The sequence below is a fragment of the Haematobia irritans genome, chromosome 2 (genome assembly GCF_050003625.1).
Source record: "Haematobia irritans isolate KBUSLIRL chromosome 2, ASM5000362v1, whole genome shotgun sequence".
NCBI lineage: Eukaryota > Metazoa > Arthropoda > Insecta > Diptera > Muscidae > Haematobia > Haematobia irritans.
Window position 1 is genome coordinate 96915831 of NC_134398.1, and position 121896 is coordinate 97037726.

The following is a 121896-nucleotide window of genomic DNA, read 5'->3' on the forward strand; positions in this document are numbered from 1 at the left end:
CTTTACTGGGTTTCATTTGTTTTGGTTCACAATGTGCAAGGTTTCTATTTCACTCGTTTGAGAAATGGACAATGAATTGTGTGGCGTGTGCTTGAAGTATTCGCTTGTGTATTCGTTGCAGAGGTTTGGTCTATGCTAAAATGCGTGCAGTTGATTGGACCAACGAAGTGCATACACAATTCCACCTGGCTATGGCCTAATCACACCAAAAGTGTAAAAAGAACTTCCTAAAGAAGCAATAAATCTTTTAACATTTATTTACAATGCTTGTTTAACTCATTGTTTTGTACCCTTGCATTGGAAAGTTGCACAGATAACTATGATTCAGAAACCTGGTAAACCCGCTGATCAAGTGAAATCGTACCGTCCATTAGTCTTTTGCCAATTTTTTCCAAAGTGCTGGAAATACTCTTTCTACAACGACTAATGCCAATTGTCTCCCAACTAAATCTAATTCCAAACAATCAGTTCCACAATGGGTATAATAGAGCAAATTCACAGACTACTTGAGACAATTAACAATGCATTCGAGTCTAAAAAGTTCTGTACAGCTGCTTTCCTCTATATATCCCAAGCATTTGATAAAGTCTGGCATGAAGGTCTTCTTTACAAGATCAGGAAAATGCTACCAATAAATTAATATATGCTTATATCATCCTACATTAAAATTCGGCACTTTTATGTTCAAGAAGCTGGTGAAATGAGTCCCATTAAAGATATTTGAGCCGGCATACCTCAAGGCAGTGTACTCGTTCCCCTACTCTATCGTTTATTCACATCGGACCTCCCGAAATCCTCGAAAGCTATTTTTGGAACATTTGCTGGTGATACAGCGATACTGGCTGTGGGCAAAAATGAAACAAATGCAAGCAATACTCTCCAGGACTATTTGAATACATACATTATCCATATGGCTCAGCAAATGGCGTATAAAAGCAAATCAACACAGGTAACATTTACTTTAAAACAAAAAATATGCCCACCTGTATACCCAAACCAAATACAGATACCTCAACGAAATGACGCTCCGTATTTAGGAATATACTTGGACTAAAAACTGAAATGGGAAAAACATATAGAGACTAAACGAAAAGCTCTTGATATCTAATTCAATAAAATGAAATACCTAATCGATTCCGATTTAAGCTTTCTTTGGAAAATAAGATTCTTATCTACAAATGCATAGTAAAACCTGTATGGATTACGGCATTCAATTATGGGGAACCGCTTCAAATCTACTATATAAAAATAAGTCAGAGTTTCCTTCCTGACGCAATAACTCCAGAACGCACGAACCGATTTCCACGGTTTTGCATTCGTTGGAAAGGTCTCTGTGAGGTTTATACATATAGAAAATTCAAGAAAAGTTTCAACGGAAAAACGGAAAAATCTTTTTTACATACAGCGCACATTCATCTCAGTTGATTTTTATTTTTAATTTTATTTTTTCACATGAATTGTCGTTCAATTTTTTCAAATGAATTGTCATTCAATAAATTATATTTTTATATTGCGAAAGATTTAAGAAGTTGCAAAAGTGATGTGACGAATATTCATGTTACAAAGCGGCATTGTGTACACTGTGAAAAAAATATTAAACATATTTTAATAGTTTCCTAACATTTCAATTGAAAATCATCAAATCAATTACGTGTTTTGCTCTAATTTTTAGTATGCAAAAGTGATGTGACAAACCGGCATTGTGTACACTGTGAAATAACTTAATCGTTAAGAAGAAGCAATATCATGCATCGTGTAAACGAGACACATCGGTTGTATGATGCGTTTCAATATCCAATCATTTATTGGCAAGGGCAAGACGGATACGACATCACGTTGAATATGGTCGATCCAATTACAGGTACACACTAATTATTGCTATTATTTGTTTCCATTAACAATTCATTTAATTTTGCATTTTCAGGGGTATCAACGAATAAAAATCTAAGCGCAATGAATTACTATGCGTATCGTATGATGATTCGAACACATGAGGAGAATGTCATTCTTAAGTGCCGTCGGCTATTCCAGCAATTCGCTGTCGATATGTATGTCAAAGTCGAGACCAAACGCTTAGGGTTGATCCGATTCAGGAAAAGCTACGATCTGAGAACTATATACACTTGCGTGATGCTATTTATTCAGATGGTGATGTTCAGAATATTGGACGTCTGACGATTCTCCCATCATCTTATACCGGAAGCCCACGTCACATGCACGAATACGCTCAAGACGCTACGTGCGAACTTATGGAACTCCGGATTTATTTATTACGTTCACCTGCAATCCGTAGTGGACGGAAATTGAACGTGAGTTGGAACCGGGCCAAAAACCAAAAGATCGCCAGAGTATTTCGGCAAAACCTCAAGGTTATGATGGATGTCCTTACTATGTATCGAGTTTTTGGTGACACACGTTGTTGTATGTACTCGATGGAATGGCAGAAATGTGGACTACCGCATGCTCATATACTAATTTGGTTGCTGAACAAATTACATTCAAAGGAAGTGGATGACATCATATCCGCTGAAATTCCTGATCCAATCACTGATCCCCACCTACACGACATTGTGACAACACAGATGGTGCATGGACCGTGCGGTGCATTAAATCCATTATCACCTTGCATGGTTGATGGAAAGTGCACAAAACGATATCCGGGACCGTTAGTTGCTGAAACAGTCACAGGTAACGATGGATATCCAAGAAAAGTTTCAACGGAAAAACGGAAAAATCTTTTTTACATACAGCGCACATTCATCTCAGTTGATTTTTATTTTTAATTTTATTTTTTCACATGAATTGTCGTTCAATTTTTTCAAATGAATTGTCATTCAATAAATTATATTTTTATATTGCGAAAGATTTAAGAAGTTGCAAAAGTGATGTGACGAATATTCATGTTACAAAGCGGCATTGTGTACACTGTGAAAAAAATATTAAACATATTTTAATAGTTTCCTAACATTTCAATTGAAAATCATCAAATCAATTACGTGTTTTGCTCTAATTTTTAGTATGCAAAAGTGATGTGACAAACCGGCATTGTGTACACTGTGAAATAACTTAATCGTTAAGAAGAAGCAATATCATGCATCGTGTAAACGAGACACATCGGTTGTATGATGCGTTTCAATATCCAATCATTTATTGGCAAGGGCAAGACGGATACGACATCACGTTGAATATGGTCGATCCAATTACAGGTACACACTAATTATTGCTATTATTTGTTTCCATTAACAATTCATTTAATTTTGCATTTTCAGGGGTATCAACGAATAAAAATCTAAGCGCAATGAATTACTATGCGTATCGTATGATGATTCGAACACATGAGGAGAATGTCATTCTTAAGTGCCGTCGGCTATTCCAGCAATTCGCTGTCGATATGTATGTCAAAGTCGAGACCAAACGCTTAGGGTTGATCCGATTCAGGAAAAGCTACGATCTGAGAACTATATACACTTGCGTGATGCTATTTATTCAGATGGTGATGTTCAGAATATTGGACGTCTGACGATTCTCCCATCATCTTATACCGGAAGCCCACGTCACATGCACGAATACGCTCAAGACGCTACGTGCGAACTTATGGAACTCCGGATTTATTTATTACGTTCACCTGCAATCCGTAGTGGACGGAAATTGAACGTGAGTTGGAACCGGGCCAAAAACCAAAAGATCGCCAGAGTATTTCAGCAAAACCTCAAGGTTATGATGGATGTCCTTACTATGTATCGAGTTTGTGGTGACACACGTTGTTGTATGTACTCGATGGAATGGCAGAAATGTGGACTACCGCATGCTCATATACTAATTTGGTTGCTGCACAAATTACATTCAAAGGAAGTGGATGACATCATATCCGCTGAAATTCCTGATCCAATCACTGATCCCCACCTACACGACATTGTGACAACACAGATGGTGCATGGACCGTGCGGTGCATTAAATCCATTACCACCTTGCATGGCTGATGGAAAGTGCACAAAACGATATCCGGGACCGTTAGTTGCTGAAACAGTCACAGGTAACGATGGATATCCAGTTTATCGTCTGCGTTCAGAAGAAAATAATGGTCGAACTATCAATGTTAAAGTCAAAAATCAATATTTTGAGATCGGAAATGAATTTATTGTACCATATTGCCCGCTTCTATCACGAATTTTCGAAACGTGATAGAAGCGCGTCTTTGCAACAGAGCTCGACTTTCGGTAAAAAGACTTATCCCGAATTTTTTTGAGGCAACCATTATATAACTATAACGAAGTGATAGCTGTACTACAACGCAAGTTCAGTTGAGAACACAAACAAGACATCTTCAGAATGGAATAAAGAGGAAGAATCCAGAAATCAAATGAAACCCTACAAGTTTTCGAAGTTGAGAGTTTAGTGCTTTTGACATACCCAGGAGAGAGTCACCCCCTTGTGGACCGCATCAAGATTGAGAATTTTGTGAATGACATTCGAGACCCAGATATAAAATGTGCAAAATATGTGTCACAAAAGGCTACATTCGCAGAAACAGTAACATTTGCACTTGCCCAAGAGATTGCGAGATTGCTGGCACGACCTCAAATTCACAAGGTACGCATAGTGGCAAAATAACAATTTAACTGCCGTAGGGTTTATTAATGGCGACAAGCGTACATTTACGTTGGATACAGGTGCATCGAAGTCTATCATTAGATCAGAGTTAGTAAAAGAATAAGTTACACCATTGATTGGAGTCAAACTATGCACGTGATGATACGACAAGAATACCGCTATCAGACGGTTGACTACGAGCAAGCCAGAGTTAATACCACCGTATGCTGAAGCATATCAGAAAATTTTCTGACATTGGCAAATGTACACCAGCCGAGACAATATTCAATTGGGAAAGCAACTCACCAAAGGCACATGGAACGGCGAAAAACATCTAGAAGAGTATGTCAAGGCTTGGAGATGTCGTCCATCGCACACTGAGAGAAATAAAGCCAATCAGTTGTTGTGGAAAAACTCCTCTGCCTTCGTTTTTGAAAATGGTAACCATGGAAGAACATCTGTAGTAAACCATGAAATAAATTCCACAGAACAGCCAATAAAACAGACCCCACGAAGTGTTCCCCTGGCAAAACGAGATGAGGTTAAAAAGATCGTAAAAGAAATGGTGGAAAGTGTTGTGATCGAGCCATCATCAATTCCTTGGTGCTCACCAGTTGTGCTAGTCAAAAAGATGGTAGCACCCGATTCTGCGTGGACTACAGAAAATTAAATTATGTCACCAAAAAGACAGTTATCCACTTCCACGCATTGATGACACGTTGGGCGCACTAGCCGGACCAACATGGTTTTCCACGCATGACTTGCAGAATGGCTTTTGGCAAGTAGAGATCACCGGAAAAGACAAAGAGGAAACAGCTTTTGACGTTAATTGCGGTCTTTGGCAGTTCTATATAATGCCATTCGGGCTCTGCAATGCTCCGGCTACCTTCGAGCGATTGATGGAGCGGGTGCTAAAGGGGTTGCTCAACGTGCTAGTTTCTTTCAACTAGCACGTTGGGTAGAAAAGACTCCAAAGATACGATTTCAGTATTGATCAAAGAAAAGATGGCAAACACGGCAACGCTGACGCCTTGTCATGTCGACCTTGTAATGTCGAGTGCAAACTCTGCTTGAAACTGAACATGATGAGATTGTTGATATCCGGCTGTTACACATAGAACCTGGAGTGGACTGGCCAACAGAACAGCGCAAAGATCCAATCTTGAGGAAAATTATTTCGGCAAAGGAAGAAGATAAGAAACCTAGCAAGAAAGACATCGTACCCGAAAGTCCACTTATGAACCCAGTACAAAAAGCGTCGCCACAAAAGTAATCAAAAAGTTCTTTTAGGATCCGGAAGTGGAGCAAAATTGACGCAGAAGCGATGAATTTAACATGGGCTTATTATACGACGGAAGTCATCCATTTCAACAGCCGTTGCACTGAATTTGCATCACTTCTTCAGGTGTGATCCGAATTCAATGCTTTTGATGTAAATTAAAAAAATTCTGCGATATTTTGTCAAATAAATAATTTTTATAATTTTTTATAATTTTTAATGGATTCTAACGTTTGTCGGAAACGTTTGACCTCAAATATTTTCAAAAATTCACAATTTTTTCAGATTGGATTTAGCAGTTTTGTCGACAAAATTGAAATGATTTGTACCATTTTATGAATTCTTACTCCGTTTTTAACCTATTTAAAACAAAAAAAGTTAAAATTATCCATTAAAAGTATGAAAAAAACCAAATTATAAAAATCGAATTAAAAGAACTTCCTGGGTAGTTAAAATAAAGAACATAATTGGGAGTGCATCTTCTGGAAGTGCTTTTAAAGTTGTGCCTTTGGAAGAACTTCAAATTTTTGTTGCTGGGAAATTGGGCTCAATGGGACAGCATACTTCTGGTCAATGGAACCATGCAACGTAAATGGGAAAGTGATGATGGCAAGAATGGCCGAAACATGATAATTGTACCAGATTCCAAGGTAAATGATGTTTTGACGGAATTCCATAATGGGCCAAAACAGCCGAGAAAGTGAAGCAACGATTCTACGGGGTTGAATGTCAATTGCGAGAAGTGCATGAAGGCGAAAGGTCCAAGACGAAAAAGTAGAAGTCATATGCAAGAGAATAGCTCAGGAGCTCCATTTGAAAGAATAGCAATGGACGTTGCAGGCCCTTTCCCAGTAAGTGATTCTGGAAGCCGATATGTTCTTGTGGTCATAGACTACTTCAGCAAGTGGCCAGAAGTTTATGCCATTCCAAACCAAGAGGCGAAGACGATTGTGGACCTAGTCGACAAGAACTGGATATGTCGTTACGTTGTGCCATGGGAGCCACCGTGGTGCAATGGTTAGCATGCCCGCCTTGCATACACAAGGTTGTGGGTTCGATTCCTGCTTCGTCCGAACACCAAAAAGTTTTTCAGCGGTGGATTATCCCACCTCAGTAATGCTGGTGACATTTCTGAGGGTTTCAAAGCTTCTCTAAGTGGTTTCACTGCAATGTGGAACGCCGTTCGGACTCGGCTATAAAAAGGAGGTCCCTTGTCATTGAGCTTAACATGGAATCGGACAGCACTCAGTGATAAGAGAGAAGTTCACCACTGTGGTATCACAATGGACTGAATAGTCTAAGTGAGCCTGATACGTAGGGCTGCCACCTAACCTAACCTAACCTACGTTGTGCCATCCGAGATACACTCAGACCAAGGAAGAAATTTTGAAGCGGCCATATTCAAAGAGATGTGCGACTCCCTTGGTATCAAGAAAACAAAGACTACGCCATTACATCCACAGTACGATGGCATGGTAGAAAGATTTAATCGCACTTTGGAGGAACATCTTCGAAAGGTGGGGGACAACGGCCAACGAGACTGGGATGAGCATATACCAAAGTTTTTGCTGTGCTATAGATCAGCCATACATGATTCTACGTCACGAACACCCGCAAAGGTTCTATTCGGAACTGAATTGAAGTTGCCTGGAGATTTGCTATTCGGCGTTAAACATAATGAACTCGGCATGGAAGAAAACAGTATCGACGTCCCAAACACTTTTGGTGAAGTTCACGAATCAGTGCGTCGCAAAATAAAAATGGTTAGCAATCGGATGAAGGCGAGATACGACCGTGCTGCGAATACTGAAGGCTTCCAAAGACAATTGGTTCAACTGTTCAACCCTCAACGAAAGAAAGGATTGTGCCCTAAACTTCAAACACAGTGGGAAGGCCCATATAAAGTCGTCAAGAATATTAATGATGTGGTCAAAGATGAAAGTTATACACCTGGAACGTTTGGCTCCTTACGGGAGTCAATGTTACGAATTAGATATTTCTAGATTTAAGCTAACTTAAAATTTGAAATTGTAACGATCAGATTAGGCCATCACTTGTAAAAATCATCTCTTTATTTTCTAGTACTTTCCTAAACATTTTTTGTGTTCTTAGTTTCTCAATCGCTCATTGTAAAGTAACACCCTTTGATTTGTTATTTTCATTGCTTATTGTTCTTGTTGTAGTAATATGAGCATAACCATCTGTCAGATATATTACGAGATACTTGATGGCTGTAGGCAAGACTATGAGCGACAAACGCTACGAAGTGATTGTAGATTGTTCTAGATGGTTGTAGGCAAGACTAGTCAGAATGTACGAAGTCGTCATATCTCGGTATATAAACCCCTGGCAGAGGGCGCTGTAAGTCAGTCGTCAACTAAAAGGCAAACAGTATACAACGTAGAGGAAATGAGTGAAACCTATCAGTTAAGCAAATAAATTGTAGATTGTCGTTATTTGAAAAGAACTATGTTTTAATTATCGGGTTATTAAACACGCCTCAATATAAAAACCTAACAATATGTAACACAAATTGTATTTTAAAAATTCAATGCCTTAGAGGAAACATTTAAAACAACGTCATGCTCATAAGCGTAGGAAGGCCTCTGGGGAGGGGGCTTAGACCCCCCCAGAAAAATTTTAGCCCCCCCCAGAATTTGAAAACCTATTTACGATTTTATATTTTTCTAAAAATTAAACAAGTATATACAACTGCACCAAGTTCCGCTAAAGACTTTCATGCACAATCGAATTACTTTGGCTGTGGTAGCAGTTGCCGATGGCAATGTTTGAAATCTGATATTTATAAAATAAATCTGTGGTTGAACTTTTGATTTAGTTGAATAACTAAAGCTCCTTTATTATTTTGTTTAGTCTGGTTTAGTCAATTTAATTAAAAAAAATAGTATTTGATACTATTCTTTCATAAATTAATATCTTAATAATGCTGCAAAAAAGCATAGCCAAAAAGAAGTGAAAATGTTCTTTTTGGGTCCGGAAGTGGTGCAAAATTGGCGGAGAAGAGATGAATGTAATATGAAATTGTCATAGAACGAATGTCCACCGTTTCAACAGTCGTTGCAATGAATTTGCATCACTTCTTAAGTTGTGATCCAAATTCAGTGTTTTGAATGTGAATTAAAAAATTTTGTTATATTTTCCCAAATAATTAATTTTTATATTTTTTATGATTTTTAATGCATTCTAACGCTTGTTTGAAACGTTTTCCCTTGAATATTTTCAAAAATTCTATAAAAATTGCTATAATGAATTTAGCATTTTTGTAGCAAAATTTGAATAATTTGTACCATTTTATTTATTCTTACTTTTTTTTTTTAAAGAAAACAGAAAATTACGCATTAAAACATGAAAAAAATTAAATAAAAAAACATCCTGTGTAGTTAAAATAATTAACTTCTTTGTGAGGACATGTTTGGAAGTGCTTTTAAAGTTGTGCCTTTAGAACAACTCCCAATTTTTTTGCTGGGAAAAGTGTGGAACTAATTTTAGTTGCTTTATTATAAATTAATTGTCGAGTTATTTTGATGCCTATATTGTTATTCATTTTTATGAAATAAAACATTAATTGAACCTAAAAGTTCAGTCTATAAATTTTCAGCTAGGGGGGCTATAGCCCCCCCTAGGAAAATTGTCTAGCTACGCTAATGGTCATGCTTCAACAAACTTACATTTGAAAGTTGGGCGAAATAAAGTCAAAACGCTGACCACAAAAATGGTTGAAAATAAATCGCAAGAAGTTACAATTATCGATAAAATTAGCAAAACTGATTCAGCTGTTACTGTTGAAACCACTCTACGCCGCGAAGTCAGTATCTTTTGCACAAATCGTTAACAAAACTCAAAGATGCCAGTTTGAGAAATGGCCAAATTCAACTCAGGTACTACCTTAAATCGGAAGAAAATTAAACGGAAACCACACAAGTTGCTACCGTCAAAAACTTCTACTAAAGAGAATAAATTGAAAATTATTATTGTTCAATCACATTCAACAAAACTTTTGGACGATGTCAAGCACATTGATGATGGAGACTCTGAAAACTTTCTATTTTTCTCTGACTACACTGAAAAAGCAGTGAACACACCAGGAAAGAAAACTTTCGATTAATTTTAGAAAATTTTTAATATTTTTTAGAAAATTTTAACTAAGAAGTATTACAAACGCTGGCATTACCCCGATACCACAAAAATAAGTAAATATTTTTCGACAAATTCCAGAAACTTTTTTAGACATAATTAAGTTTTTTCACTTGTTAAAGAAAATTTTGTAGTTTGAAGGAAAAAATTGGAGTTCAAAATTGCAAGAATGTCTTTAGTGACAAACGAAGTTCATGATAAAAGCATTTCTAGTAAAATTTACAAATTTAAATGTGTATCCAAGAACCCTTCACTATGGTGCTGTTGAAGGGGATGATAATGAATCTATATGTAATTTGTTTTCAAAGTTCTTTGCAACAACTTACTGCCATAAGGATTTCAAGCAATCTGATGCGTACCCATATAAGATACAGGAATATTCGACATTCACTACTCCATTTATTTCTCCTGATATTGTGATGAGTTATATGGAAAAGATAAATTGTTCATATCGCCCGGGCCCTGATGGGATTCCCAGTAACATCCTCAAATATTGTGCTCATTCTCTTTCGACTGCTCTTTCATTTCTGTTTAATGAATCTTTGCGCACAGGTCGCTTTCCTACGTTGTGGAAGAATTCATTTATCATTCCGCTATTTAAAAATGGAAGCAAGTCAGATATTACGAATTATAGAAGCATTGCTAAATTAAGTGCTATTCCAAAACTGTTGCAGAAAATTATTTCTGATATTTTGAATCATCAAGTCTCCTCTCTTCTATCGCCTAAACAACACGGCTTCCGTAAATCTTGTTCGACCATAACAAGGCAGTCATCTTGGCCCTCTATTGTTCTGCTTATTTATAAATGACCTTCCATCAGCCATTAAATATGGTTACACTCTCATGTATGCTGACGATGTTAAAATTATAAAGGTTATTCGGAATAGTGATGACCAATCCTTACTCCAATCTGATCTGAATAGCATGTACAGATGGTGCTCATCAAATATGATGGAACTGAACATAAGGAAATGCAAGCATATCTCTTTTTATAGATTAAATTATATCGACACGAATTATAACTTGAATGGCACAACGCTTGAAACTGTTGAATCCTTTAAAGATCTTGGAATACTTTTGGATCGCAGGCTAAATTTTAGATCTCACATTTCTATGACTGTAAATAAGGCCTATGGATCATTTGGATTTGTCAAGCGCTGGAGTAAGGAATTTTCTGACCCATTTGTTACAAGAAACTTATATACTTCACTTGTGCGTCCTATCCTGGAATATGGATCTGTAATTTGGGACCCACAGTACCAAATTCATTGCAATCGTATTGAATCTGTTCAGAAACAAATTTTGCTGTTTTGTTTACGTCGGAATAACTGGACACCTCAAACCTTGCCGTCTTACAAAGAAAGACTATCGCTCATCAAATTACCTACACTGAAAAGTAGACGTACCATGCTGAATATCTGTTTTATGGTTAGGTTAGGTTAGGTTATGTGGCAGCCCGATGTATCAGGCTCACTTAGACTATTCAGTCCATTGTGATACCACAGTGGTGAACTTCTCTCTTATCACTGAGTGCTGCCCGATTCCATGTTAAGCTCAATGACAAGGGAACTCCTTTTTATAGCCGAGTCCGAACGGCGTTCCACATTCCAGTGAAACCACTTAGAGAAGCTTTGAAACCCTCAGAAATGTCACCAGCATTACTGAGGTGGGATAATCCACCGCTGAAAAACTTTTTGGTGTTCGGTCGTAGCAGGAATCGAGCGACCTTGTGTATGCAAGGCGGGCATGCTAACCATTGCACCACGGTGGCTCCCTCTGTTTTATGGTTGATTTAATTAACGGAAGATTTAAATCTGACTTCCTTATTAACAGCATATCATTCAATGTACCCTTTAGACCTACCCGCAACTTTGAACTGCTCCACATTGAATACTTTCGAACGAACTTTGAAAACAACGATCCACTTCGCCGTCTTTGTAAAGAATTCAATAAATTTTATTATTATCTTGATTTGTCAGAAGAGAAATACAATGTAAAGAAAAAGATAACATTATTATTAAATACTTGATATATTAACAAACGATATGTATATAATGTAATATATTACTGTTAGTCTGTAAGGGTTTAATCCATAGATGAAAATAATAAAAATAAAAAAATAAAAAAATAGAGATATAATGAACTATGTTGTGAGAAATACGAATTTAGTAAATCTTTATGCTTAATTTATGTATAATTTTTCCTCGCTTTTTAGTTAATTTATCTAACGTATGCAAAACATTATTAGAGTAAAGGAAACTTTCTCCAAACATAATAATTCCATGAACAAAAATAAAGTTAAATTGGCTTTAGTGAAATAGAGAGTTCATTTTTTTGAGTGTATGTAAACGATATATACGCTTATATTTTCAAGCTAGAGACTGAACAACCTGTTATGAAAAATCATTTGGAAGGCCAAGCTGAGGTCTATGCCAATGGCCTGCACAAGCCTATTCGAAGTAATCGATGTTCTAGTGAAGGCAATACATTCCACGAATACTTCGATTAATGAATAAAACAAAACCACTGTAAAGCGATTACAGTGTCAAGCATTGCAGAGCCATCACATTCAAAAAGAATCGTTTTACAGTTCTTTTCAATATTTTGGTTTTGAAGTAATCGTCACGATACGAGTAAAGCGGACCTTAGACGGTCGGATAAACACTACGACAGAGGTTCGCCTATTTGTTGTGTGTTCGTTCAAGTTTTACCCTCACACTGCACGAACAATTATAATAGCAACATGAAGAAATAAGAAGAAGCATAAACACAAACAATGAAGATGGACGAAAAGTTAGGTGTAAAGCCATTTTTTAGTAAAAATGGAAGAAATAATAAAAATTCCAAGCTGAATTAGCGATCCCTCATTAATTTCATTGCAGAAATGCTTGTTTTAATTATGAAAATAAATTTGTTTTTGCTAATGTTTTGCGAACATCCCCTTGCACGTGAAGATTTGTGCCTCCCAACCGGAAAAATCAAAGTTGTTTTGATTTTATGCCAACACGTCCCCACAACACGCGAACATGGCCTTATACTAGCGGGTTTGTCGCCGCAACGTGTCGTGTCGTAGGGTTTATCCGACCGTATAAGGTGCCCTTAAATCAAAACATTTTTAGTGAAGATAGAATACTTTGCTTTAGCAACGACGAAACTTCGTATGAGACACGAAGTAACTATCAAACAAAAGACAAACACAATCGTCGATCATTTGATTGGCAGAAGTCAATGAATGCAGGCTGTGAGTGGGTCTGTGCTTTTTATTGTATGTGCCAACAATAAACAAAATAGGAATGGCGTGTAAGTGTGTGTAGCATACTCTTATAGTTGAGAATACGAAATAACTTCATCTACACAGAAATGGAAATTATAAAACGAATGGATTCGGAATTCCTATTACATTCGAATACATTAAAACATTGTTGGGTGCTCGCTTTACTGGGTTTCATTTGTTTTGGTTCACAATGTGCAAGGTTTCTATTTCACTCGTTTGAGAAATGGACAATGAATTGTGTGGCGTGTGCTTGAAGTATTCGCTTGTGTATTCGTTGCAGAGGTTTGGTCTATGCTAAAATGCGTGCAGTTGATTAGACCAACGAAGTGCATACACAATTCCACCTGGCTATGGCCTAATCACACCAAAAGTGTAAAAAGAACTTCCTAAAGAAGCAATAAATCTTTTAACATTTATTTACAATGCTTGTTTAACTCATTGTTTTGTACCCTTGCATTGGAAAGATAACTATGATTCAGAAACCTGGTAAACCCGCTGATCAAGTGAAATCGTACCGTCCATTAGTCTTTTGCCAATTTTTTCCAAAGTGCTGGAAATACTCTTTCTACAACGACTAATGCCAATTGTCTCCCAACTAAATCTAATTCCAAACAATCAGTTCCACAATGGGTATAATAGAGCAAATTCACAGACTACTTGAGACAATTAACAATGCATTCGAGTCTAAAAAGTTCTGTACAACTGCTTTCCTCTATATATCCTAAGCATTTGATAAAGTCTGGCATGAAGGTCTTCGTTACAAGATCAGGAAAATGCTACCAATAAATTACTATATGCTTATATCATCCTACATTAAAATTCGGCACTTTTATGTTCAAGAAGCTGGTGAAATGAGTCCCATTAAAGATATTTGAGCCGGCATACCTCAAGGCAGTGTACTCGTTCCCCTACTCTATCGTTTATTCACATCGGACCTCCCGAAATCCTCAAAAGCTATTTTTGGAACATTTGCTGGTGATACAGCGATACTGGCTGTGGACAAAAATCAAACAAATGCAAGCAATACTCTCCAGGACTATTTGAATACATACATTATCGATATGGCTCATCAAATGGCGTATAAAAGCAAATGAATCTAAATCAACACAGGTAACATTTACTTTAAAACAAAAAATATGCCCACCTGTATACCAGAACCAAATACAGATACCTCAACGAAATGACGCTCCGTATTTAGGAATATACTTGGACTAAAAACTGAAATGGGAAAAACAAATAGAGACTAAACAAAAGCTCTTGATATCCAATTCAATAAAATCAAATATCTAATTGGTTCCGATCTAAGCTTTCTTTGGAAAATAAGATTCTTATCTACAAATGCATAGTAAAACCTGTATGGATTACGGCATTCAATTATGGGGAACCGCTTCAAATCTACTATATGAAAATAAGTCAGAGTTTCCTTCCTTCTCAGTTGATTTATATTTTTAATTTTATTTTTTCACATGAATTGTCATTCAATTTTTTCAAATGAATTGTCATTCAATAAAATATATTTTTATATTGCGAAAGATTTAAGAAGTTGCAAAAGTGATGTGACGAACATTCATGTTACAAAGCGGCATTGTGTACACTGTGAAAAAAATATTAAACATAATTTAATAGTTTCCTAACATTTCAATTGAAAATCATCAAATCAATTACGTGTTTTGCTCAAATTTTTAATATGCAAAAGCGATGTGACAAACCGGCATTGTGGGCACTGTGAAATAACTTAATCGTTAAGAAGAAGCAATATCATGCATCGTGTAAACGAGACACCTCGGTTGTATGATGCGTTTCAATATCCAATCATTTATTGGCAAGGGCAAGACGGATACGACATCACGTTGAATATGGTCGATCCAATTACAGGTACACACTAATTATTGCTATTATTTGCTTCCATTAACAATTCATTTAATTTTGCATTTTCAGGGGTATCAACGAATAAAAATCTAAGCTCAATGAATTACTATGCGTATCGTATGATGATTCGTACACACGAGGAGAATGTCATTCTTAAGTGCCGTCGGCTATACCAGAAATTCGCTGTCGATATGTATGTCAAAGTCGAGACCAAACGTTTAGGGTTGATCCGATTCAGCAAAGCTACAATCTGAGGACTATATACACTTGCGTGATGCTATTTATTCAGATGGTGATGTTCAGAATATTGGACGTCTGACGATTCTCCCATCATCTTATACCGGAAGCCCACGTCACATGCACGAATACGCTCAAGACGCTACGTGCGAAATTATGGAACTCCGGATTTATTTATTACGTTCACCTGCAATCCGTAGTGGACGGAAATTGAACGTGAGTTGGAACCGGGCCAAAAACCAAAAGATCGCCATGACATAATCGCCAGAGTATTTCAGCAAAAACTCAAGGTTATGATGGATGTCCTTACTACGTATCTAGTTTTTGGTGACACACGTTGTTGTATGTACTCGGTGGAATGGCAGAAATGTGGACTACCGCATGCTCATATACTAATTTGCTTGCTGAACAAATTACATTCAAAGGAAATTCCTGATCCAATCACTGATCCCCACCTACACGACATTGTGACAACACAGATGGTGCATGGACCGTGCGGTGCATTAAATCCATTATCACCTTGCATGGCTGATGGAAACTGCACAAAACGATATCCGGGACCGTTAGTTGCTGAAACAGTCACAGGTAACGATGGATATCCAGTTTATCGTCGGCGTTCAGAAGAAAATAATGGTCGAACTATCAATGTTAAAGTCAAAAATCAATATTTTGAGATCGGAAATGAATTTATTGTACCATATTGCCCGCTTCTATCACGAATTTTCGAAACGTGATAGAAGCGCGACTTTGCAACGGAGCTCGACTTTCGGTAAAAAGACTTATCCCGAATTTTTTTGAGGCAACCATTATTAACGGAAAGTACGCAGGTGAAAATGTATGTATTCCTCGAATACCAATGATTCCGACTGATCTTCCGTTTGACTTCAAAAGATTGAAATGTCTAGTTCGCCTTGCGTTCGCAATAACCATTAACAAGTCGTGAGGCCAATCGCTTAGTGTTTGCGGGATAAATTTAGAAAATCATTGTTTTTCACATGTGTTTGTGTTAACGTCAAACCAAAAAACAAAAAATGTGGTTTACCAAAGAATGAAACGAATAATAATAACACTTCGATTCAGTAATTACTTTGGATTCACTCTCATTTAGACAAGTTCATCTAAATAACACTTTATTTTTGTAATCGAAATAAATTCATTACTCCTGTGAAATGAAATAAAATGTTTCTTTTTCAAATATAAAATAAAATTAAAAATTTTTCTTTATCTTTTAATCACCAAACGAAATGTTAACATAATAAAAATAAGTCGGGCTTTCCAATAACTCCAGAACGCACGAACCGATTTCCACGGTTTTGCATTCGTTGGAAAGGTCTGGGGCTCCGTGAGGTTTATAGCAAATTCAAGAAAAGATTCAACGGAAAAGCGAGAACTTTTTTTTATACTGGAGTTGCATCAGAGATGCAAACTTGAGTTGCATCTCTGATGCAACTCCAATTTGCATTCGTTGGAAAGGTTTCGGTCTCCGTGAGGTTTATAGAAAATTCAAGAAAAGTTTCAACGGAAAAAACTTTTTATGTACAGCGCACATTACAAAAATTTGTAGTTTGAATTCATCGCAGTTGCTTTTGTTATAAAATTATTTTATTTTTTCACATGAAAAATGTTCGAGGAACGTTAAGGGTAATCATGTGGTGAAAATAGGGTACCTCATTTTTTGACATCTGGTGGGGGAGGGGGACCCGACTTTTTCAAAAATGACCCAAAGTTATCCGATTTTGGTGAAATTTCTAAGGAAGGGTAGGGGCGATGTCTAGACACGATTTTTGTTTAAACTACGGGTAAAAAACAAAAATTCTCTGATTTACTTGAGATTTACAGAGCTATGAATTTATTATGGGGCACCCGATTTTTTAATATTTGGACAGAAAGGGGGACCTGCCCCTTGGCCTTTTTGAAAATTGGAACACAATTATCCGATGTATCAGGCTCACTTAGACTATTCAGTCCATTGTGATACCACATTGGTGAACTTCTCTCTTATCATTGAGTGCTGCCCGATTCCATGTTAAGCTCAATGACAAGGGACCTCCTTTTTATAGCCGAGTCCGAACGGCGTTCCACATTGCAATGAAACCACTTAGAGAAGCTTTGAAACCCTCAGAAATGTCACCAGCATTACTGAGGTGGGATAATCCACTGCTGAAAAACTGTTTGGTGTTCGGTCGAAGCAGGAATCGAACACACGACCTTGTGTATGCAAGGCGGGCATGCTAACCATTGCACCACATTTACATGAAGAGGGTGCTTCTTTTTCCAGTATATGTTTGGGAAAGGAATGTTCTCAATGACCAACATATTAACAAATGTTAATATGGTAAATTTTTAAGTACTTTTACTTTTTCCGATTTATTGGGCGGTATGTTAAAGAGAAGTATACCTCCCCTTGACAAACCACGCTTGAAATTCACAGTAAATTTAGAAGATTGTCCAACGATTTGAATACAGAACTATTAAAAAAATTGGTTGAAAGGGAATACCCCTATTCGACGTTTTTTAAGCCGGTCCGTTTTATATCTGCATAACTGCTCTATGTCTGTATATAAACGAAAAAGCAAGTAGTCCGATTTTTTGAAATGTACGGGACACGTGTGTGGAAACCATGGATTGATTAATCAGTAATTCAGTTTTTGTGCCAGACTTCCCCTGACCATACTCTTTAAAAGAGTTCAAATCTTTTCGAGTTCGTTTTCAGATCGAAGGATATGGTTGACTAAGTTAACGAAAACATGCTTCCGGAGACGCAGCGAAGCGGGCCGGGTTACGCTAGTACAAATATAAAAGTGCTACAACAGATTTAATCGAAAGTATTGAGAAACAATAACAAATGCTCCCACGTACATAAGGGAGCCACCGTGGTGCAATGGTTAGCATGCCCGCCTTGCATACACAAGGTCGTGGGTTCGATTCCTGCTACGACCGAACACCAAAAAGTTTTTCAGCGGTGGATTATCCCACCTCAGTAATGCTGGTGACATTTCTGAGGGTTTCAAAGCTTCTCTAAGTGGTTTCACTGGAATGTGGAACGCCGTTCGGACTCGGCTATAAAAAGGAGGCCCCTTGTCATTGAGCTTAACATGGAATCGGGCAGCACTCAGTGATAAGAGAGAAGTTCACCACTGTGGTATCACAATGGACTGAATAGTCTAAGTGAGCCTGATACATCGGGCTGCCACATAACCTAACCTAACCTACATAACCAATCAACGCCTCCATGAAGAACTGAATATAAAGACAGTAAAAGACGAAATTGTATCAACTTTTATCCTACAAAATAAAAAATGAAAACAACCCAAATCCGCTTGCTTCAAACTTAATGCCAAGTCGAGAAACATTTAAAATACTTAAAAGGAAAGCCCCGCAGGATTTACTAGTTTAATTCACTATCTAACATATGTGTGCATATACATACAATTATATACATATTTATACATAGGTATATGTGTGTAGATGCATACATAAATTTAAAATTGAAATTTAGTGTTTAATAGGGGTTGACCACTGGGTTGACCACTGGGTCGACACTATTGAAGTACAATTTGCAAAAACCACAAATAATGTCAAATATCAATGTAAGATAGATCGCATTAATAAAGAAGTACATAAAAGAAATTGGTTGTCGAAACATTCCAATTGGCTTTGGCCATTATTGATCGCAAACGTTCCCATTTGCAAATATGAGGAGCTATTTCCACCAGCCATTGCTGATTTGGTATATATCACTGATGATACCTACACGGACGAAAAACACTGTTTTTATATGTCTCGATGTAAAAATTATTTGTTTGGAACTCAAATTTTTAGCACATCCTTTTTATGTGCAAGCATATAATGTTCATAATCTACTATATACAAATATGTTAGAGCATATTATATTTGGGACATTAAATTTTCTTAAACATTTCTGGATACAAACATATATTAATCTAGAAATTTCATATAAACATATATATGTTTAGAAATGTAAGAGAGGTTATGTTCATCCCGTTCGTTTTTTTTAATTTGCGTGATTGGTCCTCTTCAAGTATTTTGACTCTAAGCACGTCGGGTGTTGGGAGTTCGTATCTACCCAATAAACACAGGATGAGCGTTTTTCAAATGCAACAACTTTTCAGTTTGAGGGCAAATATAATTTTAAACATAAATTTAACTTGACTTGAAATAGCTCATCTTCAATACATCTTCAAATTGTTTGCGAATTACTTCCAATTTGCCAAAATGTCGACGAAATCTTTGAAAAGGTGTTGAAGATAATATGAGAAGACTTTGACAAAACACTACCCTAAAATGCAACGAAAAAAACCACTAAAAGTCACTAAATGTATATCTCTTTGCAGAAAACTAAAATTATGGATTCTACGTTCTTGAAAACATTAAAAAGTGGTGGACAATTAACTGGAACTGATTCAAATATTTTATACTAATTGGTACGTCAATATGAAAAATTAAATCAACATTTTAGAGCAAGGCATATTAATCCAGGTAAAGTCATGCAATCAGGTGACTAATATCCACATTCATCTTATCAAAGGCTTTGTTTACGTTTAGAAGGTTTGTTTACATTCTTTGTTTACATACATATTGCCTTTATTTACATTGTGTTGTTTGTATGGGGTTAGTTTTACGAAACTATTGCTTACTTGTTAGAAACTGGAAAGAAAATAAAAGAATTTTCTTACAAAACTCTTTTATTTATATACTATGTATTTTATTTATATATTCCGTAAAGAATGTATCGCTAAACTGAAACACCATGGTTCGAGTGTACGAATGGAGGCATTAAGGAATCTAAGAGATGCAATAGCAATAAATCATGTGGGACTTCTGGCAAGTCTTAGTGATCTCATACAAGGTGTATCAGCCCTTTGCTTGGATCAGGAACGAGAGCCTAGACGAGGATCGTTTAAAACATTGAGCTCTCTACCCCATGAATCGGTGGCTTCATTTTTCCACATTGTATTTTCCTACTTACGATGAGCAATGACCCATATTCAACCCACATTCATTTTTTGGGAACATCAACATGTTGACACCGATGAAGGTAATTATTGCTATTATATATTCCTTAGGAATACAATGACAAATATTCTCCTATTCCAGATAAAACAAAATCTGAAAGGAAACCTTCAACAAATTCCATGGTTTGTCTTCAACAAAATATTACCATTGGATTTCTAATGTGTCGCTTCTATGCAGAAGCCATCGATAGAGAGTCTGCACGGTTTAACTCTGTCCTCAATTATATGACTAGAATTATAAACGCAGAGGGAAGAAAATTTGATAATTTAAGTTAATTACGATCGTTGGTGTCGGCTTTGCGTGCTTTACTATTGGAAAGTGGTCTTAAACTGACGCAATTATGTAAAGAACCCACAATCAAATTACTACGCAGCTGCATAAAAGCTTTTCTTGATAACAAATTTAGCGAAATGGGAGTTTCATCAAAAGTATTGATAACACAGTGCAACACAAAAAATCCAAACAAAACATCACTTATCCCAGCTGAAAGTACTCAATGAGAGGACAAAAGTAGTTTCTGGATTTTGCTAGATTGCTAGGCCAACAAAAGTGATGAATATATTATGTCGGAAAAATTTCATGTTCATGCTCAAAACCCCAAAAATGCCGAAAAAATTACCATGGTTTCACCGATTTTTTCCCGTTTTTCGACTACAGCTTGATCTATTATCACAGGGATAAGTGATTTTTTGTTGGAGCTAAAAAGTTGAAAATTGCGTCACAGTGTAATTCTCTGCGATATAGTACAAAACAATGAATTGTCCTGTACAAGGTTGTAGAGCATTTACAAACTATTCAGTTAATGGGCGCCCACAACGTCTACAAGGGCAAAAAGCATATAATGAATTTATTTTATTGGCTAAATCCGCCAAAAAATATAGACAATTTGGAAATGTAGAAAATTCTGAACGTTGCTGAATTGAAAATAACAGATAAAACGATTGCAGGTTACTGCCACTATATTTTAACATTAGGCTAATGTATATGTTTATAGGCTATTTCTAAATTAATATATGTTTGCATCCAAGCATATTATATTTACAAACATTTTATGTCCCAAACATAATATGTTCTAACATATTAACATATATGTCCCAAACATGTTATGCTAGTTTATGAACATTATATGCTTGCACTCAAAAATATTGTGTTTAAAAATTTGTGTTCCAAACATATAATGTTTATAGCCAAACATATGAAAAACAGCCTTTTTCATCCGTGTAGGCATTACAGAGGCCTGCTTAGGACATTACACCTTCCTTTCCATTTAACATAGGGTGAGATTGGAGGGCAAGGCCTTCTTTGTAGCTTACATAAAAGGGCGTTCACCAGCCCTATAAACAGAAGGAGTTCTACAGGGGTGTATATTAGGATTCATACATAATTACTGAAAATTGAACTACACCTCCACCCCTTCTTATTGCAGGCATGTTGCAGCGCTACACGAAGAAGGCGTACTCGAAAGAATAAAAAATCAGGAAATTTCCATGTGCTGTAGAATTGTTTAAGAAGGGCTTCCCCGTACCTTCCCAAAATAATGCCTTCATGATCAATAAAAAACAGAGTTATAAATTTATGCTTTTATTTAAAAATATGTATTACTAAATTAAAAGGTTTACAGTTAAGAGATCAATAAAGAGATAATTCTATTTACAGCATTAAAATAATTAATAACAAAACCATAAAAACTTATAAATTTTTACATACAGAGATCAATAAATATATAATTCATGTAATAAAATAATAATTAATAACAATAAATAATTCATAGCAATAAAATAATAATTGATAACAAAACCAAAAAAACTCATACATTTTTACATTTTCATATTTCGAATACTTATTAAAATTTTTATTAATAACTAAGCTATTATAATATTAGTTTTCATGGACTTGTTTATTTTCTAAGCATTTTGCTTTGTATATTTTGTTTTTCTCTTTTTTAAACGCTTTCTTTATTGTATTTTTGTAAACATCAAACGTGCTCAATTCTTCAGCAGACGTTTTAAAAAATAGAGAGTCTATGTTTTTGAAATATTTAAAGGATTCTTTTCCTTGGAATCCATCATAATTAAACTCTTTTACAATGTTTTTGCCAATCAAATATTTAAAATTCTTTTGAAATCCTCCTCTTTGTATAATTTTTTTTACAGCTTGTAAAATTTCATTATCGTCTTCTTCTTCTAATTTTCTCTCTAAGCTACGCATATCTTCCACTGTCTCAATTGAGAAATAGGTGGTAGATGATCTTTTCTTACTATTTTGGTCCACAATCTCTTTAAAATAAATTTTAATGGCAGACAGTTCCGTAGCTATTACTTTGTTTGAATTGTCAAGTTTTTCCTTTAACTCGTTTATTTGTTTCGCCTGAAGTTCATTTTGTGTTTGCATATCTCCCAATTTGTTGTCGAGATCTGGAAAAATTAAAATTAATTTTAAAAAAATGTAAATAAAACAATAAAATAAAACACTTGCCTTTCAGTTTTTGCAAAATTCGCATTGATAAGCCATTTTTCATCTCCATTGTCATCTGTCACTCTATAATTCAGTAAAATTTGTCAGCACCAGTTTAATTAATTTCTTAATTTACTTTTGTGTATAGGTGGTTATTAAGTTTGAATTTGGCCGCTAAAATCGCCAGTTTTCACGATTACTTTTCTTTAATAATCTATTTTAAAGAATACAAACTTTATAAAACGTTGTTTTGGGTCATTTCCCCATCAAGTTATAAGTAGGTATAATTTTATGCTTGTTTTACTGGTATATTTTTGATTTTAGCGGCTAAACTCTATTAAATTTATTATATCATAAGGTGAGTACTAAGAACTTATGATATAATAAATTTAATAGCAAGTATGAATTAAGGGGAATATTATCATTGAACCATTCATATGAAATGCTATCATCTTACAGTATATAGATGTAAACGAAAATGTTTCTTCCTCTGTATCATTTATTAAATCACCTACATATATTCCCAAACTCGAGGACATAACTGGAAGTTCGTAAAAGTTTTTTAGATTTTGAATTCTTTTACCTTTTATAGAACCATTATCGCTAAATCCAGTAATAATGATAGGTATAAAAGGATACACAGAACAGAAATTATTTGGACGTATTGCGCTAAGAAAAAAATTTTCTGTTTGAATACCGATTATTTTGCCTCCCCGTGCCTTTTTAATGCTGAGATATTTTTTGCTTTGTGTTAAAGGTATATTATAAAATTGATTTTTTATTTGCTCCAATATATTTGTTGGGCATCTAATGCGTTTCTTTACTTCTTGCAAAAAATTTTCGTAGCAGTAAGCGGAAAATTCAGGTGCACTGCCGAAATCTTGAGCACATTTTGGCAAATGGAGCAAGCTATGTACATTAAACACCAAGCTATCATCCCCAAATATTGTTTCAAAGTTTTCAACAAATTGTTTTAAAAGTTCCTCTGAAGTACTAATATTTGCAAGAAAATGCTTGGGTGTTGACAATAGTCTGTAAGCTGAGTGTAATAGGAGCATTTCGTAATAAAAGTTTTCATTTGTCAAATCTTTAAGAACTATGGGTCCATAATATAAAGTGAATTGTCTAAACTCTGTAGCTTTCCAACGCTTTATTTCATCTAGTCCCCTAGGATTCCTCTGGAATTCTTGTGGAACGTATGGCGTCATTTGTACTAGGCGATCCGATAATATTGTTAAGTTTTTTTGGATATAAAATCTTTTCTTTGCAGAAGCGCTGTGATTATTTTTTTGGTAACACCCAAATCTATGAGGTGCATTGGTTCTAACGGAAATTGAGTAACCATTTTAATTCCTATTTTCTCAAGTCCACCATGCTTTTGACTTTTGTGGAAACTCTTCTGTTTTCGATTAAAAAAATCTTCGTCTGTCCTTAATGGAGCAATAGACGAAGAATAAGTGGTTACAGGGTTTATACTTTTACCTTGCTGGTTACATTTCATGCATCCGTTTAGTGAGTTGTGACTTACTATATTACATAAAAATGCTCTAGCAGGAGTATCGCATATAAACGCACGTATTTCAATGGTCAACTTTTTGTCTTGCACATAAACTCCGTGCTCAGTAAGGGGTTGTAGTTCATATATAAAGTCATGTAAATAATTGTCTACATTATACGGTTTTTGGGTACCCACGTAGCATCCGATTAAAAATACTGTTGAATTTTTAATATTAATAATTCTTCCCATTATGGGCCATACACATTTAGAAGAACTTTTAAATAGAGGCAACCCATCATCACCAATATCAATTATAATTCGATTTACATTTTCTACCAAATTTGTAGAAAGTTTCTTTAAGTGGTGGCTTAAACCTAGGTGGTAATAGGAGCCAGGTGATACAGTTATTATAATTTTTTCATTAGTTCTACCCAACACACCATCTAAAGATCGGGGAACATCAATATTTTCTGAGTTTAAAACCCCTAACAAGCCATTTACACATCTTCGTGTAGGGTGAAATGTTTCATACCACATTCGTAGTTTTTCTACGAGTGTTCCCTCACTTGACATTGCATTTATATGTTCTATGTCCTCTAATTCTATACTTTCATTATTTTGTCGACTGCATTCTTGTACATTTTCATGCAATGGCTCATTTGCTTCACATTCATTTGGCTGATTTCCAACGTCACCTGCTTTTAGTTTTTTAATAATTTCTTCTCTTTCGAGTTTAATACGTCTTTTTAGAGTTGCGCGACTCATATTTTAACTTACCTTTAAAAGTTTAACTTTTCAAAATTTCACAATATTAAGAACACAATACAAGAAATGGTTAACGTTAATTACACAAAGACAATTAATGAAAATATTTTCTGACATAAATAGTTATAAATTTCAAATGTTGCTATGTTTAATTTTTGTTTTTGTTTAGGGGTAGAAAATTTTAAAGTACAATTCCCATTCTTAATAGCTTATTTTTGGAAGTGGAAAGCAATGCAATTACATGCCCATTCATTTCTATTTGTAAGTCTGGGATTGTCATAATATAAAATAGCCATTTGATTTCCAAAGGCATTACAAATGCATTCTAATTATAAATTAATAGGAATGTAAACAATTTTAAAGCTCTCTTTTAAACGAGAGCACAAGACAACTCTCTTGCTACATAATTTTAACACCCATGCTATACAACTTCTATAAAGAAGGCAAAGAGAATGTCCGGGTGTATAAAATGAAAAAGTAAATGAAACGCAATGCTTAAATACAGGTCTGATTTTAGAAGGCTTCCGATGAATGTAAAATCAGTACACATGCATGTCTTATAAACACAACTCCTTCCAATTTAAGGCATTTAACATGCCTGAATTTGCAAGGTCCTTCTCGATTCCCCCACTGGGTATAAAGAGACCATAAGTGTGAGCAACACGATAGATACCGAGGATGATATAGTTGAAATGGTACTAAATAAGAATGAATGTTTGGAACCAGTGCACACAATAAATAACAATCATCTACACATTTTCCTCATATTTTCGAAACATGTAGAAAGATAAAGATGTTTTAGATCCTTAAAACTAAATTTTGAAAATGAACTTCTGTTATATTTGGAAAAAGTTTTGTATAGAAAAAGAAAACAGAAATTGTATCGAAGTAGAAATTTTGAAATTATTATACGAGAAAGTTACCTACACTTTAATAACAGGTTTCATCCGATCTGGTTGAAATTTGTCTATCTAATTACTGCCTATAGGCTAACGAGCGTATATATCTCTGTTATTGGTAATTTTATTTTTTAGAAATCTTATCAAATATTCTAAAGAAGCAGAAATTGTGACAAAATTTTATAGAAATTGAAAATAAATGTTAACTATAATGAAATCTAAATTTTAACATAAGATTCTATGAAATAGAACCGTTGGCACAATTTTCCATATATCCAACAGCGTTGCCACAATATATTTTTAGTTTGGACCAACATTTATCCAAAATTGGATATTTTCGAAATTACTGGAGTTTTTCGAAATTAAATTAAATTAATTTAATTTTTTTTTTTAATTTTACTTCGATAGAAAATTTTTGTCAAATGTTTATTTCTATTCAAAATTTTTATGTTTGTAGAAAATGTTGTCATTTTTTTTTTTCTATAGACGATTTTGTCAAGATTTTATTTCTATAGAGAATTTTGTCAAACCTTTATTTCTATAGAAAATTTTGTCCAAATTTTATTTATATAGAAAAATGTATCCAAATTTTATTTCTAAAGAAATTTTTTTTCCAAATTTTATTTCCAAAGAAAATTTTCTCCAAATTTTATTTCTATAGAAAATTTTGTCCAAATTTTATTTTTATAGAAAATTTTGTCCAAATTTAATTTCTACATACGATTTTGTCAAAATGTTATTTCTATAGAAAATTTTGGCATAATTTCATTTCTATAGAAAATTTTGGTATAATTTTGTTTCTATAGATTTTTTTTTAAATTATATTTCTATAGAAATTTTTGTAAAAATTGTATTTCTACAAAAAATTTGGTCAAAATTAAAAAAAAATTGAAAAATTACCGATTTGGCGAAAATTGACCAAAATCAACCAGATTCCATTTGGTCCGACCATCGGAATTTTATTCTACAGATTTTTTTTGTTAAATTTTATTTCTATAGAAATTTTTGTCAAAATTTTTTTTCTACAGAAAATTTTGTCAAAATTTTAAAAAGTTTGAAAAATTACCGATTTGGCGAAAATGGACCAAAATCAACCAAATTCCATTTGGTCCAACCATCCAGGAAGGATAGTGTAGGTGAATTTTAGTACATTGTTAATAAACTGTAATACAAATGACGATATCACAAAAATAAATAAGTATTTTTCATATTCAAAAAATTTATTATTCATTTGTTTTTACTCGTTAAAGAAAATTTCGTAAAATTATGAATTTAGTAAATCTTTATACTTATATCATTGCATATAATTTTTCCCTTCGTTTAGTTTATTTGACTATCGTTCAAAAAATGATTAAAAATTAAAAAAATAATTTTCATGAACTAAAACACAGTTAAATTGTCGTTATTGTGCTAGATTCACTTTTTTGTATAGAAACGTAAAGCCAATTTACTTTTACTTTAGTTCGTGGAAATTATTATATTTTAAGAAAAGTGTTCCAATATGAGAATTACAATATGAAAGTTACATTTTAATTATTTTTGTTACTTTAGTTAATGATGTATAATACATTTTCTTCAATTTGTAGGAAAATATATACTTAGTTTTATTGTATCGAGGTTTGTAATAAGTTTAGTTAACATTTTAAAAAATTAACCTACATTTTCTTTCCTAGTTGGTTTACTTTTGTGTATACTTTTTAACAAAATTTAAATGAATAATTTTAAATTACATTTTATTGAAACCTATTTTCCCATTGATAACGATAATTTGAAAAAAAGAAGTCTACAGAAATATATATTTTAGAAAATTTCAAATATATATATTTTAGAAATTCATCCTATTGTGTATGTAACATATCCCCATCATTTATACAAAACCTATTAGTAAATTTATTTCCCCTATACAAAAGAATTCAACAGCACCCGAACGCATGACCTGCTCGATTGAGTGCTCAACCGAGACTGCACAGCATTTGAAAAATCAACATTGAAATGCACATATAAAAAAAGAAATAGTTATCTACTCTTGTCTAGTGGGAGAGTATAGTAGAGAATACTCTTTGTTGTATATGTTATGTATGGGCCAGTGCTGCCGCTACTACTTCAATCGAAGTATTTTGCTTCATTTTCACAAAATTTACTTCGTCACTCCTTCTTCTAAAAATCTGCTTCACTTTTTGTTCTGCTTCAAATTTTTAAATTTTTCCCCATATTACCTAATTGTTTTTCCTATTCCTTTAATTACCATGAACATAGCGGTTTTAATCATTATTAACCGATGTGGACCAATTTTTGCATCGTTGTTAGAGACCATATACTTACGCCGTGTACCAAATTTCAGCCGGATCGGATGAAATTTGGTTCTCTTAGAGGTTCCGCAAGCCAAATTCGGGGGATCAGTTTATATGGGGGCTATATATAATTATTGACCGATGTGGACCAATTTTTGCATGGTTGTTAGAGATCATATGCTGAAACCATGTACCAAATTTCAGCTGGATCGGATGAAATTTGCTTCTCTTAGAGTCCCCGCAAGCCAAATTTGAGGGTCCGTTTATATGGGGGCTATACGTAAAAGTGGACCGATATGGCCCATTTGTAATACCATCCGACCTACATCAATAACAACTACTTGTGCCAAGTTTCAAGTCGATAGCTTCTTCCGTTCGGAAGTTAGCGTGATTTCAACAGACGGACGGACATCAGATCGACTCAGAACTGCACCACGACCCAGAATATATATACTTTATAGGGTCTTACAGCAATATTTCGATGTGTTACAAACGGAATGACAAAGTTATCCTATGGTGGAAGGTATAATAAAATGAATTCTATTTTGTTTTCAAAAATGTATGCTACTTCAATTTTATTCAATCTACTCCACTTTTTCCCAAAATCTACTTCACTCAATTTTTCACTAGCGGCAGCACTGGTATGGGCATACACACGCACACACACCCACACAAAAGGCAACAGAGAGAGGCAATGTACATTGGATATTTAGAGATCGGTGGCAACATTGTTGAATGGAATCGAATATTTCAGTAATCCAAAAATTAAGGAAATAATAAATATATAGGGGAAAACGTGGCATATATAGGATCATTATATAAACACAAAAAGCACAAATTTTTTCTTCCTGAATTCAAACAATGGATGTCCCCAAACAATGCGATGTACTGGTAAAAATTTGAGGTCAATCCCCAAAGAATGCAAATGGCTTCAAAGAAAACAGTATATAAAAAAAGTGTTAGTTCTTACCCTGCCAACATTTTTTGAATTTGGGGGCGCTTCTGAGAATCCCCAGTACGTCGAAAACAATCATATACGATATCAAAAACTCGTCGGAAAAGCGCCGTCACTATTGAGAAGTTGTACCACGCCAAGTTACTACAAAAAGGTTTCGCATGAGTGCAATTATTAGGTGCCTTTATAGATCAATTTAGAACGACGCCAATAAGAGACCCTCCAAACAATCAGAAAAAGTACATTTTAAGATAGTGGTAAAAGAATCATTGTGGTCGAGTAAAACACGTTTGTTTAGATATTTATTAATTTGATTAATCATTTACAAATTCTTAAAAATATAACATTTATACCACTATCACATCACATTTAACATAATTTTTTGCATTAATGATGATGTAGAGTTACAAGTAGCGAGTTACATGTTGCAGCGTCTATCAGCCAGTGCTTTTATTCGATGGAGGCAGCGTGTCTATAAAATATTTGAAAAATAATCACTTTATTCCATTTGGAAAATCAAAAATTGTTCACCAATATACCTTTCACAATTCTAAGCGTAAAAACTATGTTTTCAGAACTTTATTTTCGTTTTTATTTAAATAAAATATAACAAGCTGGTTGCGCTTGGCGTTTCACAAAAAATAAAATGGCTTTTGTAAAAGTAGTGATGGCAAAATACATGTATGAAGTACATTTTGTACTTTATGATATGCTGCCCCCCATCACAGTAGGATGGTTGTAGTGACATTTACGAGTCTGTAGTAGCGATGAAGATGAAATGGAACCTTGAAATGCTGGCAGGGTACTCTCTCATAGAATAGCAACCCCTTTGCTTTGTTATTCTGCACTCTCATCTCATCTCATTGTTGTTGTAGTAATGCGAGCATATATCTATGTGAGTGTGTATGTGTTTGGCAGCCACCAGATGAACAGCTTAATGGTCGTAGATCCTTCTAGCATTGTCTAAGAATGTTCTGGCGTTGCCAGAATATTGTAGTGCTACCAGAATGTTCTCGTATTGCCACACTGTCATATATAAAAGCGCTCACATGCTGCTAACGAGTCAGTCTTAATTAAAGCGTCAAACGAATAACTTCAGTGTGAACGAATTGTAAAGTGTGAAGTCATAGTAAATAAATTGTAGATTGTCGTTATTTAAAAGAACTGTGTTTTAATTGTCGGGTAATTAAAAACGCCTAAATATAAAAAACGTAACAATTGGTGTCGGAAGTGAAATAACGAAAAAAAAATCTACAATGAAGTTTAATGAGCTTCGTGTGGAAGACTTAAAAAAGGAATTGAGCAAACTGGACCTGCCGACAACAGGCAATAAGGCCCAGCTTCAAAAGCGTCTACTGGAAGAGTTTGAACGGCGTAATATGGACATTGCGACGCATGAGTTTGATTATAAGGAGGACATTGACGAATCAATACTCGTCAATACCAGCAGTGTAGAAAATCCATCTGTGGCTTCAAGTGTTGTGGATTACACCTCAATGCTCAATGTTTTAAGCAAAATGATGGAAGAAAACTCTAGAAAAATCATGGATGAGAATTCTAGAAAAATGGAAGAAAATTCTAGAAAAATGGAAGAAAATTCTAGAAAAATGGAAGAAAATTCTAGAAAATTGCTGAAAGAAAATGCCCTACAAATGGAAGCAAATTCTAGAAAAATGAAAGAAAATTCTAGAAAATTGGAGGAAAAATTCGACGAAAATTCTAGAATGGTCAACGAAAAATTACAACAAATTTCTGAAGGCATGGAGAAACGTGTGGACCATATAGAAAATCAAATTGTGGAATTGGATAAGAAATTTGTGGTTCACGATGAAAAATTTCTACACCTTGAGAAAAAAATGTCAGAGCTGGAAATTAAAGGTGGTCCAGTGCGCGTCATCGAGGGCTCAAAAATCAAAACTCCTGTTTGCGATGGCTCAACGTCATTTGATGTCTTCAAATTCCAATTCGAAATGGTTGCTTGTAGAAATTTGTGGAATGACGATGATAAAGCAATTGAACTTCTATTGGCATTAAAGGGCAATGCTGCTGATGTGATACAAAGCATTCCCGCTGCTTCTAGAAATAACTATAATGAAGTAATAGCGGCACTTCAACGCAAGTATGGTGGAGAGCACAAGCAGGACATCTTCAGAATGGAATTGAGAGGAAGAATCCAGAAATCGAATGAAACCCTACAAGATTTCGCAACAGAAGTTGAGCGGCTAGTGCTTTTGACATACCCAGGTGAGAGTCATCCTCTTGTGGACCGCATCAAGATTGAAACCTTCGTCAATGGAATTCGAGACCCAGATATAAAATGTGCAACATATGCGTCACAAAAGGCTACATTCGCTGAAACAGTAACATTCGCACTTGCACAGGAGACTGCGAGATTGCTAGCGCGGCCTCAAATTCACAAGGTACGTAAAGTAGAGACAGAGTGTGATGAATCAAAGTCCGTTATTGAGTCGATGAAAGAGGCCATGAAGCAGGCAATGCAAGAAATGAAGCAAGAGGCAAATAAATCCCGGATCAAATGCTATAACTGTGATAAGCCGGGACATCTAGCTCGAGAATGCAAAGCACGACGCAAACGGTCAAGGTCCACATCACCATCTCCATTAAACAATAGCCATAAGAAGGTGACCCCACAGTCAAGTGAGTCACCTTTAAACTAAATCGAGCTAGTTCAGCGGGGCAAGAGCTGGCTCCCACAGACGATGGCCCCACCATCTCCATAGCAATAGTTCAACAGAAAAATAACAATTTAACTATTGCGGGTGTTATTAATGGCGACAAGCGTACTTTGACGTTGGATACTGGTGCATCAAAGTCTATCATTAGATCTGATTTAGTAAAAGGAAAAGTTACACCACTGATTGGAGTCAAGCTACGCACGGCTACAGGGGAACCCGCAACCGTATATGGAAAGGTCACCGTAAAATTAACTATTGCTAACAAATCCGTTACTTATGATTTCATTGTGGCCGATATAGTAGACGAAGTTATAATTGGAGCGGATTTCATGATTGCTTTTGGCCTCAATCTGGATATGAAGCGTCGTGTAATGACATGGTGCGATGCCGAAATAACGGTAAACGTGGGATACGACGAGAATACACCTGTCAGACGTTTGACAACGAGCCAGTCAGAGTCTATACCACCGAATGCCGAAGCAATTATATGGGTTTCTATGAATGGAGATTGTGAAGTCGGCCAATTGTGGGTTGTTGAACCAGCAGAAAACAAAAGCAACAACATCTTGATAGCAAATGCCCTGGTAACAACGAACGAAGAGAGACTAATACCAGTTCGTGTCTTGAACATGTCTGACAATCATGAGCAAATTGCAAAATTTTCTGATATTGGAAAATGTACACCAGCCGAGGCAATAGTCAATTTGGAAGGCAACTCATCAAAGACACATGGAGCAGTGAGAAAACATCTAGAAGGGTATTTTGAGGCTTGGACACGTCATCTATCGCCGTCAGAGAGAAATAAAGCCAAGCAATTGTTGCGGAAAAACGCCTCTGCTTTTGCTTCTGAAAAGGGAAATCAAGGAAGAACATCTGTAGTGAAACATGAAATTAAAACCGCAGAAGAAAGGCCCATAAAACAGGCACCACGAAGTGTTCCCCTGGCAAAAAGAGACGAAGTTCAAAAGCTCATAAAGGAAATGGCGGAGAGTGGAGTGATCGAGCCATCATCAAGTCCTTGGTGTTCCCCAGTTGTGCTGGTCAAAAAGAAAGATGGAAGTACCCGATTCTGCGTGGACTACAGAAAACTGAATGATGTCACCAAAAAGGACAGTTATCCGCTTCCACGCATTGATGACACGTTGGACACACTAGCCGGAACAACATGGTTTTCTACGCTTGATTTGCAGAGTGGATATTGGCAAGTAGAGATCGCCGAGAAAGACAAGGAAAAGACGGCTTTTGGCGTTAATGGCGGTCTCTGGCAATTCAATGTAATGCCGTTCGGGCTCTGCAACGCTCCGGCTACCTTCGAAAGATTGATGGAGCGGGTACTGAAGGGGTTGCACTGGAAGTCGTGCTTGATATACTTGGACGACATCATAGTGATGGGCAAAACATTTGACGAGCACCTTAAGAACTTGAAAGACGTTATCCAGCAATTGTCAGCCGCTGGTCTACGCCTTAACGCAAAGAAATGCTCCCTTTTCCAGCGGGAAGTGAAATACCTGGGTCATCATGTGACTGCAGAGGGCATATCCACCGATGAAGACAAAATCCAAGCTGTCAGAGATTGGCCACGACCCCGAAATCTCCACGAATTAAGAAGTTTCCTTGGGTTATGTACATATTACCGACGATTCGTCCCAAACTTCGCCAGCATCGCCGCTAGTCTCCATAAATTGACGCAAAAAGGTCAGAAGTTCCAGTGGAGCGACGAACAGGAGGATTCATTCCAACATTTAAAAGAACTTTTATGTTCAGCTCCTGTTCTAGCGTATCCTATTCCGGGCGAAAAATTTGTTTTGGATACAGATGCTAGCGCGCATGGTATTGGAGGTGTGCTATCCCAACAGATAGACGGCAAGGAGAATGTCATCGGATATTTCAGCCGAACGTTGTCCAAGCCCGAAAAGAACTACTGTGTAACGCGACGAGAGCTGCTAGCCGTCATAGAGGGTGTAAAACATTATCATAAATATTTGTATGGACAACACTTCTTGCTCAGGACTGATCACTCAGCTCTACGATGGTTGCTCCAATTCAAGAATCCGGAAGCTCAACTGGCACGTTGGATCGAGAGGCTCCAAAGCTATGATTTCAGTATCGAGCATAGAAAAGGTGGAAAACACGGTAACGCTGACGCTTTGTCACGTCGACCTTGCAGTATAGAATGCAAGCACTGCTCGAAAGCTGAACATAAGGAGGAGATTGTTGATATTCGGCTGTTACACATCGAATCTGGGGTGGACTGGCCAACAGAACAGCGTAAAGATCCCATTTTGAACAAAATTATTTCGGCAAAGGAAGAGAACAAGAAACCCAGCAAGAAAGACATCGCAGCCGAAAGTCCACTTATGAAAGCATACTGGGCTCAATGGGATAGTTTAGTTCTAGTCAATGGATCCCTGCAACGTAAATGGGAAAGCGAAGATGGCAAGAGCAGCCGAAATTTGATCATCGTGCCGGATTCCAAAATAAGAGAAGTTTTGGCGGAGTTCCATAATGGTCCCAGTGGAGGTCATCTGGGAATAACCAAAACAGCCGAGAAAGTGAAGCAACGATTCTACTGGGTTGGATGCCAGAAATCAATTGCTGAATGGGTAGCCAATTGCGAGAAGTGCATGAAGGCGAAAGGTCCAACAAGGAAAAGTCGAGGTCCTATGCAAGAATATAGACCAGGAGCCCCGTTTGAAAGAATAGCAATGGACGTGGCAGGCCCTTTCCCAGTAAGTGATTCTGGAAACCGTTATGTCCTTGTGGTCATGGATTACTTCAGCAAATGGCCGGAGGTGTATGCAATTCCAAACCAAGAGGCAAAAACGATTGTGGATGTTGTCAACAATAACTGGATATGTCGCTACGGTGTGCCGTCCGAGATTCACTCAGACCAGGGAAGAAATTTTGAATCGGCCATATTCAAAGAGATGTGTGAATCCCTTGGTATCAAGAAAACGAGGACTACACCATTACATCCACAATCCGATGGCATGGTAGAAAGGTTTAATCGCACTCTGGAGGAACATCTTCGAAAAGTAGTGGACAACGGCCAGAGGGACTGGGACGAGCATATACCAAAGTTTTTGCTGTCGTATAGATCTGCCATTCATGATTCCACCTCTCGAACACCGGCCAATGTTCTATTCGGAACTGAGTTGAAGTTGCCTGGAGATCTGATATTCGGCGCTAAACCTAATGAGCTCGCCATGGAAAAAAACAGAAACGACATCCCAAACACTTTCGGTGAAGTTCACGAATCAGTGCGCAACAAAATAAAAATGGTCAGCAACAGAATGAAGGCGAGATACGATCGTGCTGTAAATACTGAGGGCTTCCAAGAAGAAGAATTGGTTCTGCTGTTTAACCCGCAACGAAAGAAAGGATTGTGTCCTAAACTGCAAACACAGTGGGAAGGCCCATACAAAGTCATCAAGAAGATCAATGATGTTGTATACCGGATTCAGAAGGACGACAGCCCTAGATCAAAGATGAAAGTTGTACATCTGGAACGATTGACTCCTTACGGAACAGGTTCTGTGCCTGTTCGGGACGAACAGGCTTAAGCGGGAGGCAGTGTTACGAATTTGATAATTATAGATATAAGTTTATTTAAATTAGTTTCCGTTAATTTAAAATTTCAAATTGTAACGATAAAATTTTGCTATCACTTGTTGGAATCATCTATTCATTTTCTAGTATTTTCCTGAATTTCTTTTATGTTCTTTTGTTTGCTTACCGAAATGTTAGTTCTTACTCTCTCATAGAATAGCAACCCCTTTGCTTTGTTATTCTGCATTCTCATTTCATCTCATTGTCTATTGTCATTGTTGTTGTAGTAATGCGAGCATATATCTATGTGAGTGTGTATGTGTTTGGCAGCCACCAGACGAATAACTTAATGGTCGTAGATCCTTCTAGCATTGTCTAAGAATGTTCTGGCGTTGCCAGAATATTGTAGTGCTACCAGAATGTTCTCGTATTGCCACACCGTCATATATAAAAGCGCTCACATGCTGCTAACGAGTCAGTCTTAATTAAAGCGTCAAACGAATAACTTCAGTGTGGACGAATTGTAAAGTGTGAAGTCATAGTAAATAAATTGTAGATTGTCGTTATTTAAAAGAACTGTGTTTTAATTGTCGGGTAATTAAAAACGCCTAAATATAAAAACGTAACAATATTAAAAATAAAACATACATGGAGCTGCCCACCAATATACATGACTTACCATAAACCAGTTGATCATGAATTTCAATGTCTGGCACAGACAAAGGAAACTCTTTTGCTGTATGACTCTCATGGCTCACAGCCACGTCAGATTGATGCCTTTTAGATGTCGAAGGTATTTCAGTTCTATCGCCCATTTCAGACATTTCAAGACATCGCATTGGATTTGTTTCCTTTGCTCTGGTGTCGCTGAGCGTTATCTTGTTGGAGGAGAATGTGACTGATTTCTATGTCGTCTAGCATGTGGTGACCGTGAATGACTACGCTTTGACCACACCACTTGTAAAAGAAGATTGGGCTTGTGTATTCGATCGGGAATTATCTATATTATTAACCAATGTATTGTAATGATCACCAACTGTATCATTTTCAGAAGATGGTGATGCACCACCACTGGTCTTGGTGGAGTTACAATTTGCTCTGAATTACCAGAATGTTCCACCGCATTTGGTATTGCGGTGTCCAGCGGTTGCTCTTGTATATTTGAATTGGAAGAATGTTAAGTCTAGACGGAGTTACAGTTTGTTCTGTTCCATCTGTGGTTCGTCCTTCGATAAGTGCCATTGTATTTTCCAAATCGTTGTCTTGAGGTTCCTGTTTAACCAAGTTGCCAACTTGGGTGGTTGATTTCTTTTTGATGTTTCTCCAGCATTACCACTTAGCATTATTGGTCTGTGATGCGTGTTCAGCACGTTCTTTGTTACATGGAGAATCATTGTTAGTATCCAACAATGTTGATGTTTTCTTTTCAACTACTTGCTCCTTAATATATGCGTTCAACAATACACATACACATACACACTACACATACACAAAATGCCATCTTCCATGTTAGTTTGACATTATTAATATCATGGGGGGTACACACGTTTGCTCGTTACTTTACCTCTATTAATATGCCTTGATTTTAGAGAAGTCACTAAATTCAAATCTCCTTGCAGAAAACTAAAATCTTTGGATGCTACATTCTTGTAAACATTCAAAAGCTGACCAATGAAAAATGAGTGGCTTATGACAAGAAAAAGTTTCCAGAAACATTACAAGTGCAAGCAATTAAAATTGTTAAAATCAACAACTTCTGGGTGAAAATGTGCATCACATCGTCAGTTTAATTTATATGCTATTATCAGTTTAAAATTGATATTTTGTGAATTCCTTCTGCTGGAAATCAATTCTAACCGCGGTCCAGTATGATCCTAATTTCAAATTGCACGCATATTAATAAATTTTAATGCTGTTTTATGACACCAACAGGAAGGAAATCGAATTATCAATGCAAAAGTGTTTACAAATAATGTTTAAGATATTTAAAGTTTTGTTGTTTGTTTTTTTTTTTGTTCTTATTTGTTTATATGTTTAATAAGATTATTATTTACCAATTGGTATTGTAGTGTATTATGTAGTATATTGTTATATATTTTATTTTGATGAAAATTAATAAATTATACAAAATTCATAGAATTTTGGCTTTGACTTTCAATTTGAAGTGGGGATATCATTCATACAAATTTAGGTTGAAAAGTATTTGCATCGATGCTAATTTTGATTTTGACTCGAATCGAAAATTGTTTGACAAATTATTGAGTAGCGATGCATTTCAATTTGAGGATAACACTTGAGAAATTATTGCTAATGTGTTGCATTTCACTGTTGAGGGTAATGTCTGTTTTTTGTTGAGAACGCGATTTTCTCAACAATTTCTCAACTTGAATATCACCCTAATCCTTTGTTGAAATTTAGCATTTTTCAAACATTTGTGTTTATTGGGTAGTATCCAATGCACAGCAAAAAGTTTCAAATGAGTCAGGCAAACAATAAAGAAGTAAAATTGCGAGTAAATCGTCTCCGATGCTAACATTTATTTCTTTAAGTTTGTTTACTGCGTCGAAGAAGTCGTTTAAGTTTTCTCTGACATTATCACCATCTTTCATGCGTATTTTCTATAAATGTATACTTCCAAAGTAAAGTCCGATTTATTTCTTCGTTTTCCCGAAACTGAGCCTGGGCACATAACCTGTTGTTAATTCACTTGTGGCTTATTGCAGACTGACTGGTAAAATTTGAATCTTAGTACAATCGGATAAAGTAATGATAATAAATGACATTTCAAAACAGACTAGATTAAACATGAGTATAAAAAGGAGTTACAAAATACAGTGTTGTAATTTATTTGATAATATGCAGGTGACTACATCGTACTCTCTAACACATTCCCGCTACATCATCGAATTGTGAAACCCTACAAGCCCATTAGGAATGCAGTTTTAGACTAGAAGCAGCAAATCTTCAATTATTGTCTTAGCAAAGCCCGACTTTGTGTGGAAAATGGTTTTGGTATTAAGTGCTCGAAAATTGTTTGCCTTTCAAAAACCATGTTCTGTGGACATGGTATATTTGCACAATTTTATGATAAGAACTCGAAAACGTAAATACTATCATTCACTTTTTTTCTGACACCAACTATGCATCACAAGGAAGATCACATGAATCTGGTATAATAGTTCTCGATAAAATAAAAGATTATTTCAATTCTGATGAAGGATATTTACCTTGGCAGAGAAAATATGCTTAAGGCCGGTATGCACCTCTAGCGAAAAATTTCATTCCCATAAGAAATGCATTGCTATTTATGCTAACGAAATTTTCGGTAGCGTTCAATTTCGTAAGCTGGCACGCACCTCTAATGAAAATAACAGGGTTGTTAAAAGCATATTTTGGCAGCAAGCATTTAATTTATTACAATCATTGTGTGCGTAAAAGTTTTAAAAGGTCTGTAAATAATAAACAATTTATTTGAGGAATATTTGGAACATATATTAACAATTTTTAAAAGCGATTAGCTCGTTTAAAATTTGTGTACACAGCCCTGTTTTTTTGTTGTAGAATTCAATAAATTTTTTGCTACCGAAAATTTCGCTAGAGGTGCATACCGGCCTTTACCACCAAAAAGTTTTTCAGCGGTGGATTATCCCACCTCAGTAATGCTGGTGACATTTCTGAGGGTTTCAAAGCTTCTGTAAGTAGTTTCACTGCAATGTGGAACGCCGTTCGGACTCGGCTATAAAAAGGAGGCCCCTTGTAATTGAGCCTAACATGGAATCGGGCAGCACTCAGTGATAAGAGAGAAGTTCACCAATGTGGTATCACAATGGACTGAATAGTCTAAGTGAGCCTGATACATCGGGCTGCCACCTAACCTAACCTAGTTTCACTTATATTTAGTAATATTAATAAATTTAATGTATATACATTAGAAAAGTACTTTAAATAACGTAACAAAATACTGTAATATAAAAAGTAAAACTTAAAAAAATTTAAATCACACTTGTCATTAAAAAACAAAATACAGTAATATAAATTCAAATTCGGCTATATCGTCGTTGTCAAATGTATCCATCATCGGATTGATAAAGCCAAAAAATCCAGAATGGCTTCTTTTTCCTCATTCTGCTATATTAACCATTTTGCAAACAGATCTCACGAGTTCAGAGTCCAAATCAGATCGTTCATCGTCGCGTCGAGGATCCTTCGCGCTTGCGGAATTGTTCTGAAATGTGATATTTGCTATTTCGACATTTCTTTTATATCCTACTTACAAATGAATATTATGATGAGGAGGCTTGTTTTTGTTCCAATTCAAAATCATTTTTGAATAGGGATGGGCACGAAAAAAAAACTTCACTTAACCATTCTTTCGCGTCGAAAAATGAGAGTTGAAATTGCTAGTGCCGCCTCACTAGCAATTTCAACTCCTGTGGTCACCACCACGGTTCCCACAAATGATAATAACGCCATTTCATTTGCCACTGTTGTTACATCGTGGGGAATAACATCATGGGGTGACCAGTTAAAACACGTAAAAATAAAATAGCTCAAGTCAGAGTGAAACTTTCTGTTCAACCAACTTAAGCCCATAACTCACGTTCAATGGTTACTATACAAAAGTCACTGTTCCCGACTTATATTTCGCAAGATAATTCGTCACAAAGGGATGTTAGTGTCCTATACCGGAGACTCTTCGTAGACTGAAATTAATACATTGAGATGCAAAGCGGCTGGCAATGTATAAGTTCCGATAACTATTTCAGGCACGTTTTAAAATTCAACTAGTGTTTTGAATCGATAAAATGCAAGATATATGCATAAAGGTTGAATTACACACCATGCGTCAATCCGTGCGTTGATGGAAGTGTTGATTTTTTTCTGTTTGTGGCAGACTGTTCGAGCTTTTGATTTCAAAGAGAAATTTCAACTCTTCAATCCTCGGACGTATAGTACGCATTGAACGAATGGTATGTAATTCTACCTTAATTAATGCCGACAATAACGAAGAAAAATTCATCCCGACTTGGTTAATTCACTTGAAAATTATAAAATTATATATAAGCCCTATTGTACTATACATTTTAAAAGAGAGCATAACAAAAGTTGGGCTGAACAAGAAATTGAGCTACTGCCCAATGTGTGAATGACCAAATTCAAAAGATTATACTCCAACTATTGAAAAATCACTTCGTGACATACTAGTTGCATTGCTAGTCCGTTGCATTGAAGGACAATTGAAAGTTAAAATCACACCCAATGAGAACAGCGTGAATTTAGAAAATGTAGTTTGCTTCCAGAGCATACAAATTATTATAAATAATTTTGGAATAAAAAAATTGGGTTGGCTAGAATTGAATAAAAAAAATGGTCAAATTTCGACTAGCAATGAAAGATCCAACACTGAAAAAACAGTGAACCCTTTTCCATTGCAAAATGAACTAAACTGTAGTAATATTGACCATGATTTAGCCCTTAAGATTTTTTTCAACTTGTCTAGTTTATAATTCTCTTAAATTTTAGTTCATCTATAACATTGTAGTTTAGTTCATTTTTACAACACCATAAGATTTATATAACCCTACCAAGTTAAAAAGTCAGTATTATTTTGGTTTACTTGCTTATTTTGTGGGAAACCCGATAATAAAAATTGGTTAACAGTCTCTTTAAAATGTCGACGACTAAACTATAAATAAATCAATCATTCCACAGTACAGAGAAATTAAATAATTAAAGGAACAACAAACCGTTTTACTATTATGAAAATTTTCATACATTAAAATTAAACTTTCTTTAAACAAAAGTACTTTAATATAAAAACTTATGATGAAAGTTCTTAATACAATGTTTTTTGTAAATAAAAATTATGACCACTTGGAACAGAGAGTAGTTCATTTGAACCCGCTGTTTGGACATTTTGACTTATCCTATTTTTATTCATCGTAGGTAATTTTTTCACATATCTTGCTGGAAAAAATGGAAACAAAAATGAAAATTATTAAAAATTAACACCATGTAATGAAATCATTTTAGCTTGGGGGCATTTTACCAAATGGTGTAAGGAATTCAACTTTTCTTTGGAAAACGTATCTCATAAAATTTGTACCTGAAACAATTAGAGAAATAATGAAGTATTCTAAATAAACTCATAAAACTGTGTTGTTATCGATGTGAAGGATATAATAAAATAAATATTCTAGTTGAAAGAAAGCCAAGGTTTTAATATAAAACTTACCAATTCTCTATTAAATTGTACGCTGAGGGGAAATATAAAAATTGTCCAAATTTATTTGGGTTACTCTGAAATTAAATATTTATTTTTTACATTAAATAAAATTATTAAAAAGGTTTTCAAAAAATCTAATGAAAAAAATAATAATATACTTAAAAAACCAAATATTCTTGATAAACCTAGACAGTCATTATTCGTCAAAATGACGACACGTAATTTAATTTCGATTTAAAATGCATTTTAGTCTATTGGGAAATGGTAAATTTAAGTTATTCTAATTCGACCGTTTTATGAATTTTTGTTTTATACTAAAAACCAAATTGAATAAGAAAATAAATTCAAGTTTGGTTCACTTTTTCGCTCACGATGAAAATTATAGCGTCTTGAAATCAGCCGTAGTCAAAATGACGAAGGATGACGTTAATGTACAAAAAAATAAGGATGACTGTCGAGGGTTAAAAGAAAGTTAAAGAATCCTTACCAATTCACTATTAAATTACAGGCAAAGGAGTACTAAACATTTTCCAAAATTTTAAGGGGTTATTCTTAAATATTTGTTTTTACATTAAAAATATCACATTGCTTTCCAAAAAATTTGATTAAAGAAATACTAAAACAAGGTATTAAAAACCAGTAATTTTGATGATAAAAAGGTCACAAAAACGTAAATATTCTAGTTGAAATAAAGCCAATTTTTAAAAGAAAACTTACCAATTCTCTATTTTTTAAATTTGTTCGAATCCATCTGGAGTTGCTCTGAAATTAAATATTGTTTTTACAACAAAGAAAAATATTAAACTGGTTTCCAAAAAAAGTAATTAACAAATAATAATATACATAAAAAATATTCTTTTTAAAAGAAAGTCATATTAAACTTAACTTACTTACCAATTTATGAATAAACTATACGCTGAGAAATAACAAAAATTCATCTGGAATTGAATATTAATTTTTTACATAGAATAATAAAAAATTCAATACACTTTCAATTTCAACATATTTTCCTAAATATTCTTAATAACTTTTTTTCTAAACTACCGATAAAATATTAATAACTTTCATTTAAAAGGTTTAATAAACAAACACCAATATATGTCTCAAAAATCCATAATATTCCATGCCTTTATATTCCCTTGTTGCATACTTACTCAAAAGATGCAACAGCCCACGCCAACTATACAACTGAAGCATGCCAAACAAAACCAAGCAAAGCCAAAACATCCCTACAACAACAAAAACACATGTGCCTTTATTGTAAACAACACCTCATCCAGCCAAATAAACCATCCGCGAATAACAAACACACACACACAAACCACTAAATGAATAAAAATAAAAAAAACCCCACGCTCATGTATACACAACAAAACTCAAGTAACATTATCTTTACATTATTCACATTCCACTATGCCGATAAAGATCTCTGTACTATGCATAAGTTCATCGCATCTGCTGCCAGTTTACTCTAAGAATAATATTCGTAAAGGCACACCAGTTTATGAACGATGAAACGTTTAACTTAAAATTTGCAAAATTTTCATGAAATGTTATCTACCATTTTTGACGAAAATGTCTATAAATTTAATTACATGTGAACTAAAAATATTGCATTGGGTATTTTTTTACCAACAATTATTAACTATAGGAGTTGTCAGTAAGAAATTGCTATCCACTTTCAAGTTAATTTTTCGTAAAAAAACATTTTCTCATACAAAAAAATCTTATAGTAAATTGCACTTATTATTTAGAAAATACTTTACATTTCACAAGTAGTTTTATAGCATGACAAACGAATTTTTTACTACCAGTTAAGAAATTTTTTAAGGAAATTTTCATCGTATCTTGTAGGCCATGAACTAAACGATTGCTACTTAGAATTTGTAAGATTTCCTTTCGACCAGTTAATTTTCGTTGAAGATACGAAAAATGAACAAAAATTCTGGAAAATTCTTGTAATAAATTATTGTAAAAATCTTCTTAAACTTACGAGACACTTTTTTCTGTGAACTTATACTGTATAAAAAATTCTATATCGGATCCGCTGAATGAAATTTAATGAGAAGCGAGAATAAATCGTTTCATTCCAGTCTATCGCAATCATTTTGGAATGATGATGAAAATAATTTTTCTATTTAAATAAAAATTAATTAGTTAAACATTTACCATTTACTTTGGATATAACTTTGTTGTTGTTCATTTTATTTTTGGAACATAGTAATTTATTCTTGTGATTTCATTCGTTGCTACCATAGTAGTGCAACATCAATCGCATTGCCTTCTTTATAATTACGATGCAAGGCTAGCAGCATTTGTGTTTATTGTCCCGATGCCCAGTAAAAAGAAACGGTTGTAAAATAAAATTTAGTAAATAAAACTTTATTTTGTTAACATTTTTCTATAATACCTCATGCACATTACACTTCCAAAATCCACTTTAACTGGATTTCGAGCTTAATGTGAATGGGCTATTAATTTCATGTTATATACATTAGGTGTGTTCCTTTACTTTACTCGTAGTAAAAAGTAGTAAAAGAGAGAAATATTGAAAATCCTCTCAGATTTCTATATTTGTTAAATGTACAGGAACGAAAATATAGTAAAAATTGTAAAAATGTCAAATAAAAAACAAAAGAAGCATTGTGATTTCAATAAATATTTTCAGAACATGTAGGTAAATTAAATACTTTTATATCGAAATTTTTTTGACAAGTGGCAGATTTTTTGCAGGAAACTTTGAAATCCTTATTACGATAGAAAGAAGCTATGGTTTTTACTTTGTTATAAAAAGTACTCTTTTTGCAAAATTTTTAATCAAAGTAAAACTCTGGCTTCTGGGCTATAAAGTAGAGTAATAGCGCATATTATCAGTATCTTATAAGGTGGTGTTTTTCATTCCGTTTGTAACACATACAAATAACGAATTCTGACTATAGAAAGTATATATAGTCTTGATCAGGGAGAAATTATAAGACGATGTCTCTCTGTCTGGCTATCTGTTGTAATAAGGCTACTTCCTTCAATAATGAACCTATAGTGCTGAAATTTTACCAGACACGTTTTTCTTCTACATGCAGGTCAACTTTGAAGATGGGACTACTTTTTTCGAAACAAGTGGTATTGGTTCGGCATTGTTTTGAAATTCCAAATTGTGGAGTCTACACGTTAAATCTAAAGCACAAAGGTGCACAAAATTTTCTTCCAGAATACGTAGAATTTTATAAGGAATGTAGTCCATCTAGAGTCAAAATACAGACCCCACTTTGTTCAAATTTTGCAAAAAAATAAATTGTAAGGCCCTATCTCGCAAATATTAGATATATTCGCACACATACACAATCTTTTTATGGTAGTTTATAAGTTCTATCCAGCAAAGCAAAAATCATGAAAATCGGTGCATAATTGCGCGTTTGCCAAGTAACACTAAATTTCATACATCCGAGGTGTCCAACTTCCAACGTCTATAGACCAGCCCGTGAATCCACTAGGGACCTACAAACCTCTAAATATAGAGAAAAACATTTCAGCTTTGGCACAAAGAAAAAATTATGATGATATCTTAATCCATTAAAAAGTTACAGAATTATTTCCAAAAAAAAGCGATTTGGAACTACTTTAGTTTCGAAAATTTGAAAACAAATAATTATTTTTGTCATGACATATCTACAACCTTTACTCGAAAAAATTTGTCGAGTAACTTGTAGTAAAAAATTTTAAAAGAGACATGCATTTTGACATTGTTCTCTTAAAATTGTTTACTACTTTTACTATTTTTTGGGGTTGAGGAACGGTTTCTAGTAAAAACTAGTAAAAGTAGTAACTAGTAGTACGTAAAGGAACACAACTATTATTTCTGTTCTATCATGTAGTAGAGAGCGGCAAGGTGGTGGTTGCTAGATTATTACGAATATACAACTCCATGTTATTTTTGTTTCGATCAATCGATCTTATTGCATTTTGAAATAACAACGCGAATTACATTTGCGATTTCACATAAATCATTTGAATAAAAAAATTATTTCTTAATTCAAATTGCAAATGGCGCCATGTTTTAAAACTAACTAATCTCAACATATGGACGGATTTAACACGATCTAATTAGGGACTGTGCGCTTTACGTCAGTTTTTCAACTCGAAACAAAGTACCACAAATGAAAAAATATTTCGGTAGTTTTTCGCACCATATATATCTACTATATATGGTAGAATATAAATAATGTATATAACATGAAATTTAAACACAAATGTCAACACAATAAAAGCTTTATTTTGTGAATTACATTTTACAATCGTTTCATTTGTACTGGGCATCTGGATAGTAAACACAAAACAAAATGTAAAACAATTATATACATCCATAAGTTCGGTCAGGCCGAAGCTTATGTACCCTCCACCATGGATTGCGTAGAAACTTCTTCTAAACACTGTCATCCACAATCGAATTACTTAAGTTGCGGTAACGCTTGCCGATGGCAAGGTATCTTAAAACCTCCTAACACCGTCTTCTAAATTGTATGTAAGTCCATACGTGGTGTATATTAAATCAAAAAAGATCGATTAAATAGGCATATAATTCAGTTTGACAAATATTTTTATAGAAATAAAATTTTGACAAATTTGTCTATAGAAATAAAATTTTGACAAAATTTTTATAGAAATAAAGTTTTGACAAAATTTTCTATAGAAATGAAATTTTAACAAAATTTTCTATAGAAATAAAATTTTAACAAATTTTTTTATAGAAATAAAATTTTGACAAAATTTTCTATAGAAATAAAATTTTTACAAAATTTTCTATAGAAATGAAATTTTAACAAAATGTTCTATAGAAGATTATTTTTGTGTGACCAATTTTTGTGTGATTTGAGATCGGCTATATATAACTATAGACCGATATGGATCAATTTTGGTATGGTTGTTAGCGGCCATATACTAACACCACGTTCCAAATTTGAACCGGATCGGATGAATTTTGCTCCTCCAAGATGCTCCGGAGGTCAAATCTGGAGAACGGTTTATATGGGGGCTATATATAATTATGGACCGATATAGACCAATTCTGGCACGGTTGTTAGAGACCATATAAAGGGTGATTCTTTTGAGGTTAGGATTTTCATGCATTAGTATTTGACAGATCACGTGGGATTTCAGACATGGTGTCAAAGAGAAAGATGCTCAGTATGCTTTGACATTTCATCATGAATAGACTTACTAACGAGCAACGCTTGCAAATCATTGAATTTTATTACCAAAATCAGTGGCAGAAAATCCGCTTTTTTATCGACAAATTTTGTTCAGCGATGAGGCTCATTTCTGGTTGAATGGCTACGTAAATAAGCAAAATTGCCGCATTTGGAGTGAAGAGCATCCAGAAGCCGTTCAAGAACTGCCCATGCATCCCGAAAAATGCACTGTTTGGTGTGGTTTGTACGCTGGTGGAATCATTGGACCGTATTTTTTCAAAGATGCTGTTGGACGCAACGTTACGGTGAATGGCGATCGCTATCGTTCGATGCTAACAAACTTTTTGTTGCCAAAAATGGAAGAACTGAACTTGGTTGACATGTGGTTTCAACAAGATGGCGCTACATGCCACACAGCTCGCGATTCTATGGCCATTTTGAGGGAAAACTTCGGAGAACAATTCATCTCAAGAAATGGACCGGTAAGTTGGCCACCAAGATCATGCGATTTGACGCCTTTAGACTATTTTTTGTGGGGCTACGTCAAGTCTAAAGTCTACAGAAATAAGCCAGCAACTATTCCAGCTTTGGAAGACAACATTTCCGAAGAAATTCGGGCTATTCCGGCCGAAATGCTCGAAAAAGTTGCCCAAAATTGGACTTTCCGAATGGACCACCTAAGACGCAGCCGCGGTCAACATTTAAATGAAATTATCTTCAAAAAGTAAATGTCATGGACCAATCTAACGTTTCAAATAAAGAACCGATGAGATTTTGCAAATTTTATGCGTTTTTTTTTTTTTTTAAAGTTATCAAGCTCTTAACAAATCACCCTTTACTAACACCATGCTTCAAATTTCAACCGGATCGGATGAAATATGCTTTTTTAGAGGCTCCGCAAGCCAAATCTGGGGCCAAATCACCGCAGTCGAAATCGAGTACTTCGTCTTCGTAATGTAGTTTACGCGGATCACCGCAGTCGTTATCGAATTGTTTCTACTCGAAGTTGAGCACGATAGGTAGCATGCTATCGAAAACGAAGTATGTAGTGATTTTTGAGCAGAAAAAAGGTAAACAAAAAGAAAAAAGTTGGTGAAAATGTAATTATTATTCCATTTTGGCAAAATACATTTAAGAAAATATAATATTACTTGCATTTAGGGAATCGGATCAAAGAAAGGAATGCTCAGTAGCCGCTTCAAAAAAACTTATTTTTTCAAGAACATATTTAAAAGCTTCTTTTGGCATATGAAAACGTCTTTTAAATCTATGGATGTTAAAAACACAATTTACTCTTACTCTACTTCAGGCAATGCTAAAGGACTGCTTTTGTCACGAATATTTTTCCTTATAATTGCCACTTTGTCCTCATCGTCTGAATCCGAAAACGAGGAAAAAAACACTTGGATTCATAATATATTTTTACACATATATTTTAACACACAAAAACAATATAAATATCTCAGAAATAACATAATTTGATAACAAAACATTATTTTGAAATTCTACTCTCTTTCAATTTCTTATTACCATATGTTTACAGCAATGTAAAAAAAAGTAGTAGACAAAATAAATTACGATCGAATGCGGTGATCCAAAAATTTAATGCGATCGAAATGTTTCTCTATACGAAACAGAACTCGATGACGAATGCGGTGATTTGGCCCCTGGGGATCGGTTTATATGGGGGGTATATATAATTGTGAACCGATGTGGACCAATTTTTGCATGGATGTTAGAGACCATATACTAACACCACGTTCCACAATTCATAAAATGATACAAATTATTTAAATTTTGTCGAAAAAAATGCTAAATCCAATCTAAAAAAATTGTGAAATTTTGAAAATATTTGAGGTCAAACGTTTCAGACAAACGTTAGAATCCATTAAAAATTATAAAAATGATTTATTTGACAAAATATCGCAGAATTTTTTAAATTACATCCAAAACATTGAATTTGGATCACACCTAAAGAAGTGATGCAAATTCAGTGCACCGGCTGTTGAAACGGAGGACTTCTGTCCTATGACAAGCCCATGTTAAATTCATCGCTTCTGCGTCAATTTTGCACCACTTCCGGATCCAAAAAGAACATTTTCATTACTTTTTTGGCGACGCTTTTTTTGCTGGGTAATTATGGACCGATGTGGACCAATTTTTGCATGGTTGTTAGAGGCCATATACCAACACCATATACCAACACCATGTAACAAATTGCAGCCGGATCGGATGAAATATGCTTCTGTTAGAGGCTCCGCAAGCCAAATCTGACGTTCCGTTTATAACTGCTCCCAGTTTATTTAGATAACTGGGAGCGCTATTTAACAGGAAGCGATTTTGAATTAAAGGCCGGTACTATGTTCATTCTTGCGAAAAAAATTTATAGAAACCATTATTTCGCACATAGAAAGCGGTGTTTATTTAAGTAACAGTTTCAACGCGAAACCCGAACAGAGTACCGGCCTTAAGTTATTGCACCCAAACACACACACATACTCCTAGCCCTTTATTTGAAAGAAGAAGAAGAATGTGCAATTATTTATTTTAGAAAATAGTTTTGATATTGAAAAAATATAATACAAATCTAACAAATAAGCTTCAATATTTTATTTATATTTATTCAACACATTTCATTTCACAAACATAATTCAGATTCAAATATACATATGTGTGTGTCGGTGTATGTGGTTGGCGGTTGCTGCTTGCTATTACAAAATTAACATTTTATTTTGCCTTTGGCAATTGATTTGCTACTCCTTTGATCCTTTGTACATTTTTGGATTTACATTGCAAATGGCGCCATGCTATAAACGTCAGTTTTTCAACTCGAAAAAAAAAACAAAGTACTACAAATGGAAAAAATTTCGGTAGTTTTTCGCAATTTCTGGTTTTGTATGGGATTTCGCAGTGGAAACCGAACATAGTACCGGCTTTTAATAACAAATAACTTTACCACTGATTCGCCCAAGCCTTTTGTATGATGTTTCTGTTCGAATGGCCTTTTTCCATTTTATTCCCTATAATGATATGGGTTTCCACAGATTTGCTGTTTTACTTCAGAGCTTAGTTTAATTTTTTTTATTTTAGTTTCCATTTCAAAGAAATTTCTCATCTTCAAAAACAACACAGACGCTAGCGATTGGGAGGTTTGTTGTTGTTGTGCTGTAACGCTGACATTGTCGGTGGCGCTTTGCAGTTAAATGTAAAATTTCGAGTTCAAATAAACCAACGTATCAAAAACGGAAAACAATTTCGCAAATTTGTTTTTATATGGAGTTTCGGCTCGAAAACCGAACATAGTACCTACCTTTAAGGTAGGTACTATAGTTTTGTGTAGAGATGAAGCACAGTTGGAGTAAAGATGATTCAATTTGTAAGAAGTTTGCATAAAGGGCCCAAAATTGAGTTATGTATCCCAGCCAGATCTAAACTAAAAGCTGTGCAAAAGTTCATTCGCCCGAACTGAAACATGTAAAGTCTAGTGTATAGATTTGTGTCTGGCGTTTTCTTTTCAATGGCTCTATTGATCAAGTTCCATAATCTACTTCGCCCATAAAGCTCGAATAATAATTAATTGTAAATTACAATATCATGCATCTGGAGGTTAATCGCCATTATCAGGCTAACATCAAAAATAATAAGCAACGAAGAGCCCGTCCTAAAACTAGGTAAAACACTACTAATACTACGTTCCCACTAGACACGAAATCTCGCTATTTAGAACCACAATCTCTTTACAAATCTCAAGTGTTCGGACTGGCAAAATAACGAGATTTCCTAGATTTGAGGATGTAACAGCTGTTTGTAAATATATCAATACAAACACAAACCCGTATGTGGACACGCACACACACATTCATATACAAGGACAGGGTTGCAAAAAGCGCATTTTTAGTGCTAAAACCACAGTTGTACAAGACAGTATAGGGGATTTTGATAGTGATTTTGTTGAAATCCTCTACAGGCAGCTGATATTTGTCTATCGTAAATCTACTGAGATCTAGGAGGATTTCGGGCAAAACAACCCTGTAGAAATGAAAGCATTTATCGATTGTCCACCACTAGAGTGATCAAAAAACCGGTTTTTGTTAAAGTCGATTTTTCTCGGTTCTAAAAAAACCGGACCATGTTTTATTACCGGTGGGCGGTGTTTTAAAAAATAAATAACCGGTCCAACCGGTTTTTCTCAAAGGTAACAAAAACGCTTAATTTAATATAAATGAAGGAAAAAATTTTCCAATGCTTTAATGTAAAAATTAAATTCCTTGGCTGTAATTGCGGTCACAATACCGTAGACAAACATTAAAACGTTGATTTTTTATTTTCTGGTTTCATATGCGCTATGTTGGAAGTGTTAGAAAAGAGATGGAAGTGCACAGAAAACACATTCGGGAATTTTTCTTATTGCAGTTAGTTCGGTCAGGCCGAAGCTTATATACCCTCCACCATGGATTGCGTAGTAACTTCTTCTAAACACTGCCATCCACAATCGAATTACTTAAGTTGCGGTAACGCTTGCCGATGGCAAGGTATATTAAAACCTCCTAACACCGTCTTCTAAATGGTATGTAAGTCCATACGTGGTATATATTAAATCAAAAAAGATCGATTAAATAGGCATATAATTCAGTTTGACAAAATTTTCTATAGAAATAAAGTCTTGACAAAATTTTCTATAGAAATGAAATTTTAACAAAATTCTCTATAGAAATAAAATTTTCATTCGTTTTGTTTTGTTATTGTTGGTTTTGTTCTTTAAGTATTGTTGTTGTTTATTGATTTCAGCTTAAAACCATGCATTGACTAAACTACAAGTGTAGCTTAACCAACAGAGGAAAAGAATGTTTGTCAAATTTATTTGGGCAAAGCCCTATAGACTGCAAGATGGTTGGATGGACGCACGTTTCGGAATTACCACATTCCTCATCAGCATCCTCTACTTGCAGCAAAACTATCAACCAATTATCAGAATAAATTCAGGCAGTTCATTAAACCCAAAGTTAACCACACATGAACCCTCCGAAAAATTTTAACAAAATTTTCGATAGAAATAAAATTTTGACAAAATTTTCTGTAGAAATAAAGTTTTGACAAAATTTTCTATAGAAATGGAATTTTAACAAAGTTTTCTATAGAAATAAAATTTTGGCAAAATTTTCTATAGAAGATTATTTTTGGCTCGATTGGCAACTATGATTATGAACCGATATGGACCAATTTTTGTGTGATTGGAGATCGGCTATATCTAACTATAGGCCGATATGGACCAATTTTGGCATGGTTGTTAGCGGCCATATACTAACACCACGTTCCAAATTTGAACCGGATCGGATGCATTTTGCTCCTCCAAGATGCTACGGAGGTCAAATCTGGAGAACGGTTTATATGAGGGCTATATATAATTATGGACCGATATGAACCAATTCTGGCACGGTTGTTAGAGATCATCTACTAACACCTGGTTCCAAATTTCAACCGGAATGGATGAAATTTGCTTCTCTTAGAGACTCCGTAAAACAAATCTGGAGAACGGTTTATATTGGGGCTATATATAATTATGAACCGATGTGGACCAATTTTTGCATGATTGTTAGAGACCATATACCAACATCATGTACCAAATTTCAGGCGGATCGGATGAAATTTGCTTCTCTTTGAGGCTCCACAAGCCAAATCTGGGGATCGGTTTATATGGGGGCTATATATAATTATGGACCGATGTGGACCAATTTTAGCATGGTTTTTAGAGACCATATACCAACACCATGTATCAAATTTCAGCCGGATCGGAAGAAATATGGTTCTGTTAGAGGCTCCACAAGCCAAATCTGAGGGTCCGTTTATATGGGGGCTATACGTAAAAGTGGACCGATATGGCCCATTTGCAATACCATCCGACCTACATCATTAACAACTACTTGTGCCAAGTTTCAAGTCGATAGCTTGTTTCGTTCGGACGGACGGACATGCTTAGATCGACTCAGAATTTCACCACGATCCAGAATATATACTTTTTGAGGTCTTAGAGCAATATTTCGATGTGTTACAAACGGAATGACAAAGTTAATATACCCCCCATCCTATGGTGGAGGGTATAAAAAACGAAACTGGTTTTTATGTTATTAAAAACTCCGGTTCTACAGGTCCACCGAAAATGGGATTTTATACAAAACCGACAATCGGTGCAAAACGAAAAACCGGTCCACCGGTTTTGATCATTCTATTTACCACTGAGGTGAATTCAGCAGTAGCTTCTAAAAATAAATTTCGTGTTGTTGCATTACTGTGGTAACAAAACGAAATAAAAATAAGATTAAGGGATTTGTAGGTAATGCTTAGTACTAAGTTCGTTTCTGCGAAAAACGAATATCTTCATCTATCCCCGTATATGTTATAGGGTCTCAAACCCATGGATGTTACCCTATTTATACGAAATAATATGTCAGCGAAAAATCCAGGGTTGTGTAAATATGTGCTTTAAAATGCTCAAAACTAAGATTTCGCATTTATTCCGCGTTAACGTTTTTATATGGAGTATAAAAGTTTTTCGTTCGAAACAGTGATCTTAGTACTAGTCTAATATGAAGAGATGATGCACAGTGGGAGTAATGATGATCCAATTTGTAAGAGGAAAATTCCTAAATGTCAGTCGCCAGATCTATACCAAAGGCTGTGGAAAAGTTCATTCGCCCGAACTGAAACATGTACAGTCTAGGCCAGAGCTTCCCAACCCAATTTGCTTCGCGCCCTCCAAAAAATGTATCAATTTCGTTGCTCCATCCAACCAAAAACAAGTTTTGTTTACCCAAACAAACAGAAATAAACATTAACAAAAGCTGAAAATATGATTAACAATAACTAATTAAATAATTAAAAATAAAAATGTTTATGAATATTAATATAAAAGAGTTTATCAACACAGGTGAGTACTATGTTCGTGTTTTTCACCAAAACACTAAATTAAAAGTGAAAAATATATATGAAGATGATAACATTTTTATTAAGTCTCTTCAAATTATGTATGGAAAATATCCAATGTATTGATTGCGAACCAATTAATATTTCGAAATTAATTGATTAAAAAAAGTAAGCGTGAAAATAAGCTGGTTTTCAGCTTGAAAACTGAACATAGTACGCAGCTTTAGTGGAAAATTTGGCAATTGTTTCAACATGACGGCAGTTTGAACATGAAGGCAAGGCAGATATTTTGATTTTATGTCTAAAAGTGACGAAAATGGATTCAAAATTTTTAAAATGTGTGAATACAAAAGTGTGTACTGGTTCTGATATTTTAGCAAGAAATTTAGCCGTTGTAAATAAAGTGAACGACTAATAATGGAAAACCTACACTGAAAAAACAGTGAACCCTTTTCCATTGCAAAATGAACTAAACTGTAGTAATATTGACCATGATTTAGCTCTTAAGATTTTTTTCAACTTGTCTAGTTTATAATTCTCTTAAATTTTAGTTAATCTATAACATTGTATTTTAGATCATTTTTACAACACCATACGATTTATATACCCCTACCAAGTTAAAAAGTCAGTATTATTTCGGTTTACCTGCTTATTTTTTGGGAAACCCGATAATAAAAAGTGGTTAACAGTCTCTTTAAAATGTCGACGACTAAACTATTTTTAAATCAATCATTCCACAGTACAGAGAAATTAAATAATTAAAGGAACAACAACCCGTTTTACTATTATGAAAATTTTCATACATTAAAATTCAACTTTCTTTAAGCAAATGTACTTTGTTATAAAAACTTATGATGAAAGTTCTTAATACAATGTTTTTGTGAATAAAAATTATGACCACGTGGAACAAGAAAGTAGTTTATTTTAACTCGCTATTTGGACATTTTGACTTTTCCTTAGTTTTTTATTCATCGTTAGTATATTCGCATATCTTGCTGAAAAAATGGAAGGAATAATGAAAATTGTTAAAAATTAACAAGTAATAAAATATAATTTTTAATCTCTTTAAATTAACATGTAACTTACCATATTTGGGGGCATTTTATTAAATGGTGTAAGGAATTCAATTTTTCTTAGATAAACGTACCTCATAAAGTTTGTACCTGAAACAATTAGAGAAATAATGAATTAAGTAATATATTAACTCATAAAGCTGTGTTGTTACCGATGTGAAGGACATAATACAATAAATATTCTTGTCAAAAGAAAGCCAAAGTTTTAATATAGAACTTACCAATTCTCTATTAAATTGTACGCTGAGGTTAAAAAGTTATCGAAATTCATTTGGGGATACTCTGAAATTAAATATTTATTTTTTACATTAAATTGGTTTCCAAAAAATCTAATTAAAGAAATAATATGCATAAAAAAACTAAATATTCTGGTTAAAAGAATGTTAAAGAAAGCTTACCAATTCATATAAATGTTTCCAAATTGTTATTCTGAAATTAAATATTTGTTTTTTACAATAAAAATATTAAATTGGTTTCCAAAAATATTTGATTAATGTAATACTAAAATAAGGTATTAAAAACATGTAATTTTGATAATAAAAGGTCATAAAAATTTAAATATTCTAGTGAAAAGAAAGCCAAATTTTAAAAGAAAACTTACCACTTCTCTATAAAATTATACGCAGAGGAGGAATATAAAAATATGCCCGAATCCATCTTGGGGTTGCTCTGAAATTAAATATTTTTTTACAACAAAGAAAAACATTAAACTAGTTTCAAAAAAATAATAATAATAATAATAATAATTAGCAAATAATGATATAAATAAAAAATATCGTTTTTAAAAGAAAACCACATTTTAAAAAGAATACTTACCAATTTATGATTAAACTATGTGCTGAGGTGTAACAAAAATTTTCCAAAAATATTTGATTAAAAAATATTTGATTTTAGTATTAAAATAAGGTATTAAATTATCTGTAATTTTTGACAATAAAAATGTCATTAAAACGTAAATATTCTAGTGAGAAGAAAGCCAATTTTTAAAGGAAAACTTACCACTTCTCTATTAAATTATACGCTGAGGAGAAATATAAAAATTTGCCCGAATCCATCTGGGGTTGCTCTTAACTTAGATATTTTTTTACAACAAAGAAAAACATGAAACTTGTTAAAAAAAAAAAATAATAATAATAATTAGCAAATAATAATATACATAAAGAATATTATTTTTTAAAAGAAAACCATATTGAAAATGAACTCTTACCTATTTATTATTAAAATACGCTGAGGTGTAACAAACAATTTTCCAAATTCATCTGGAGTTACTCTGAAATTGAATATTTATTTTTTACATTGAATAATAAAAATTAAATTAGATAAAACAATTTCAATATACTTTCCATTTCAGCATTTTTTCCTAAATATTGAACATTCTTAATAACTTTTTTCTAAGCTACCGATCATCACTTGGCCATCGTACATCTCATCGCTAAAATATTAATAACTTTCATTTCAAAGATTTAATAAACAAACACCAATATATGTCTCAAAAAAAAAAAAACAAAATATTTCATACCTTTATATTCCCTTGTTACATACTTGCTAAAAAGGTGCAACAGCCCACACCAACGCCAACTATACAACTGAAGCATGCCAAACAAAACCAAGCAAAGCCAAAACATTTCTACAACAACAACACCCCATCCAGACAAATAAACCATTCGCGAATAATAAACACACACACACAAACCACTGAAAGAACAAAAACAACCCCACGCTCAGATATACACAACATCCCCATCACTCGCTACCATTTCTCATTATTGCATTGCATGCTCTCACTCTCAAAAAATTTCAAGTAACATCATCTTTACATTAAACATATTCCACTTTGACGAGAAAAATCTCTGTACTATGCATTAGTTCATCGCATCTGTCCACAATTTAAGGTGAGTATTAAGTTCGAGTTTAGCCGCTAAAATCGCAATTTTTTCACGATTACTTTTCTCTAATAATACTTTTTAAGGAATACAAACTTTTTGAAAACTTGCTTTGGGCTATTCCCCATCAAGTTATAATAAAATCTGCAACAAATATGTATAATTTTATGCCTTTTTTTTACTGTTTTAGTTTTCACTTTAGTGAAAAAGTCGAACTTAATACCCACCTTTACTCTAAAAACAATACTCTTAAATGCACATCAGTATAAGAACGATGAAACGTTTAACTTAAAATTAGCGAAAACTTCATGAAATGATATCTACCCATTTTTGACGAAAATGTCTATAAATTTAATTACATGTGAACTAAAAATATTTCATTGGGAAATTTTTTACCAACAATTATTAACTATAGAAATTGCTATCCACTTTCAAGTTCATTTTTCGTAAAAAAAAATATTTTCTCATACAAAAAAATCTTATGGTAAATTGCACTTATTATTTAGAAAATACTTTACATTCTACAAGTAGTTTTATAGCATGACAAACGAATTTTTAACTACCAGTTAAGAAATTTTTTAAGGAAATTTCCATCGTATTTTGTAGGCCATGAACTAAACGATTGCTACTTAGAATTTGTAACATTTCCTTTCGATTAGTTAATTTTCGTTGGAGATACGAAAAATGAACTAAAATTCTGGAAAATTCTTGTAATAAATTATTGTAAAAATTTTTTTAAATTTACGAGACACTTTTTTTCTGTGTAATAATGGAAAACAAATTACAGAATTTCATGTAACTTCTATTATTTTCTTACTGTGGTTATAAATGAACATTTCGCATTTTTTAGTATATTATTGATGTTTTGTTGAACTTAACAATTAGTGTTGTTTTAACACCGAAAAAAAGTGAACTGTTTTATAGGAAGAATGAACTACCACGCACGAAAAATGGACTAAATTTTACTCCACATTTTGAGATTTTCACAAAGCGTTGTTAAAACCAGGAAATGTTAATGCCCTGTTGTACTTTTCAACTGCAGTTCACGAAATTACATCATATCATAGAAGAAAAAATGAACTAAAAGTAAAGAAAAAAATCATTGGCGCCAAATCATGACCATTTTAACCATATACGAGTAGTAGTTCATTCTTACTATTTTTGGGAATAGTACGAAAATGTTAATTTGTTTTAGTTCATATTGAACTTATGTGTACGGTTATGGAACTTTATACTCACGTCTAATTCATGAACATTTGAGACATGCTTAAAAAAAGTAAGATTTCATTTAGCTGTAGAAAATTTCGATAAAAATAATAAAATTTAACTACAAGTAAATAATTTTTTTCCAATAAAAATAAGTTAAATTTAGCGTTAGTTTAACTACGGAATTTTTTTCTGTGAACAAATTTAATGATACAAAACTTGCTCAACCAAAAATGACGTTGCGCCCCCCCTGAAATCTTGTGGCACCCCCCCCCCCCCCAATTTGGGAAGCTCTGGTCTAGGCTGTATATATTTGTATCTGTTGTTTTCTCAATGGTTCTATTGATCAAGTTCCTTAATCTATTTTGTCCATAAAGCTCGAATAATGATTAATTGTAAATTAAAAGGTTCAATTTTGTTCCCTTGTGTAATCGATACAAATAGTGTATAAATCTTTTTGTAAATTATATAGTTTCAATTGGATCCATAATTTCTTTATGGATTAATTGTTACTCCATAAAGTCCGGTATTATGTTCGGTTTTCGAGTTGAAATTTTCGCGGTTACTTTGTTAAAATAGTTTAATTTAAAGCAGATAATTTAACTCAATTCATGCGCACTTTCTTTTTCATATAGATTTCGGCAAGACTTTACAGGAATAAGTATGTTTTCATTTATAATTTTGATTATTTAAGGGAAAGTAATCGCGAAAATAAAGTGGAGGAACAAAAAACTGCACATCAATTGAGTTAATTTGGCTGCTTTAAATTGAACTGTTTTAATAAAGTAACCACGAAAAGCGAATCGAGAAAAACAAAAATTACGCAAATTGAAAGATTTTGGGGCAAGAAACAATTTTTTTGGGAATTAAAAATATGAATTGAATTCTTTATAACTTTTGAACTAAATATGATATCATTATGATTTTTATCGAGTTTTACAGGGAAATTTTTAAGAATATTGCTGAATATACATTTCCCAAAATTCGTATTAAAAATATCCAAAATCTCCAAAATGGGGAAATATGTTAAAAAAAAGTTTTTTAGTGGACACATGAAGCTTTTTGGAAATTAGATCGGCTTAGCAATCGGAGCTTTGCCAAATGAGAATTTTTTAAAATATGACCCCACTTTGTTAAAATTTTACAAAAAAAAAATAAATAAATTGTGGGGCCCATACCTTGCGAACTATAAAAGATATTGGCACGCAAGTTTAGTTTTGGAAGCTCTATCCAGAAAAGAATAAAATCATCGAAATCGCTTCATAATTGCGGATTCAAATCCTAAAACAAATTTTTGCAAACTTAGAGGGAAACAGCTCAGAGTTAACTCAAATGAAGGTTGTGCTTTTCAAGCAAACGGACGTGTTGTGTTGGTGCTCCCATTATAAATCATTTTTTCTGAAGAACTAAGCGAAATATCATATAAAAGTGAAATATAATAAATATAGTGATATAATGACTACATAATGTACAAAATAATGAAATCGATCTAAAAACTATTTTATTTTATTTTATTTTACATAATAAAATATAAGAAACTATACAAATACGAAGCTATTCGCTGAGAGAGGTTTTGTGAGTAAAAAACGTCATGGAATTTTCGTTCGTTATCTATCTAGTAGTGTGAATTCACATAGAACAGTACTTACCGAAGACCACAACCAAATTGTTATACTGATCTATAATAAACGTATCAGAGAACTGCAACCGGTGGTTTTTTTTTCGTATTGCAATCTTACCCACAAAATGTCGGTGGAAGTGAATAAGACACCAATTACCATGCGATCTTTTACATTGATAGAAATGCGAGAATAAAAACATCACTAGTATATAACAATGTTCGTATGCAGTGTCTTGTAATATTAAACCAATCGACATCGTAACAACGCTCAGTAAACAAAAAACGAGTGTGGCACTTAAGTGTGATTGCACTCAACAACAACAATTACCAGCAGTTGGCATTAGCTCAGGCGAATTGAGAGAGTACCAAATAAGAGAATACAAAACTGCTGAGATATGGGTAACCAATTTGTGTGATTGCTTTACTACGGGGTTTTCGAGAGACCAACGCTCATACTAACAAACACCGACAGTCGTCGGTTGGTCACGATCTAAAAAGTTATGGTATTCGTCAAAAATGGATTTCTTCCAGTTAAAAGAACATGGTTACAACCTAAAATGTTTTGATCTTTATGAAAAAACGTTTTGTTTTGTTATTGTTGGTTTATTCTTCAATCATTTTGTTGTTTTTGATTTCAACTTAGAAACATGCATTGACTAAACTGCAAGTGTAGCTTAACCAAATTTATTTGGGCAAAGCCCTATATACTGCAAGATGATTCGATGGACGCACGTTTCGGAATTACCACATTCCTCATCAGCATCCTCTACTTGCAGCAAAACTATCAACCAATTATCAAAATCACTATCAACCAATTATCAAAATAAATTCAGGCAGTTCACTAAACCCAAAGTGAACCACACTTGAACCTTCCGAAAAAAGGTTTATAATAGCCGGTCTGTGCCGAAATAAATTTGTACAAACATATCTCTTTTTCCTTTGCCACGATTTTAGTGCAGTTGGCTGGGTTTATTGTGCATCCTCTTACTTTATTCGTTTTGTTATTGTTGGCTTATTCTTCAATCATTTTGTTGTTTTTGATTTCAGCTTAAAATCATGCATTGACTAAACTGCGAGTGTAGCTTTGACAAACATTCTTTTCCTCTGTCCTCTACACTTGCAGTTTAGCCAATGCATGGTTTTAAGCTGAAATGAAAAATGAAAAGCTTAATTTTCTTAATAAAACAATGTTAAATTTTAGGCAACAACAAAAAAATTACATTTCCCGTTTGAAAAAATTAATTTCGTGCACTTAATTTCTTTTTATTTGCATTTTAATGCTATGTCCTATCTTCCAACAATTTATAATCTTTGGCTCAGTGACTCGATTTATGTTGATGCTTTTGTTTGGTTCGATGAGCGATGTTGTATTGATCTCGATCAAACACTCAGTTCAAATCACTGGTTCCATTCATTTAGTAAGAAGGGATGATCAAACACGCTGTTTGGAATTGAATGAACGAGAGTGAACTTTTTTTTGTTTTCAGTCGAGTTTGCTCGGGACTTTTGATTATTCAACGCACATTCAGACCAAAGACAATACACGTAGGAAGATGGTAAATTGGCTACTGGGCACATCAAACCATTTACGGTGTTAGGTACATACTCTTCGTTTATCGAACCAAACGCGTTTACGACAAGTATTGATATAGCATTAAAATGCAAATAAAAATAAATTAAGTGCAGGAAATAAATTACCCGTATGGAAAATTACTGCACAGTCTCAGCCTTTATGGGACCACTTAAGACCCATCCGAAAACGGTATTGTAGGCAGAAGTAGTTCCACAAATATTCTTCCTAATGCCGTCTATATTTATGAACCTCTCGGAGTCGTTCCCAAGTACAAGATCTACTTGAGCAGACTTGTTAAAGTTGGGATCGGCTAAGTCTAGTTCTTGAAGAGCAGAGGACTGTGGCATCTCGAAAGACGAAGCAGGTAATCGTTGGGTAACCTTCGGTAAAACTATGGCCCTTATGGTGAAGCGAAAGTCTGTCCTTCGAGCAACCAATGTAAGTTCACATTACTTACTTGATGTTTGATGCTGTCCACCAATACCTGATATCTCAAACAGCGCTCTTCTTTATGGGATCTGCAATCGATTACGAATCCTTTCAGACAAAAATGTCCTTTGGGATCCTGGATCGATAAGGGCGCGTATAGTAAATAGCTCACCGTCATGTTCGACCTGAACCAAAGCCGTTCGCAATAAAATAGTCTCGTTGCTAGAAGAAAAGTTGGCCTGAATTTGATGAAGTCAAATGGCCATCCACAAAAAAGTTAAGAGCCACTTCCAGGTCATTGATAGTAGTCGGTGTGGTTTTATCTGTATTTGTAACAGTCGTAACCGTTTTAATATGGAGTAAAGTGTGGTGGTTTTTCTTACACTCCCAACACCTTTTCTTGCTTTTGCAGCTATTCTTCACTTGACCCGTTGAGAGACAATTATTACAAATTTTATTGCGGAAAACATAATCAATTCTCTCTTGGGTGCACAATTTCCTAAATTCCGGGCAAATTCGTAAGCTGTGGTCATTATTGCAAAGAGTACATAAAGCCAAATTGTCCTGAGATAAAAATGTTTGAGTCTCCGATTTATAAGACTCAATTGGAGTCAAATATCTATCTTTAGTTGATCGAATCCTGGATATTTGCTCCACTACCTCGAATCTATTCACAAGAAAATGGTCCATTTGGGACCATCGTGGCAAATCTCTATGGGATCTTTAAGATTGTTCCCACAGAGATAGTGCTTCGTCTGGAAGTTTTGTTGAAATAAGATATATCAAAATAGGATCGCAACCGTCTACATCAACATCCAATGTTCTGAGAGTCGAAAGGCAATCATTTACTGTAGATTGGATCTCTACAGTGGCAGGTGGGATATTGAAAAGTATTCGGAGTTGATTATCAACCAAGACTCTTTTGTTCTCATACCTAGTCTTAAGGGCATCCCAAGCTAAATTGAAATTTTCATCGCAAAGGGTATACCTTTTCACGATAGCAACGGCGCTCCCGCGGGTCTTGTTTCGAAGGTGATATAACTTCTGAGCTCGGGTAAGTTTTGGGTGGTTGACGTAGACCGCCGTGAACATATCACGGAATGACGGCCATTCTCCGTAACCACCCTTGAAAATTTGTCACACGGTTGAACCTTTATGAAACTTCCAGTGAAGTCCTGCACTGAAAAAACAGTGAACCCTTTTCCATTGCAAAATGAACTAAACTGTAGTAATATTGACCATGATTTAGCCCTTAAGATTTTTTTCAACTTGTCTAGTTTATAATTCTCTTAAATTTTAGTTCATCTATAACATTGTAGTTTAGTTCATTTTTACAACACCATAAGATTTATATCCTACCAAGTTAAAAAGTCAGTATTATTTTGGTTTACTTGCTTATTTTGTGGGATACCCGATAATAAAAATTGGTTAACAGACTATACTATAAATAAATCAATCATTCCACAGTACAGAGAAATTAAATAATTAAAGGAACAACAAACCGTTTTACTATTATGAAAATTTTCATACATTAAAATTAAACTTTCTTTAAACAAATGTACTTTATTATAAAAACTTATGATGAAAGTTCTTAAACAATGTTTTTTGTAAATAAAAATTATGACCACGTGGAACAGAGAGTAGTTCATTTGAACCCGCTGTTTGGACATTTTGACTTATCCTATTTTTATTCATCGTAGGTAATTTTTTCACATATCTTGCTGGAAAAAATGGAAACAAAAATGAAAATTATTAAAAATTAACACCATGTAATGAAATCATTTTAGCTTGGGGGCATTTTACCAAATGGTGTAAGGAATTCAACTTTTCTTTGGAAAACGTATCTCATAAAATTTGTACCTGAAACAATTAGAGAAATAATGAAGTATTCTAAATAAACTCATAAAACTGTGTTGTTATCGATGTGAAGGATATAATAAAATAAATATTCTAGTTGAAAGAAAGCCAAAGTTTTAATATAAAACTTACCAATTCTCTATTAAATTGTACGCTGAGGGGAAATATAAAAATTCTCCAAATTTATTTTGGTTACTCTGAAATTAAATATTTATTTTTTACATTAAATAAAATTATTAAATAGGTTTTCAAAAAATCTAATGAAAAAAATAATAATATACTTAAAAAACCAAATATTCTTGATAACCCTAGACAGTCATTATTCGTCAAAATGACGACACGTAATTTAATTTTCGATTTAAAATGCATTTTAGTCTATTGGGAAATGGTAAATTTAAGTTATTCTAATTCGACCGTTTTATGAATTTTTGTTTTATACTAAAAACCAAATTGAATAAGAAAATAAATTCAAGTTTGGTTCACTTTTTCGCTCACGATGAAAATTATAGCGTCTTGAAATCAGCCGTAGTCAAAATGACGAAGGATGACGTTAATGTACAAAAAAATAAGGATGACTGTCGAGGGTTAAAAGAAAGTTAAAGAATCCTTACCAATTCACTATTAACTTACAGGCAAAGGAGTACTAAACATTTTCCAAATTTTTAAGGGGTTATTCTTAAATATTTGTTTTTACATTAAAAATATTACATTGGTTTCCAAAAAATTTGATGAAAGAAATACTAAAACAAGGTATTAAAAACCAGTAATTTTGATGATAAAAAGGTCACAAAAACGTAAATATTCTAGTTGAAATAAAGCCAATTTTTAAAAGAAAACTTACCAATTCTCTATTTTTTAAATTTGTTCGAATCCATCTGGAGTTGCTCTGAAATTAAATATTGTTTTTACAACAAAGAAAAATATTAAACTGGTTTCCAAAAAAAGTAATTAACAAATAATAATATACATAAAAAATATTCTTTTTAAAAGAAAGTCATATTAAACTTAACTTACTTACCAATTTATGAATAAACTATACGCTGAGATATAACAAAAATTTTCCAAATACATCTGGAATTGAATATTAATTTTTTACATAGAATAATAAAAAATTCAATACACTTTCAATTTCAACATATTTTCCTAAATATTCTTAATAACTTTTTTTCTAAACTACCGATAAAATATTAATAACTTTCATTTAAAAGGTTTAATAAACAAACACCAATATATGTCTCAAAAATCCATAATATTCCATGTCTTTATATTCCCTTGTTGCATACCTACTCAAAAGATGCAACAGCCCACGCCAACGCCAACTATACAACTGAAGCATGCCAAACAAAACCAAGCAAAGCCAAAACATCCCTACAACAACAAAAACACATGTGCCTTTATTGTAAACAACACCTCATCCAGCCAAATAAACCATCCGCGAATAACAAACACGCACACACACAAACCACTAAATGAATAAAAATAAAAACAACCCCACGCTCATGTATACACAACAAAACTCAAGTAACATCATCTTTACATTATTCACATTCCACTATGCCGATAAAGATCTCTGTACTATGCATAAGTTCATCGCTGCCAGTTTACTCTAAGAATAATATTCGTAAAGGCACACCAGTTTATGAACGATGTAACGTTTAACTTAAAATTTGCAAAATTTCCATGAAATGTTATCTACCATTTTTGACGAAAATGTCTATAAATTTAATTACATGTGAACTAAAAATATTGCATTGGGTATTTTTTTACCAACAATTATTAACTATAGGAATTGTCAGTAAGAAATTGCTATCCACTTTCAAGTTAATTTTTCGTAAAAAAATATTTTCTCATACAAAAAAATCTTACAGTAAATTGCACTTATTATTTAGAAAATACTTTACATTTTACAAGTAGTTTTATAGCATGACAAACGAATTTTTTACTACCAGTTAAGAAATTTTTTAAGGAAATTTCCATCGTATTTTGTAGGCCATGAACTAAACGATTGCTACTTAGAATTTGTAAGATTTCCTTTCGACCAGTTAATTTTCGTTGAAGATACGAAAAATGAACTAAAATTCTGGAAAATTCTTGTAATAAATTATTGTAAAAATCTTCTTAAATTTACGAGACACTTTTTTTTCTGTGTGTGGTAGGCCGTGGTAACCAGAAAATTCATTAGGAATCGGAGCTGGGACGTTAGGCCCAGAAACCCGACATTGTGCAAATAATGAAGGCCTCTGGTGGTGATGTTCTGACCCCTTTCCATTCGGAGGATATCTATTATCTTTGAACGGGTTGAATAATACTCCTCCGCGCAAATGTTATAATTCAATCGAACTTTAACCTTAAAATCCTTGTCCGCAATGAGCCCTGGAGTCATCATTACGTTCCGATAACCGTCCTGAACATTCCTCCACCTCCCTTCTAAGTCATCTAACTTGACATCTAGCAAGGTCTCAGTCTGATTTCCAATATCAGCTTTCTCAAAAATGTCACAAAACAAAATGAGGTGATCACAGTCGAACAGAAATTGCTGTCCTCGTATGTCCTGTTCACCCACGTTATCATTGTTAACAGAATTCGGAGCGTTTCGAGACATAACAACAGAAGGTACACTTTCGTGCGTAGGAGACGACATATAATCACGAAAATAAAGAGATTGTCAAGATATTCACTCTTTAAGTGGGCAATTTATCGGAAAGGACAGACCAAGTGGAGAGCCCTCACAATTCAAAATAACTAGAGCAGAAATGTTACTGCAATTTCCCAACAAACAAATCGACCGCGATAATAAATATCCCTTCAAACTATTCAATAATTCGACTATTTTCAAATTAAGAATCAGTTGAAATTTAAAAACAAAATATTCATACACCCATAGAAAAATTATTACCATACGGTCTCAAAACGATACCGACGTTATTGATAGTTAGCCAACCCCGTATGGTAATACCGAATGGTACAGCCGGTACGCAAAGCATGAAAGTACCTTTCGGTATTATGAAAGTACCAATATGGTAATGAAAATAACACCTAAGCGGTATTATTATCTATACCATAAATGTATTGATGTAAGAACAATGCGGTATTATCAAATAATACCTCAACGGTATAGGGTTTAATACCAACCCGGTATTAATTATAGTAATACATATTTAGTTTAATAAAACACACGTAACAGGTATTTGTTTCTTTAATTCATTTAATACATAACATACATACATAAAACTAATCATATCTCCATGCATTTTTCTCCCAATTCAGCTCCATGTCGCACTTCAGTCACTGCATCCCTCAAGTCGTCTGTTGTGGTATTTGGAAGGTTTTTCTATTCCAATTGCGCATCTAATTACAGAAGGTTCGCATTAGAAAACTTTAGAAATGTTAAAATATATTATACTTACCTTTACTTTGCTATATTCACAGAATTCATTTTTTTATTTACAAGCCATATTTTTATTTACAAGCCACATGAAAAAATAAACTACCAAGGCGATCAATTATAATTGGTCGCAACAGCTACATATCATATGTTACGGCGATGCGATAGTTAATACCATAGTAATACCGGTAAATGATTTGATATAAAGTGGTATCAAAATTAAAAGGTAACGTGAACCAATTTATTAATACCAAACGGTAATGGCCACATACCGCCTTTTTTCTACGTATATATTTATATATGTATATTATATACAAGCGGAAAAAATATAAACAATTGCGAATAAAATATAATATAAAATATGAACAGTGAGAATAAGAATCAGTAGAAATCCAAAACAAAATTTTTATATAATATTTGTATGCGGAAAATATAAAAACAAGTGCGAATAAAATATGAAAAATGGGAATAAGAACATGTAAAATCAAATTAACTCGAATGTCAATCTACAGCTGTGGATCTAGGCGTATTAATTAATTATTCTTATCTTGTTAACCTTTTTCCTCGAGTGTGTAGCAAACATATGTTCGTAATTAGTGTGCGTGGTATTAATTCTCGTTTGTTTTTGTTTTGTTTTAATTCAGTCTGTTTCAAAATGCGTTGATCAGCTATGATGCGCGCATCCGAGACTGTTGTTGTACGAAGTACATTATTGTACTCTAGTACATGTATTGATATTATGGCTCATATATATGAGCCTATCATTACTCATTTTTTTATGATGTTAGGGAAGAGCAAAAATGTTGTCCAAAATGGTTGGGAAGACAGCTGTTTCGGATTTCCACATCCTCATCAGTACTTCGTACAACAACAGTCTCGAATGCGCGCATCATAGCTGATCAATGCATTTTTAATTCTCGTTTTCTTTGGTTAACAGCAGTGTCAACTGAGTACACACAGATTATTTTGCGATTATACTGATTCCGTGAACTCTTTTGGGGCTATATATGTATTTATGTGAATATGTTGTTATCGTATTTAATGACAATCTTGTGCAATAGAACTGTGATATAATTGTTGTTACGATCTTCAATTCCCATTTATTACTCAACTCTTTAGACTAACGGTTAATTACATGTCATCTTATAAGAATAGCGTAATAATAAAGAATATGACATTTCATTACATAAATATAAATACATGCAACATTTGCATGGTTGCCATCCAACACCTCCCCTTTTTAGTGGTTAAACTGGACTAAATCTCAATACGGGACGTCTTGTTCTTTTCGAGCGTCTGAGTGTTGGAGCATCCATTATAGGCATCTCAGTGTCCGTAGTTGTAGCCGTAGGTTGTATCACTATTGGTGTATGAACTACTTCGTTGGTTGCATTGGACATGGATGCTGGTGGGTTGTTCTTGGAATCATTATATACGTCCAGTGCTGTATTCCAATCAGATTCGGTTTCAGCAGCATTGTTATAATTGTTCCGTAATTGATTGATATGGGCTCTTATAAATTTTCCGTTTTCCAAAAATACGTTATACATTACATTCCCAAAACGTTATATTATTTTACCTGGTCTCCAGCAAAAATTGTTATTGCCTGCATACGTCCTTACATACACTGCCTGTCCTTCCGAAAAATATCTCTTTGGTTCCATGTTTGATATTGAATTGTTTTTCCATGATTTCATTTTTTATGGAAGGCGTACGATCACCATCAGGTTTTACTAAATCAAGTACACAAGAACTTCGGCTGGTGATTTCTTATCTGGAGTGTGAGGATTTTGAGTAGACCTATAACTTTGCAAAAATGTTTGAATTTTTTGGGTTAATGTGGAATTTTCTCCCTTTACTTTTGATAATGTCCTTTTTAAGGTGTCCACAAACCTTTCCGCTTGGCCGTTTGGCATTGGATAAAAAGGACTGGAACATAGATGTTGTATACCATTCTGGGTAAGATAATTGCCAAATTGCGCACTTTTGAATTGTGTGCTGTTATCGGACACAATTGTTCTTGGTAATCCAAAATGTGCGAAAATGTCTTGCAGAATTTCAATTGTCCGTTGTGCTGTAATGGATTTTGTTGGAACAATTTCAGGCCATTTAGATAGTGCGTCGACTACCACTAACAAGTAGTATCCATCAATTGGACCGGCATAATCGATGTGCAAACGATCCCATGGCTCTGAAGGTATAGGCCAAGATCGAAGATTAGTTTTCGTTGGCATTCTGGCTGCTGTTGCACAACTTCCGCAATTTTGGACAAAGACTTTTATGTCATCGTCGACATTTGGCCAATAAACATAGCTTCGTGCAATTGCCTTAGATCTTTCAATCCCTGGATGTCCGTAATGTATCTGTTTCAAATTTTTTTTTACGGTATATGTTAGGAATCACGACTCTGTCGCCCAACATTATCACGCCATCCACAATGCTTAAACACTCTCTCCGGTTGAAAACTTTTTTTAATTCAGAGTTGTTTATCTCTGATTGCCAACCCTTTTCTATATACTTTAACAAAACTTTTAAATTATCGTCGTTGGCAGTTTCATATTTTTTGTTATTGGCAGGATTTGAAGATTGTCACTGTGAATATGGTTTATTTCTTCTTCCATTTGTATTGAAGCAATTACATAGTCTTAATTAGGTGAGTGATTCTTATCAATCAAACGCGATAAGACGTCAGCGTACCCAAAACTGTTAGTTGATATGAAACTGATCTCGAAATCGTAGGCTAATAGTTGAACTGCCCAACGTTGAAGACGGTTAGCTTGGTGGACGGCAATGCCTGATTTTCTCCCAAAAATTGCAAGCAACGGCTTGTGGTCAGTTTGAAGTTTAAACCTTCTTCCAAAAATCATTTTGTGAAATTTCGTTATAGCGAAAATTAAAGCTAACGCTTCTTTCTCAATCTGACTGTACGACTTTTCGGCTGGAGTTAATGATCTGGATACATGACTAATTGCTTTAACAGATCCATCAGGAAATTCATGTAATATGCATGCACCTATGCCATAACTAGATGCGTCTGCTGCAACTATTATTTCTTACGTAAGGTTATAATGTGTTAAAAGTAGATCTGAAGACAGCGCTTCTTTTAATTTTAAGAAAGAGTTTTTGTGATATTTAGTCCATTGCCATTTTACATTATTCTTCAGTAATTCATCTAGTGGACCCTGTACGACTTTTCGGCTGGAGTTAATGATCTGGATGCATGACTAATTGCTTTAACAGATCCATCAGGAAATTCATGTAATATGCATGCACCTATGCCATAACTAGATGCGTCTGCTGCAACTATTATTTCTTACGTAAGGTCATAATGTGTTAAAAATAGATCTGAAGACAGCGCTTCTTTTAATTTTAAGAAAGAGTTTTTGTGATATTTAGTCCATTGCCATTTTACATTATTCTTCAGTAATTCATCTAGTGGACCTCTTAGCGTACACATATTATTTACGAATTTACTATAAAAATTGACTGCTCCTAAGAATGATCGTAATTCCGATACATCCGTTGGCTCTGCCATGTATTTTATTGCTGATATACCTTCGGGATTGGGTTTAAGTCCACCTTTAGTTATGATGTATCCGATGTATTTAACTTCATTTACAAAAAATTTGCATTTCGAAAATTTAATTTTAAATCCGTAGTCTTGGATTCGGCTTAAAACCTCGTATAAATTTTTGTTGCGCTCCGTCTCATCTTTACCAGAAATAAAAATATCGTCTATGTATGCAGAGACATTGTTCATACCTGATAACATTTTGCCCATTATCTGCTGAAAAATGATGGGAATGATTTTACTCCAAAAACCATTCTGTTGTAATGGAATAAACCCTTGTGCGTTTTTATTGTCAGTAAATGCTTGGATTCATCGTCCACTTCGATTTGTAGAAACATCTGACAAATCGATATGGCTAAAATATGTGGAGTTAGTAAGATTTGAAAATATGTCCTCAGGCAGCGGCAGCGGATATTGGTGACTTTCTAGGGCGTTGTTCAATCCTGTCGAAAAATCTGCACAAATTCTGACTGATTTAATTGGCTTTCTTATAACGACGATTGGCGCAACCCAATCCGAATAGTTGACAGGAGAAATTACACCAGTATCTTGCAATCTTTGCAACTCTTCCTCAACCAGATGTTATACTGCGTATGCTACGGGACGTTTAGCTCGGAAAATTGGTTGAATATCTGGTCTAGTAACCAAATGAGTCTTCATTTTTGTGCATAATCCAAATTTTTCGTCAAACACTTCTGAAAATGAACTTTTAAGAAGAGAAATGCTCTTATCTATTGAAAAGGTACTTCCCCCTTTTTCAACACATATATTGTTGCAGATGCTGTTGATAGACATGTCTCCTAGTTTCAAAGCGTTAATCCAATGCAGGCCCATAACATTTAAGCCATTAATAGGTGTTACGTAACACACCACTTTTGCGAATTTGTCTTTGAAAGTTACATTGCACTCAAATTGACCAGAGAGAGGTACCTTTCCACCGTTGGCGCCTCTAGCTGTATCAGCCACCTCTAGGGTATTTTCGATGTTGAGTTCTTGAAAGCTCCTTTCAGATATGATTGTTATATCAGAGGCCGTGTCAAACTGCAGAGTTAATTTGCTATTATTCACTTCGATGTTAATGTACTTTCGTACAGAATCTACTTTATTTACAACAAAAATACTTTTTGTTTCTTTAGTTGATTTACCAGTCTTGTTAAACTGTTGTGGTTTGTTCTTACGAACCCTATTTTTGTTTTTAGCAACATTGTAATAGCCCTCTTTATGGCCCATCAATTTGCAATTTTCACATTTGTGTTTTTTATACGAGCACTCGTTAGCAAAATGAAGACCACCACATAACACATGGATATTTTGGAACTCTTAGAGACTGTGACTTCTTTATTTGTTTTATTTTGGTGTCTACGGTGCTCATTGAAAAAGCAGACCATACTTTTTCAATGAGCACCGTATCTACTTTGAGGTTTATTATTCGTTGGCACTCTCTTGAAAGTATGTCCAACGTTATAGAGTCTACTTCATTTTCAAGTTTATTGAGCAATTTTGTTCTAACCTCAAAATCTGCTGATGATTTTAGACCCATTACAAAAATCAGACATTTGAATTGATCTATTGTCAATTCCCCCAATCTGAATTTTTCACATTGTCTCTTGACAATACCTGCATATGTGATGAAATCCGTGGAGGCGTCTTTTGTGATTTGGAGACAATTATATCTCAAGTAAAAGAGGGAGGTATGAAGACCGAACAGTTCTGTGAGCTTTGCTACGGTTTGATCAAAAGTAAAGTCCCTCGGATGTTTTGGCAATATGTAACTTATATATTTACTGTGAACTATGGTATCCAGTTTCCTTAACAAAAGCCTTACTTTTGCTGCATCATCCAGCTTCTTACCATCAATTTTGAAAAGGTCCTCGTAGCGAGCGTACCACATGTCGAATGTGAGGTTATGTTCATCATGGTAGAATTCTGTGATAATTGAAGCCAATGCTTCAATTACAAACTCCGAGCTATCTGCTTTCGGCATAGATGAAGTACTAGTTCCGACCCCCCTATTGTCTACAAATGTCCTACAAAGCTCCTGTATTGCCGTATTGCTCTGCTCCTGCTGGGCTTGCATTTGAATGAGCAATTGCTTTACCATTTCCTCCATTTTCAACTATCCAAAATTTTTTCGTGTTGTCGAAATTTTTATTTTGTTTAAATTACGAACGAAAAAAAAAAATCTGTAGAGCTCTTTAACAAAATCGTAATATAGATAATTTTGTTTTTTTTTTTGCTTAAAATTTTTTTGACTGTGATTTTTCCAATTAATCTTTTCTCCTCGTCGCCAATGTTACGATCTTCAATTCCCATTTATTACTCAACTCTTTAGACTAACGGTTAATTACATGTCATCTTATAATAGCGTAATAATAAAGAATGTTGCATGGTAGCCACATATATATATATATATATATATATATATATATATATATATATATATATATATATATATATATATATATATATATATATATATATATATATATATATATATATATATATATATATATATATATATATATATATATATATATATTGTTACGTTTTTTATATTTAGGCGTTTTTAATTACCCGACAATTAAAACACAGATCTTTTAAATAACGACAATCTACAATTTATTTACTATGACTTCACACTTTACAATTCGTTCACACTGAAGTTATTCGTTTGACGCTTTAATTAAGACTGACTCGTTAGCAGCATGTGAGGCAATACGAGAACATTCTGGTAGCACTACAATATTCTGGCAACGCCAGAACATTCTTAGACAATGCTAGAAGGATCTACGACCATTAAGCTGTTCATCTGGTGGCTGCCAAACACATACACACTCACATAGATATATGCTCGCATTACTACAACAACAATGACAATAGACAATGAGATGAGATGAGAATGCAGAATAACAAAGCAAAGGGGTTGCTATTCTATGAGAGAGTAAGAACTAACATTTCGGTAAGCAAACAAAAGAACATAAAAGAAATTCAGGAAAATACTAGAAAATGAATAGATGATTCCAACAAGTGATAGCGAAATTTTATCGTTACAATTTGAAGTTTTAAATTAACGGAAACTAATTTAAATAAATTTATATCTATAATTATCAAATTCGTAACACTGCCTCCCGCTTAAGCCTGTTCGTCCCGAACAGGCACAGAACCTGTTCCGTAAGGAGCCAATCGTTCCAGATGTACAACTTTCATCTTTGATCTAGGGCTGTCGTCCTTCTGAATCCGGTATACAACATCATTGATCTTCTTGATGACTTTGTATGGGCCTTCCCACTGTGTTTGCAGTTTAGGACACAATCCTTTCTTTCGTTGCGGGTTAAATAGCAGAACCAATTCTTCTTCTTGGAAGCCCTCAGTATTTACAGCACGATCGTATCTCGCCTTCATTCTGTTGCTGACCATTTTTATTTTGTTGCGCACTGATTCGTGAACTTCACCAAAAGTGTTTGGGATGTCGTTTCTGTTTTCTTCCATGGCGAGCTCATTAGGTTTAGCGCCGAATATCAGATCTCCAGGCAACTTCAACTCAGTTCCGAATAGAACACTGGCCGGTGTTCGAGAGGTGGAATCATGAATGGCAGATCTATACGACAGCAAAAACTTTGGTATATACTCGTCCCAGTCCCTCTGGCCGTTGTCCACTACTTTTCGAAGATGTTCCTCCAGAGTGCGATTAAACCTTTCTACCATGCCATCGGATTGTGGATGTAATGGCGTAGTCCTCGTTTTCTTGATACCAAGGGATTCACACATCTCTTTGAATATGGCCGATTCAAAATTTCTTCCCTGGTCTGAATGAATCTCGGACGGCACACCGTAGCGACATATCCAGTTTTTGTTGACCACATCCACAATCGTTTTTGCCTCTTGGTTTGGAATTGCATACACCTCCGGCCATTTGCTGAAGTAATCCATGACCACAAGGACATAACGGTTTCCAGAATCACTTACTGGGAAAGGGCCTGCCACGTCCATTGCTATTCTTTCAAACGGGGCTCCTGGTCTATATTCTTGCATACGACCTCGACTTTTCCTTGTTGGACCTTTCGCCTTCATGCATTTCTCGCAATTGGCTTCCCATTCAGCAATTGATTTCTGGCATCCAACCCAGTAGAATCGTTGCTTCACTTTCTCGGCGGTTTTGGTTATTCCCAGATGACCTCCACTGGGACCATTATGGAACTCCGCCAAAACGTCTCTTATTTTGGAATCCGGTACGATGATCAAATTTCGGCTGCTCTTGCCATCTTCGCTTTCCAATTTACGTTGCAGGGATCCATTGACTAGAACTAAACTATCCCATTGAGCCCAGTATGCTTTCATAAGTGGACTTTCGGCTGCGATGTCTTTCTTGCTGGGTTTCTTATTTTCTTGTTTTGCCGAAATAATTTTTCTCAGAATGGGATCTTTACGTTGCTCTGTTGACCAGTCTGTGCCAGATTCGATGTGTAACTGCCTGACATTTACAACTGTCTCCTTTGGTTCAGCCTTCGAGTAGCGTCTGCTTTCTACATTGCAATGTCGTCGTGTCAAGGCTGGCTCAATAACTTGTTTGCCACCTTTTCTATTATCCGCAAAATTTGAATTTGAGTCGCTTGGCTTTGTGGTCGCCTTCTTCTGATTATTGTTTAATGGAGATGGCGAGATTGACCCCGACGTTTTACTCCACGCTTTACATTCCCGGAAAAGATGTCCAGCCTTATCACAGTTATAGCATTTCATTCTAGATTTATTTGCTTGCTGCTTCATTTCTTGCATTATCTGCTTTAGAGCCTCTTTTACCAATTCAATGACCGATTTCGATTCTTCACACTCGGTCTCTACTCTGCGTACTTTGTGAATTTGAGGCCGTGCCAGCAATCTCGCAGTCTCTTGTACAAGTGCAAATGTTACTGTTTCTGTGAATGTAGCTTTTTGTGCGGTATATGTTGCACATTTTATCTCAGGGTCTCGAATGCCATTCACAAAAGTCTCAATCTTGATACGATCTATAAGAGGATGATTCTCTCCAGGGTATGCCAAAAGCACTAGCCGCTCAACTTCTGTTGCGAAATCTTGTAGGGTTTCATTCGATTTCTGCATTCTTCCTCTCAATTCCATTCTGAAGATGTCCTGCTTGTGCTCTCCACCATACTTGCGTTGAAGTGCCGCTATTACTTCATTATAGTTATTTCTAGAAGAAGCGGGAATGCTTTGTTTCACATCAGCAGCATTGCCCTTTAATGCCAATAGAAGTTCAATTGCTTTATCATCGTCATTCCACAAATTTCTACAAGCAACCATTTCGAATTGGAATTTGAAGACATCAAATGAAGTTGAGCCATCAAAAACAGGAGTTTTGATTTTTGGGCCCTCGATTACGCGCACTGGACCACCTTTCATTTCTAGTTCTGACATTTTTTTCTCAAGGTGTAGAAATTTTTCATCGTGAACCACAAATTTCTTATCCAATTCCACAATTTGACTTTCAATGTGGTCTACGCGTTTCTCCATACCTTCCGAAATTTGTTGTAACTTTTCATTAAGAATTCTAGAATTTTCGTCAAATTTCTCCACCAAAAGAAGAGAATTTTCTTCCATTTTTCTAGAATTTTCTTCCATTTTTCTAGAATTTTCTTCCATCATTTTGCTCAAAACATTGAGCATTGATGTGTAATCCACAACACTCGAAGCCACGGATGGAGTTTCTACACTGCTTGTATTGACGAGTATTGATTCATCAATGTCTTCCTTATAATCAAACTCATGGATCGCAATGTCCATATTACGCCGTTCAAACTCTTCCATTAGACGCTTTTGAAGCTGGGCCTTATTGCCTGTTGTCGGCAGCTCCAGTTTGCTCAATTCCTTTTTTAAGTCTTCCACACGAAGCTCATTAAACTTCATTGTAGATTTTTTTTTTCGTTATTTCACTTCCGACACCAATTGTTACGTTTTTTATATTTAGGCGTTTTTAATTACCCGACAATTAAAACACAGTTCTTTTAAATAACGACAATCTACAATTTATTTACTATGACTTCACACTTTACAATTCGTTCACACTGAAGTTATTCGTTTGACGCTTTAATTAAGACTGACTCGTTAGCAGCATGTGAGCGCTTTTATATATGACAGTGTGGCAATACGAGAACATTCTGGTAGCACTACAATATTCTGGCAACGCCAGAACATTCTTAGACAATGCTAGAAGGATCTACGACCATTAAGCTGTTCATCTGGTGGCTGCCAAACACATACACACTCACATAGATATATGCTCGCATTACTACAACAACAATGAGATGAGATGAGAATGCAGAATAACAAAGCAAAGGGGTTGCTATTCTATGAGAGAGTACCCTGCCAGCATTTCAAGGTTCCATTTCATCTTCATCGCTACTACAGACTCGTAAATGTCACTACAACCATCCTACTGTGATGGGGGGCAGCATATCATAAAGTACAAAATGTACTCCATACATGTATTTTGCCATCACTACTTTTACAAAAGCCATTTTATTTTTTGTGAAACGCCAAGCGCAACCAGCTTGTTATATTTTATTTAAATAAAAACGAAAATAAAGTTCTGAAAACATAGTTTTTACGCTTAGAATTGTGAAAGGTATATTGGTGAACAATTTTTGATTTTCCAAATGGAATAAAGTGATTATTTTTCAAATATTTTATAGACACGCTGCCTCCATCGAATAAAAGCACTGGCTGATAGACGCTGCAACATGTAACTCGCTACTTGTAACTCTACATCATCATTAATGCAAAAAATTATGTTAAATGTGATGTGATAGTGGTATAAATGTTATATTTTTAAGAATTTGTAAATGATTAATCAAATTAATAAATATCTAAACAAACGTGTTTTACTCGACCACAATGATTCTTTTACCACTATCTTAAAATGTACTTTTTCTGATTGTTTGGAGGGTCTCTTATTGGCGTCGTTCTAAATTGATCTATAAAGGCACCTAATAATTGCACTCATGCGAAACCTTTTTGTAGTAACTTGGCGTGGTACAACTTCTCAATAGTGACGGCGCTTTTCCGACGAGTTTTTGATATCGTATATGATTGTTTTCGACGTACTGGGGATTCTCAGAAGCGCCCCCAAATTCAAAAAATGTTGGCAGGGTAAGAACTAACACTTTTTTTATATACTGTTTTCTTTGAAGCCATTTGCATTCTTTGGGGATTGACCTCAAATTTTTACCAGTACATCGCATTGTTTGGGGACATCCATTGTTTGAATTCAGGAAGAAAAAATTTGTGCTTTTTGTGTTTATATAATGATCCTATATATGCCACGTTTTCCCCTATATATTTATTATTTCCTTAATTTTTGGATTACTGAAATATTCGATTCCATTCAACAATGTTGCCACCGATCTCTAAATATCCAATGTACATTGCCTCTCTCTGTTGCCTTTTGTGTGGGTGTGTGTGCGTGTGTATGCCCATACCAGTGCTGCCGCTAGTGAAAAATTGAGTGAAGTAGATTTTGGGAAAAAGTGGAGTAGATTGAATAAAATTGAAGTAGCATACATTTTTGAAAACAAAATAGAATTCATTTTATTATACCTTCCACCATAGGATAACTTTGTCATTCCGTTTGTAACACATCGAAATATTGCTGTAAGACCCTATAAAGTATATATATTCTGGGTCGTGGTGCAGTTCTGAGTCGATCTGATGTCCGTCCGTCTGTTGAAATCACGCTAACTTCCGAACGGAAGAAGCTATCGACTTGAAACTTGGCACAAGTAGTTGTTAATGATGTAGGTCGGATGGTATTACAAATGGGCCATATCGGTCCACTTTTACGTATAGCCCCCATATAAACGGACCCTCAAATTTGGCTTGCGGGGACTCTAAGAGAAGCAAATTTCATCCGATCCAGCTGAAATTTGGTACATGGTTTCAGCATATGATCTCTAACAACCATGCAAAAATTGGTCCACATCGGTCAATAATTATATATAGCCCCCATATAAACTGATCCCCCGAATTTGGCTTGCGGAACCTCTAAGAGAACCAAATTTCATCCGATCCGGCTGAAATTTGGTACACGGCGTAAGTATATGGTCTCTAACAACGATGCAAAAATTGGTCCACATCGGTTAATAATGATTAAAACCGCTATGTTCATGGTAATTAAAGGAATAGGAAAAACAATTAGGTAATATGGGGAAAAATTTAAAAATTTGAAGCAGAACAAAAAGTGAAGCAGATTTTTAGAAGAAGGAGTGACGAAGTAAATTTTGTGAAAATGAAGCAAAATACTTCGATTGAAGTAGTAGCGGCAGCACTGGCCCATACATAACATATACAACAAAGAGTATTCTCTACTATACTCTCCCACTAGACAAGAGTAGATAACTATTTCTTTTTTTATATGTGCATTTCAATGTTGATTTTTCAAATGCTGTGCAGTCTCGGTTGAGCACTCAATCGAGCAGGTCATGCGTTCGGGTGCTGTTGAATTCTTTTGTTTAGGGGAAATAAATTTACTAATAGGTTTTGTATAAATGATGGGGATATGTTACATACACAATAGGATGAATTTCTAAAATATATATATTTGAAATTTTCTAAAATATATATTTCTGTAGACTTCTTTTTTTCAAATTATCGTTATCAATGGGAAAATAGGTTTCAATAAAATGTAATTTAAAATTATTCATTTAAATTTTGTTAAAAAGTATACACAAAAGTAAACCAACTAGGAAAGAAAATGTAGGTTAATTTTTTAAAATGTTAACTAAACTTATTACAAACCTCGATACAATAAAACTAAGTATATATTTTCCTACAAATTGAAGAAAATGTATCATACATCATTAACTAAAGTAACAAAAATAATTAAAATGTAACTTTCATATTGTAATTCTCATATTGGAACACTTTTCTTAAAATATAATAATTTCCACGAACTAAAGTAAAAGTAAATTGGCTTTACGTTTCTATACAAAAAAGTGAATCTAGCACAATAACGACAATTTAACTGTGTTTTAGTTCATGAAAATTATTTTTTTAATTTTTAATCATTTTTTGAACGATAGTCAAATAAACTAAACGAAGGGAAAAATTATATGCAATGATATAAGTATAAAGATTTACTAAATTCATAATTTTACGAAATTTTCTTTAACGAGTAAAAACAAATGAATAATAAATTTTTTGAATATGAAAAATACTTATTTATTTTTGTGATATCGTCATTTGTATTACAGTTTATTAACAATGTACTAAAATTCACCTACACTATCCTTCCTGGATGGTTGGACCAAATGGAATTTGGTTGATTTTGGTCCATTTTCGCCAAATCGGTAATTTTTCACACTTTTTAAAATTTTGACAAAATTTTCTGTAGAAAAAAAATTTTGACAAAAATTTCTATAGAAATAAAATTTAACAAAAAAAATCTGTAGAATAAAATTCCGATGGTCGGACCAAATGGAATCTGGTTGATTTTGGTCAATTTTCGCCAAATCGGTAATTTTTCAATTTTTTTTTAATTTTGACCAAATTTTTTGTAGAAATACAATTTTTACAAAAATTTCTATAGAAATATAATTTAAAAAAAAATCTATAGAAACAAAATTATACCAAAATTTTCTATAGAAATGAAATTATGCCAAAATTTTCTATAGAAATAACATTTTGACAAAATCGTATGTAGAAATTAAATTTGGACAAAATTTTCTATAAAAATAAAATTTGGACAAAATTTTCTATAGAAATAAAATTTGGAGAAAATTTTCTTTGGAAATAAAATTTGGAAAAAAATTTCTTTAGAAATAAAATTTGGATACATTTTTCTATATAAATAAAATTTGGACAAAATTTTCTATAGAAATAAAGGTTTGACAAAATTCTCTATAGAAATAAAATCTTGACAAAATCGTCTATAGAAAAAAAAAATGACAACATTTTCTACAAACATAAAAATTTTGAATAGAAATAAAAATTTGACAAAAATTTTCTATCGAAGTAAAATTAAAAAAAAAATTAAATTAATTTAATTTAATTTCGAAAAACTCCAGTAATTTCGAAAATATCCAATTTTGGATAAATGTTGGTCCAAACTAAAAATATATTGTGGCAACGCTGTTGGATATATGGAAAATTGTGCCAACGGTTCTATTTCATAGAATCTTATGTTAAAATTTAGATTTCATTATAGTTAACATTTATTTTCAATTTCTATAAAATTTTGTCACAATTTCTGCTTCTTTAGAATATTTGATAAGATTTCTAAAAAATAAAATTACCAATAACAGAGATATATACGCTCGTTAGCCTATAGGCAGTAATTAGATAGACAAATTTCAACCAGATCGGATGAAACCTGTTATTAAAGTGTAGGTAACTTTCTCGTATAATAATTTCAAAATTTCTACTTCGATACAATTTCTGTTTTCTTTTTCTATACAAAACTTTTTCCAAATATAACAGAAGTTCATTTTCAAAATTTAGTTTTAAGGATCTAAAACATCTTTATCTTTCTACATGTTTCGAAAATATGAGGAAAATGTGTAGATGATTGTTATTTATTGTGTGCACTGGTTCCAAACATTCATTCTTATTTAGTACCATTTCAACTATATCATCCTCGGTATCTATCGTGTTGCTCACACTTATGGTCTCTTTATACCCAGTGGGGGAATCGAGAAGGACCTTGCAAATTCAGGCATGTTAAATGCCTTAAATTGGAAGGAGTTGTGTTTATAAGACATGCATGTGTACTGATTTTACATTCATCGGAAGCCTTCTAAAATCAGACCTGTATTTAAGCATTGCGTTTCATTTACTTTTTCATTTTATACACCCGGACATTCTCTTTGCCTTCTTTATAGAAGTTGTATAGCATGGGTGTTAAAATTATGTAGCAAGAGAGTTGTCTTGTGCTCTCGTTTAAAAGAGAGCTTTAAAATTGTTTACATTCCTATTAATTTATAATTAGAATGCATTTGTAATGCCTTTGGAAATCAAATGGCTATTTTATATTATGACAATCCCAGACTTACAAATAGAAATGAATGGGCATGTAATTGCATTGCTTTCCACTTCCAAAAATAAGCTATTAAGAATGGGAATTGTACTTTAAAATTTTCTACCCCTAAACAAAAACAAAAATTAAACATAGCAACATTTGAAATTTATAACTATTTATGTCAGAAAATATTTTCATTAATTGTCTTTGTGTAATTAACGTTAACCATTTCTTGTATTGTGTTCTTAAAATTGTGAAATTTTGAAAAGTTAAACTTTTAAAGGTAAGTTAAAATATGAGTCGCGCAACTCTAAAAAGACGTATTAAACTCGAAAGAGAAGAAATTATTAAAAAACTAAAAGCAGGTGACGTTGGAAATCAGCCAAATGAATGTGAAGCAAATGAGCCATTGCATGAAAATGTACAAGAATGCAGTCGACAAAATAATGAAAGTATAGAATTAGAGGACATAGAACATATAAATGCAATGTCAAGTGAGGGAACACTCGTAGAAAAACTACGAATGTGGTATGAAACATTTCACCCTACACGAAGATGTGTAAATGGCTTGTTAGGGGTTTTAAACTCAGAAAATATTGATGTTCCCCGATCTTTAGATGGTGTGTTGGGTAGAACTAATGAAAAAATTATAATAACTGTATCACCTGGCTCCTATTACCACCTAGGTTTAAGCCACCACTTAAAGAAACTTTCTACAAATTTGGTAGAAAATGTAAATCGAATTATAATTGATATTGGTGATGATGGGTTGCCTCTATTTAAAAGTTCTTCTAAATGTGTATGGCCCATAATGGGAAGAATTATTAATATTAAAAATTCAACAGTATTTTTAATCGGATGCTACGTGGGTACCCAAAAACCGTATAATGTAGACAATTATTTACATGACTTTATATATGAACTACAAACCCTTACTGAGCACGGAGTTTATGTGCAAGACAAAAAGTTGACCATTGAAATACGTGCGTTTATATGCGATACTCCTGCTAGAGCATTTTTATGTAATATAGTAAGTCACAACTCACTAAACGGATGCATGAAATGTTACCAGCAAGGTAAAAGTATAAACCCTGTAACCACTTATTCTTCGTCTATTGCTCCATTAAGGACAGACGAAGATTTTTTTAATCGAAAACAGAAGAGTTTCCACAAAAGTCAAAAGCATGGTGGACTTGAGAAAATAGGAATTAAAATGGTTACTCAATTTCCGTTAGAACCAATGCACCTCATAGATTTGGGTGTTACCAAAAAAATAATCACAGCGCTTCTGCAAAGAAAAGATTTTATATCCAAAGAAAACTTAACAATATTATCGGATCGCCTAGTACAAATGACGCCATACGTTCCACAAGAATTCCAGAGGAATCCTAGGGGACTAGATGAAATAAAGCGTTGGAAAGCTACAGAGTTTAGACAATTCACTTTATATTATGGACCCATAGTTCTTAAAGATTTGACAAATGAAAACTTTTATTACGAAATGCTCCTATTACACTCAGCTTACAGACTATTGTCAACACCCAAGCATTTTCTTGCAAATATTAGTACTTCAGAGGAACTTTTAAAACAATTTGTTGAAAACTTTGAAACAATATTTGGGGATGATAGCTTGGTGTTTAATGTACATAGCTTGCTCCATTTGCCAAAATGTGCTCAAGATTTCGGCAGTGCACCTGAATTTTCCGCTTACTGCTACGAAAATTTTTTGCAAGAAGTAAAGAAACGCATTAGATGCCCAACAAATATATTGGAGCAAATAAAAAATCAATTTTATAATATACCTTTAACACAAAGCAAAAAATATCTCAGCATTAAAAAGGCACGGGGAGGCAAAATAATCGGTATTCAAACAGAAAATTTTTTTCTTAGCGCAATACGTCCAAATAATTTCTGTTCTGTGTATCCTTTTATACCTATCATTATTACTGGATTTAGCGATAATGGTTCTATAAAAGGTAAAAGAATTCAAAATCTAAAAAACTTTTACGAACTTCCAGTTATCTCCTCGAGTTTGGGAATATATGTAGGTGATTTAATAAATGATACAGAGGAAGAAACATTTTCGTTTACATCTATATACTGTAAGATGATAGCATTTCATATGAATGGTTCAATGATAATATTCCCCTTAATTCATACTTGCTATTAAATTTATTATATCATAAGTTCTTAGTACTCACCTTATGATATAATAAATTTAATAGAGTTTAGCCGCTAAAATCAAAAATATACCAGTAAAACAAGCATAAAATTATACCTACTTATAACTTGATGGGGAAATGACCCAAAACAACGTTTTATAAAGTTTGTATTCTTTAAAATAGATTATTAAAGAAAAGTAATCGTGAAAACTGGCGATTTTAGCGGCCAAATTCAAACTTAATAACCACCTATACACAAAAGTAAATTAAGAAATTAATTAAACTGGTGCTGACAAATTTTACTGAATTATAGAGTGACAGATGACAATGGAGATGAAAAATGGCTTATCAATGCGAATTTTGCAAAAACTGAAAGGCAAGTGTTTTATTTTATTGTTTTATTTACATTTTTTTAAAATTAATTTTAATTTTTCCAGATCTCGACAACAAATTGGGAGATATGCAAACACAAAATGAACTTCAGGCGAAACAAATAAACGAGTTAAAGGAAAAACTTGACAATTCAAACAAAGTAATAGCTACGGAACTGTCTGCCATTAAAATTTATTTTAAAGAGATTGTGGACCAAAATAGTAAGAAAAGATCATCTACCACCTATTTCCCAATTGAGACAGTGGAAGATATGCGTAGCTTAGAGAGAAAATTAGAAGAAGAAGACGATAATGAAATTTTACAAGCTGTAAAAAAAAATTATACAAAGAGGAGGATTTCAAAAGAATTTTAAATATTTGATTGGCAAAAACATTGTAAAAGAGTTTAATTATGATGGATTCCAAGGAAAAGAATCCTTTAAATATTTCAAAAACATAGACTCTCTATTTTTTAAAACGTCTGCTGAAGAATTGAGCACGTTTGATGTTTACAAAAATACAATAAAGAAAGCGTTTAAAAAAGAGAAAAACAAAATATACAAAGCAAAATGCTTAGAAAATAAACAAGTCCATGAATTATAATAGCTTAGTTATTAATAAAAATTTTAATAAGTATTCGAAATATGAAAATGTAAAAATGTATGAGTTTTTTGGTTTTGTTATCAATTATTATTTTATTGCTATGAATTATTTATTGTTATTAATTATTATTTTATTACATGAATTATATATTTATTGATCTCTGTATGTAAAAATTTATAAGTTTTTATGGTTTTGTTATTAATTATTTTAATGCTGTAAATAGAATTATCTCTTTATTGATCTCTTAACTGTAAACCTTTTAATTTAGTAATACATATTTTTAAATAAAAGCATAAATTTATAACTCTGTTTTTTATTGATCATGAAGGCATTATTTTGGGAAGGTACGGGGAAGCCCTTCTTAAACAATTCTACAGCACATGGAAATTTCCTGATTTTTTATTCTTTCGAGTACGCCTTCTTCGTGTAGCGCTGCAACATGCCTGCAATAAGAAGGGGTGGAGGTGTAGTTCAATTTTCAGTAATTATGTATGAATCCTAATATACACCCCTGTAGAACTCCTTCTGTTTATAGGGCTGGTGAACGCCCTTTTATGTAAGCTACAAAGAAGGCCTTGCCCTCCAATCTCACCCTATGTTAAATGGAAAGGAAGGTGTAATGTCCTAAGCAGGCCTCTGTAATGCCTACACGGATGAAAAAGGCTGTTTTTCATATGTTTGGCTATAAACATTATATGTTTGGAACACAAATTTTTAAACACAATATTTTTGAGTGCAAGCATATAATGTTCATAAACTAGCATAACATGTTTGGGACATATATGTTAATATGTTAGAACATATTATGTTTGGGACATAAAATGTTTGTAAATATAATATGCTTGGATGCAAACATATATTAATTTAGAAATAGCCTATAAACATATAAAGGGTGATTCTTTTGAGGTTAGGATTTTCATGCATTAGTATTTGACAGATCACGTGGGATTTCAGACATGGTGTCAAAGAGAAAGATGCTCAGTATGCTTTGACATTTCATCATGAATAGACTTACTAACGAGCCATAACGTCGAATTTTCAGTGAATGGGCCCTAGAAAAGTTGGCAGAAAATCCGCTTTTTTATCGACAAATTTTGTTCAGCGATGAGGCTCATTTCTGGTTGAATGGCTACGTAAATAAGCAAAATTGCCGCATTTGGAGTGAAGAGCAACCAGAAGCCGTTCAAGAACTGCCCATGCATCCCGAAAAATGCACTGTTTGGTGTGGTTTGTACGCTGGTGGACTCATTGGACCGTATTTTTTCAAAGATGCTGTTGGACGCAACGTTACGGTGAATGGCGATCGCTATCGTTCGATGCTAACAAACTTTTTGTTGCCAAAAATGGAAGAACTGAACTTGGTTGACATGTGGTTTCAACAAGATGGCGCTACATGCCACACAGCTCGCGATTCTATGGCCATTTTGAGGGAAAACTTCGGAGAACAATTCATCTCAAGAAATGGACCGGTAAGTTGGCCACCAAGATCATGCGATTTGACGCCTTTAGACTATTTTTTGTGGGGCTACGTCAAGTCTAAAGTCTACAGAAATAAGCCAGCAACTATTCCAGCTTTGGAAGACAACATTTCCGAAGAAATTCGGGCTATTCCGGCCGAAATGCTCGAAAAATTTGCCCAAAATTGGACTTTCCGAATGGACCACCTAAGACGCAGCCGCGGTCAACATTTAAATGAAATTATCTTCAAAAAGTAAATGTCATGGACCAATCTAACGTTTCAAATAAAGAACCGATGAGATTTTGCAAATTTTATGCGTTTTTTTAAAAAAAAAGTTATCAAGCTCTTAACAAATCACCCTTTATGTGTTTAGTAGCTTGGAGCGCTATTTAACAGGGAGCGATATTGAATTAACCCTGGACAGTCATCCTTATTTTTTGTACACTAACGTCATCCTTCGTCATTTTGACTACGGCTTATTTCAAGATGCTATAATTTGCACTGTGAGCAAAAATGTGAACCAAAATTGATTTTATTTTCTTATTCATTTTGTTTTTAATTAGAATACAACAAAAATTCATAAAATATTTGCATTTGTATAACTTAAATTTATCATTTCCCAATCGACTAAAATGCATTTTAGATCGAAAATGAAATTACGCGTCGTCATTTTGACGAAGGATGACTGTCCAGGGTTAAGTTGGTGGTTGTTGCTTGTTATTACAAAATTAACATTTTATTTTTCCTTGGGCAATTGATCAGCTACTTCTTTGATCCTTACAAACTGTGTGGTCCGCTGTTCGAATCCCCGTCCGGCAAAAGGTAAAATTAAAATAAAAAAAATCATACAATTGAATAATTTCTTCTACAATGTTTGTATTACAGAAAAAGGTGGTAAGAACTAAAAAATGTCGTGGAAGTGAGAAAGATGTGGGGGAATATACAATTGGGCAGAAACAACATTTTGAGCATTCAGGTCGAAAACCTATGTTGTTAGCACCTATATTACCTGTTTATTTTCATAATTCGTTATGATTGCAAATATATAAATAAATAAATAAAATTTTGAGCACAATATTGTTTGGGAGAATTTTTTTAAGCATATAATATTTTTGGGTGCAAAATGCTTCCAAACATATTATATGTTCACATAATAACATATTGTTTTTTGGAAGACAACATTATTGAATTTGGATGCAAAAATACAAAATGTTTGGAACTTAGAGTATCCAAACATATATTGTTTAGACTAATATGCTTTCAAACATATTATATATTGGAAGAGATCAAACATATAAATGTTTGGGCAATAGCCAAAAATGTATATGCTTGAAGCAAAATATGTTTGGGAGTATATGTTACAGAAGCGATTTTTTGTGAGCGTGTAGACAGGCCTGGAAAAAGGCCTTCCAAGCACATGAACTACGCCACTGGGTAAACACAACAGTACACATACATACGAAAACAAGAGAGAAGCACAATACAAATTACGAGTATGGCGCTCTGAGTTGACTGTAAAATACTACCGTTAGATCAGTGATGCCAATTCCCGAAGCCAAAAAACACCAAAAATATATTATAATAAATGCTAACATACCATGTCCCACCACAAAAACTACTTCGACAAGGTAAAATTCAATGTACTACTAAAAAACCACTCCACTTCTAGATTAGAATGAATTACTTCAAAGAATTTTTGGAATTGGTTTTAATTTCAAGCATTTGCCATTTTATGAAATTATGAACCTTTATTCAAGTGTACAGCTTTATATTTTAATATATTTTTATTCAATATGTACTGAATTTCAATTTTTCATGGAGAAAATAAGGTAAAATTCAATGTACTACTAAAAAACCACTCCACTTCTAGATTAGAATGAATTACTTCAAAGAATTTTTGGAATTGGTTTTAATTTCAAGCATTTGCCATTTTATGAAATTATGAACCTTTATTCAAGTGTACAGCTTTATATTTTAATATATTTTTATTCAATCTGTACTGAATTTCAAATTTCATGGAGAAAATAAATTTTTCCACATTAAGTTCTCTAGTATGTTAATATTTCGAAGGATTCTATTTCGTAAGGTAGAATTTCATACCATTCGTTAATGCGTGTGTTGATGGAAGGGTTGAACTTTTTCAGTTTGAAGCACTCTATTCAAGCTGTTGCTTTCAAAGAGAACACCCAGAGAAGGAATATGATCACCTCAAACATGTTGTAAGAGCGAAATGTTATTTTTGGGTGGTGACCATGTAACATGGTTTTCGCAACCATGTTAATTTCTAGGAAATCATGTATCTGATTTCGGCAAGCAGGTTATATTTGACGAGAAAATAACATTTTAGTGACAAACATGTTACATGGTCACCACACAAAAATAACATTTTGCTCTTGAAACATGTTTGAGGTGATCATATTCCTACTCTGCGTGAAAATTCACTCTCAAATCAACGGACACATTAACGCATGGTATGTAACTCAACCTTTATTGCACACACAAAAAAATAACTGTAAATAAATATTAACAACTTTATTTGTATGTAGAATCTGCTTATGCTCAACAAATTTGTCTATTGAACATGAGGCATTTGTTGTTGAAATGTGTTTGTAGATGCTTCACAGAGGAAATAATAGAAATATTCTGAATTTTCAACAAATTGCTTTGTTGTGAAAATAGTTGACTGCTATCGATATGAAAACAAAAACAAAAATACAAGACTGGTTACGCGCACATCGCTGAGAATATGTACGAAAGCTAAAAGAAGTATGCGGAGAATACCGTTAGAACAAACCGTGTATGAGCACATGCACGTGTATGATAGCAAGCAAAGAGCTCACTCATCAGAGAATACAGAAAGACATTTATAAATGTCTGTGAAAAATGTATATTTTTCAATATGGTAGTTTCTTAAATGTGTTTTTGTATGAGATAAATAATAAAACCATATTAATATCGGGATTAACAATTCTAATTAACTAGAATATATAGCACTGGGCAAAAAGTTGTCAAAATGCTTGCTAGACCCGGGATTACTCAAAATTGTCAAACATTTACAAAACTGAGTATAGGATTTTCGACACAAAAATGTTACATGTTCCCCGTCCAAAAATAACATTTTGGTCATATTCCTTCTCTGTGTGTACTTAACAAAATATCTCCAAAATTGTTCCGGCAATTTTGCAATTTTGGTGCAATTCATAGCAAAATTCTGTCAATTTTAATTTCAATTTAATTTTTTATCAATACACCAATAAATTTGTTACAGGTCATTGATAGACTCCAACAAACCACAAACAAATTTTTTCGTTCAAATTCAAAAATATTATTTGAGGATTAAACGTAACGTTCTATAACAAATATTTTGTACTGTTGGATGCTCAACAAATTACTTACAAATTATGTTATTGAGAACAACTTTTTTGTAATAATGGTTATTAAAAGTACAAATTAGTTTGTTGCAGGAAAATTAACAAATTTTGTTATAGGTTTTCCAACAAAAGTTATTGGTTCTCAAACTTATTTTTATCTGTGTAATTATGAGTGCTTTTGTGAAGTTACTACAAAGTTTTGACAGTACCCAATAAACACAAACGTTTGAAAAATGCTAAATTTCAACAATTTTTCAAACATTTTTTCAAAGGATTAGGGTAATATTCAAGTTGAGAAATTGTTGAGAAAATCGCGTTCTCAACAAAAAACAGACATTACCCTCAACAGTGAAATTCAACACATTAGCAATAATATCTCAAGTGTTATCCTCAAATTGAAATGCATCGCTACTCAACAACTTGTCAAACAATTTTCGATGCGAGTCAAATTCAAAATTAACATCGTTGCATATACTTTTCAACCTAAATTTGTAAGAATGATATCCCCACTTCAAATTGAAAGTCAAAGCCAAAATTCTATGAATTTTGTATAATTTATTCATTTTCATCAAAATAAAATATATAATAATACACTACACTACATTATATACTACAATATCAATTGATAAATAATAATCTTATTAAACATATCAACAAATAAGAACAAAAAAAAAAAACAACAAAACTTTAAATATCTTAAACATTATTAGTAAAGATTTTTGCATTGATAATTCGATTTCCTTCCTGTTGGTGTCATAAAACAGCATTAAAATTTATTAACATGCGGGCAATTCGAAATTAGGAACGTACTGGACCGCGTGTTAGAATTGATTTCCAGCAGAAGGAATTCACAAAATATCCATTTTAAACTGATAATAGCATATGAATTAAACTGACTAATGTGATGCACATTTTCATCCAGAAGTTGTTGATTTCAACAATTTGTTGTTTTTAACAATTCTAATTGGTTGCACTTGTTTGTAATGTTTCTGGAAACTTTTTCTTGTCGATAAGCCACTCATTTTTCATTGGTCAGCTTCTTAATGTTTGGAAGAATGTAGCATCCAAAGATTTTAGTTTTCTGCAAAGAGATTTAAATTTAGTGACTTCTCTAAAGTGTTGATTTAATTTTTCATATTGACGTACCAATTATTATAAATTATTGGAAGCAGTTCAAGTTAATTGTCCACCATTTTTTCATTAGTCAGCTTTTTAATGTTTTCAAGAACGTAGAATTCATAATTTTAGTTTTCTGCAAAGAGATATATATTTTGTGACTTCCTTAAAGTTTTATTTCATTTTTTATTTTCACTTACCTATTTTTATAAACTATTTGGTTATTTGTCTAAAATTTTCCATTTTTTATTTCTTGCAATTGACCACGAACTTCGTTGCACAAATAAGTATTGAAAACCACATGGTTTTTTCGTTGCATTTTAGGGTAGTGTTTTGTCAAAGTTTTCTCATATTATCTTCAACACCTTTTCAAAGATTTCGTCAACATTTTTGCAAATTGGAAGTAATTCGCAAACAATTTGAAGATGTATTGAAGATGAGCTATTTCAAGTCAAGTTAAATTTATGTTGAAAATTATATTTACCCTCAAACTGAAAAGTTGTTGCATTTGAAAAATGCTCATCCTGTGTTTATTGGGTATTATCAGAATTTTTGTATGAAAAGATGTTGTCAATCAAATTCATTACGGTTCAAATTGAAAAAAGCATTAAACGAAAACGCTAGAAAGCACCAATTTGGTGTTTTTTTTTTCAAAGATTATAGATTTGAGGAAGATGGGAGATTGGCTTGTTGCATTTACCAGATTAGTTTAATAATCTAATCTTTTAGTTGTTTTTAGTTTTTATTTTTTAAATGAAAAATGTAATTTTCTTAATGAAACAATGTTAAATTTTAGGCAACAACAAAAAAAATACATTTTCCCCTTTATGGAAATTTATTTCGTGCTCTTAATTTCTTTTTATTTGCATTTTAATGCTATGTCAATACTTGTCGTATACGCGTTTGGTTCGAGTATTAAACTAATGTGGTAAATGGTTGATGTGCTCAGTAGCCAGTATCCCATCTTCCTCTTCTATAATCTTTAGTTTTTTTTTATCATTAAAAAGGCAATTTCGTGTTTTTTGGAAATCAAAAAGCACTAAATTTGGTGCAAAAAGCACGAAATTCGCATCACCCCAATAAACACAAACGTTTGAAAAATGCTACATTTCAACAATTTTTCAAACATTTTTTCAAAGGTTTAGGGTAATATTCAAGTTGAGAAATTGTTGAGAAAATCGCGTTCTCAACAAAAAACAGACATTACCCTCAACAGTGAAATTCAACACATTAGCAATAATATCTCAAGTGTTATCCTCAAATTGAAATGCATCGCTACTCAATAATTTGTCAAACAATTTTCGATGCGAGTCAAATTCAAAATTAACATCGTTGCAAATACTTTTCAACCTGAATTTGTATGAATGATATCCCCACTTCAAATTGAAAGTCAAAGCCAAAAGTCTATGCATTTTGTATAATTTATTCATTTTCATCAAAATAAAATATATAATAATACACTACACTACATAATACACTACAATACCAATTGATATATAATAATCTTATTAAACATATCAACAAATAAGAACAAAAAAAAAAAAAACAAACAACAAAACTTTAAATATCTTAAACATTATTAGTAAACACTTTTGCATTGATAATTCGATTTCCTTCCTATTGGTTCCTTCCTTTTATTAACATTAGGAGCCATTTTAAATTAGGAACGTACTGGACCGCTTGTTAGAATTGATTTCCAGCAGAAGGAATTCACAAAATATCCATTTTAAACTGATAATAGCATATGAATTAAACTGACGATGTGATGCACATTTTCATCCAGAAGTTGTTGATTTCAACAATTTGTTGTTTTTAACAATTTTAATTGGTTGCACTTGTAACGTTTCTGGAAACTTTTTCTTGTCGATAAGCCACTCATTTTTCATTGGTCAGCTTCTTATTGTTTGCAAGAATGTAGCATCCAAAGATTTTAGTTTTCTGGAAAGAGATTTAAATTTAGTGACTTCTTTAAAGTGTTGATTTAATTTTTCATATTGACGTACCAATTATTATAAACTATTTGAAGCAGTTCCAGTTAATTGCCCACCATTTTTTCATTGGTCAGCTTTTTAATGTTTTCAAGAACGTAGAATCCATAATTTTAGTTTTCTGCAAAGAGATATACATTTAGTGACTTCCTTAAAGTTTTATTTCATTTTTTATTTTCACTTACCTATTTTTATAAACTATTTGGTTATTTGCTTAAATTTTCCATTTTTTTATTTGTTGCAATTGACCACGAACTTTGTTGAACAAATAAGTATTGAAAACCACATGGTTTTTTCGTTGCATTTTAGAGTAGTGTTTTGTCAAAGTTTTCTCATATTATCTTCAACACCTTTTCAAAGATTTCGTCAACAGTTTGGCAAATTGGAAGTAATTCGCAAACAATTTGAAGATGTATTGAAGATGAGCTATTTCAAGTCAAGTTGAATTTATGTTGAAAATTATATTTACCCTCAAACTGAAAAGTTGTTGCATTTGAAAAACGCTCATCCTGTGTTTATTGGGACTGCTTTAGAGATTTTCGGCCTTATTCATAAAAAATCATTAACGCGCACTCTAAACCAGTGATAGCTATCACGCTCTTTTTATTCTATAAGCCTTATATAAAAATGGGTATTCATTAATCATTAATAACACTATTATAATTATCATGCGTTTTTAGTGATCAGGTGGCAACACATGTCGTTACATCTTGCCATTTTCATCGTAGTGATGAAGATCGAATTATAACCGGTTGATCTTAATAAAAATAAAGTCTCAACATTTTAATGATTTTGTGGCGAAACATAATTTTCCAGGCTAAATTAATTTATACAGAATGCATTACTCACACTATACAATCATTTTATAATTAGTCAATAATTTAGTATCAATATTAGTATTAATCGAACCGGATTGTATTCGAATATAAAGTCTATTGTTATTAAAAACACATCACTAATCTAATGGAATTCATCTATTTAATTTCTCGAGCTAATTTTCGACGCATTTTTCATTAAAGTAACAAAAGGAAGATTAAGATGACGTTAAATTTACATAATATTAGTAGGAATGCATTTTGTACGTCTATTTCTGCAGTTCTCTTATTTGGATTAGTATTTTGAAAAATGGTATAAAAATAGGGTTTTTATAAGAAAAGATCGCCCATTTTATACGCATTGGCATATAATGATATAAAGGGTGATTCTTTTGAGGTTAGGATTTTCATGCATTAGTATTTGACAGATCACGTGGGATTTCAGACATGGTGTCAAAGAGAAAGATGCTCAGTATGCTTTGACATTTCATCATGAATAGACTTACTAACGAGCCACAACGTCGAATTTTCAGTGAATGGGCCCTAGAAAAGTTGGCAGAAAATCCGCTTTTTTATCGACAAATTTTGTTCAGCGATGAGGCTCATTTCTGGTTGAATGGCTACGTAAATAAGCAAAATTGCCGCATTTGGAGTGAAGAGCAACCAGAAGCCGTTCAAGAACTGCCCATGCATCCCGAAAAATTCACTGTTTGGTGTGGTTTGTACGCTGGTGGAATCATTGGACCGTATTTTTTCAAAGATGCTGTTGGACGCAACGTTACGGTGAATGGCGATCGCTATCGTTCGATGCTAACAAACTTTTTGTTGCCAAAAATGGAAGAACTGAACTTGGTTGACATGTGGTTTCAACAAGATGGCGCTACATGCCACACAGCTCGCGATTCTATGGCCATTTTGAGGGAAAACTTCGGAGAACAATTCATCTCAAGAAATGGACCGGTAAGTTGGCCACCAAGATCATGCGATTTGACGCCTTTAGACTATTTTTTGTGGGGCTACGTCAAGTCTAAAGTCTACAGAAATAAGCCAGCAACTATTCCAGCTTTGGAAGACAACATTTCCGAAGAAATTCGGGCTATTCCGGCCGAAATGCTCGAAAAAGTTGCCCAAAATTGGACTTTCCGAATGGACCACCTAAGACGCAGCCGCGGTCAACATTTAAATGAAATTATCTTCAAAAAGTAAATGTCATGGACCAATCTAACGTTTCAAATAAAGAACCGATGAGATTTTGCAAATTTTATGCGTTTTTTTTTTTTAAAAAAGTTATCAAGCTCTTAACAAATCACCCTTTACAAAATAGCATAAAACAGCGATACATTAATAGGTATTGCCCAAAAAAGCATTTTGCAATTTTATCAAAGAGTTAAAGAAGGGTACATCCTACAATAAATTTTTACAATTTACCAAAGACTTGTTAAAGGTTTGGTAAGCTATTAATCGTTTATGAATGCTATTTTTCACGAAATAATTTATCAATCGTTCATAAACGTCAATTAACTTTTTATGAATACGGCTGTTTATATTTACTGGCATTTATAGGGCTGTTCGCGTACCTTTCCTATACACAATGATATACATATGTTGTACATATATTTTTTTAACAAAATATTTTTGTTTATATTATGAAACCATTTTCGATATATAAAAGAAAATTTTAAAAAAATGTATAGAATTAGTAAATTTGATCAAAGTTCTATTTCCATTAACATTTTAAGAAATTTTTTACAGAAATAAAAGTTTCTATGAAATATTGATATACAAATTTGTCTATGAAAAAAAGGCTATTCAAGTAAACATTTCTTCAAAAATTTAAATTTTGACAAAATATTCTGTAAAAATGGAAGCATGGCAACATTTTCTGAAAATTTTACAAAAAGAATACATTCAATCACATTAGACATTTTATGTCTTAAACGGAAATTTTGCAACTTCAAACGCGTGCAAAAAATTTTTCATGTTTTTATCAACTCATATCTGAATAAGATTTAATTCTAAATTCTAACAACATCTAAATTTTTTTTAAACTTTTCTATTGAATAATAAGTCTAAATTTTTTATCAAAACTGATAACAAAAATTTCTAATCAGCAAAAATTGAATGAAATATAGAATTAGAATTTATAGTAACAATATCAGTAAAAAATAAGAATATATAGACATAGGCACTCATACTTCCAAAAACATCTTTAACTACACAGATAAAAATAAGTTTGAGAACCAATAACTTTTGTTGGAAAACCAATAACAAAATTTTTTTAATTTTCCTGCAAAGGCCGGTATGCACCTCTAGCGAAAAATTTCATTCCCATAAGAAATGCATTGCTATTTATGCTAACGAAATTTTCGGTAGCGTTCAATTTCGTAAGCTGGTACGCACCTCTAATGAAAATAACAGGGTTGTCAAAAGCATATTTTGGCAGTAAACGTTTAATTTATTACAATCATTGTGTGCGTAAAAGTTTTAAAAGGTCTGTAAATAATAAACAATTTATTTAAGGAATATTTGGAGCATATATTAACAATTTTTAAAAGCGATTAGCTGGTTTAAAATGTGTGTACATAGCCCTGTTTTTTTGTTGTAGACTTAAATAAATTTTTGCTACCGAAAATTTCGCTAGAGGTGCATACTGGCCTCAACAATCTAATTTGTACAACAAAAATCTTGGGATGATTACTGTAGCACTATTGAGAATACGTCAGAGGCTTCCAGACTACGGAAGGTACTAGCATCCACTAACACCGCTCCAGGTTTCATTAAAATATCGGAGGGAAATTGGACAACGTCCAGTGAGGAGACGTTGGAGGTAATTTTGGACACACACTTCCCTGGAAATCAGACGGTTGAACCATGTTCTGGCGGTGTAACAGAGGCTCAGCGATCATTTCCTATCGAGGAAGTTGTGTCGGAATCTAGAATAAAATGGGCTTCAAATAGCTTTGGACCATTCAAATCCCCCGGACCTGATGGAATTACGGCGGAGTTACAGGCAGTGGCTGAAAGAATTATCCCCTGGTTGACGGTGATATATAAACGATGTGTAAACTTAGCATATATTCCAGAAAAGTGGAGGGAAACAAAAGTCGTCTTCATACCTAAAGCAGGAAAAGCCTCTCACTCGAGTGCGAAGGATTTCCGACCAATCAGCTTATCCTCATTCCTACTTAAGACCCTGGAGAGGATGATAGACATGTATCTTAGAACTAGCATGGATTCAAGTTTGCTCTCGAAACGAGAGCATGCATACTCGAAGGGCAGGTCTACTGAGACCGCATTGCATGAACTGGTCAGCTTTATTGAAAGCTCACTATCTGTCAAAGAATACACAATCGTGGCGTTTCTAGACATCGAAGGGGCGTTCAATAGTGTCCATCCGAGCTCGATATTAAATGGACTGACAACTCTGAATGTTGATCCAGGTATACTTAGGCTGTTAGACGAACTTCTAATAAAGAGACGTATTTCAGCCACACTAGGGCAAGCAAACATACAAAGGTATGTGAACAGAGGCATTCCCCAAGGAGGAGTTCTATCACCTCTTCTTTGGAATGTTGCTATAAACAACCTTCTGGTTTCTCTAGAAAAAGAAAGGATAAAAGTGGTGGCATACGCAGATGATGTGGCGCTAGCAGTCAGGGGAAAATTCCCATCCACAATCAGAGATATTATACAGAGAGCTCTCCGGATGACTGAGAAATGGGCGAAAGATAATGGTCTTGGTGTAAATCCAGCAAAGACAGAAATAGTCATGTACTGCAAAGATCGCAAAACTCCCACGGTTAGACCCATTTCCTTAGGGGGTACTGAAATTCCCTTTGGTGAGTGTGCAAAATACCTTAGCGTTATTTTGGACAGGAAGCTGAATTTTAGGCTTAATATTGAAGAGAGGGCGAGAAAAGCCACGGTAGCTTTGTACTCGTGCAAAAAGGCAATAGGGAAAAAGTGGGGACTAAAACCAAAAATTGTGCATTAGCTATACGCGGCAGTAGTTAGACCTATAATGCTATATGGTGTTGTAGTCTGGTGGCCGGCTCTTCAGAAACCGACTTGTTTAGATAAAGTTCAGCGTATGGCGAGCTTATGTATCTCAGGCGCATTTAGTAAGACAGGAACAGACTCCCTTAATGTCATGCTACATCTATTGCCTTTAGACATTTTGGCCAAACAGTCAGCTGCAACAACGGCTGTGCGGTTGCGCGAGCTATCGCTGTGGTCGGAAAAAATGTACGGTCATAGTTCGGTCCTCAAAGTAATGCCAGATGTGCCTAACGTAGTGGATTACACCCTGGCAAAACCACTTTTCGACAAAAAGTTTGAAACTCTTATTCGTGTACACAGACCCCGGGGAATAAAAGATATATAGATTTCTATACTGATGGCTCCAAATTGAATGGACAAGTGGGGTTCGGAGTATATTCTAAAGATCTGGAAATTCGAATAGCGAAAAGATTACCTAATCACTGTAGTGTTTTTCAGGCTGAAATATTGGCAATAAGAGAGGTGGTGAATTGGCTGAGAAGTAATGTTCCAACAAATATTGGCATTAATATATACTCAGACAGTCAACCTGCAATAAAATCCTTGGACTCTGTGTTCCTTAACTCGAAAACGGCCATAGATGCCGCAAATCTCTCAACGAGATGGCTGAGCAGTACAATATTCACCTAATATGGGTGCCTGGCCATAGGAACATACCGGGGAACTGCGAAGCAGATGTGTTAGCAAGGCTAGGAACTACCTTACATATTCCAGGGGAACTTGAATCTGTTGGTATGCCTCTGGCCACCTGCAAGCTCTTACTGCGTGAGAAGGCTGTTATGATGGCCAATATTCGATGGGAAAATTGCAAGGGTTGTAACGACACCAAGCAAATGTGGCCCCATTTAAACTTAAACCGCACACTAGATATGCTAGTGTTCTCAAGGCGTCAGATAGCACTCCTAATATCTGCTATAACGGGTCGCTGCCTGATAGGCGAATTTGCAAAAACTATAGGTGCGAAGTATAATGACTATTGTATAAGCTGTCATGACGTGGAGGAAAAGGAATCAATTAAACACCTCTTGTGTGAGTGTCCTGCTTTTTGTGTAAGGCGTATGCGAATTTTAGGAGCATATAACTTTAGATTACTGGCTGACCTGGAAAACGTTAACTTAAGCAGTTTGTTAATGTTTTTGGAGCAATCTGGTTGGTTCCACAAAAGTAAATAATAGAGAAGGTTCAGTGGTTAAGACTAGAAGTGCCCATATGTAATTGGTACTTTTAGTTAAATGTGGTATAACAATGGACTGAATAGTCTAAGTGAGCCTGAAATTTAATCGGGCTGCCACTTTAACCTAACCTAACCTAATCTAATTTGTACTTTTAATAACCATTATTACAAACATTTCGTTAGAAATAAAATTTTTAAAAAATTTCCTATAGAAATATAATTTTGACCACATTTTCTGTCTACAGAAATAAAATGTGGATTAATTTTTCTATAGAAATAAAATCTTGACAATAATTTCTATAGAAATAAAAGTTTGACAAAATACTCAATAGAAATAAAATTTTGAAAAAATTTTCTATAGAAATAAAAATAGGAATAAAAATTTGACAAACATTTTCTATCGAAGTAAAATTTTGAAAAAAAATTAAATTAAATTAAATTAATATATTTCATTTCATTTTACACACCTACACAACAAGATTAAAATCTTATAATTACAGTGCAGGATTATAAATGTTAAAACATCTCCGATTAATAATAAGTACAATAATTAAATTTAAAGATAAAAAGAAAATAAATTAAAATTAGAATAAATAAAAATTGTATTAATAATAATAGAAAAAATATATATAGAAATTACTTTTAATATTCAATTGCATTGTATTATTGATGATTGAAATTGTGATACTATCTTATAAATACAAGCAAATTTTTAATGATAAATATTCTAATTTTGAAATAAATTTTGAATACTCTTCTTAAAAGATGATGCGTTGCTGATGCATTGTATATCGGGTGGTAGAGTGTTCCAGAGACGTATTGTGCCAATAAAGAACTGCCATTCGGATACAAGACTTGTCCTTATAAAGCGTATTATATTCCTATTTCTATCAGATCTGGTAAACCGAATTTTATCATAGAGATAGCTGGGTTTCCGTTTGTAAATCAATTTATGTAGAAATACTAACGATTTGACATTAAGCAGGGTATTAAAACTAAAGGCAAAGAGGGAGTTTGTAACATGCGAAACATGATCGGTCCTACATAACGAACCCATACACATAACGAACTATACTATTGAATGCCACGTTAAGTCTATTTTTGCTCACGGAGTCAGTGTGTAAATATAACCATAGCGATAGGCGGTAGGCGAACACTTATTTACGTGTATTTCTTATGGGAAGCCCAAAATCCGCGACGGAATACCGTGACGGCTAGCGGCGTGTCGCTAAATTAAAACTTATTCTAACTCCTTGGCGAAAACTGGTATAGTGTTGCCATCGCTTATCAATTTTTTCAACTCACCACTAGGAATTGCTGTTGCCTGGACACGTGTAGATTATTTTTTCTTGAAATAACTCAACAAATAACAAGCCATTATATGTTTTTATTCAACTTCATTGTTTAATATTGTTAAAGCATGCTGTATTGACAACAAAAACGCTAGGAAACGTGAAAAACGGAACTATTCGCCGTCAAGCTTATTGTATTTGCCGTTGCGGCAAAAATGTTTCGCCTACCGCCTATCGCTATGGTTATATTTACACACTCACAATTCGCGAAAAGTTCAGATCCGTAAATTAAACCCGGTAACAAAAGACTTTTCGCCAGAAGAAGTCGAATATTGACTGGTGTGTAGGAATAAGTAACCCATAAAGCACGTAGTTTTGCATATGTTTGTCCAAGGGCTATGTTTACATGACTTGACCAACTCAATGCGCTATTGAATACTACTCCAAGATTCTTAGCACTAGTGACTACATCGATTTTTTGACCATTCAACATAATGTCAGCATTGGACAAAGAGAACCTTCTATTCTTGTGTATAATCAAACATTTATGGTGTTTTCTTTTCTGAAAAAAGTGCTTTGCCTTCATTTTGTCTGTACAGAATGCACATTTTTAAAATGTTGCCAGCAACCTAAAAAAGTGCTATCATTTGAATGGTCTGAAAAGAATTCAAAGGAGCAAACAGGGCAAACGTAAAATGAAATAAAATAAAAAAAAAAATAGACAGTAAAATATTAACAGCATTCACATCTCATCCGTAAATCTGTTTAGAATTTTTGTATAAAATATGGATGAAAACATTGAAATTAGTCCACAATCATTTAAACAAGTACAAGGTAAGTGTTACAAACTACACAAATGCAATTTTGTGTTTCAATATAAACACATGCTTATTTTTAGTTTGGACTGATGGCGAGACACGGATGATGCTTGACCTCTATGGGAAATACATGCCAGAAATAGGACCAATGAAAAAATTTAAGAATAAGAAGGCTATGTGGTCAAAAATATCGGAGGCTATACCTACAAAAACTCGGAAGCAATGCGAGGAACGATACAAAACAGTTTTAAAAAGAAAAAAGATTGCTATTGAAAACAACAACACTTCTGGGGCTAAGCACCAGCGCGTTGACTTTGAAGAAGAACTGGAAAATATTTGTTCTCTTGACGATTCCTTGGAGCCGGAAGTTCAGTTGAGTAGCCAAAAGTATGTAAAAAAAGAAAATAAAAACAAAAATTACGAGAATGGCCCCAAAAAGACCATACATGACACCTTATTCGAAATTGCAAAAATGAAAGAGGAAGCCAAGGAACGTCGTCACAAGGAAAAAATGGAGGCAGTGAATACAATGCACACTATTTTGCTTAGAATCTCCGAACAAAATGAAATTGAGTACAATTTTGAAGCAGTTTAATATAAAATAGTAATAAGCATTTGGTACAAATGTTTCTATTGATATGCATTCAAAAGGATACCATGAAGTGAATCAAAGATTTTTCTCGATATGAAAGCCATTGCAGACTTTTCTCACAGTGAATGATTTTAATACATGAATTATTATTTAAAAAAATTGCATTCGTGAAAAAAATGTACCAAATGTTTCTAGAATATAATTATGAACTCAGTACCTTTGATCAAAATTAAATTTTGAGTTTCTATGTAACGTAATCCTTCAAATAAGACTGGTGTATTAAATAAGATACTTACTCAAAAAATACTTTCTCCGAAACAAAATGAATAAAACACACTTTTAGTTTCGGACAAAAGAACATTACTTTTTATGAATATGAATGTAAAAAAAAAAACAATTTTTAATTTTTTTGTTTTATTACTTTCTAATATGTATAAATGAATTACACTATACTACATGTTATTTTATTTATGTTATGTAGTATATAGTTAGCATAAACTATTCTTTAGAACAAACCATTTCACAATAAAAATTAAAAATTTGAATTAAACAAATAGTCCTTTAAATCATTTCTCCGAATATGTCCCAACTGTGATAATAAGATATCGCGTTGATTTTCATCGGAATATTCGTCCGCAGTTTCCACTGGTATCTCTGGGACATTTTCGTCATAAAGGTCACATCTGTCGATACAAATGTTATGCAGAGCACAACATGCTAGTATAAATTTTGCCATTTTATCGACATTATGAAAATCTAAACGCATTAGCTGCCGGAACCTGCTCTTTAAAACGCCAAACGCATTTTCAATTTTAACTCTTGTTTGACAAAACTTCAAATTATAGAGCTTTTCCGATTCTGTTAGATTTCCATAATCACGATAAGGAATAAGAAGATATTCGCGCATCGGGTAGGCGGAGTCTCCTAAGAGATAGTACTTGTTGCCACATATGTTTGCCAATTCTTTCGAAATAAATGATAATTTTAAAACTCTAGAATCATGTATTTTGCTTGGAACACCGGTAAACACATCTTGAAATCGCAGCTTAGCGTCACAAATGCCCTGCATTGTGATAGAAATTGTATCGTGTCTATTGGCGTAAGAAGATCGTATCTTATGTTTCGGTGTCCTTACAGATATGTAGCTCCCATCGATGCAGCCCAAAACATAAGGAATACCAGAAACCTGAAAATTTTCATTTTAGTCTACATTGCAGATACTATTGACAGACAAACCTTTCCAAACTCAGTAGCAATGGTGTCCTTCTCTTCAGGAGTTCGTGGAAATTTGATTACTTCCGGAGCTATGACATTTGTCATAAATTCCAAAACATTGCTAATAGAGCGATGGGTACAAGATCGGCTCATATCAAACAAATTTGCCACTTCCCTGATAGTGGTTTTGTTGCCACAGAACCTAGTTTGAAATGTTTTGAATACTGGTAGGGTAAGTGCCAAGAAGAACTTACCATAAAAATGCTAACAATTGTTTCTCTACGTTGGTTTGAGGTCTTCCTCCTTGGTACGAGCGCTCAATTACAACAGACTCAAAACGTTCCATTAGGTATGCGACACTTTGGTGACTTACGCGGAAGTTGTTTTTAAACTAGAAATACATTTAATGTTGATGTATGTACTGCATTGATGACCTTAACTACCTCTGCATCTGAATACACATGAATGACATTCTCCACAAAATTATTTACTCGGCAATGAACCTTTCTTTCTGGCTGTAATATTGCTATGGTTTCTTCATCGTCGAATGATGATGACGAATCTAATAATTCGTCGATTATATGTCGCGCCACTAGTAAAGTCATGTCTTTATTTTCCATTTTAAAATTAATAATTTTTTGAATTTTGTGACAGCTAAGAAAATATGTGAGAAAATGTGTTTTTCACGTCACAATCAACAGAATATGCAACTCTGTTTCTCAGGGCAATCGTAGCACTTTCATTTGTTGGCAGTGCTGAAAATGCCCGTAATTTGCCTCTACGCGGGGCACTATTTTCACAACAGAATTCGAAACCTTCTCGCACTTTTGCCTGTTTTTTTAGAAAAGAACCTAAAAAGTAAATTTTCCGGGTAAAATGCAAAAAAAGTGCGTAGTTTTTACAAGAAAAGAAAACGCCATTAGACTTTTGTGGATTTACAACTCTCGAAAGACAAAAAGCAGGCAAAAAATATATTATAAATGCATAACATACCATGTCCCGCCACAAAAACTATTTCGACAAGGTAAAATCTTTCCAATGATGTTGTACATATATTTTTCAACAAAAAAATATTAAAAGTTGATATTATGACAAAAGAAAAAGAAAACTAAAAAACAAATTTTACAGAATTAGAAAATTTGATCAAAGTTTTCTACATAATGAGATGTATTTTCATTAATGTTTTTTACAGAAATAAACGTTTCTATGAATTATTGAAATACAAATTTTTCTATGAAAAAGTATATTCACGTCAAATCCACGAACGTGAAAATTTGGAACTTAATACCCACCTTTAGCCGCTAAAAACGTCATTTTTTCACGATTACTTTTCTTTAATAATCCATTTTAAGGAATACAAACTTTGTGAAAATTTGCTTTGGGCTTTTCCCCATCAAGTTATAATAAAATATGCAACAAATATGTATAATTTCATGCATTTTTCTTACTGATTTAGTTTTCACTTTAGCGATTTTAGCAGCTAAACTCGAACTTAATACTCACCTTAAGGCGGAACTCAAAATAAGTGGAATCAATAGACTTATTATAATTTTTTATTTTTTAAATTAAAAATGACGCAGTTTTAATAGAACTCATGTATTAAATATAAAATATTTCAAATTTTTTCGCAAGTAGTTTTTTTAACCGGAAATACACCCATCTTGGACATAATTTAACTTTCACCAAGACTTTTCCAAGTGAATTGATTTCACCGGAGAGAGAAATTGATTTGTTGTATGCAGTGTTGCCAGGTTAGGGTTTCGCACGTTTAAGGGATTTTAGGGGTAAAATTTATTAGGGGGATTTTTGGGGGTAAAAAAATATCTTCGACCTAATGAAGTGGTGAAATTCTCAACCAAATTCGGAACACTTCTGGCAATAATGTTGAGAAAAAATATGCGGGAAGTCAACCCAAGTTCCTAAATACAAACGTGTATGCTATAGCGTTATTTTCGTTATATTTTAACACTTCTGTTGAAAGGGCATTGTTAATCTGCATTTATCACAAAATGTAACAAAAAAGTGCATATTGGGCATAAATAGTGAATACTATAAAAAGAAAATGTTAAGTAACAAGTTTGTCAAAAATGCTTAGTTTTCGAGATGTCCATCGTTAAAAGTTAAAGTAGATTTAGCTTTTTTTTCGAAAATGTCTGAATTTTTCACACAATGTAACAAAAAAATGCATATTGGGCACTATATGTTATGTAACAATTTTGCCAAAAATGCTTAGTTTTCGAGATATCGATAATTGAAAGTTTAAATATTTTTAGTTTTTGTTTTTTAGAAAATGGCTGCATTTATCACAAAAGTTCATATTAGGTAGAAAAGTGTATTTTAAAGAAAAAATGTTAGGTAACAATTTTGTGAGAAATGCTTAGTTTTCGAGATATCGATCATTGAAAATTTAAATATTTAAATCCTTTTTTTAAGAAAATGGCTGTTTTTTTCACAAAATATTACCGTCCAAAATTTAAATATTGTACGCCCATAATTCACTACCAAAATGGTGAAATTTTTGCATATTGTCAAACGCAAAAAGAGCATTAGAGATTTTTTTAAATATAGACTATCAACAATAAAATAAAAATATCGAATCAGTTGTGATGATTGTATACGCACAAAAGTACCCCTTGACTTTGTACCACTCATTTTATAATTCCCATCACTGATAACTTCACACGATGAGTAAAGATAATTGAGAAGAAGATGCAGTCTTGTCATAGCAAAACTGAAGCACCAGAGGACTCTGCCAACAAAATATCATAAAGTTTGCGTCGACGTGTCTCTCAAATGTACTGCCGTTTGCGTCGGAAAATATCATAACATTTGTGTTTTTCATAAATTTTTGAATAAAAACCCACAAAAGCAGTGCCAAAACGATTGTAGAAAATTAAAATAAAACGTATGTGTATTTTAAAGCAAATATTCATTATGGTTTTATGTGAATATTGCCGTTTAAATTTATTCTTGGGCAGAGCTGCTTTGGAAAAAATTGACAAATAAAACAAATTTTTTCTCATAGCCCTCTACACCTTGACATTTGTCTTCTCTTGATAAGAGCACAATGCTTAATCTTGTTATACTCAATTATCTTTGCGATGAGTGAGTGTCATTGTTGCCACTTTACCAATTTTGTAGTTATTTCTGGTCTTAGCTTCCCAGTAAACACAAGATGAACGTTTTCAAATGTAACAATTTTAAGTTTGATTGTAGACATCATTTTAACCAGAAATCAACTTGAAACGGCTCACCTTCAAGTACTTATTCATATATTCATTATACAATACATTTTGTATTAGCAATGTAACAACAAAGTGCATATTGTGGAAAAAAGTGTATTTTAAAGAGAAAATGTTACGTAACAATTTTGCATATATCGACCAAACAACACGGTTGATATACGGCCCCTTTTAGAGGTTCTCGAAAGTGAAACTCTGGGTTTTAATGATGTTATATTGGCAGGCGATTTTAATTCGAACATTCTTGTAGACTCTTCCTTGTTAGATAAAATGCTGACTTTGAGTCTCGTTACTACTAACAATGTGTATCCCACACACTTCTCTTCATCAGGTTCCAGCACACTTTTGGATTTGTTTCTTGTCAACAACCCATGTGAAATTCTGCATTATGATCAGATTTCAGCCTCATGCTTCTCGAAACATGACCTGATATTTCTGGACTACAATTTTCCTAAACATGAAAAGGTGGGCACTTACAATTATACGTATCGGGATTATCGGAGTATTGACTACACGGACCTGCAAGATAGGATCAATTCGGTCAGCTGGGACAATATTTACACCTTTAGCACTGTGGATCAGCAACTGGAATTCCTGCAGGGTAATATTGTGCGTATATATGATGAGACCATCCCCATCAGGAATAGAAGAACAAAGTCTAACCATAGACCTTGGTTTAACTCCTCAATTAAGTCTTGTATTAGGGAGAGGGATATTGCGTATTCCAGATGGAAACGATTTAGGACAATAGCTACATTAAAGCGGCCAAGGTTCAGTATTACGCCGGGAAATTTCATAGGGCAGTAGACTCGAGAAGTAAATGGGGGGTTATACGGGATATAAGTGTTGGTGAGTCCAGGTATCTTTCTCAGCACTGCGGAGATCTTGATGAACTTAACAAGGCCTTCGTTAATGTTCCGACCATACCAATTGATGTTTCCTTTTATGGTAATAGTAATAGAACAGCGGACGATTCTGATATTTATGGCTCTTTTGAATTTCGATGTGTCTCATATGATGAGGTGGTTATTAGCTTCTCCAAAGTGAAGTCTAACGCCGTCGGTCTTGATGGTAGTGATCCAAAATTTATTAGGATCATACTTCCAACGATTTTGCTTTTTGTTACCCATTTTTTTAATACGATTTTAACCACAAGTATGTACCCCACTATGTGGAAACATGCGAAAATCATTCCGGTTCCTAAATCTAATTTGGATTTCCGTCCCATATCTATACTCAGCTACTTGTCTAAGGTTTTCGAGAAGATATTGCACTCTCAGATGTCAGAATATCTTCACCGGGAGTCACTGTTGACTGGTAGGCAGTCTGTGTTTCGCCCGGACCATAGTTGCATCACTGCCCTGGCGGAGGTTTCAGAATCGTTGAGAGGAGATATTGATGACAACAAAGTTGAATTTCTTGTACTTTTGGACCACTCAAAAGCGTTTGATTCTGTTGATCATCAAAATCTGGCCATGAAATTGAGACGTTTCTTTAAATTCTCATCAACCGCATTGGACCTGATTACGTCGTACCTTAAGGACAGGATTCAAACAGTTTATAGTGGAGGCGATAGATCGGGACCTCTACTTGTATATAGGGGTCCATTATAGGTCCGTTATTATTCTCCCTATATGCCAACGATCTCCCCCTACAATTAGAGCATTGCAAGACTGTCATGTATGCTGATGACGTCCAGGTTTTCCTGAGCGGCAATGTTGGCAGTATCAGGGACACTGTAGAGAGGCTTAACTATGATCTTAACCGTGTATTTAATTGGGCGAAGGCTAACGGATTATTGCTGAACCCTACTAAATCAAAATGCCTTATAATACACAGGAACAAGCATTTCCACCCACATGCGCCGGATATTATTATAAATGGTCAGAAGGTAGATGTTGTCACCAGAGCGAAGAATTTAGGAGTAATTTTCAATAGTTCACTTAGTTGGACAGATCATGTCAATTCTGCTGCGGTCCAGACTTATGCTAGGTTAAGAGCGCTGTGGTTTAGCCATTCCTATACGCCACTGAACATACGAATTCTCTTGGCGAAAACTTTACTAGTACCAGGACTGATTTATGGCTGTGAACTTTTTGCTAATTGTGACTCGGGGAGTCAACGGAGGCTAAATGTTGCCTTCAATAGCATCATCTGTTATGTGTATGGACTGAATAGGCGACAACGGTTCGCACATCTAGCGAATTCTCTGTATGGATTCAGTTTTCAGACTCTCATCAATTCAAAGGCTTTGATATTTTTGCAGAAACTTATAGTAAAACGGACACCGGATAACTTGTATTACAAATTGAGATTCGCAAGATCAAGCAGAGGTAGAAAAATAATACCATTTAGGCGTCGATGTCTTGTTTCCGAATGGCATTTCTTTATCAGTACAATACGTCTTTGGAACACATTACCGAGCAACATACAAAGCATCAGCAACCCCTTTATTTTTAAAAAGCGAATACTACAATTGTATCGGAATTAATTTACATATATCTTGTCCTTCATAAACTTCTATTTACATACTATCACGTCTTTGCATTTAAATGTTAAATTTTTCTTCGATATTATTATAAATACTAAAAACATATTACTTTTCAAAAATTATTTATTATATAAATTATTAATATTTAAAAGAAATGCTATTCCTCAATTTTTTATTTGTTTATAAAATTTCCCATAATATGAATTATAGTAATCCTAATTAAGATGGATATTATTTCAACTATTGAAATCTGCACTATAATTATAAGACATTGTCTTGCTGTGTAGAAATATACAAATAAATAATTAAATAAAAATGCTGAGTTTTCGAAACATGGATGATTGAAAGTCTAAATAGTTTTAGCTTTTTCAGAAAATGGTTGCATTTTCCCAAAATGTAACAAAAAAGTTCATATTGGGTAAAAAAGAGAAAATTTTAAGTAACAATTTTGTAAAAATGCTTAGTTTTCGAGATATCGATTATTGAAAGTTTAAATATATGTAGCTTTTTACAAATATACACTACATTTTTCACAAAATGTAACAAAACAAGTACATATTGGGTAAACAGGCGTATTCTAAAGAGAAAATATTAAGTAACAATTTTATGGAAAATGCTTAATTTTCGAGATATCGATCATTGAAAATTTAAATATTTTTAGCCTTTTTTTAATCTGCATTTATCACAAAATGTAACAAAAAAATGCGCATTGGGCATAAAAAGTGTATTTTTAAGAGAAAATGTTATGTAACCCATTTGTCAAAAATGTTTAGTTTTCGAGATATCGATCATTGACAATTTAAATATTTGAAGCTTTTTTTTAGAAAATGACTGCATTTTTCACAAAATGTAACAAAAAAGGTCATACTGGGCATAAAAAGTATATTCTAAATAGAAAAAGTTAAGTAACAATTTTGTCAAAAGGGCTTAGTTTTCGAGATATCAATCATTAAAAGTTTAAAAGAACCTACCCCTTTTTAGAAAATAGCTGCATTTTTCACAAAATGTAACATAAAGTGCATATTGAGTAAAAGAGTTTATTTTAGAGAGAAAATGTTAAGTAACAATTTTGTCAAGAATGCTAAGTTTTCGAGATAACAATCATTAAAAATTTAAATATTTTTCGTTTTTTTTTTTTAGAAAATGTAACAAAATGAAAAAATTTAACAAAATGTAATAAAATGTGCATATTGAGGATAAAAAGTGTATTTTAAAGAGAAAATGTTAAGTAACTATTTTGTAAGAAAATCTTTATTTTCGAGATTTCGATCATTGAAAATTTAAATATTTTTAGGGCCAGTTTCTCAATGTCTTGTTATTATGTATCGTGTCGATAAAACAGCTGATCCCATACAAAAAATTTACTAACCGGAGGTCTATCCACCGGTTAAAATTAATCGGAAGATGAGAAACTGGCCATTAGCATTTTTTAGAAAATGGCTTGATTTTAACAAAACGTAGCAAAAAGGTGCATAATGGGTATAAATAGTGTATTTTAAAGCGAAAATGTTAAGTAACAATTTGGCCAAAAACTCTTAGTTTTCGATCATTGAAAGTTTAAATATATTTATTTAGCTCTGTTTAAAAAAAATGGCTGCATTTTGCACAAAATGGTACAAAAAATATATATTGGGGATAAAAAGTGTATTTTAAAGAGGAAATTTTAAGTAACAATTTGGACAAAAATGCTTAGTTTTCGAGATATCGGTCATTAAAAATTTAAATATTTTTGGCGTTTTTTAGAAAATTGCTACAGTTTTTCGCGAAATGTAGCAAACAAGTGCATAGTGGGTATAAAAAGTGTATTTACAAAAAAGTAGATACAATACATACAAGAAGTCGTGTTTTCCAGGTGCTCCGTGAGTCGTAGCCCGTTGATCAGTAAAAACACTGTTTTCTGGCTCAAGCTGCATTTAAACTTTAATCTCACCGCTCCGTATATCTAGGGTAGTGTTGGCCAGTGCTTATTTATCGCGTAACACCACAAAATGTGATAAATAATTATTGAAATTAATTATTTTCTACATACTTTTATTGGAAAGCACAAAAACACAATACTTTATGTTAACCGATTGAAATTCAGCACGTAGCCATAAATAATATAAACAATATGTTAATCATATGTGTACTGTCAATCGAATTAAACAGTGTTACCAGTGTATTGAACTGTTTTTCTGTTTCGAACAATTGACAATAGATGTCGCTGCGGCATGCTTGTGTTCAAATTAGTCCTCGTAACACGCATGGTAAAACGAAGTTACCCATTAACCACCCAGTCCAAGAGTAAACGTTTTTAAACAATTTTTTGAAAAATAAACAAATAAATAAAAATAACAAAAAAAAAAAAATAAATAAATATATAAAACTGTAATATGGAATATAGAAATAGGGATGCAATTAATGTAGTAGAAGTGGAAATAACCGAAAATGCCAGCTCTTCTAAACGGGTCAGAGAACCATCTCTTTTAGAACGAGCAACGAAAACACCTCGTCTTTCTGATTCCCCTTTTCGACTTATGCAGTTATTGGATGGACGTCTGGAAAATACTGTTACGAATGTGATATTTCTAGATTTAAGTTTATTTAAATTAGTTTACGTTAATTTTCAAATTGTAACGATAAAATTACGTCATAACTTGTTAGAGTCATTTCTTTATTTTCTAGTACTTCCTTAAACATCTTTTGTGTTTCCAATCGTTCATTGTAAAAGTAACGCCTTTGGTTTTATACCTGCACGACATCTACCTAATCTAGTAGAATGCACTAGATTACTAGCATAAGCCTAAAAGTATGTGTGCCATATCACCTGTAAAATAACGCCGATGGAATATTCCAGATGGCTGTAGGCAATGAAGATAACCAGTTGAATATGTGGTGTTAGATAAATTGTATCAAGATAGTTCTCGATGGTTGTAGGCCAGACTATCCAGAATTTTCGAAATCGTCAAATCACGGTATATAAGCCCCTGGCGGAGGGTGCAGTCAAGTCAGTCGTAAGCTAAAGTTTATACAGTACACATCGTAGAGCAAATAAGTGAAACCAATCAGTTAAACAAATAAATTGTAGATTAACGTTATTGAAAAGAACTGTCTTTTTAATTATCGGGTAATTAAATACGCCTCAATATAAAAACGTAACAATTGGTGTCGGAAGTGAAATAACGGAAAAAAATCTACAATGAAGTTTAATCAGCTTCGAGTGGAAGACTTGAAGAAGGAATTGAGCAAAATGGAGCAGCCGACTACAGGAAACAAGGCTCAATTACAAAAGCGACTACTGGAAGAGTTCGAGCGGCGCAGTATTGATATCGAAACACATGAGTTCGATTATAAGGAAGATCTTGACGAATCAGTAGTAGCCAGCGCCTCGGAAACTCCATCTGTAGCTTCTAATGTTGTTGATTACACATCGATGGTCAATATTTTGAGCAAAATGATGGAAGAAAATTCTCTAAAAATCCAAGAGAATTCTAGAAAAATGATGGAAGAAAATTCTCTAAAAATGCAAGAGAATGCTAGAAAAATGATGGAAGAGAATTCTCTAAATATGCAAGAGAATTCTAGAAAAATGATGGAAGAGAATTCTCTAAAAATGCAAGAGAATTCTAGAAAAATGATGGAAGAAAATTCTCTAAAAATGCAAGAGAATTCTAGAAAATTGGAAGAAAAATTCGACGAAAATTCAAAAAAGATGGACGAAAATTCTAGAATTCTAAATGAGAATCTTCAACAAATTGCTGAAGGCATGGAAAAACGTGTGGACCATATCGAAAGCCAAATTGGGGAGCTGGATAAGAAGATTATTTCTGTGGATGAGAAAATTATGGTTCATGATGAGAAGTTTCTACACATTGAAAGAAAAATGTCAGAGCTGGAAATTAAAGGTGGACCAGTGCGCGTTATCGAGGGCTCGAAAACCAAACCTCCTGTTTTCGATGGCTCAACTTCATTTGATGTATTCAAATTCCAATTTGAAATGGTTGCTTTTAGAAATTTATGGAACGACAATGACAAAGCAATTGAACTTCTATTGGCATTAAAGGGCAACGCCGCTGATGTGATACAAAGCATTCCCGCTGCCTCTAGAAATAATTATAATGAAGTAATAGCGGCACTTCAACGTAAGTACGGCGGAGAACATAAGCAAGACATCTTCAGAATGGAATTAAGAGGAAGAGTCCAGAAGTCAAATGAGACTCTACAAGACTTTGCAACAGAGGTTGAGCGGTTGGTGCTTTTGGCATACCCAGGAGAGAGTCACCCACTTGTGGACCGCATCAGAATTGAGACCTTTGTGAATGGCATTCGAGACCCAGACATAAAATGTGCAACATATGCGTCACAAAAAGCTACATTTGTGGAAACTGTAACATTTGCCCTTGCACAAGAGACAGCGAGAGTACTAGCACGTCCTCAAGTTCACAAAGTACGTAAGGTGGAGACTGAGAATGACGAATCAAATTCCGTGATTGATTCAGTGAAAGAAGCCGTTAAGCAGGCAATGCAAGAAATGAAGCAGGAGACAACAAAATCCAGAATGAAGTGCTATAACTGTGATAAGCCTGGACATGTTGCTCGGGAATGTAAAGCACGTCGTAAGCGATCAAGATCGAAATCGCCATACCCATCCCCATCAAACAATAGCCATTTGTGGGTGAACCCACAGTCCAGTGAGTCACCTTTAAACTAAATAGAGCTAGTTCAGCGGGGCAAGAGCTGGCTCCCACATATGATGGCCCCACAATCTCCATAGCAATAGTACAACAGCAAAATAACAATTTAACTGTCGCGGGGTGTGTTAACGGCGACAAGCGTACATTGACGTTGGATACGGGTGCGTCGAAGTCTATCATTAGATCAGACATAGTAAAAGAGAAAGTTACACCATTGATTGGAGTCAGACTACGCACGGCTACAGGTGAACCCGCAACTGTATATGGAAAGGTTCCTATAAAGCTAACCATTGCAAACAAATCCGTTAATTATGAATTCATTGTGGCCGATATAGTGGACGAAGTTATAATTGGAGCGGATTTTATGATTGCTTTTGGTCTCAACTTGGATTTGAAGCATCGTGTAATGACCTGGTGCGATATCGAAATACCGGTAAACGTGGGCTACAGTGAGAATACACCTGTCAGATATTTGACAATGAGCCAGCCAGAGTCAATACCACCAAATTCCGAAACAATTATATGGGTTTCTATGAATGGAGATTGTGAAGTCGGCAAATTGTGGGTTGTTGAACCAGCAGAAAATAAAAACAACAACATCTTGATAGCAAATGCCCTGGTAACAACAAATGAAGAGGGACTTATACCAGTTCGAGTTTTGAATTTATCTGACCATCAAGAGCAAATTGGAAAATTTTCGGACATTGGCAAATGTACTCCTGCCGAAGCAATAGTCAACTTGGAAAGCAAATCTCCAAAGAAGCATAATGAAGTGATGAAACATCTGGAAGGTTATGTCGAAACTTGGACACGTCATCTATCACCGTCCGAGAAAAATAAAGCCAAGAAATTGTTATGGAAAAATGCCTCCGCCTTTGCCATTGAGAAGAAAAATCAAGGGAGAACATCTGTGGTGAAGCATGAAATAAATACCACAGAAGAAAGACCCATAAAACAGGCACCACGAAGTGTCCCTCTAGCAAAACGAGATGAGGTTCAAAAGCTCGTTAAGGAAATGGCGGAAAGTGGTGTGATCGAGCCATCATCAAGTCCTTGGTGCTCGCCAGTTGTGCTGGTCAAAAAGAAAGATGGAAGTACCCGATTTTGCGTGGACTACAGAAAATTGAATGATGTTACCAAAAAGGACAGTTATCCGCTTCCACACATTGATGACACGTTGGACACACTAGCCGGAACAACATGGTTTTCCACGCTTGATTTGCAGAGTGGATATTGGCAAGTAGAGATCGCCGAGAAAGACAAAGAAAAGACAGCTTTTGGCGTTAATGGCGGTCTTTGGCAATTCAATGTAATGCCATTCGGGCTCTGCAATGCTCCGGCTACGTTCGATCGATTGATGGAGCGGGTGCTAAAGGGGTTGCATTGGAAGTCCTGCTTGATATACCTCGACGATATCATAGTGATGGGCAAAACATTTGACGAGCACCTTAAGAACTTGAAAGACGTTATCCAGCAATTGTCAGCCGCTGGCCTACGACTTAACGCCAAGAAGTGCTCGCTTTTCCAGCGAGAAGTTAAGTACCTGGGTCATCATGTTACAGCAGAGGGCATATCCACCGATGAAGACAAAATTCAAGCAGTAAAAGATTGGCCTCGTCCACGGAATCTCCACGAGTTGCGCAGCTTCCTTGGTTTATGCACATACTACAGGCGTTTCGTACCAAACTTCGCCAGCATCGCCGCAAGCCTCCATAAATTAACGCAAAAAGGTACGAAGTTCCAGTGGAGTGAAGAACAGGAACAGTCATTTCATCATCTAAAAGAACTTTTATGTTCAACTCCTGTTCTGGCGTATCCAATTCCTGGCGAAAAATTTATTTTGGATACAGATGCTAGTGCGTACGGAATTGGTGGTGTACTATCTCAACAGATTGAAGGTAAAGAAAAGGTCATCGGATATTTTAGCCGAACGTTATCCAAGCCCGAGAAGAACTATTGCGTAACAAGAAGAGAGCTGCTTGCTGTCATAGAAAGCGTGAAGCATTACCACAAATACTTGTATGGACAGAATTTCTTGTTAAGAACTGACCATTCAGCTCTACGATGGTTGCTTCAATTCAAGAATCCGGAAGCTCAGCTGGCACGTTGGATAGAAAGACTCCAAAGCTATGATTTCAGTATCGAGCATAGAAAAGGTGGCAAACACGGCAACGCGGACGCCTTGTCACGTCGACCTTGTAATGTCGAGTGCAAACACTGCTCGAAAGCTGAACATAAGGAAGAAATCGTGGATATCAGGCTGTTGCACGTCGAATCTGGAGTGGACTGGCCAGCAGAACAGCGTAAAGATCTCATTTTGAGCAAAATTATTTCGGCGAAAGAAGAAGATAAGAAACCCAGTAAGAAAGACATCGCAGCCGAAAGCCCACTTATGAAATCATACTGGGCTCAATGGGACAGTCTATGTCTGGTCAACGGAACCCTACAACGTAAGTGGGAAAGTGAAGATGGCAAGAATAGCCGCAACTTGATAATCGTGCCAGATTCCAAGGTAAAGGATGTTTTGACGGAATTCCACAATGGACCTAGTGGAGGTCACTTAGGAATAACCAAAACAGCCGAGAAAGTGAAGCAACGATTCTACTGGGTTGGATGCCAGAAATCAATTGCTGAATGGGTGGCAAATTGTGAGAAGTGCATAAAGGCGAAAGGGCCAAGACGAAAAAGTAGAGGTCTTATGCAGGAGTATAGGCCAGGAGCGCCTTTTGAAAGAATAGCAATGGACGTTGCAGGGCCTTTCCCAGTAAGTGATTCTGGAAATCGATATGTCCTTGTGGTCATGGACTACTTCAGCAAGTGGCCAGAAGTTTATGCGATTCCTAACCAAGAGGCGAAGACGATTGTAGATGTAGTCGACAAGAACTGGATATGTCGCTACGGTGTGCCGACCGAGATACACTCAGACCAAGGAAGAAATTTCGAATCGGCCATATTCAAAGAGATGTGTGACTCCCTCGGTATCAAGAAAACAAGGACTACGCCATTGCATCCGCAGTCTGATGGCATGGTAGAAAGGTTTAATCGCACTCTGGAAGAACATCTTCGAAAGGTAGTGGATAACGGCCAACGAGACTGGGACGATCATATACCAAAGTTTTTGCTGTCGTATAGATCAGCCATACATGATTCTACGTCACGAACACCGGCCAAGGTCCTATTCGGAACGGAATTGAAGTTGCCCGGAGATTTGATATTTGGCGCTACACCCAATGAGCTCGCCATGGAAGAAACCAGTAACGACATACCAAACACATTTGGTAAAGTTCACGAATCAGTGCGAAACAAAATAAAAATGGTTAGCAACAGAATGAAGGCGAGATATGATCGTGCAGCAAACACTGAGGGCTTTAGTGAAGGACAACTGGTTCTGCTATTCAACCCGCACCGAAAGAAAGGATTATGTCCTAAACTACAAACACAGTGGGAAGGCCCATATAAAGTCATCAAGAAGATCAATGATGTTGTATACCGCATTCAAAAAGACGACAGCCCAAGGTCAAAGATGAAAGTCGTTCACCTGGAACGTTTGGCTCCATACGGAACGGGTTCTGTGCCTATTCGGGACGAACAGGCTTAAGCGGGAGGCAGTGTTACGAATGTGATATTTCTAGATTTAAGTTTATTTAAATTAGTTTACGTTAATTTTCAAATTGTAACGATAAAATTACGTCATAACTTGTTAGAGTCATTTCTTTATTTTCTAGTACTTCCTTAAACATCTTTTGTGTTTCCAATCGTTCATTGTAAAAGTAACGCCTTTGGTTTTATACCTGCACGACATCTACCTAATCTAGTAGAATGCACTAGATTACTAGCATAAGCCTAAAAGTATGTGTGCCATATCACCTGTAAAATAACGCCGATGGAATATTCCAGATGGCTGTAGGCAATGAAGATAACCAGTTGAATATGTGGTGTTAGATAAATTGTATCAAGATAGTTCTCGATGGTTGTAGGCCAGACTATCCAGAATTTTCGAAATCGTCAAATCACGGTATATAAGCCCCTGGCGGAGGGTGCAGTCAAGTCAGTCGTAAGCTAAAGTTTATACAGTACACATCGTAGAGCAAATAAGTGAAACCAATCAGTTAAACAAATAAATTGTAGATTAACGTTATTGAAAAGAACTGTCTTTTTAATTATCGGGTAATTAAATACGCCTCAATATAAAAACGTAACAATACAATCAAAATATTGAGAACAGATTTGAGAAGTTATTGAAAGATTTTGAAACTCGTTTTCTAACTGAATTGGATAAACGACTTGGCGAATTCAAGGACGCTTTAGATGATGTCACTAATCGTGTAACGAAACTGGAATATTTTCCAAAAGAAGTTGAGGAATTGAAATATGAATTTAAAGTTGGCTTTGATGATGTACATAACTAAACGAGTAACTGACTTGGAAAGTGTTGTAAAGGACGTTGTTGAATTAAAATCTGAAATCAAGGAGCTCAAACTACAGTCTCTACGTCAAGAAAACTCCTTAGTTGCATGTGAATTACGCATTAATGGAGTCCCTTACTCAAAAAATGAGAATCTGGAAATCACATTTCAAAATATTTGCAAACAAATTAATTTACCAACTCCACGCTTAAAATTCATACACCGATTGCAAAATAGGAATAACACCAAAAAACAAAATTCACCTGATGCTGTAATCATTGCAAAATTTATGTCACAGTATGACAAAAACTTTTTTATGAAGGCCCTTTATGCATATAAGAAGGTTAAGAAAACATTAACATTAAGCGATGTTGGCCTTGGTGGATCCGGACAAATATATGTAAATGAAAATCTTTCTAACAGGAACTACCAAATCTTTCAAGAAGCAGTGCAGCTCAAAAATAAAAACTATATAAAATCTGCTTATACTTTCCGTGGAATAGTCCACGTAAAGCGAATCGGCCCAGATGAACCAATCTGTGTCGAGGACATATCAATTTTGGATGCATTTCGCCAAACCTCCAATGTTTCTTCTTCAGTACAGAATCAAACTCAAATTGCTCAAATTGCTTAAATTTATTAATAAACTGTTTTTTTATATCTTGTATATTGTTAAGATTTGTATACTTTATAATAATTTTGCATTTAAATTTTCAATATTAATAGATTGTGTTGCTACCAGGACTCTTTTTCATAAAATTTTTCTATGTTATTATGACTGTTACAAATAATAATAACTTTTATTCCAGAGACATTACTAACAAGGCATATTAATTAAAGGTAAAGTCACGAGCAAACGTGTGTACACCCCATGATATTTATAAAGTCAAACTAAAATGACATCACTTAAGTTGACATTTTGTGTATGTGTAGTGTTGTTGTATTGTTGAACGACATTACATTAAATATCAAGTAATTAAGAGCCCAATTTTTTGGTTTATATCGATAATGGATGGATGAAATGGATATGGACTGATGATGGATAAAGGTGAGTGCTAAGTTTGACTTTAACCCCCAAAATCAAAAATAAATATGTAAAAACCAGTATAAAATTAAACCTGTGTGAAGCAAATTTTATTATATCTTTTTAAACTTTTCACAAAGATTAAAATGGATTATAAAAGAAAATTAATAGTAGAAAACTGGTGATTTTGGCAGCTAAACTCTATCTTAAAGCCATCCTTAAGAGTAAGAATAAACATTCTTCTGTACTGACTGGCGGAAATATTGCTGCCCGACAAGACGACAATAGCAGATGGCCAATTGACAGCCAACCCCACAAAGCATTCACTCAGCTGGACTTCAAGGGTAATATCTTGGGCATTACTCATTTATTGGAATCAGCATCCAACGAAAAATCTATCAGGACCACAAAAAGCGCATTTTGTTTCCGTATTATGTAAGTAACAAGTAATTTTTTACATGTTGCACAATGCAATCTTGAACTAATTTAAACATTTCCTCAACTCTAGGATAATTGCTACATTTTACTGTAGTGTAGGTGGATGGCGAAGTTATGACGAGGACGGAATCTTATTTGTTGTTGTTGATTTCCGCTTTAAACTTTTGTGTAGCTTAACAAACAGAGGAAAAGAATTTTTGTCAAATTTATTTGGGCAAAGCCCTATAGACTGGTTTAGGACCACTAGGAGGACCATTTGGTGCATTGGGTGCTTCCATGGGTTTACCCTATGGACCACAGGGTCTGTTAAAAGCCCCACCGGAGCTCCATAGACCCGATATAAAGCCAATAGGCTTGGAAGGTCCAACGTGTGCAGAAGAACGACTAGTAAGTTCATATGTTGGAAGATATGTGTGGAAAACATCAATGTAATTACCGGATTATTCGTTATATTTTCTATTAGTTTTTAATGTTTGTCACACATAGCGTTTGATTGAGAGCTGCTAATTGAATGCTTTTGTAATGTTTTGATTTCATTTTAACTATGTTTTTTTCATTTTAGCGCAACTCCGTTTCTCCAACAGATGGTGAAAAATACCGTACACGCTCTTCCCTCGGCATAGAGGTTTTTCTTTTTTGTTATTGTTGTAGGAATCACATTCACCTCGACCAAATGGCGAACTATGTCTATGGAAGGTCGGGACAGGAAAAGTCTAAATGGAGAACGATTTGAGATCAAGATCAACTCCCAGCCTTAAGACAAAAGATGTAAGAATAGCTTTCAAATCGAATTGTTTTGTATGTAAGATTTAAAATTATGTTTCTTTTTTCGAAAAGTTAGATAAACCTGGCACAACGGGAGCCAAAGCTCGAACTCCCACACCTCAGCTCAGGTGTTAGTTCAAATTTATTTGGGCAAAGCCCTATAGACTGGTTTAGGACCACTAGGAGGACCATTTGGTGCATTGGGTGCTTCCATGGGTTTACCCTATGGACCACAGGGTCTGTTAAAAGCCCCACCGGAGCTCCATAGACCCGATATAAAGCCAACAGGCTTGGAAGGTCCAGCGTGTGCAGAAGAACGAATAGTAAGTTCATATGTTGGAAGATATGTGTGGAAAACATCAATGTAATTACCGGATTATTCGTTATATTTTCTATTAGTTTTTAATGTTTGTCACACATAGCGTTTGATTGAGAGCTGCTAATTGAATGCTTTTGTAATGTTTTGATTTCATTTTAACTATGTTTTTTTCATTTTAGCGCAACTCCGTTTCTCCAACAGATGGTGAAAAATACCGTACACGCTCTTCCCTCGGCATAGAGGTTTTTCTTTTTTGTTATTGTTGTAGGAATCACATTCACCTCGACCAAATGGCGAACTATGTCTATGGAAGGTCGGGACAGGAAAAGTCTAAATGGAGAACGATTTGAGATCAAGATCAACTCCCAGCCTTAAGACAAAAGATGTAAGAATAGCTTTTCAAATCGAATTGTTTTGTATGTAAGATTTAAAATTATGTTTCTTTTTTCGAAAAGTTAGATAAACCTGGCACAACGGGAGCCAAAGCTCGAACTCCCACACCTCAGCTCAGGTGTTAGTTCCAAGCAAATAATGCCACAAGGTGGCCCACCGCCAGATGGCTATTCAGCATCTCCATACCAGCGACCAGGTGATCCTTACCAGAGACCACCCTCTGATCCGCCTTATGGAAGTTCACACTTCCGCATATTTTTCCTTTTTATTTCTTTCTTTAGCTACAGCAAAAAGAAACTATTTTTATTTTATTTTTGTTTTTATTTTATTAAATTTAAGAATTTAATTAAAGTGTTAAAATATACCAATAACTGTAATGTTACGAATTTAATAATTATAGATATAAGTTTATTTAAATTAGTTTCCGTTAATTTAAAATTTCAAATTGTAACGATAAAATTTCGCTATCACTTGTTGGAATCATCTATTCATTTCTAGTATTTTCCTGAATTTCGTTTATGTTCTTTTGTTTGCTTACCAAAATGTTAGTTCTTACTCTCTCATAGAATAGCAACCCCTTTGCTTTGTTATTCTGCATTCTCATTTCATCTCATTGTCTATTGTCATTATTGTTGTTGTTGTAGTAATGCGAGCATATATCTATGTGAGTGTGTATGTGTTTGGCAGCCACCAGATGAACATCTTAATGGTCGTAGATCCTTCTAGCATTGTCTAAGAATGTTCTGGCGTTGCCAGAATATTGTAGTGCTACCAGAATGTTCTCGTATTGCCACACCGTCATATAAAAAAAGCGCTCGCATGCTGCTAACGAGTCAGTCTTAATTAAAGCGTCAAACGAATAACTTTAGTGTGAACGAATTGTAAAGTGTGAAGTCAGTAAATAAATTGTAGATTGTCGTTATTTAGAAGAACTGTGTTTTGATTGTCGGGTAATTAAAAACGCCTAAATATAAAAACGTAACAATTGGTGTCGGAAGTGAAATAACGAAAAAAAAATCTACAATGAAGTTTAATGAGCTTCGTGTGGAAGACTTAAAAAAGGAATTGAGCAAACTGGAGCTGCCGACAACAGGCAATAAGGCCCAGCTTCAAAAGCGTCTACTGGAAGAGTTTGAACGGCGTAATATGGACATTGCGACGCATGAATTTGATTATAAGGAAGACATTGATGAATCAATACTCGTCAATACAAGCAGTGTAGAAACTCCATCTGTGGCTTCGAGTGTTGTGGATTACACCTCAATGCTCAATGTTTTGAGCAAAATGATGGAAGAGAATTCTAGAAAACTGGAAGCAAATTCTCTAAAAATGGAAGAAAATTCTAGAAAATTGCTGGAAGAAAACGCTCTAAAAATGCAAGAAAATTCTAGAAAAATGATGGAAGAAAATTCTCTTCTTTTGGTGGAGAAATTTGACGAAAATTCTAGAATTCTTAATGAAAAGTTACAACAACTTTCGGAAGGTATGGAGAAACGCGTAGACCACATTGAAAGTCAAATTGTGGAATTGGATAAGAAATTTGTGGTTCACGATGAAAAATTTCTACACCTTGAGAAAAAAATGTCAGAACTAGAAATGAAAGGTGGTCCACTGCGCGTAATCGAG

At 34.1% G+C, this 121896-nt stretch overlaps 3 protein-coding genes and 2 long non-coding RNA genes across 12 annotated transcripts; 3 read left to right on the forward strand and 2 right to left on the reverse strand.

Moving 5' to 3' along the window:
- Positions 1–22916: 22916 nt before the first annotated feature.
- On the reverse strand, positions 22917–110357 carry LOC142225842 (uncharacterized). Of its 2 annotated transcripts, none has more exons than XR_012719451.1 (2): positions 110086–110357; positions 22917–22979 (listed from the first exon to the last, which is right to left on the reverse strand). XR_012719451.1 is itself a non-coding variant. In XM_075295653.1 (2 exons), the coding sequence occupies exons 1-2, from the start codon at positions 110163–110165 to the stop codon at positions 73612–73614; spliced, it is 546 nt and encodes a 181-aa protein (XP_075151768.1). In that variant the 5' UTR covers positions 110166–110357; the 3' UTR covers positions 73075–73611. The 2 variants fall into 2 exon arrangements, 1 of the variants encoding a protein (XP_075151768.1); XM_075295653.1 differs by lacking the exon at positions 22917–22979 and adding an exon at positions 73075–74077.
- Positions 76340–77368, forward strand: LOC142223390 (uncharacterized). Its single transcript, XR_012718712.1, has 2 exons — positions 76340–77098; positions 77166–77368. It is a non-coding gene; the product is annotated as an uncharacterized LOC142223390 (long non-coding RNA).
- LOC142223391 (uncharacterized) lies at positions 89986–91084 on the reverse strand. The gene is made up of 3 exons (XR_012718713.1): positions 90767–91084; positions 90597–90702; positions 89986–90531 (listed from the first exon to the last, which is right to left on the reverse strand). It is a non-coding gene; the product is annotated as an uncharacterized LOC142223391 (long non-coding RNA).
- Positions 100225–101538, forward strand: LOC142225841 (uncharacterized). The gene is made up of 2 exons (XM_075295652.1): positions 100225–100728; positions 100793–101538. Exons 1-2 carry the CDS (start codon positions 100680–100682, stop codon positions 101305–101307), a joined length of 564 nt encoding a protein of 187 aa, XP_075151767.1. The 5' UTR covers positions 100225–100679; the 3' UTR covers positions 101308–101538.
- Positions 110358–118195: 7838 nt separating the features above from the next.
- On the forward strand, positions 118196–121202 carry LOC142225843 (protein groucho-like). Of its 7 annotated transcripts, none has more exons than XR_012719455.1 (7): positions 118196–118379; positions 118496–118790; positions 118864–119180; positions 119356–119561; positions 119635–119881; positions 120057–120262; positions 120333–121202. XR_012719455.1 is itself a non-coding variant. In XM_075295655.1 (7 exons), exons 5-6 carry the CDS (start codon positions 119771–119773, stop codon positions 120225–120227), a joined length of 282 nt encoding a protein of 93 aa, XP_075151770.1. In that variant the 5' UTR covers positions 118229–118379; positions 118496–118790; positions 118864–119180; positions 119356–119561; positions 119631–119770; the 3' UTR covers positions 120228–120262; positions 120337–121202. The 7 variants fall into 7 exon arrangements, 2 of the variants coding, with proteins under 2 accessions (XP_075151770.1, XP_075151769.1); XR_012719456.1 differs by having other exon boundaries at positions 118198–118379; positions 118460–118790; positions 119631–119881; XR_012719452.1 differs by having other exon boundaries at positions 118198–118379; positions 118550–118790; positions 119631–119881.
- Positions 121203–121896: the final 694 nt, after the last annotated feature.

Bases quoted from the DNA above. Each gene is read 5' to 3' on its own strand.
- LOC142225843 (XM_075295655.1), top strand. From the start codon at position 119,771: ATGGGTTTACCCTATGGACCACAGGGTCTGTTAAAAGCCCCACCGGAG. The intron at 119,882-120,056 runs GTAAGTTCATAT...TTTTCATTTTAG, and splicing joins CGTGTGCAGAAGAACGAATA to CGCAACTCCGTTTCTCCAAC.
- LOC142225841 (XM_075295652.1), top strand. From the start codon at position 100,680: ATGGATGAAAACATTGAAATTAGTCCACAATCATTTAAACAAGTACAA. The intron at 100,729-100,792 runs GTAAGTGTTACA...GCTTATTTTTAG, and splicing joins ATCATTTAAACAAGTACAAG to TTTGGACTGATGGCGAGACA.
- LOC142225842 (XM_075295653.1), bottom strand. From the start codon at position 110,165: ATGCAGCTTGAGCCAGAAAACAGTGTTTTTACTGATCAACGGGCTACG. The intron at 74,078-110,085 runs GTATGTATTGTA...GCTGTCGTATAG, and splicing joins CCTGGAAAACACGACTTCTT to ATCTGCCATTCATGATTCCA.